The sequence below is a fragment of the Amyelois transitella genome, chromosome 16, assembly GCF_032362555.1.
Source record: "Amyelois transitella isolate CPQ chromosome 16, ilAmyTran1.1, whole genome shotgun sequence".
Taxonomy (NCBI): Eukaryota; Metazoa; Arthropoda; class Insecta; order Lepidoptera; family Pyralidae; genus Amyelois; species Amyelois transitella.
Window position 1 is genome coordinate 1,458,237 of NC_083519.1, and position 117,717 is coordinate 1,575,953.

Consider the following 117,717-nt stretch of genomic DNA (forward strand, 5'->3'; position numbering starts at 1 on the left):
TTTCAAATGGATGTCATAAAAGGCGACTAAAGGATAGGCTTACAAACTTGGGATTCTTCTTTTAGGTGTCTGCATCTCAATTCCACCATTCCGCTGCACGTGGCCTTTCAAACATTCCGAGACTGTCGACTCTGTCTACCCCGCAAAAGAAAAACGTATGCGTGCAACTTTTTGTGTAAGTAAATAACTAAGCCTTAAGCTCAACGTGACCTTTCTATCATTTCGAGGCTGTGTCTACCCCGTAAGGGAAAAAACGTGATTAAATGTATGTCAGTAAATAAAAACATTATTAATTGCTGTTAAGTGAAGTGCGGTCGTAGCAGAGCGTAGCACTCACGGCCGGCACGTGCTACGAGCCGCGTAGCTCGTAGCGGTCTACGACAATTACTTGCTACGCCATATTGTGGTTTGGTGTAATTTATAGCACTAACTGCGCGCCGGGGCTCAGTCCCGTGGGAATATCGGGATGAGAAGTATACATACATACATAAAATCACGCCTCTTTCCCGGAGGTAGTTAAGTAGTAGTTGAGAAGTATTTATTAAGTTATTCCAGCTTTTATTCTACACGTGTAGCAAATTTCATCAAAATAGGTCCTGTAGATTAACACAATATTAGTAGGTTTTTTTTATCAACCGACTTCAAAAAAAGAGTTTCACATCACAGTTGGACTGTGTGTTTGTTGTGGGATAACTCATTCAATCATGAACCGATTTTGATGAGATTTTTTTTTTCATTTAAAAATAGATTTACTCTTAAAGTTCATACATTTTTCACATAAGGAACTTAAAAAAGTCGATTGTAGTAGGTATAGTGTTATCCTTAGTCGCACTTTACAACATATAACGAAAACAGTTCGAGATTTTTCATGATTTCTGTAGTTAGATCCATTAGGCGGTCTATGCTTGAATTATAAGTATTTATTTCTTATATATACTTGCAAGCAGACAAATAGACTGCACAGCCTGACCAAGGCATCAGACCTTCTCAGACGTCACATGCCATTTGTAAATCATAGCGAAGAATGTGACGCGCTCAGCCAATAGCAGCGAAGAGTCTAAATCGCGCAAGCATAGATTTTACTTATGACATACAAGTGTGTTCGTTTGTTTGTTTATTTCTCATTCATTCATTCTCTCATCTTAGCGTGTTCTCGTTGTAATACTTTAAGACGTGAGACATTGTTGATTTACCGTTTGAAATGATTTTGCAAATTTTAAGGTAGGCTGACTACTTTTGACTTGGGGTTTAAAAAGTACTCTTTTTATCCCTCAGTCGCCATCTCCGTCATCCATAGGAGAGATTAAGTAGTCTTACTTTTTCTTATTAACATAGCTGAGCCCAGAGTCATTTCAATGGGGCTTAAGTAGCAATCACTTGGTTGTGATTATAAAATTGTAGTAATTTCCCAGCTTTTAAAATGAATAGGTTATTCAATACTATGTGAGATTCCATCATGATTTTGGGCTTCAACTTCAGCCTCAATGAAGAGGCTTTTTGTATATAAAGATTTGCTCTGTTCAGCACGTAATGGTTAGGATGTGAATCAATGTCTCTCATCTTTACGTGATCCCAGTTGCACCCTCCTTGTAGTATAAGGGAATAAAATGAAAGAAAATGTTTCGAAAGTTATAGTTTATATTAGATTTATAATAAGATATGTAGTCTACAAAATTTCACAAATTTTCACAACGTCATTTGAACCTAAAGCGTCTACCCATTTTATTACGAAAATAAAATTATCGAAATCACTGGAACTACAAACTGCGGGGGCCGGCTCCATGCAAACATTATTTTTAAAATATAATCTAATAGGCAGTATCCTCTCCCGCTCTTTACGAGTAAGTCAAAACTAATAACGGTAAAAAAATAAAAAAATATCAATCCACACAACCGGCCCCCGGTAAACAACTCGCGCACGAGTACATATACAAACATATTTATTATAATATAGTTATATTTAACTAGAGTTATACAGAATAATGATTCCTATGAAATATAATTATGCATTCTTTAAATTTATTCAATAATATAATAATAATACTTAATAAGTATCAATAGGTAATGGTTAGTCAATGTCGAGCTACAGTCTACTATATTTTATAATAATGAATGAGTCGTATTAGTTCTTTATTATTTTATATTTATTATTACTCGATAGGTATCATAACCAGTAAACGAACATACAGCAGCCTCGGCCCGACTTCGGGCACACATAATCACAAAAAAACATCGTCAACACATAAAATAATAATCAATAATAATAATCATACAGATAAAAATCATCCATAAAAACATTACAATAAAAATCTAAACATTAAAACACACTTAAAACAAACATTATATTAATATTATCATAATCATAGTGTGTACGTATGTATAATATCATTTAAGCGGATAATCGTATAGTCAAAGTAATGAGCATGGCGCGCGGGAAGAGGGCGCTGCTGCCCGGCGCCGGCGCCGGCGAGGGCGGCGCGGCGCGCACAACCAATCATTACCTATAAACAACACATTAGCTAGGCGCCTCTCTGCGCTACTCAACACTACACTACACTAGCTAGACTCTGAACAGACAACAGGCCGCACCCCCCCTCCCGCGCCGCCCGCTACCCTCGCCTATATTATCATAATATCTTAATACTTTACGCTATTATGTTAGGTAAGCTTTATAAATTTTCGATTTCTCATTTACGCTATCAATAATAATTATACAACTTTTTTTAAATTTTATGTTTTTTTTTTCGAAATTCTATCGTAACGTACTTCGACTCTCTCTGTGGTGACGAACGCGTTGTGACTCCGCGTTCGTCGACCTAATAAAAAACGTTCATAATAAGAAAATATATCGTGAACAACTCTGCCGACTTACGATAGCGGCGCGGCGGACGGGCCGTGCCGGCGGGCGCCGACTTTTGGCACCAGGATTTCGATTACGCGATTTTTATTCTTTTAATATTTTTATAACGATTCGAGTAAAAAAGATCGACCCTACTACGAGCGTGCGAGCGGACGAGCGCGTGCGGCAGCGCTGGCCGCGCGCACTGGTGCCGCGCACGGGGCGCGAGCGCCGCTTACGAGATGATGCGGATGGCCTGCATGGCGGGCGCCGAGCACGCCGGGCACGGCGCCCCGCCCGCCGCCAGCCGCTGCGCGCACTCCATGCAGAACAGGTTGTGACCGCACGGCACCAGCGCCGCCGCCACCCCGCGCTCCCCGCACACGTTGCAGGCGCGCGCCGGGGACGCCGCTGGCGATGGACGCGTCGGGCCCCATGCCCACACTCCGGCAGCGCCGCCGCCGGGCGACTCGAAAGATGGCGATTCGCCGAGTCCCTCGTCGCGCTCCGTCGACGACCAGATCCCGAGCAAATCTCCCAGTCGCGCAGACGATCCTCCCGATGAGCACGAGCCGGCTGAAGAGAATGCGGCTTCCTGTTCTGGTCGCAACAGCGACGCTATGCCCGCGCGGTATAGTTGTGCGAGCGGCTCGCCATCGGCGGGAGTCGCGCTAGCTCCGCCGGCTGCGCCCGTGCGGAGTGCAATGTGTGCTTCGATCTCTTTCCTCGCGGCTTCGACGCTTTCGGGCAATCCGGTCACTTCGAACACTGGTTCGCGTTCGCGCGACGGTGTCACGATGTATGTGTGCGTTGTGTGCTGGATGCGCTTGATGGTGGCGCCTTTGGGTCCGACGACGAGGCCGACCACGCGGTAGGGCACGCGGACCTGGGCGGTGACGTGGCCGGGCGCGCCAGCGGGCGGCGGGGGCGCGGCGCCGCACTTGCGCGACGCTCGGATCTGCGAGAAGTGTTCGGCGGCAGACAGGATCTCCCGCTTGGCCCGCGCGACGTCTTCTTTGCGGCCAGTCACTACGAAAACTGGTTCTTCGCCGCGTACCGGTGTCTTTATGTATGTGTTTGTCTTCGCCCGAAGAGCTTTGATCTTGCATCCTGAAACAAAAGGAAATGGCGGTTAGCGTTAAGCTAAATAGTTACACGTGTTTTGTGGGTTGGCGCCCAACATGGTACTCTTTGATTTCAAGGTCCCGCTTTATATAAATAACATTCACAGCGGTCGTGGCATTGTATAATGTTCAAGGCCATTTTACGGTTTTGGAGTTTGTGAGCCGGATCCGCGTCACGACCGACTCCGGGCCTCATCAGGGAAGCTTTGAACAGTCCTGATATTCAAAATTAGTCACCATTAATGACGACATGGTGTGAGAAATATTATTAATTTTACTGTTACTATAATCTAATAATTGTTTCAGTATTTTGAGTAAATTCCACATGCCGCTAAATAAAACCACTCCGTCCGTATATTGTAATCGCCAGAAGCTGACACGTGGATATCTCCTTGCGTGTTCTATCCCCCACTGATACTGTAATCTTTCGTGTTGCTATCCCGCTCACACGACCCCAATGCGGCAAAACAACGGGTCGCAGAAGATCTTGTTTCCACAAACATACCGCTACTTGAATTTACGAAAACACGTTGAAAGAATAATACGCCAAGGAAAATTTCAGTACATTTTCACCTTTATTTGCATATCTTAATTCCTGCTAATAGGTACGTGCCATTCCTACCTACCGTTGGGTTTCGAGGGAATTCATTACACTAAGTAATAGGCGCATTTATTTGAGCGCGGCAACCAGGTGAAATGTCGGCATTACAAATGGGAAAAGCCTAACACAATAGGGTAGTTTGGTGAATCACAGTTTATTCAACCCGGGCTTTAACCTCGCCGTCGAAGTTATTCTCATACCTATATAAATCAAAATAAGGTTCGAATTCATCTGTGTCTCTGGCTTAAGTGAATAATTTCGCCATTTTTAAACCTAATTCGACAGGTGTTAAGGTGCAAAATATTATACCGGCAATTAGAAAAACCGTGATGTCCGAAAAGGGATCCGTTTTTCGATATGATCCAAATTAGTCGGATTGTACTTGGATTGATTAATATGCCAAAAAACCAGGACGGATAATTAATTCAATTTCTAAATGATTTATCACCGAAATTTGGAGCCTATTCATTCTTTACGAACGGTGTATTGTGTGATGTAAAACATGTTTCTAAGATTTTTTAAATGAATGCTTCCAAAACTAATTCTTGCTTAGGTAATAAATAAGAACCCAACTTCCTTATTTCTCTACAAGTCCCTGAATTTCACATACTTAAAATTCCTCATTATCTTTACGAAATTCCTGCCTTTTGATTTTTGTTGATTTTTTTGTATATATTTTTGGTATTAAAAAGTTGTATACATGAATAACTTGTAATACAGAAAAAGAATTACGAAAATACATCATTCCTATATAAAAAAATATTCTCAAAGGAGCTTTACATTAATCTCTCCTGAGTGCTCTAAGATTAATGTCACGCTACAAGACCTAAGGTATAAAAACCCGTATGACGTTATCCATACTTACAATATAACTGTCTGGATAACTGCCTTGCATTTGGCTACTGGCCAGGACATCTAAGCAAGTCTTCTGACAATGTACATAAGTATTTAAACACTAAAACCATAGTAGTTAAAAATATAAATGTATTACTAAGACCATGTGTAAAAACAAAATTTACAAACAAAAAAACAAAAAGAAATTCGAAAAAATTATTCCTCAATAACCTACTTCAACAAAGGAGGAAATTCTTAAATCGATCGTTTTTTTTAAGAAATTTATTTACGTCTATACGAAATGAACATCATAAGGTTTAAAATTACTTATGTAGTAAAGACGAAAATAAAGCAAAGAGCAAAAAGTAATACCAGGCAATCATAAAATAAAAACACGTCGACCTGCGTACTGACGCAGTACATAACCACGTGCTACGAGTGTCTACGGCGCTACGGGCACTGCACTCTACGGCGTAGCAACCGGGTCAGCGCCTCCACCCACCCGCTACGAGGCTACGGTCCCAGCCGCTACGAACGCTACGATTCATATAGAGTTTTACTTTTTGCCGCATGATTTTTTTTTTGCTTTGTAAAATATGAGAGTATATTTTTCGCTTTGTAGAATAAGGTGTTTCGTAATTACTCTGCTGTACTCATAGCAATATTTTTGTAATGGCTTTGTTTTACGTATAAAGGATTTTTAGACCAGGTAAATCAATAAATATAAAGATATGTATGGAAGTAAGAAAGCAGATCGTTGTGGTTACAAGTCTGTGAAAAACAAATGCCAAATAATTTTTTTTTAAATTTAACTTTTAGTAAAAACACAATTTTGAAAGTTAATTTTATTTTCGTTCTGTCCACAATTGCCGAAGTTTAAAGAGGAAGCTGCGGTATGAGGCTTCCGAAAAAGTTGGGGCAAGTTGATAACTTTTAGACACCTTTGTTAGCAGGTCGGCCTTGAAAAAGCAGGTTACCGAGCAAAACTATGTCAACTTTTAAACATAAAAACTGTAGCAAATAATGTATATATAGCATGTAAAAATTGTATGATGGCAAACACAGCGAATAATGAAATCGACTATATGTAAGAAAGAGATAAAAAACATAATCTGTCCCGTTTAAAATTTGCATGATGTAATCCCTTAGTGGCCAGTCTTTTAATCACAAGTTGATTAATTATTTAACATTACTGCTTCATTTACAGTTACGTATGAAATTAGAAAAATAATGTGATTACTTATTTATGAATTGTAAATGAGAAACAAAACTATTAATGTTTTTCTAGATCTTTTCTTAAATCCCTTTTATTGTAAGTTTTCCGGCGAAACGGCGACTTCTTTTGTGTCGCGTCCATTGTGCGAGATCCCGAGGGAAAACAGGTCATTGATCAAAAAGAAATTGTTCACTAGCGACCCGCCCCGACTGTGTTCACATAGATACATACATATAATCACGTCTATATTCCTTGCGGGGTAGACAGAGCCAGTAGTCTTGAAAAGACTGAAAGGCCACGTTCAGCTGTTTGGCTTTATGATGGAATTGAGATTCAAATAGTGACAGCTTGCTAGCCCATCGCCTAAAAGAAGAGTATTTTTTCTATATATTTATTTCATCTACAAGTACCATATATATATAACTTGTAGATTTTATATAAATAGGCTAAAGTGAGTGAAGCCGTGAGCAGAAGGTAGTTTCCCAAACAAGCTAGTAAAATTCCATCAAAGGAATACACATTCATTGCTAGATAGGAAACGGCTCTCTCTATCCCACGATGCGATACTTTACAGACACGCAAATAAGAAATGAATTATGTTCAAGGAAAATCCACTATATGTATGGAAAATTCCACTATTATGAGGCGAAACATGAACCGGGGGAAACGACAGCGTGTAAACATAAGTAAAACGTAAACAAAACTTAAAACAATTAGTTTATTCTGTAAATAGTAATTAGTAAAATGACTAATCTCATGGCTATTGGCACTAGATTTTAAGGCAGAAATATTAACGATATTTCATATAGAGCTAGCTCTTATCAGCGCGGGCAATGCTGCTGTTATTTAGTGCCACCAACAATTTAATACAATTTCTTCGCAATTTCCACGGGAAATCTAAATTTTTATATGCATAATATTATAGGTACTATTGTATTTACCGGGATAAAAAGTCATGTACAGAGTCTTATTTAGTCCTACAAATATTATAAATGCAAAAGTTTGTGAGTATGTCAGGATGGATGACGATGTTACTCTTTCACGTAAAAACTACTGAACCGATTACGATGAAATTTGGTATATAGGTAGCTGAAGACCCAGAATAACATATATGCTACTTTATATCCCGGAGTCCCCGAGGGAATGATTCCACGCGGACGAAGTCGCGGGCGGCCTCTATTTATATATGAAACGCAAAATTTCAAGGAGATTGGTTCAGTAGATAACGCGTGAAGAAAAAACAAACAAACATACTTGTTGTCGCATTTATTCGATTAATATTAGTTCGGATTGGGTTGCAAGCTTTGCAAGTTTATAAAGAAATCTTTAAGATGTTCAGTTTTTAATTCTAAACTGAGGCTGAAACTAAGAGCTAAATTTAGTCTAAGATTTAAGAGTATAAACATACATTAATAGGCTGTATCAGACATTTTCTTGTATATATATATACAGAAGACTAGGTTGTCAGGAACAAAACTCAAAACTTGAACCACGAACATTGATTTATTAAATTTTCACACAATTAAGTAACCCAATAGATTTTCCAACTTAAACCTATCGTTTTAAGGCGAAAATTCCAATGAATATTAACCATCAAAGCGTTTCGCCAGACATTGACAAGGGTAGGCAAGAAATCGTCTTAATTATCTATGGCTGTATGTATTTGTTCTTACGGCTGATGTCACTCGATTGGGAGAATAGGGAAAAATTAGTAAAATTAAAACAATTCATCCCAGTCAAGAATTTAAATACGATTTATCTAAAATTCTTGATTATGAAGTAGTTTTTCTGCCTGGGATTGGAGGCTCAAACTACTGAATGAAAAGTTAACGCTGTTAAAATGTAAATAAACAAATTTCGCTGTTATTAAAATTAAAATGTCGCATAAATTAGCAAATATTCGCATCAATCCTTAATCACGGGTAATCATGCTCCAAGTTTAGCCTAGTCACGAAGGTCAGACTTTCCTACTTAGACGGGTACAAAAAGCCCGAGATAATGTTACCCTTTTTATTACATTGTTCATATCTAGGTCAGAATTTAGGTGTATATCTTCTTAAAGGAAAACAGCAAAAGCGTAGTCATTGTGAATAATGAACAAGAGAGAGCCTCGTGCTGTCTCCCTCACACACAGTTTTCTCTTTCGTCAGTAAACTAAAGTTTTCCCGCGGTTTTCTGCGTGGTTGATTTGTATTATTGTATAAGCTGATTTATATATATGATATTTTTTCTGATGCTACAAAATGTGTAGTTGGTGAGTAACAACATATTCAAATAACTTCTTACTTTAAGTTTTAAACCTGAAATTTTAAATGATTTTCTAATCCCGAATAATCTTCGATAAACAAAACAACGTCGGTTTATTTGTATCGGTAGATTAATCGATCTGTTGTTCTTGATTAATTCCCCTCCCTAGGATTAATAATGATAATCGCAAACATCCGACTTTCCCAAAAATTGGCGGCGAATTTTCGTTGTTTGCTCTGTATACGGGAAACAAAATTATTATTCATTTCTGAAGTACCAGGCTCCCAGAGGGGCCGAGGTGATCGATACCTGTCGCGTCTATCACTTCAGACACAGGGATGTAACACAAACAAAATCGGAATACGAATCCTTAAAATAAGGCTATTTAAAAAAATCATTTTCGGTTACAGTGTAAGTCATGTGAAACTATAACACTACCAATGATCAAATCAATTTTATTGCTTGCCTAATGTAAGTATTGTAACGAACATAAATTTAAAAAAAATAAGAATAGTCACAATTCTAGACCTGATCTGACGGATGTTGTTAGTTATTGCCTAGAACTAAAATTTTCTACCGGAATTGTGAAGACCGCTATAATTTAATTCGGATATCCGTAATTTACAGAACATCATAACATCCCTAACCAAAAGTAATACAAAATTAAGCGTGACATTTTGACTTTTCACCCACCCTTATTGCGTTGGAGTAAAGTTCTAATAAGTAGTAAAAGCATTTTTACTTGACATCACAAGTCACAACCTTTTTTGTATGAAAACAAAATAATAAATAAATAAATGTAAACGAGAAAAAATTCTTCAAAATGTGGTTTTGACCCCTACTTACACCTCAAAATAGTATGAATGTCTCATAAGTAAAAAATCCAAGTCACATGTATGTATTGTAGTCAAGTCCATGTACGAATGTGCGAATCGAAATCGCCCGAATGAGTGAGAAGCCAAAGTACTAGGATAACATAATCCACGAGTCGTCTCCATAACAACAATATTAGGGCGAACCTCGCGGGCCGAGGAAAGGCGCTTTCCCGCGCCCCAGTCCTAACACAGAGCACTACAGCTGTTTCCTATACAATTCTATAGAACTTCCTCCCTATAATGGCTGCTTGGGAATTTTCTTCGATTCATTGAACGAATCCGAATGTATTTTTGGCGAAATCTATATTATTGCAGATTCGGCTCTTCCGAATCTGTTTAGATATTGGATACGACTTACTGTATTTTTAAACAGCTAGTTATGTGTTGAGGCATCGAAGGTGTACAAAGAATAGGTTTCGCATTCGAGTGATGTGATAAATATTATGGAAATGGTATAACGAACATAAAAGAGGCTGATATTAAATGATACTGGCGTAACTCGGTCAATACGACCGCGTTGATCATTTCGTCATGGGACTTGGCTGAAAGCCAAACTGACGCGATTCTCGTCAGATGGGCAAAAAGCGGGCGCGTACTATCGGAATGTGCACGAAATCGTCACGTATTACGTTTACGATACGACGCGACGTCATGGTGATATGTAAGCATTGAGTTGCCAATGATATTTAGATGACTACTCGGATACTTTATTTATTTTATTCACTAAACATAATGTATATAAATATTAAGCTATAAAAATAAATATAGGGGAGGCCGATACTATAAATTGCCTGTAGTAATTTAAATAAGCGGTCAATACTAAGAAGCAAAAAAAAATGCGCTATTAGGAATTAATATTTGATAAAAATACAGTAGCAACATTCCTCCTATATGGCATCAACTATATTTAAGCACTCACAATAGGCATAAATAAGTAATTTTATTTTAACAACCAAGATTCAAGAGTACGGCCCCTGAACCATAGTGAACTCAACAAAAAGTGTCAACTTCGCGTTAATTATGTCTTTTCCGGGGTTCTTATCATACATATAAAATCTACTCTTTATTCATATCTCTGTTATCCGAAACGATTAGAAAGAGAGAGAAGATAATTTATGTCTTGTCATTGTTTGTAAATAAAGGGTAGTGGTAGCCCAAATGATTACAATACTCGTACATACCATAATTTTGTTTAAAAATGTTAGTACATATTTACATAAAAATATATTTAGGTATGGTAAAACTTTAGATAAAATTGTTATTATAGCAAATATTCAAATTTTCTCGATTACCTTCTAAAACCATGTGTAGACTGCAAGATCATGCACTTATTGAATGATTTCACTCATTTCAACTACCTAACCATTAAGATTGAGTAGCGATTCCCCAAATGCTCATTTCTCTTGTTTTTCTAATGCTGATTCTGTATTTACGAAAATACACGATCATTTACCTAAAACAACTTTCGAAAGAATACAGTCAAAACTCCTAGATCGAAATATGCCGTAAAGCTCATTTCTGTCGACTATTAAGATGAGTTGAAGATGCGGCAAATCGCATCGGAGGGAAAACTTATCGTCTTAAGATGACCAAAATGTCGCATGCGGGAAGTTTTCCGAGCGCGTGTGTGCGGGGTGCGGGGGCCGCGGGGGAGGCGCCGCCGGGTCGCACCCCCGCGATCGATAGCGTTCAACGACCCCGCCACTCGCGGCCAGTGCAACATCCCCGACTGTTTAACCCACATTCGCACAGGGTGGTTACCCGGCTAATTACGAACGCAGATTACGCACGAAATATGCATTGTTTCGATTTGGGTCATGTGTAGGGGTGTTTTGTCGATGTTGAGGTGCTTTTTTACGTTATAAAACGTAGCGTTTTGAAACAATCAAATATGATTGTCAAAATAAATCTGATGTACCGAAATTTTAAGGAAACATCTTATTAGGCTACCTTCAGCCTACTTAACGCAATCTTTATTAAAAAATTATACCAAAACGCGCCGTAGGTAATAGCTAAAAAAGGCGAATCATCATTATACTTTGAGGGAAACGCCTAAAATTATGGTTGACTGAGGAAATTTAGCGTCGGGGAAATGGCTTTCCTGGTGTTTTCGAACGGCCATTGCACTCGGCTTACATAACACTAGGGGTACAGAGGCAATAAGGAGGTAGACCGACGATCGCGCCCGATCTCCACAGAAAACGAGATAGACCTAATAACCAACCCCGTTTCGATCAAAAAACAGCCTTATAATAGTAGCAATAGAATCTATTTTTAAAAACCCTAGGAAATGAGATGTGCGTTGAAGGTATGATTAATGATGTTTCTTAACGCTTGTGGGAAAACCCGGGGGTGCGAGTGGGACAGCAATTGGGGGTTGAACAAACTGAAATTGGCAGCGTTCAACGCCCGGCCGACATTTGTTTTACCCAAGCGATTTGTCATAGTCCCATTTAAATTACAATTTGAGGTAAAGATAGATTCCTTTCCATTTCGTTACCGCTTTTCTGAATTTGGAATTAATTTACAAAAATATACCCATGTACATGGGTATGGGTACATAGAAACATCACGTTAAAACAGTCCTGACTTGTGAATACTTTGAAGTTTAAAGTCCAGAGATACAAATTCTTTACGCTCAAAATTAGTAACATTTGAATATGGAACAGTTCGAACTCCTGAAAGACAAATGACGATCATTCCTCAAAAACATACATCTTATGACTAAGAAAATAAGACATAAAATTTAATGAACCAAATCCCGCTTGTCTTTATCCTTCTGTTACAGAGCGTGACAAGGAGTTGGTTACTTAAGCAATTAGAGACCTTGTCTAGTTAGCAATAAATGTTAATTTCATTTACGTGGGCGGTAAGACTTGATACGTTATATGACTGAGGATTGACACGTGGCGTCTAGGGAATGTCCCGGTGGAGTGAAAGAGACAGTGGTAGGCTAGTTCCCTCTGATTGCCGGAGATCTTTCCGACGAAAGGGAAATGGTACAGGCGTTAGGCAGTTCGCGGTTATTTTAGTGGCCAGCATTTTTTGTAATCTTTCTAGATCATCTTTCTAGATATGGGTGTAATTGAGAAGCAGGACTTTCGTTAATGACGTAGTGTTAGTCTCAGTTAAGTTCTTTCAACTGTTAACTTATTTAAATATATATACGCATTTCTCTACTAGATTAACGAGTGATATGTAAAAGAAAAAAAATGAGCTTCATGTGAAAGACATTACTCTGGTAGTGGATAAAATTTTAATTAAGTCTGCCGCACTAAGACAAATATTTTAAGAGTCCTTTGATGAGGGCTGCACTAAACGAAGTACCTACTAACATACACGCCTTGACCGTCAACTTATTGTTACAAAAGTATTACAACCCGAAATTAAACTTACCTAATAAAAGTAAGACTTAAAGGCTTCATTTAAGAAGATTTCACTATGCGTCATAAAACAAATGCAGATCTGCGGCTAGGGTTGCCATACGCACGGAATTTCCCGGTAAAATATTTTTGTGTGGAATCCTAAACTGTTTGGAATTTCTTCAAGTTCCGGAAGTTTTGAAATATCTTCCATACTCTGCTAGTGTTCGTAACAAGAGGGTCAGAAAATTTGGTAATTTGCTTCATTCGCTGGCACGAATAGCGCGCATGATGCGAAATAGAACATAGGTATCACAGATTGCCACTAGCCTAATGTAACTCCACTCTAGGGCTATGCTATGAGAAACTAATGTAAAAAATGATTGAAATCTCAAATTGATACATTTATCAATTTTCTAAATGCAGAGAATGCTGTCAACATTTATAGGTATATGGCAACCCTAATTTCTGTATGCAGATGCACGTCGCATGGTCATTGTATGCGTGTTGCAATATTTAGTGCGGTGTTAATTTTGAGACTCGCGATGACATGGAACGGGGTCGACAACTGAAGCGACCAACTTATTCTTATAGCTAATGCTTTGTGTCTCATTTCTTTGTTATGTATCGGATGTATTACAAATGAAATCTCTTTTTAACTACGCAGATTTTTGCCTGTGTACTGTGAATGTTATTTCAGACTTAGCTTTAGCTGCTCGGCCATAAGGAGATTGCCGTACTGCGCGATATTTACCTGCAAAGAAGAAAAAATATATTATTAGTATTTTTTAATTGAGATTTCTTCTATCCTCAAATAATGCCGAAAATGAAGTTACTGGCAAGCTTAATGTAACATGTCATTTCGATTTCAAAATAAAAAATAAATGGGTAGGTATACAATCGTCGAGGTAGGTAAGTAAAAGTCGCAGCAAGGTCGCCTTGCAAAAACTGTGTCGGCGGGCCCCGTGTGCCGGCCCTGTCGCATCGCATTACACTCCACGACTTTATTACTAATATCCTGACACCAATAAAAAATAGATAATACGGAACACCCACTTTAAACGTTTTTGCCACGGAAAATCGTAAAAACTAACATATCAAATGCATGACGTTTTGTCATTCTTTTGTTTTTGAATTTGGAACGCAACGAGTTTGGACATAATCGGGTTTCAAACGAATTTTACCGCCAAACATTTGAGCCCATAAAGAAAGAAGATGACAAGTCATTCCCTTAATAAATTATGGCGGAAGTTAATGTTTTACGAATAAAAATTTCGTAATCTCGTCTCATCCAGTGACGTAACAACACGTGCGTCCATTCATATTAGCCATGAAGGCTGCGTAAGCGCCATCTAGTTTTTAATTCGGACACGTTTAGTTATTGTTTAGCGAAATATCGTTGGCAATTCAAGGTCATTGAACAAAGATGGTTTATATGCCTTGAATAAATTCGCCGTGTCTTTAATCAGTCATGTAGATCTTAACAGTCCAATCACGTTTTGAATTAGGCACAATTTTTCCTAGTTTTATGTGCCAAGTGTTTCCGGTCACTTATAAAAACCCTCTTGCCCGTGAACGCACGTGGAGACTTAATAAATGGAAAATTGACACAGTGCACCAGAGAAATGAATGTGGATGAGGCGAAAGAAGTATGCAGGGCTTATAGTAATGAAAATATGTAGCCTCTGCCTACCCTTCCGAGAAACAGGTGTGATTTTTTTGTATGTATGTAACAAGATTTATTTTTGATAAGATTAAGCCATGTGTAGTGGGCGTTAAACTGTTTTTTTTAACGTTCAGTATTGAACATGCGGCCGCCATAAAATTGTTATAAATAGGTAGATGGGCGATAAGTGATTTTTATTAAGTGTAAAGAGTACGCACATGGTATGTAGAACAGTTTAATGCTTTATATCTATTATATAATGTTTTAATGGCCAATAAAACGTGGTGGTGCGTAAATGATATCGACAAGTATGCGAAGCTGAATTTTCCTTTTTTTTTAAAAACAGATCTGTTAGTTTTTGTATCCTGGTAACATTTTAAGAGGTAGAAATTAAAGTGATAGACGATAAAGTAGTTGAAAGGTCGAGAATGACAAATGCAATGCTACTATATTAAAAATAGGAATAAATTAAGAATTTAAAAAAGAAAATGTGTTGCCATAATTTGAGTAAAATAATTAATTTTATTCTGAAGCCAATTATCCCTGGCTCGATTTAACTTACGTATCAGAGCAGAGTTAGTTTTAAAAAGGTAATAAATAGTCCAGTAACCTTGAATTAGACCTTTAATCTTGGTTGCTTCTACCAAAAATCAGGTATGTGGTAATATGGTATAAATGTATTTCTCTTTCGAGACGATTTTTCATGAAAACTCAGCGGTGCATCGAACTTTAAATCTAGAAGTGAGAATTCGCATCATATAGCGATAGCATCTTTATATGTTTTTTTGTCATAACGCACGTCTTTACCTACGCCAGACTAATAATGTTGTTTTTATTACAAACCGCTTGCTATTGTGTGTATTTTTTGCTTACCTTTTTTAACATATAGCATGAGAATTACTATCGTAACATACCGAAACGACTAGCCACGAAATCAGCGAGATTACTTTAAAAATAGAATTTCAAAGTGTTCAGCGCCATCTATGAGTAGCATTGAGTGATCGTGAACAATTAGAAATATGTTATCAAACGAATGCATTGAAAATAAAAACAAGCGTGGATTCTTTATCTTCGTTCGCCGGTGGGTGAACGCACCGGTGTGCCCCGGTTGGCCCGTCGCCAACTCTCACGGTAAACGCTTCTAATCACTGAACTCTTAGCTCTTGATAGCTCATAAATGCCTGGTAGACACGTAACAATTGTACCTAGCAAGAAGAACGCGCCCGAAATAGGTAAGGGATCTAAATTAGTCCTCCACTTTGAATGGTTGTTCAATAGACATTTCAATAATTTTATTAACAACTTGTTTAAATAATTTTGGTAAAATTCAATATTTTGGAAAGTCTTTTCATGGTCGCATCACTATTTAATTTGGCGCCTAAAAAAAAAACTAAAAAACTACGCTTTATTGCTAATCAAACTAAAAAATAGAAAATAAAATTTAAAGACAAAGGAATTATAAAACAGTAGTAGCAAGTCGAACAATCGGTTATAGTCAATTACCTCCGATTAAAATTATAACAAAATTAAATTTATAAACAAAACAATTGAAATCTGAGTAAAAAGCGTGGGGTGCCTGATGTAGTAAATATTAAAATCATTCTATTAGCATATATTTATGACAAGAGAGTTATGAAAATGAAGTAAAATGCACCCCACGCTTTTTACTCTGATTTAAATTGTTTTGTTTATAAATTTAATTTTGTTATAATTTTAATCGGAGGTAATTGACTATAACCGATTGTTCGACTTGCTACTACTGTTTTATAATTCCTTTGTCTTTAAATTTTATTTTCTATTTTTTAGTTTGATTAGCAATAAAGCGTAGTTTTTTAGTTTTTTTTAAACTATTATTTATTTTCTATTTTTTAGTTTGATTAGCAATAAAACGCCTAGTTTTTTAGTTTTTTTATACAATTATTTTTTGGTAGAAGTGTTAACTTCCTACTACTTCTACTACGCTGTATAACTATCTTACTAGAAATGACTTTCGCAACCATGCGCCCATCGCCGGAGGTTTTCACAACTAACTTTCTTAAAGTTATATGTGGCCTGATTGGATTAAATCTCATAATATTCTCATCTTCATGATTCTTTTTTAGGCGATGGGCTAGCAACCTGTCACTATTTGAATCTCAATTCTATCTTAAAGCCCAATAGCTGAAGGTGGCCTATCAGTCTTTACAAGACTGTTGGCTCTGTCTACCCCGCAAGGGATATAGACGTGATTATATGTATGCATGTATGTATGATGATTGTTAAACCCAGTTGAAAAGAATTTTATAGTGATAAATCACTGTTAATAATATTTTTGACTATCCAGCAAACAACAATTTTCGATTGTGGCCTTGCCAGGAATCAAACCACAAGATTAAGAGGCAGATTGATACAGGAACAAAAATATTTCAAACATACCTCCACTGCCTTTACAACCAGGAACGCAACAATGTTTATCTGAAGACATCGTGGCACTTTTGTAGTAAAATCTGTCTTTCACAAAAACAAACACAAACTTGGGACTCCTATCTCAAATAATCAGGTACTTTTTACAGGAGTCCTATCTCAAAATATCTGCACAACACAGTGAACACAGTCAGAGTCCAATCTCAGATGATAAAATCACACGAATATCCGGAAGAACAAAGCTCGACTCAACGGAAGATTCCAAACTCCAAATAACGACAAGTTATCAGCACAAAACAAAGTGCAAATAGGTAAATACACAGGCACCGGTAAAAAAACAGAAAGAAAGTTTACAGGTGTTAGAATCGAATTCAAAACTTACTGCAAAACTTATTTTACATAAATAAACAAACTGTCACTCATTTTCCAAGCGAGTATTACAGTGTTGCTATTATAAATATGCAAAAGTTACATAATGTTAATTCAAGAATCGCATTAATATGTTAAATACGTATTAAATATCGCAAAGTTCTGTAGGTAGTAACTTTATTCTTGTATTGTTGTAAATTTAGTTGTTCAATTTTCATTTATTACTTTTGTTTTATTACTTATATATTTTTTATTGTTTTAAAATTTTCTACTAATTCTACTATTGTTTCTAATGGTAATTCTAAATGGAGCGATGCGATGAAATAAAAAAGCCTCAGGTTAATAGTAACATTATATGGAAATATATTACATCTCTTTTTGGACTCCTTATACGTCAGAACTTCTTGGTTTCTTGTATGGAGATTACTGGCACTGGTGCTATCTCTGTCTCTCTTACTCTCATACGAAGGATCTAAAAATGAATTTATTAATCCTGGCAGTTTTAATAAGGATAATGAGAAACTATTAATAAAATATTGCATTGTCATCGGTCCTTGATACGTGTGCAAAGTTTCAAGTTGATCAGACGTTTAGAAATCAGTGAAAATTAAGCTCAAAGATTCCGTTACATACATACATACATACATACATACAACCCAAGCTAATAAAAGCGTAGTAAAAATACGTTATAAGATACGTAGTGGTGCTGCGTAACACTACTTTGTAAAGGTATTGCACGAGATTTACATAAGAGCGATAAGGCTTATCGGTTATACACCCGACTATCTGAGTGCACTGACATAGACCTTAGTCTAGTTTTTAGATGTAGATTTAATGCACGCAATTAAAGTAGGTAGGCTTGTAATAAACGTATGAGAATAATTATGAGTATAGCAAAAAATAGCTTGTAGTTAGGGCTACTATATCACCTATGGAAATTTTCCGAAAATGACCTGTTTTAATTAAGGAATTAGGATTCAATAAGCGAACGGAATTTTGAAATTAATGTTTAATGTGGTCAGCTCCTTTTTATTTGTGATGTTTTTATATTTTACTAAGGATAAAAAAATTTGTGATTTTTTATTATTAAAAAAATGTCTATTTGTTTGAAACCATGTATAAATACTTTCCATAAAAAATATCCAAAAATGGTAAAACCCCAAGTTTTATTAGTCGGCCGGCTAAATATCAAAGTACTAAAGGTTGTGCGGAATGTTATTGCGTACCAGGCCATCATGACCGGTACGAAGTATTCATGTTTAGATGCTGATAACTCGGTGCCTATGACCTGGTTCATTGCCGAATATTCGACTCCGGGCTTCCGGCTAAACCGCGAAGTGAGATCACTCGGGCTTATATAACTCGAACCGCTTGTTTGTCATGTTTTGCTAATATAGCAAAATAATAGTTTTAAATTATAACAGCCTTTTGGTAACGGCTGGAAAATGTATTAATTGTTTAATATAAAATATTTTTTTGCAAATTGAATCACAATTCCATCATTTAAACGTGACCTTTGAATGGGTTTTTTAGTCTTTTGGCTCTATCTACCCCGTAAAGGGAAACACATGGTAAATGTATTGCAAACTGAGACGGTAATACTATTACAAAAAAAGGCGTTGATAAGAATCTTTTATGAGATAATGTTCAGAACATGTCGTTGAAATGCATTTGTCCTTGAAGTCTTACTTCAGCGAACAGAAATTGCATTTAAATAGGTCTGCAGTTCATTTATATGCAGGGCTCTTTAGATCATTTGAAAATTGTTCCGTGACGGGACTGCAGACACAAAGTAGGTTCAGAAATAAAGCCGTATGCAAAAAAGGTAAAAAAAAAGACACTGATATGCAGTGATCTCGATCATGTGAATAAATTCAAGGATTATGATAATTTTGAAAAACTTCATAGCATTATAATGTACCTTAATGACAGTAAATGTCAAAGCCATATCTCGATATTTAAAATGATAACTAAGCATAAGTTCAAAACTTGATGTGGTGCAGTAAATTTTAAACGAATGTAACTGATCTAAAGAGAAAAACGCAAAAAAAACTTATTTAAAATAGCAAATAAAGATGATAAAGTTATTGTACAAAAAATATCTACGCATTTCCAGCTTGGCTTCTGCACTTAAAATGTTTCATGCTGCAAGTCCGCAACAAAACTGCGTCGCAGATCTGTCGATTTACTTAAGAATCCGATAAAAAAGGTAAGACAGTAAAACGAATGTCATCGGTCATCGCTCCGGATACGTGCCTAACGTTTGTCACAGTTTTTTTTTAAACTGAGCTAATAATATCATGCGTTCACAAACTGAGAGGACTTTACCTGACCAATTTGTACAAAATATACACATACAGAACAAATTAGCTATCACGATGCGAACATATTTGTTATATTTAATTGGAATATAATATCCGGATGATACTATATTTCATAAAATTTCATCTTATTTTAACAACCCATAAATGTAGACTACTGGACTAACGTCTCCCCAGAAATTGGGGGATTTTCCCCATAGTCACCACGCTGGGCAGGCGAGTTGGTGACCGCAATGTCTATTGATTTTGGACTATGTTATCATATCAACGTAGGAGGCACGGTCGCCCACCTCCAGCTTAATCACTTAATCGCCTCTTAAGGTACCCACGGTAAGATCTAGGGTGGTGCTTTTCTATTCTGCCAGCACCACACGGCCCCTGGATTTCATCAATGTACAGAAATCATGACATAACTTTGATTTTTGTATTACGCATATCTAATTAAATTACCAGTTAAAAGTCAGTTAGGTTTTTGTATATAACATTGTTTACTGAAACGTGTGAATCCAGAGGCGGTCGCTAGTTATAAATAATCCAATCTGGAGTATTGGATCGATAGGGTGAATTATTTAGGCGTCTTCTGCCGTATCTCCGAGCCCTTCCCAAAGGTCTCTTAAAACAGTTACAAGGCCAGGATCATCCCTTTGTGCATAGGTCAGGTGTCGATGTAATGAATACAAGAGTATATGAGATTTAAGATATACGCTGGTTTTTTCTTTTAAGATTTAAAGTTATTCTATGGTTAATTTCCAAACGTAATATTTTTAAAGCATATTATATGAAGCATATTTTACCGAATTTGATTTATTTTTAGGTACCTACGTCAACTCAACATTGATAGATTTATACTTGAAAGTCTTTTTGACACAAATTTTGAATAACAGATGGAAAACTTTAATTATGTACGGTAATTTTCCTCAATTTTCTTTCCATTTAACCATACTTGCCCAAGAACTTGAACCCCGGCGATTAGATTGTTGTTCTCTTAGATCTGCGTATGTAATAGCCGAGCCAACGGCACCGTCCAAGGCCAAGTTGCAACTTGTCAGATTACGTCAATTTCGGGGCCATACGGCGTGGTGGTCAATGGTATACGAGGCCTCTGGTTCGATGTTTGGTGAGGAAATTTTATGTGGTACGGTGTGGCTTACGGGCTTATTCATAAATGTTATAAAAACTCCACCCAAGTTGTAAGTTAAACAGTAAAGCTAACACATACTTAAGATATGTGAAACTTCTATTGTTCCATAAGGGTATAAATATAACATAACTAAGCCTTATTTTCAATTCTTAAAATATGCAATTCTTAAAATATTAGGTAAAGACGTTTAAAAGTTAACGTACCTACAACTTTGAACTCGTTTTTTCGTTCAACAATTGGCACAGAGCAAAAACAGGCATAGCAAAACTTTGCTCGGCCTTGAATAGTCGGTTCTGTGCCCTGTGGCAGTAGGCTGGCAGTAAGTAGACTCTTTATAATAAACGAGTTATTTATAGTACCATAACGGACGATTTGATGCTAACCGATGGTCTCACGGTGAAAAACATCGTGGGGAAAGCTGCACATTCAGGCACATTGGATGTGTAACCTTGATCCTGATAGGAAGCACAGGGTAACTGTATGTAATATCTGACGGAGTAATTTCACGTTTATGTTTTACACATACATACATACACGTTTTCATCTCTTACGGAGTAGCCAGAGCCATTACAATATTCAAGACTATGTTTAGCTGAATGGCTAACTTTGGCAAAATATTAATATACAACATCGCTCCTGTTTCCTGGAGGGGTGGACAGAGACTACAAGCTCCCTTCATACTTCTAACGTAACTTTAAATTTAATATTTTTGAATAAATAGTCACAATATTAACCTTTAACCCTCCTTATTCCACACTAGAGTTTGTTTGTATACGGCAACTAAGTTAACCCGTTCGGCGCGGGCCGAGTGGACACTTGAACCGGTTTTGACCCCGCCAGCCGGGTTAAGCCAGGTCGTGGAAATAGAATATTTTCATAGCGGAAATTAACGGTTGATAGTGTAACATTTTGTAACGAAGAACACATTGTATGTTTGACTACGTACACATACATATCGTCACGTCTATATCCATTGCTGGATAGACAGCGCCAACAGTCTTGAAGAGACTGAAAGGCCACGTTCAGCTGTTTGGCTCTTTGATAGAATAGAGATTCAAATAGTAAAAAACAGGTTGCTAGCTCATCGCCTAATATAAGAATCCCAAGTTTATAAGCTTATCCCTTAGTCGCCTCTAACGACATCCATGGGAAATGAGATGGAGTGGTCCTATTCTTTTTTATATTGGTGCCGGGAACAACACGGCAATCTGTGGTTAGTAATGTGTTATTCAAGTTAGGGTTCGATAACCGGTCATGATAAACTATTTCTGTATGCCAGATTTGGATGTTTATATTTTTAAAATATTTTTGCGTTTATAAAAAAAATACGAATATTAACATTTGTATGCATCTATGGATTTATATATGGACGGTACTCGTAAAATATACTTAGTAACCTAAACATTATTTTACTGGTCGACTGTACTTTGTAAAGGAACGTTCGTTGGTAATATAAAAACATGTGTTATTTTTCTGACCCTATCAATATGCGTATCATCCAAGGTCTTGTGTTCATGTTGCAAAATGCGATATTTTTCCTCACAAGTTAAGATGATAAATATTTATAGTTAATGTTACGATGAGAATGTTAAAGCGTAAAGTTTAACTTAAAAAAACCTTCAAAATATAATAGAAATAGGTATTATAATAAAAATAGGTATTATAATAAATAGTTCATTTAAATATTAGTAATAAAATTATGTAATGCCCTCTCTGTATCTTTATAATTAATCTCATCAAAATCGTGCAAAAGCGTAACAGAAACTGTTGTATTCGAAAATATCTGTAGAGTACTTTATCACTACTTGAGTCTAATAACAAAAGGGGATCGACTTATTCGCAAATATTGTGTGACGTTCCGCCCCCTCTCCCCCCAAAACACACGTGTGTCATATAAAGAACCCAAAATTATATAAAGAAAGCGGAGCAATAAACAACCGAATCGCGATAGGTTCTTTATAATGTACTGAGGAAAATCACAGCGATCTATTTTTGACTTTTATTATTATATTTACCTTTATGAAGTCTTTCATTTGTTTTTCCTAGAGATTTTTATTAAAACATTCGTATGATTATTCTATTTTATTCATCTATACCATCCACATAATTTAGTGTGCGGAGCACTTGTTAAAGTTAAGACTTACTTAGTTTTATTTATGAAAATTTTGAAGATGAAACAATTTTCGTATACGCTCTTGCTCCATTCATTTATCGTTTTATGTGCATTTCGAAATTGTACTGTGTAGAATCTGCTTTTGATTTATTTTTATAAACGTGTTGGCTTTTGATTAAATATCCTAGTATGAATATATATTATATTAGTATGAAATTCCATGAATGTTGACTTATTTTTCACGAAGCTGTATACATAAAAGCGATCATAATTTACATCTTATTTACATACAGGAAGAACGTATTCTCGTGACAGGACGCAATTTTTATCAAAAAATAATTTAAACAGAACAATTCATAAAACCATGCCGTATAATAAAACAACAATACGTTCTTAAAGGTCAACAGGATAAAGTTTCATAAGCGAGGTAAATAAAACTCCGAGTCGAAAAAACTGCCAACTTTCCGCGTCTTTGAACACGCTATATCGAAGTTACGCGCCACACGCTGCGCAGGAGTGTAACTTGACCCTAAAATCTTCATTATCAAACCATCAGCAATAACTTAACTTGATCTGTATGAACATATCAAGTCCAGATTCGCATATGATACCCAGTGACAAAATGGTGAGAAAACACAGGCTGTCTCAAATATTTTCAGCGTCCTGCTAGCTTCAATAGGACTTCAGAAGCAACAAGTGTGTGCATCACAGTGGCTGCGTAATGTATGGTAAATCCTCTTAGTGTTTTTCTACATGACTCTGATAGTGCAGAAGACTGAATTAATATTCCCGTTCTAGAACAGCACAGCCTACATAACCTTCGATATTGTTACCTCCAGGTTGAAAGAAAACTCCTGAGGAATGAGATGTTTCGACATTTGGGAGCTTCTGCGGATTTAAAAAGAAAGACGGATACCTAAATTCAAACACAGACCTTGAAACTAAAACAATTAGGCACCCGAGCAAAAACCTCATCAACTCGCCTGTCAAACCAAAAATATGCCAAATCAAAACATTCCATAATCCCATTCAGAAATTGAAGGCACTTTTGGGCACGCCTCCTGGCAAATGATTAACCCGGAGCCCATTTGAATGTTATGAGCGTGAGTCCCCAAGGACCTGGTTGGAGGATAGCGTTATAAAGTCCACAAATAACGCCTGTGAATGCAGATGAGCTCTCTAATCTAAAGTTGGCGCCTCTGACGAAGCTAGAAATAACGGAGCTCTGGTAGAAATGTCTATGCACTGGCTATACCCCAAATTTAGAGTAGACTGTCAATAAACAGGCTGAATGGGCTAGAATTACATACATAATAAATAAAAATCACACCACTTTCTCAGAGGGGTAGACAGAGATTACTTCTCACCACTTGCATAGGCATAGGCATAGGCCTATCCCTGAAATATTCTTTCGCTTCATTCACATTCGTTACTATTTTCATGCAAGCTCAGCGTTAATCAATCTTGAAATTTAAGAACCGATTTAAGTATACCTACTGGTATTTTATAAGGGCTTATCAATTTATTTTTTCACAATTACTTACTTGATAAAAGGAACGTGAAGAATTTATGAGCTCCGCAAAATACTCGCACATACACAGGATAAACTAACCATGTAATGAATATACTGTCCCCTCTTTACGACAAAAAGAATCTAGACTTAAAAAATTGAGTGCTACATTTTATCGTCGCGTAAGATTTTCGCAGATGGGCGCTTCCTGCATTCTTGATAGACGGCGTAGGCTCAATAAAATCCCGATTGTGTAATAAAAACCAGCTGTTGGAGAGACGCCACGAAAAAGTGTAAATTGTACGGGAGCTGTTTACAAACATTCAGTTGTAAGTTTCGCAAACATCGGAGTTCAGCGTCTTTACTTCGACAATGGGACCATTGACTTTGCTCTTGGCGATTACGATCCTTGTACCAGGATTACATAGCCGTTATGGAGTTTCCGATGCGGCGTATCCACCGAGACCGATTCAATCGGTATTATTATGATTAAATAATCGATTGTTACATTTTTTGCATTGCGGGCGTGAAGAGTTTTTGCCTCATCATAATGACGGTCGTAAATTGCAGTGATATCATTATAGGAGTTTGCATCGGAACGAAATCTCAATTAATTTGGTGTTGGATCTGACAGCGTCGAATTACACAAATCTGATGGGGTCTTATTTTTATAATGCGCATTTGTAACCTCAATACGCCGAAAGACGCCGCGCAATGAACGCAGGAAAAGTTTTTGTCGGGCGTGCGTGGCGTACGCTACGTTTGATGTCCATTACTGTGTTTGTTTGTGGCGTGTTTATGTGTTTGTTAAGTAGAGTGGTAATGTATTGGGTGTGGAGTGCGGGCCGGGCGCCGATGACGAATGTAAGGGGTTGTTGAACGCTGGCGGTCTATTTCGGAGCGACTAAAAACGGCGTCTGCTCACCGAGTGACATTTAGACGGCTAGGTGCATCAGCCACTGTACTATCAAATTGTATAGATAACTCCGAACTATGAATAGGACGATACGAAAGGTCTCGGAAAATGCCAAGGAAAATAATATCTGTTGTAAGGAATGTAGCTTTAGTCAAACGATTTATCGGTAGCGTTTTTTATAAGAATAAAACAGTGCGATGTAGGTGGCGGAAGAGATTTAGTGAGTAAAAGTAGTGCATCAAAATTTGCAATTCATATCATTTTTCTGAGCTTTGAAGTCATCAGTTGAGGAGTCTTCCTCCTCAACTGATGACTTCAAAGTTAAATGATAGGGAATCTCTATTTGGCCATTTTGATTACCTTTAAAAATAATAATAATTTGTAAAAGCAAATGTAAATAAAATGTACATTGCCTTAGGAATTTGAAATAGGTTATAGAAACTTTTTCAAGTCTTACGGTCAGATCTGACCCACACATTGTTAGTCAATATTATATCACGATCATATCGTTATATTAAAAAAAACAGCAACGCCTAACCATGTTCGGAACAGATCAATAAAAGGTTTTTTTTTTAATGATCTTTTAACGTGCCAGCCAGTTATAAAAGGATGTTAACACGGACATTCCTTAGCGTTGAAAATCAGATTAAACTGTGAAAAAATTTGTCTGTTCCATGTTCGGATTTCAAATGATTACTCTTACACGTTGAGAATGGATAAGTCTTAAAAATATGGCGGGGCTGCATACTTGATGAATTTAGTTCGAAAAGACTCCGTGAATAATATCTTCACAGAAGATTTAACAAGATCATTGATTTTTATATTCCACTTGAGTTACCACTATTCCTCATAAGTAAAATTACTTTTTCCCTGAAACTTGTCAAGGATAATGTTTATTGGATTAGAATATTGAAATGAAAAATCATATTTCCTTAAAGACTACCAAATATTATATTATTAAATAGGACTAAGAATATATTTCTAAAAAGGACCTCTGAATATATTTAGACTCAATTAAAGGTCGTATTGACCTTTCTTCGAAGAACCTCATTAATTACAAACATACAAATGTCATATCATGAAACACGACAAGTGGCACCTTCACAAACAATCATATCCAATTGTTTCGGCATAAAACTTTAACACAGAGCAAAGTCAATAAGATAACAATCGTTCGTTGTTCTGTTCTTCAACAAGTCATTAAGGAATCTACTAAGAAAAGGTATCGAAGGCGTCCATCGTTCAGATTGATGGCCACGACCGGTCATTATCCGAATTGGCGAGCGAAATAACTCATTAAACAAAAATGATACAGATCGTAAACAAAAGATCCAATTCCGAACATTTTAATTAGTGTTCGGCTGCGCAGACGCAGACGCAGCGCAAAAGGAGCACGATTATAAATCCAGGGCCGGATTAACGAGGCGATGGCCTATGGACCCAACTTTATAGCAGCTCGGCGGCGGCGAATAGTAGTTAGCATGTATTCTGTTAATATGTCAATTCCTGTCTAAATAATGCTTAATTCATAATACTCTGAAGATTCAAATGTTTCAATAAAAAAAAATTAGTTTCTGTACAATTTGCTACCATTTAATACAAATGCCTGCTAAATAAACACTTCAAGCTTCGAAGCTTAGCCGACGTTATAAAAAAATGTACACATTCAGTTTTCGTCATGCTTTAAAGTTGGTTGAACAAAAATTGAAATAGGACAAATCTATGGAAGTTATAAGTATAAGTCTTCCTTACACTAAATGAGATAATGTTTCAATTATTAATTCAATTTAAACAAATTCCGAACGAATCAACATAATTTCTTTTTTTTTTTATAGACACAAGGGCCACAGACTCCGGCCCTGGCTACAATGGAGTTACATTTTTTTCTCTCTCACAAATATGATATCCAGTGCGTCGCGTCGCACACAATTAGCCGGCACCTCGGCCGCTACACGGTCAATTTGAGCCGGTCCGGTATCGGATGCCACTTGCAACTCAAAGAAATAGGTTAATCGGTATTTTGGTTGAATCAGCAATGTCAACGACCTCAGCACTACCAGGATATAGAATTCTAGATCGAGATCATTTCGCACGCTAATATTGCAAGTCATTTCAATGAGTAAGATAATTGAGCGCGTAAAAGGTTTCACTATGGTTTTAGTTTTGCGTACTAATACATAATAAAGAAAATTCGTTAAAATCTTAAAAAATACTGGTTCAGTTACAAAAAGAAGTTTGGAGCATCCCAGTAATGTATAAATTAAACCAAGCTGCTCCTTTTTTAAAAAAAAGATGATCAACATTTACGCAGGACTCCACACCTGTCTGCGAAGTCTGCCTAGCAATATAGTTCTAAAATTGAATTACTTTCGTTTCTCCGAATTAGGGCTCTCGCACGTGCGATAGCTTTCATTTTTATACGTCCTCGCGTTCTATTCAGGTTTGGGCTGTCACTTTTTCTTTCGTCCGTTAGCGGCCAGTCTTACCATCTCGATGGGCAGCCTTGACCTTCGACTACGATCGGTCGCGCGGGCGATCGTTCACCCGCCCCCCCTGCGCCCGCGCCCCACCCCGCCCTCCGCCTGGAGCCGAACGATGCACTAGCTATGCGCCTTCCGCAAATTGCCCTAGGTTTAGCGAGGATCGCGTATTCGAAAACATATTTCAAAAAAGGAAGAGTTACTTCTCAATTCGTCTGGAATGTTCTAGAGCTCGGATTTTTACGATTACAGAATTATGAACGCTGACTGACATTAGGTACCTACGTAGGGAAGGTAACACATAATTAAATTAATGAATAATTTCATTCTCAATTTCATCATAGCAATCCAGCTGAACGTAGCTTTTTAGTTTTTTCCAGTTATTGGCCCTGTCTGCCTGTAAGCGGTAAATACGTGATATATTACTTATTTAAGTCAAGATGCGAGACAAATTCTAAAAATTTAATTTACGCAACGAAGGGAACGACTTTATTTACAGCAATGTTTTTCAACCTGCAATTTGCATTGTATATACATATGCACCACCGTACGTCGTGCAAATTTAAACGAGCACTTGACTTATTCATTAATGCAATGTTGAAAGCCTATCGCGTTGCAATTGGTAAATATCAGAAATTAGTTTGAACTGCGATGAAACCATGATGGAACTGCGTTGGTCTTGTAGAAAAGAAGTTCACTTTCTTCTGAAGTTAGTCCCGGTTACATCCACACCTCTCTGGATCTCCATGGGTGCGCCTTTGACCATGATTCTGGATTGAGCCAGGTGTCTTTTTGTTTTGTGATTTGACTTAGTCGCCAATTTTCAGAACACCTCTTTTACCTTATCCACAAAGAGACACTATTTTAGAAGACCTAAAGGACCTTCAAACGAAATATTAAAAAAAGTACATACTACTCTTATTGGAACGAAATGAAATACTTTAAGTACCCGTGGTGGAGTCTCGAAGGGGCGCCCTCCAGCGCGTGACGGCGGTTTCCGCCGCCTCGGAGACATACTGCTGGGCCGGTCAGGCGATTTTGAATTAATAAATGATATTATTTTAATTCAAGATGTTTTCGCCTTGGTAAGACTCGGAACTGTTTTAATTTGACGTGCTTTGGTTAAAGGAAGGAAGAAGTAGGTAGTGCGTAGGATAGTCTGAATATATATGGAAATTATCTTAAACACAAATTTACTTAACCGTGTTAACGATAACACAACAAACAAAAAACCTACCTCACGAACATACTGAGTTATCGCTACCCGTCGTTGTAAACCTTTCAAAAAACTCGAGATCACAATGCATTATTATTCCGAGCCTTCACAGCGTCGAGAACAAACATGGTCGACTAGTATTCCCGCATTCCCGCCAGACTAACAAGAAACCCGAAGGTTTTTCGCCAAAGCCCGGGACGACCGTACGTAATCTTGTTAGTCAAACGCACGACCACTCGAATTATCATGCGTTAACTCACACATGAATGGAGTACAGCGAGTACATTCGTGAGCGTACGCGATTCATTCAATTTGTTTACACGGAGTCATCGCACACGCCGCGCCGGAACGGTCAAGGGCACAGTCCATCGAACGCTCAACACACGCCCAAATTAAAACGGCAACAACCGAACCAGCTATACTCAGCAATTTTGTAAATAAAATCGGAAGTTTACGAATTCACAAACGCCGAGAAGAAGTAAACAGTACAACACCATTTGATTGATCGCTCGAGATTCAATTCGGGAGATGTGGATATGAGAATGTGACCCGAATGTGTCAACCACTGTTTAGAGTTAACAGTAAAAGAAATTAGTTTGATTACCATCAATTAATTGTCTGGCTTGTACAAGCCGAATGATGAATCATTTATCCAGGATGCATCATATTCGTGCCTTTTGTATTGAAGAATGTCAGCACTCATATTCAAGTGAGATTAAATTTTAAGGATTTTGCTTTGTGAAAGGCTTATATACTCAAAAAGATTACTAGGAAACCAGACGTAAATAGTAGCTTTCCCCGAAAAGAGGATCGACTCAGTCGCCAGCCCGCCGTCTATTCTATTTACCCTTTCGTCTCCCCTAATCCTCCAGAAATTGGATCAACAGTAACCCGAGTTATCATTATTACCTCTTCGTCTACTTATGTGCTCAACATCATGAAAATTTTGCATTCTGTTATCTTATAAATACCCATAGATCCCATGAATGAGTTTTGTGCTATATCTATTAACAATTCGGTGTTGCCTAATATGATGTGATTAAAAGTTGATCGCTATTAAGTATTTGTAATAACCATGCCGACACCACGTGGTCTAAGACCTTCGCCTGGTCCACCAGCTCTTAGGTCGTTTACTCCAATTACGTAACACCCGTGTAACAACGAGTATATATAATCGGCGGAATTTTTATTGACTAATTATTCGCCATTTTTTATAAGCAGTGAAGTCAGCGGATATAGCTAAATATTCAAACAGTGTATCATTCGAGGTTAACAATAACAGAAAAAATACTTCGGGTACGATCATCTGTTGTCGATTGGGTGTCTGCTGGTCTGTATATGGATGATATGGTGTAGACGTTTTAGTTGTTGATAAGTTCTCAGGTTCAAGTCTCGATTTCGATTCACACAAATTAAAGCTGATTGATATATTGTTCATTACCGTAGATAAATTTAAAACAGTTTAAATCATAGAGTGATCAAATCCACAGGACCAAAACTCTCTACAGGACTGAAAACGTTGAGTAATAAGCTAAGCATGTGAGTAGTCGGTGCTATAAATGCGACTTCAATAAAAAATAAACTACATACACTGGTTGTGGTCCGTGAAAACAGTGTAGGCACCACATTCCTGGCCGATGACTCTAAGGACCACCACTGTGAGTTTCCCGCACGTATGCCGCCGGGTAATCGTTTAAATTTTACTACTTCCAATGTCCTGTCTAAGGACAATGTGTGCCGTTCATAAGTAGTTACAGCAGAGTCATCTATCTGATGGAGTAAATGTCTCCCACGGACGTCGCGTCGGGGAAATATGAAAAAAGGAAGAACATTTTTTTACTCTAATTTTATTATTCGGTCTTGCTAGTATAGAACTTATTGTACAAAATAAGTATCTAATTCAGCCATCTTTTTGGTTTCATTTATATTTTATTTAAAGTAACCGAGATGGATCATCTGAGTGGCTTCAAAATAGTCCGACAAAATTTGTCAATTAGAATTCTAAATTCACACACTAAGCTTAGGTCTCCATATTTATCTCATCTGTGGCACGAGTCAACGCCCAGACGGATTAAAGGGCCGATTAACGAGCAGTTTAATTTATAACCGGAATAATAAAGGCCACGGAAGGACCGCCCTGAACATCGCTCATAAGTAGGCGCTGTGTCAACAAAACGCTTAGCTTACCCACTATTATTTCGACTTTTTATAGGGTTGGCAATAGCTTGCAGGTACTTACTAATAGAACCAGGCTGAATGGTACGTACTTATTTCCAAGGAGATCGTAGTTATGGAAACCATTTTATTATACTAACAGTTTCAGTGATAGCAAGTTCATAAACCGCGCAGAATACTTATTAGGCCAAATTTTTGTCATAATTTGGTTTTTGAAATTCCACAACCCTATTTAAGCCAGTCAGTTTTTTACACATTCATGATTAGCACAACCAGTTTTGTGCTCTGCGCTTAGATATTAAAGCCTTTTATACTCTGTTAAATTTGAGAGATTAATCTTGACTTTCGGTTTCGCACAAACACTAACATTGATTTAGAGAAGCACGATAAAAAGCGCAAAAGAACTGAGATTTCGGTCGAAAACCGGTCAGTGCAGCCGAAACTCAGTAATTATGTTAACGAGGCGACCGCGAGGGGTCCACGTGGATAACTTTATTTTTATTAGCCTCATCGTAAACGATAGTGAAAGATGCTTTCATAACGTTAGTTTTATGATTTGTAATAACGCACGTGTCTCAGAATGCGTTCTAATTCGACGATAAGACTTTATCGGGACCGGAAAACTCAGGATTCGCCGTGAGGTACCAGGGGAGCGTGACTGATAAGGAGGTTACACAAGGGACTGAAAGAACCAAGGTCGAGGCAGATGTGGGAAGCACAGGCGAGGCGTTCACGGCTTATCTCGTGTTTGCCCGGTAAATAAGCTAACCATCAACACCGCGAACGAGGCGCGATTGCTCGACATTATGGGTGTGAATGGACTGTTCCGTGTCGTGAGAACCTACTACCGCATTAGAAGTATGATTTCATAGATAACGCAACACGTGGTGGCTCAACGTGCGTACCGTTGTGCAACATTCAAAAATATTACGATAAACAATTTCAGTGATTAGCAAGTAATAAATCTTGGTTTTCAATTTCCTCAACGATGAGTCCGCACCCGGCGATAAAGAGTTCACGCGAGCTCCGCGGGAGGGCGACCGATGCGCGGCTAACATTCCGAATCTGACATTATTTATTTTTAATACCTAATGCCAATGAACGCTGTGCACGTTTACCTTCGATTTGCATCTAGACCGTCGAACGCTTCCTGCTCGTGCTCTTGAATGGTTTCCATTGAAGGGAGCAAGCAGGTCGGCAATGCTGACGCAGCATAAACATGGAATCCGGGCGGCGCAGTGGGTCAGTGGACCCGCGGGAGCGTGCCCGGAACGCGCATCCCTCCCGAAGGCCGCCGTACATAACAAAAATGACATCAACGCGTGGGAACCTATAAATGCCAACCGAACGACCGGTCCGACCGGCGGATTTAATTACGCGGCTTGATTAATATTGGCATAAGCGACATTCGTCGAAACAGAAACCGAAAGCCGCGGGGTAGCGACAAAACGACAAGAAAGTCAGGCGGTCGTGTCGTGCGTGATGCGTCAGCGCAATGCACTTCTGCCGTCCCTGTCGACCGATGCGATTGTCGTCCTATAGCTATCCTTGTTCTGCGCTCGTGCACTTTAATCCTTGCACCCACCTGTCTCGCTCGGGCGTGTTTGAGGAAGTGCCCGGGGTCACTCCTGGTGAACTGTTTTGCATCAAACGCCGGCCGATTAGAGCTAGGTTTAGCTAGTCCGGAGAATGCCAGGCCCGGCGGCGGTGCGTGAGGCCGCGACATTTCCCCCATAACAATGAGTGATAGTGCATCCGTCCCTTTCACGGCGGACCTTGTCGTGCTGTTGCTCCGAGCCAGGTTCAATATCCCAGACCTTGGGCCGATCGAGAGTACCAATGGCCAGTTAAAACTAGTCGCCTGTACCTGCGATATTTATTTAATTTAACTTCTATTTATAGCCTTATTTACGAAACGAGTGTGTGAATTAGTGGCATAGCCAGCGCGTCTCGAATATTAAAATTGTAGCAGTTTGAAAGGAAATGGATTTTTCCATGACTCCGTCTGGGGTCACGTCGGCACATAAAGGCAACATAAAAAATGGAGTGCTTTATGATTTCTCTACCAGGAAAACTAATGATGCGGCGGTGGTCGGCGCCGAGGGTACAGAATGTACCTACATCAAAATATACGAGCGCCAATTAGATGTCGGGCGTATTGCGAAAATATAAATATTAGTAGAACCGACAAAGGTTTTTAATCACTGATCTCGATGCGTTTTGCTCCTTTTGCGGTCCGAAATTACAGGTTGCGAGTTCGCTCACCCCGCCACGCTGCGCTTAGGGCAACTATGCAGAGGATCGTGTGAAAAATTACTGCCGATTTTGTTCTTGTTTCTTATAAGTGGCATTCGATATGTAATTTTTGTATCCGGCCGAATATTAAGCGGCTTTGTTACACGCAAACAGATCCAATTTTTTTTTTCATTGAGCTTTTTAGAAGAATCTGTGTTCGAATTTTGATTTTGAAAAAGGAACAATGAAATCGAAACTTCGAAAGCGAAGACAGCGAGGCGGTGAAGCGCGCGCGGGCGGCGGATAGGGTCGCCGACTATATCATAATTTTTTTATTGAATCATATTGAAGCATATAATAGGTGTAACTACTAAAGACTATTTAACAGGTAAATGGTCTTTTGAAGATCTGAACTCCATGGACAAACATCCATAATGTTCTGAATTAAGAAATAGTTCAGCGGTACCAAAATCAAAGGTAAGAAAACCAAACTAGATGTTAAAGCCACAAATGAAAATTAATTACAATACCTATTTCTAATACCTAGGATTTACCAATGTGTTTTGGTGACCCTAAGTACAGCGCGGCACATCTCGCGTCGCGCCAAGGTTACGTAGTAGGGGCGGCGACCGGCGAGACTGTGACGTCACGGGCGCCGGAAACCGACCGCTCATAGTTACGGTTACATTTTGAGTTTAGAAGAAAGTGCTTCTAGCGTTGTTGGATAGGTCAGTTCGTTGCAACGCGAGAAATAATTGATCTCATGTCAATTTATGATCTCCTGGTAGTTTTTGCAAAGAAAATCTTGTAAGAATAAATCAGGTTGCCTGTGCAGGAAGGCGAGTCTTCGCAAAAGTATGGTAGGTTTTAACCCCGATTCAAAATCCATGATTTCAATTGGAAGAGGATAAACAAAAGAAGTTTTATTTCGCTGCAAGTAATACCTATGTCCTACAAGCTTATTAACCGAACAAAAGCGGTTTCGCATTGTTCCGAGGCATGGAGGAAAGCAGGCGACCTCCCAATACCAAGATAAACAAATTAATTTGCCGCCGACTCGCTCATGGACATCCATTGAAATATCGCTCTCCTAGTAATAGAGGGGCACAATTCAAAATTTTCCGTTTTCGACTTTTTGTGATAAATCGGCCCAAAACAAACAGTTCTAGCACCACAATTTAATAAAAAAAGAATAAAGGCTCAAATCAAACGAGCGCTGAATTTGTGTCTCTTTCACACGGAGGATTTCCTCACGTCCTTCTTCCCGCGAAAGAGGCCCATTTAGTAAGGCGCCAGTATTTGTGGAAGCATCACGCCGCGCGTGGAAGCCGATTTCGATTTAGGCCCGTCTATCATGAATAATCTGGTAAGTACTACAAATACTGTTTGTACTACAAAGGCTCATTTCGATTAAGATCCGTTTAGTACCAAAATAGTTTTCGATTTGTGGAGTTATTTCAAATTAATCCCTTACTATACAAACATAGTAAATATTTTTCGTAAATATATCTGAATGATGCCATGTAGCACTAAATTGTAGGAATTAATTAGGAGCAGATTTAAATTTATGTCTTTATATGGTACATTTTCTTTAATTAATTTCAAAGTTGGGTACCTACTCAACTACTTTAATATAATTTCTAGTTTCAATTTCATTTTCAATTTAAATATAAAATGATATATATCACTATTTTTAAATTTACTATTATTGAATTAACTAAATAATAAATATTGAAGATATTTTTGAATTTATTCAGTAAATGAACTATGATTATTTTCAGAATATTTTAAGAAAAGTCGCCGTGTTCACAAAAAATTTTGAACATGCTAAATTCGTCGATTCCACCGGCTCGAATCATACAAAAAACTACAGGTTCAAAAGATAAGGTTGGATTTAAAATTATTAGGTATTATTATTTATCATACATTTTGCTTATTTATAATTTTGTTATCCTTATTTGGTTGAATTGGATACACCTACCTGTTAAAAAATCTTGAAAAAGTTGAGCAAGTGAAAGAGTTTGTATATCTAGGATCAAAGTTTACATCAGATGGCAAGTGTGATAGTGATATTGAAAGGAGAGTGAACGCGGGGAACATGGTGAATGGAGCTTTGCATGCCTTTATGAGCAGTCAGAAACTATCCAAAAAGGCCCCGACATTAATGTATGGGAGTAAACGTTGGGTATGGCAAAAGAAGCACGAAAGCAGAATAAATGCAGTGGAAATGAGAGCGTTAACGAGTATGATGGGTGTGAAATTGAGTGACCGGATAAGGAACAGGGTGATAAGGGAATGTTGTGATGTGAAAGAAGATGTAGTTACAGGAATAGAAAAGGGTATGTTGAGATGGTTCGGTCATGTGGAGAGGATGAATGAAAGCAGGTTGACTAAGCAGATATACAAGGAGAGTGTGGAGGGAAAGGTCGGAGTGGAAAGACCTAGACGAACATATCTTGATCAAATTAAGGACGTCCTGGTAAAGGGTCAGGTCAAAAGTACCCGAAACCGCCGAGCTTGCATGAAGAGAGTTATGAATGTGGATGAAGCGAAGGAAGTATGCAGAGATCGTGGCAAGTGGAAAGAGGTAGTCTCTGCCTACCCCTCCGGGAAAGAGGCGTGATTTTATGTATGTATCTGTTAAACATAGATTCACCTATCTGTTTTTAAGACACTGATTTTGATGCGATTTTTTACGTGAATGCTACTTTTAAATAGTTCTGAACCTAATAGAACTATAAGTTGAGTGATATGCTGCAATCACTGTCTCTTTTTTTTTTCAGATTTTAACTCAGGTATTATTGAAAAACAGAATATTCCTTTATGTAGTCCGCCAAAACATGACGACACAATATCTGATAGTCTTGAAAAATTCAATAACTCTGATACTACTCCCAATATTCTCGTAACTGACACCACTTTAACTATTGCATCTACATCTATGAGATCAAGGGCATCTTCTACTCCAGCTCGTCGTCTAGTTCCAGCAGCAGTAGTAGTAGAAGTTCATCATCCCGTAGTGGTACACCAATAAATAGAGAAAAATCTGTAACACCTCAAGACAAACAACCTGAAATTCAGATATCAGATTCACCTTCAATTTTAATAATATTGAAACGACGCCTGCACGTCGAGCCCCTGCAGTAAATTATCATGTTTCACTGATAAATTCTGGAGAAAGTGAGGTCGATCTTAGCGATAATGATCCTACCTATAACCAAGGAAGTAGACCACGTTTATCAACCACCACATCTTTGTCTTCTGCAACAGAAACCATAGCTGAAGTGTCCACATCTAAGAAATTAACAAGAAAACGTAAAGCCGACCCTACCAAGTGGAAGCAGAATCAGCAAAAGATCAAACGAAACTTAGGAGAAGCATACACATCTACTAATACCAAAAAACAAATTCTTGCTCGGGAAATGAAGCCACCATGTACTCAAAAATTAAAATGCAGTGAAAAAATTTATGGTAGTAAAAGAATTAAATATTTTAAATCCTTCTGGGCATTAGGAAGCCTTCAACTCCAACGTATTTTTATTTTATCAAGCATATCTTCTGTTACACCTAAATATAAATACACAAATGCAGAATTGTTTGATTGCTTTTTGGTTCTTTTTAAGAATAGGTATTCGCTTTTTTTAATATTCTTTTTCATTTTATAAGAAATAAAGAAGTTTCTGACGCATTATTGTTCTTTTTTGGATGAGTAAAATTTTTGAAACTATAAATTTTTGTAAAAATATCGCATTTAAACTTATTTAATGTTAGAATCTATGAGTAGTATAGTCTTATTTTGAAATAGGACCTTTAAATGTTTTAAACTATTATATTAAAAAGTCGTAATTCCAAATTTGCCTTAAATAAATACAGACATTAAGTATAATAAAGGCCTAAATTAGAAAGTTATTTTTAATTAAGCTATATTTTACTTAAATTTAAATATGCTAAAAAATTTTGCTTATGATTTTGTTGTAAACTTACCTGCAATAAAGTATACAAAATTTCAAAACTCTAGCGTTTAAAATGGTGAAGTTAATAAGAATTTAAAAAAAAATCCGCGTAAGTCAAATCTTTATCACACTATTCCCAAAAATCGCATTTTTCGAATTGTGCCCCTCTTTTACTAGGCGAGCGATATGCAATGAAGTTCTGCGCATTCGAATTTCGAAATATTTTCTTTTTTATTATCTTGTGTTGTGTGTAGGTTTTCAATAAATATCATTAATTTTTGGTCATATTATTAGATGATTCATATGACTTTGAAAGTAAAAAGTACTCCATAGCAAAAGGAGAGGTATCAATTGAATTTACGCTTAGCCTAAAACTATTAGTGCAAGTGTTTAAATAAGTATCCTATACATTTAGGACTAAAGTGTTTTCATGTCAGGCCAAATAGTAAGAATAAATAAATTGAATGAGGGACGCTAAAAAAAGAAAAAAAATACAAGAAACCGTTCAAAACAATACCAATTATTGTAATAATGAAGGACAATAATTCATTGAACTTACAATCGACAGTCCGATCAATATAAGAAATTCCTCTCGATAGATTACCTGAAAAAAAAAGAAATAAGTAATCAGCAATTATACTTAATGATATCAATTCGAACAAGTAACATTTACAGACCACAAAACATATAAAGTAATTCTGAGTATATTTTAAGCACGTTTAAATTACGTAGTAGAAAGTATCAATTTTATTTGCAACATTGTGTCAAAAGAATGGTTGCAAGAATCTGGCAAGCCTTTTTTGATATTATACAAAATGACGGTCATATCTTTAACATCATAATTACTATATCCCCTCCTCTGAACAAGATACAAAGGTCTATATTTTTGAGTAAAAAAATGTTGAAAAACCGGTACGCGATAAAACGTAAAGTGATGTCAAAGATGCTCGTGGTTTCCACGAAAACTTGCCACAACAAACGCGTCTGCCGTCAAGAATATTTCGAATGCGCCAATCTTTGTCTCAGAAAAACTGCAGAAAATCCGTAAACAGCGAGATGTGGTAAGGTAAACACTAACAATGAAGAGATTACGTGTACCCATCGAATCGAACAACTTTTTCAAATTTCACTTTAGAATAAACGAATTGGTCTCCGAAAATAACAATAAAAGGTTCTTATGTGCAATGTCTGAATAGGCATTATTTAAATGGCCAGTCTTAATAGAGCTCCCCTGTTGCTTTTGGTTGTTGAAAAACCCAGTACTTTGATGTAGAATAAAGGGTCTTTAGAATTGGTTAGGGTTTATTCAAATACGCGGCTGGCCGTTAGCGTTTCCGATAGGCGCGTGCGTGACGCAGCGCGATGTATGGCGAATATCAAGTGAGTCACGGACTCTAAGCCTAGATTCTAGGTAGGAGTCGACGACGATCCGATGGGACCCGAACAAGAATGTCGGAGACATCCACACTAAATCAAAGACAATCCTAACTAGTTTAAAAATAATCTTATTAACCGCAGAATAGCCAACTCTCGTGTGGGAAAAATGAAAGAAAAATTCGTCTCTAATTCCGGTATCCTCAATATTATAAATTAGGCAATCCATTTGAATAATAACGCAATAATACTTTAATTAGGCGAATGGAGATAAATTTTATATGTTTTGATATCGTAAATCATGAGACGTTGCATATGGACACAATAATAAAAGTCAAGTCGGTCAGAAGAGGTTACCTACGAACATTGCTTGCCTGCGGTATGAGAACAGGCTACGTTTGAAAAGAAACATATACATGTGTATTAGTTAAGACACAGCATTAACAGAGTAAATTTTGCAAACTACATCTAATAAGCGTCATTTTAAACTTGGGATTTGTGTCTTTTACAATCAAGGGTCAGTCTGACTCATTTTATATAAAGAACTCATAAAAGATGTGTTTATAAAAAGGCAGTAATTTTTTACTCTTCACCTTAATAAATGCTAAAAAGTAATGAACAAAATCTCATTACTTGTCATTACAACACAAGGACATAATTCACCGTTTCGTGGGCAGTAAAATTAAAAACCCGTAAACCGTGGTGGGTCGACCCCGACTTCAATTAGATTTCGCGAAAGGCGAACAATAAGAAATAAAATTTGATCCTTTACGATTCCTGTCAGACGTCGGTCAGTCAGGGTCGTAAAAGCGGGAATGCAACGGGCCCAAGTTGCAAAAAAGCTATTGTCGGTGAGTATTAACTTTTAACCCGAAACGGGCGGGGTAAATTTGACGGGACGGTTTATAACACGAAAGTGGGTCAGCAGCGTCGAACCTCATTGCCACGAAGGTAACGTCGGGGACACATGCACACAAGTACAAAAAGCACTCAAAGTTCATCCGATACTTCGTCTGGAGTCAAATGATAAAACATGGAAATTACAAAAGAGAAGATGGCAGCGTCACCTTATTATAACGGAGTAGCATAAGTAAGACATTGTTGACGAGTAGCCATTTGAATGTATCATCAAGTCTACTAAGTATTTCATTTCTAATACTTGGCAATCCTTTGAAACCATTCTCAGATTAATTGTCGCCAGATTGATCAGTTTCAAAACATAAAATCGGTGTTTCGCCGGACGTACCGCGGAATGCAAAACGGAATTTCGTCGTTCTTTGTTGAAGATTCCCAGACGGCGGCGGCGGAGGTAAAAAGCGGTCGCATGAGCAGCCTTATAAATTATGAACCCACGAGGGTTATTAGTTGCCAAAATGACAATGCAGAAAACGTAGCGAATGTGACGCTCGCTGTACCGTTACAAAACCTAGTCCTAAACCGAAGGGCGGTAAGGTCAGACATCCAGTTTCGCGCTTCCAATTTTGTTTTTTTATATTTCGATTTAGGCTGTTTGTTACAATGGTTTCGATACAAGAAAAAGTTTCGCTCTTATGGCCTTATCGTCGGTTAGTTTTTATTCCAGCAAAATCGATCTCTCCAGAAAAGGATAAACTAAAGTTTATCAAGATTACTTACTTAAATTTACCTACTTCCAATAGTTCCATACATGCTTGTGACAACACTGATCTATATATAAATACATATCAGCGAAGTCAGTCATAAAATTACAATAATATTGTTATCATGCGACATATTGATCTGCTCGAGAAACCAATAAGTCAACGACTCTGCGTGAAAGAAACGCGATTGTAAATAAAATGTATTCTTTCCTTGTCATAATTGTTATTATGCAATAATTACCTCAGTCAACTATCGCATTCTTTAAAGGGTATAAAAGAGTACAAAACTTTTCTTCATCATTAAACCTTCCGGGTCAATGTTTTTTTTCTGGAAGGTACTTGGACACTTCGAACTTTACAAATGGTCATTTTCAGGTATAATTATTTGAAGACCTTGGAAAGCTCCACATTTTTATTGTATTTAATATTATCGTCTCCAAAGTCTTAAATCAAGTCTTATAAATAATTCCTTATGATTTCTCTAAAGATGGTTCCATTTAGACAAAATGTGCTATGCAACAATTAGATCTGACAAATATAATATATGTAGATACGACAGCAATACTTATTAATGAAAGCAAACGAGATAAAGGTCAACGTTTGCGAGGAGGTTCTATTGTTGACGAAAGTATAAATAATTTTACTAACATTAAACAACGAAGCGTATGATAAGCTATTTATAAATGCATAAACACGATTGGAGGCCGTTTCCTCGGCCCACGTAAGCCAAACGTCGAGGTAGGTCGGGATAAAAACAAATACGCGGATTCCATCTGACATAGAATACCTAAATGTTTTTTTTAATCCATCGATGTAGATGATTGATGCATTGTGTTGTGTGATCTTTGATATATTAACCCTAAGCGATCGACAATGATATTCATATATGGTTCTTTCTTATAATAACAGGATTGCAGAACTTTGTAATAATTTCTGTAACATTGGCTAAAGTGAACCTGTATTTATAACATTTTGCCTACAAATTTGAACAGTTCATAGAGGAAATAAATGTGAATCACGTAGAGTCCCAAAGCAAATATTGTTATAGGAAAAATTACACGCAACTACCTAGATATATTAATTTGTGTGCACTGAAAGGAGACTGGTCTTGATGGATGAAAGGGAAAGGGAAAGTAAGCAAAATGTGCCTGGAATATAAGGAGCCATGATTTATTTTTATTTCTATTTATACAGCGTGCCGCAAGGGAGTTGTTTCATTTGAAAAGATTGCGTCGTCCAAAAAGTTCGAGAGTGGCTGAAGTCATTGTAACGCGAATTACTCAGTTATTTGACTACTTTGTTTGATTGCAAAGTTCATTTTGACCTCTACTATACACTGATTGTTGTTTAGGCATGGGCATGTACTTGTAGCTGTCGAAACGTCTGTGTTTTGTCTACACTATGTAATTAATGCTGAATGATGATAAATTATATGTTTGAGTATAATATTAGAATTCACATTTAGTTTTTTAATAGGAAGTCTTAACAATTTTGGTTCCCCGTGTCAATTCTACTTGACACGTACGATACGTACCTATATGAATCTAGATTTGTTAATTTTTTTTTTTATTTATGATGTTATTGATCTTTTATTCTATGAAAAGTGGAAGGATATGTACATAAAATATTGAAATATTTTTCGAGAAATGAATCTTGGAAAAGTGAGGGGGAAACCAAAATTACAAATTTATGAAATATAGTCTGGTAAGTACCAGGCTACCAGGAGTGCAATGGGAGTGTAGAGGTTGTGAAATTGCGTGTGACCGCAAGACATCCGCCGGACAATGGCGTTCGCCGGCGGACGGAAAGCTCGCCGGATGCACGTAATGCAGATATTGATGTGAGCATATACTTATGTGCTTATTCGAAGCAATGATTTATTAGCATCTAGCTTGACAGTATAACTCAGACTTCTGAAAGTGTATTAGAAGTCTTTGAAAACAAAAATTGGTATTTTTGGATTAACATTTTTAAATTTTGCAGTCAGAATGGCCATAAGTTTCACCAATGCTGGCATAAACGATTGTGAAGGCACTTTATTTTTAAATTACTTCATTTATTTTAATAAGATTTTGAAAATTACACTGCATAATTTGTTCATAATAATTAATTTATTCTAGAAGCTAATTTAATGCATATACATTTTTTTTGCAGTACCAGACCATGTAATATAAAACAAAATTATGTGGTATTGACTAGGAGATCATGAGCTCACAAGTGGTCACCGAAGGTATCGAATGAAGCGATCTATCAGACAGGTCGTTACCGCAGTATAGGGCTCATTTATAGGGAAGCCTTGCATGTGTGGGAGATGCATAGTGCAGAACTGGTTTGTCTATGCTTGGCTCGCAGTCTTTCTTGCTTTTGTTTCCTACTAAAATGACTCCAGTAAACGGCAAAAAGAAAAAATCGCGTTCTCCCATGGAATCGACACAGAAACTGCTTATTAACCTTATAACTTCTTTTGTGTAACTCGACCGCGGAGTACCTCAAACAAAAATCAATTCAGTGTTGCCACACCCAAATTGCATTCGCCATAAATGTAGTAAACAGTTTCAAAAGATGTCAAAACAACTTGCTTTTCCGACGTTTTTGTTCGATACCAATTTTAAAAAGAATGGTACCGTTCGAATCCTTTATTCCATATTTAAAATCGAACGGTCGGCGTCTGTTACGAATTCAATCACGCGAGTTGTAAAGTTGTTGAATAATTACACATTATTATAACGAGACGTAATATAAGACATAGGAAATGTATCAGCACCTAAATATTAAAGATGACCTTCAACACTAAATAATGTCTGATAGGTTAATTGCTGCGAATAGATTAGCTTTTGGCGATTTTTTTCTTGAGGTCCCAAAGCGCTTTGTTTATGATCCATAATTATATCTATTGAGGCAACCTCCAAACCTGTGATTACGCTGTACAAATAACTACTTATTTATACATTCGCGGTAAGTGAGTTAATATGATACCTATCGGTCGAGTTAGCCGAAACGAGACCTTATTTGATAATAATTTATTTATTGATTAGTAAATTGGCGAAGAGGTAAAAAAGGACGGGTTTATTATAACGCTATATTTCATCGGTCCGTTTCTCATAGTCGTTGTTGAAAAAATTGCAAATATTATATTATTTATGGGAGGGTTAAATTAAGATGGATATGGTGGTTTTTTGTTGGGTCTGAAGATTATGATTTGTGGTCATTAAGAACCTACATCAAACGGTTCGCGTGTGACCCAGCATGCATCAGTGCAGCGCTGACGCAATGTTGGCCCAAAAAATTCCAATAACAACTGTTATGTTGATTGCTATAGTACGATATATTTTTATAATAAAAATAAAAATACGACAGAACTGATGTAAAGGTTTAGGACTTATTGTTAATTCAAAATCAGTTTGGAATATGCTGAATGACGAAATTCATTAAATAAAAAAAAATGCAACTTGCAAGACATTTCTCGGCTATGTAATGGTCATGGTTTGGATAAGACTTGACTTAGACATAAGTTTAATAAAAAGTAGAAAATACTGAGAGACCATAGTTTACCAGGTTACAAAGAAAAGATAAATTATTTCACAATGTTCAACATTCTTTTACCAATTGCATCGAGATCAAAATAACTGCACAGGCAACGCCGCGGATCACAGCTCTATCATAATATTATAATAGGATAATAATACGTCTGCGCATGCTACGGAGAAACGGTCGTCTTTAGTCTGCGCCGGTGTTGCCATGTCTGGATTTCGTTCCCCTATTAACTAGTTCAAGGTTGCATGGTCAATGGGCGGCTTTATTTTTTTGTCTGAGATAGGTCGTCTTTAGGTCGCTCGAGTCAGACTAAACGGACTATTAAAATAGTATAACAGATGGTTTGTTAGTAAGTACAAAATATTAATGTTGTTTAAAACATCATATATTAAAAAAACTAAATGTGTATTGCTTCTATACCAGTCAAAAAAATATCTAAATTCTGTACCTTCAAGATACAGAATTTGTTTTTGTTTTTTACTTTTTTATACAGTAATAGAAAACATATTATAAAAACAAAATTTAAATTGATCAACACATTAACAACAAAAGTAACAAAACTATTAAAAACAACATTTTAAAACTAATTAACTACTTATGATAATATGTTTAGGGTCGGGCCAAAAATGCAGATTTAATTGTTGCAAAACCATACAAAAAGGCGTCGAACGAAGACATTAAGTTATTTTGTAACAGAATTGAGTGCATTGCACTGGGAATTGACCGCTTAAGGTTGGCAACCCAGGGCGCGACAAATATGCACCCAATCGAACCGTAAACAATTATTCGAATTTCGAACGCCACGTGATCGTCACACGCCGAGCGTTTGAATCTTATGGAATGATTACTTTGTTAATTAATTTAACGATTTTCGTACCGCATTCAAATCGACCGAAACAAAATCATTTAATACCTCAAATGAGTTGTAAACTTTATTGTTGTCGGAGAATTAACTGACATTTTACTTTCCGGGTTCGCCCGCCAGGTGCTGGCAGACCACCGCTGTCGTTCTCGTTTCGACCGAGACAATGTCACTTACAAGTAACTTTGCTAAAAAACAGGCCACCAACAACCAGTAAGTCATCCATGTATAAATTAAGATAATCTGCGAGTATCAAAATATCTGTCAACCGTCGGCTAAACGTTTTGATCTATGGGCGATGGGCGTGGGGCCGTGGGGGCAGCCAGCTCGTTCAAAATCACATCGAAAAAACTGCGGTCACGACTTTTCATAGAGTTAATGAATTAGATAATTTGATTTTATTTTTAACGCCGGCTGACCTATCTAACAAGACTCTAATTAGACATTATTATACAGCTATTAATACATTAAACAGTGTCAATAAATTCTTACTAGACATCAGGTAATAAAAATATCAAAACTGATTAACTTATAGATGTGACTAACCAAAGCAACTTCGTTTATTATTCATTGTTTTTTGCCCTCTAACTAATTTAATGTCGGCCGCTACACGTTGAATGGCGTAACGTTATTAGTTTTTCGTCTTAAAAGCGATAAACATCTAAATGAATTGTGAATCGTTTTGTTGACGATATTTATGTGAAATAAATCGGCCGATGAAACGCCGGCCACATCAAACGGTTCCGCAATTTGGACCACCAAAGAATATTGACCTTTAGATTTATAATGGCAAACTATTTTTGGAAGCGCCAAACGACAGTTCCTACTAGCTGAAGGGTCACCATAAGTTGGCGACATTGTTTTGACGGACACCGTGAGATAACCACCAGAATTTAGAATTAGACGCATCTGATACAAATGAAATGTCGTCGGCATGTTAATGCCCGTTCGAACATACCTGAAATATCCAATTCGTTATTTATAGCCTTTGTCGGATAAAATGCGATTGCGAACTTTGTTCTTCAAAATAATTAATTTAATGATTTACGGGTGTCGCAGTCCATTTAATTAAATGTGTAGTCGACATTGAAATAAGTTAATTGATATAAATAAAAAATACAATACTTAATTTTTCCTTGTATAGGTATTCTTATTTCGGAGGCAAGTATATAATCAAATAAAAATTAAAAGAAATGTTGTTTAACGTATAAAATACCGAATATTTATAATTGTGACCTCTTGCTTACGTACATTTTTAAGATAAATTGAAGATATGAGCCATTTAAAAACTCTAGTCTAATATTATCTGTGTAAATATTGTGGCGGTGCATAAAATTTTCTGTTTGAATAGTCCCAGTTCACGGTCCGGCGCACACTGGTTCGAAAATCGTATATGGTGGACTTAGGGATCAAAGTGCAGCTATCACGCTGATTTTTTTTTTACATACTCCTTTTAACAATAGCTTTGACTTTTGTTAATAAGGTTTTTGCTAAAAAGTGCATTTTCATATTTAAAAAAAATACTGTTTATTTTTTTGTATGGAGAAAAAGTAATAATCATAAAAATCTTTTAAATGGTAATACTGTTAGGCAGGGCCTAGTAGGCGTTATAGTCCGCACAATTCTCAACATTTTATACCTTGAAGTCATATTCATATGTCTGCCGCTTTGGCGTCCACAGCGCTTGGAAATTTTCCTTATTAAATATATAGGCATCATAAACTAAATTACCGTACCCATACTACGTGACCCGTTCAGAGGCGGATGGGGAGTCTTTTAAAATACCCGTACTTGATCATACGAAGGCTGGGGGGGAGGTCAGGATTACGATGAAATTTTTGATTGAGATGAAATTTCATACTATTAATGATGAAACGATTATCTTTTTAAAGCAAGACCTTTGCGACAAGCACACAAAATTTATACCGTGCGAGAATTTTATACATTAGATATTGACTATGTTGCCCAAGAAATATGAAGATATAGATGGTAGCCCTGAAAAGAGCTTTTGTAGAGCTCTGAAAAGAGCTGTTGTAAAGCTCTGAAAAGAGCTGTGATATTGTGCACACTAAAGAGATGATTATTCCAAAGGATTTGTCTTATCCACTGAAACTTCGTCGATCTCCATTTCTGCTTCTTCCTCTACCGCTGATTCTAATAAGTCAATAGCTTCTGAAAATAATTTTAATTTATTGAATTTTGCATACTTTGGCCTGATGTGTGATATATATGGATCCGAAGTTATTAAAAAGTTATGAAGAATGTCTTCATTATTCTGAATCCTTCCCATTTTCCGAGTGTGTTGCTCCCTTGTATTTCTAAATTCCTTATTTCTTGCTTCGGATGCTTCTTCCGACATTATTCCAATAGGCAGACAAGAGAAATGTCGGCAAATATCAGCCCCATGTATGAGCAGCTTGTGCACACTTGCTGGCATATTGTACCATGGATAGAGGTGTACAAAAAGTTCAGCTGTCTCTCTGCAATATTCCCGGAATTTCTCGATGTTGATGGCATTCCCAGAGGATATGACCTGCAAGATCACAGCGAAATGCCTAATGAGATTCTCATCAATCTTCGTAATCTGTGCACTCTTCTGGTATTCTCTGAAAAATTTTCTTGCAGTGTTGCCATCGTTCGTAGTTCCGAAGCCCTGTTTAACAATATCTATCAAGAGTCCCATCTGCTCTTTGAATTGTTGTTGCGTGAAATCCTTCCTTGCTTTCTTGAGGTTTTTATTTTCACCTCGTGCACACCACATCTCGAAGTCCATATTGTACGATATGTGCAATAGACACTCCATGCTTCTGATCCACATGTGAAGTGTAGAGAGTCCGTACTGGTACACCTCATCCCGAACTGGTCTTGAGAATACTTCTGGTAAGTTATTCATTTCACTGGGTTTTGCCAGACATATATTGCAAGTCGCTGCAGATGGAGTATCGGTGATGATTGTAGCTATCTTGCCATCAATCATCGTCATGTGCAGATCATGACTGATCTCGACTTCCCCGCATCTTGACACAGTCAGGTTTCGGATTTCTTCTTTCATCGCAGCTTCTTCTTGTTTGATGAATTCGCTGGTTTCCTTTGCGAACTGAAACTTCACTGGTCTACAGTAAAACGTGGAAGAAGGTTTTGGATTTTCCCAGATCAGCACATTGTCAGACTCAAGCTTTAATGGCACAAGACTCGTCATGAATACTGATGAATCATCGAAGTCAGGTTGCCCGCTTTTCTGTCTGTAATTACTTTGTGCTGAAGATCCGTCGAATCCCCATTTGCTGGTCATTTTTAGATGTCCATCTGGGAGATTTAGAGGTTCGCCAACAACTTGCAGGATCCTCTGTACAGTCAAATTCAGTAATGACTGCAATTTCACCTTTGCTCCATCTTCAGTTACTTCAATATCAGACGTATCCGGATAGCATTTCTTCTTAGCTTTCAACAGTTTGTAGTACGAAGGAAGCTGTGCAGAACCTTCGTAGTTTGTCAAGAAAGCCCTTAGCGTCAAATATCTCCATTTTGACAAATCCAGTGAAGTAGCAAGGGCCAAAGCTTGATCTTCCTCGAGAGTTTCCTTCTTCTCCTTGTGAAACAAATATGTTTGAACTTCGTGTGCTCGTTCTGGGTTTTTCATAAGGTGCCCAATCACTTGGGCAAGGTCGATTTTTCCTTCCGATTTCAGGTTAGAGACGAGAGCAAAAGACAACTCATCTGCTGTATAGTCAGTTAATGTACCTGACCGTCTTTTTTTTTGCTTGTTTCCCAGGTCAGAAAATGGTTTTCTGACCGGACTTTCTGTAGAAGTGCTCATATCCTTTGTAACAGAAGATGTGGATGGAGTGACGTAATCTGTAGGCTCTGGTAGCTGATTTTCTTCCTCTATGGTATCTTCAAAAATCTTCGCGAGATTCAGGTTATTGCACACAGGCCACTTGATTCTTTCCTCTAACCAGCCCATATGTTTATTCATAAATGTTTTCTGAGTTCTGTTTGCCGCGGTCCATCTGCGATTCAAGTTGACAGTGATGGATCTTGAAAACTTTAATATTTCTTCAGAATCTTGGTCACAAACACTGAGTGGAATACCAGCCAAAATCGCTTGATGGAGCCTTTTATAATCCTTGAGGTCGCCTTCTCGTAGAAATATGTAGAAGTCCAAGTTGGTTCCAAATCGAGTCATGGTATGTAGATGATAATAGAGCGTCACTGATTTTATGGAGATGTATCTTCTTCAACAGTTCAATTGGTAGTGATTTTTTTATCGTACGCGCCTCTTTTATATAATTTCTACCTGTTCATGCATCTCACTTTGGACGAGATTACGGGCTCGACCAATGAGAGTCGAGTATTTTTTTAGTGGAGGGGATGGAAGAGCGCTATGGAATCTAAGTAGTATAATTTTCAGTGGAGGGGAGGGCTCTGGTAATCTGTCTGGCATTCAGTCACTTTTAATGTATGGTACTAAATAATAGACGTATAAGAATATTAAAAGTGGCCGAAGTTCTCTGTTGCATTTTTAATAATTTTTCTGTGACGATATATTATTAAAACATGCAAACATTTTTGTTTTGTCCATTTTTGTTTGAAATCTAGACAGTTTAACTAATATACTTGATCTACAAAATATAAAACAATGTTTCCTGTCTAGACTATTTTTATTATACTCGATCTAGAATATTTATATTTAATATATATATTATATTAATAAGATAAGGGAACGTACCCATACTACGTATAAAAGGATCCATTTTGTTATCCCCGCCCCTCCTCCTTTTCTGTGATCCTCTGATTCTCTCTGCGATATTGTGTACGTGATGATGAAATCCCCCCCCCCCCCTCCTATGATCAAGTGCGGTATTTTAAAAGACTGACCCATCCGCCTCTGAACGGGTCACGTAGTATGGGTACGGTAATTTAGTTTATGATGCCTATATATTTAATAAGGAAAATTTCCAAGCGCTGTGGACGCCAAAGCGGCAGACATATGAATATGACTTCAAGGTATAAAATGTTGAGAATTGTGCGGACTATAACGCCTACTAGGCCCTGCCTAACAGTATTACCATTTCAAAGATTTTTATGATTATTACTTTTTCTCCATACAAAAAAATAAACAGTATTTTTTTTAAATATGAAAATGCACTTTTTAGCAAAAACCTTATTAACAAAAGTCAAAGCTATTGTTAAAAGGAGTATGTAAAAAAAAAATCAGCGTGATAGCTGCACTTTGATCCCTAAGTCCACCATATACGATTTTCGAACCAGTGTGCGGCGCGCCGTCAGCTGGCCGGTCCCTCGGGCTCCCACACCGCCTCGCACCTCACCCTGTCACCCCTAATTACGGGGAGTGTGTTTCTGTGTCAACACTACACAACAAAACGAAATAATTCATTCTAAATTCGTTATATTTCAAATTTCGAATGAGAAATAGCGGTCATAATTTTCATATTTCCAATAAGAGAATTTATAATTCAAATTGGAATATTGCTAACTTCATTTCAAAAAGTCTTTACAGCCAGGATTTACGCTTATTTGAAATTGGACCATGACTATTCTGATAGGTATAAACAATAGATTCTGCAAACTTTCGCCCACTTTCGTAGTTTCCATGGCGGCCTTAAAAACAATATGGCCAAGAACAAAGGTTCATTCGAACGATTCCGCCGCAAAAACAAGATCGGTTAAATGCTGGAAATGAAGGGAGAAAAAAAAGCCAATTTCCAAGAAACGTTGACCGCGTTGCCAATTATAATAAAATCGTTGTTCAATACCGCCGGCGGAAAGGTTAGCAATTTAGTATACATTTCGGTAGTTATCGAAGTTTTAAAGTATCGATGAGCTCAATAGCTCAGTGGTGAAGCGCTTGCGCATGTCAAGCTCATAATATAATTATTCTGAGCTTCTTCATACTTTTTATTGGGTATTTTGGCTTTTGGCTTTGACAATCTGCCTGATGGTATGCAAGATGTTGATCTAAGGTGGTGGTGTGTGTTTGCAAGCTCATATAATGCCTAATCAATCTTTCCTTGAAAATTAAGGGTACCTAACTTTAAATAATGATGGATGTGCTATGAAATTCAATAATTCGCCAAAATACAACTGTGTATCTAAACAGCAGAGCGTTAATTACAAACACATCAGGACAACAAACACATTGCAAGCATTCCTTATGGGCAACAATTATGCATCGAACTTAGAAAGGTATGATACAATAAGAATGTATTAATTCTTTTAAACGTGACTATACCAATATCAAATGATCGAGAAAATAAATATTTCAACGAGTTCATACATTAAAATGACATTTTGACCACTATAAAACAGCGCAGCTTATTTTAAGGCCATTAAAAGAGCTTGGGAAGAAAGGATTCTTCGCCATAATCGATTGTCGCAAAAGGATCGATACTCGATGCGTCGGCGCCGATTCTAAGGATTATTACCGCGGAATGCAGCCCCACGGCTCTCGCTTTCCGACCATGGTTGTATTCTACAGGCTGACAAGAAAAATTTAAATTCAGAACGCTATTGGCCATAGACAATCCTTTTTGACACTGATTGAATTTTTTTATATTGAGAAACTTTATTCGATGTAAAATTTTCGCTTATTAGATAATGTTATTTTGCTTCTGACAACACAATACGCCACGGATATTAACAACCTTTTATAGTTTATATTATTGTTGTTATGGCACTGATATTTGTGAAGTAACAAGTATTAAATCATCATCTCTTCATTTTATTGTCTCAAGAAGTCTTTTAAACAAGTTTTCGTGGAATGCGTAAAATCGAGCAATTAGAAGACATTCCTTTCGATTATGCGCAGAAGTTCAAATTACAGACTACGTCTGTTCGTGTCCAGGGAAGGCCTCGGGCCGCAATTTCTGTTGCTTTGTATGACATTTTCTTGTTCGGACAATTGAAAAAAGGAGGAATGAATTATCTAAAACTCATTGAAAAAAACCATTGTTAAAATACTATCATCGATTGCAACGAAATAAATCGTGTTTCAGACATAATCTGCGGTGAATATCTTTTTCTAATTGTCTACGTCGAAGGGAACTTAAAATTTTACCAGGCTAATATGAGTTATCTGGAGCTTCATCGCACCTTTTCGATTGCACGTGTGTGCGTTTGATTGTAAAAAGTTAAGTTCGCGTCGGCAGGTGCTACGGCAGATGTGTTCCAAGTTGAAACGACGCTCCATTTCGATACCCTTAATTCTATTTATATTAATCTCCATTTATTTATACTATCCTGGTGCAAGAGAGTAATATCAAAAAATAAATTTTAATAATAGGAGCCTCCAAAATTAAGGAGTTGCTCTAAATGCCCTATTAAGCTTGTTATGCGATAAACATTAGCTTAGGAAACTGACTCGTTTGCATATTACAATGTTAAAATACGTTGAGAGGTAAATTGGGACCACATAAAATGTTATCCTTTTAGAAATTTAATGTAAGAGTTAAAATTAAATATCTTATTTGCCATGTCAGAGCCGACCGTTTTTACACATGTGTTGGAAAAGAGACATGAACAGATAGATTATTGACGAATAAATTTAAGACAAGTATCAAAAAATAATTATTAACGGTTGAGTTCCTACATGAAAATTGTCTGGGCAACCGGCGGCGTTTCTGACAAAACTTTTATTAACTTCGAACAAACGACTGTTGAGCACCTATAACGACCATAGATAATTTAACTGGTTTATTTTAATTTTCGAACAGCGCACGTGACCAAAACCACAATCGACGGGAACGGCTCCTTTGCATTCGTGGATACGGGGAATCGAACCGATTCGAAAACAAAACAAATTGCGTTTCCGGGGCGCCGTTCGGCAGATGGCGCCTTTCCGCCAGCTGTGCCGCCTCTAGCGGAACACGCTCCAAGTTAAGGCCGCCTCTCGCCCGCCAAGTAAACTGAAAACCGCTACGCCGCCTCATCAAGCCGTTTATGTGCTTAATCGCATGTATATTTTTATAGACACTTATTGTACTCTTTAATAGGCACTTGTTGTTGAAGGTAATCATGTTGCACCGGAGAGACCGGAGATACTTCTTTTAACGCGCAATCTTTAATTACGCCAGTCTATACGACAGGTGGCTTATGCGAGCCTTTCAGCACAAAAAGCTGTACAAAATAATTAATGACGCGAAATAATGTACCAGCATCCGAGACGAAAATCTAAAGGCTTGACACGCACTCGGTGAACGGCAATATGACACCGCCATTGAACACATTTTCACGAGGGAAATATCGGCTTACATGTCGAGTTCGCCACCCACTACGCAGCCTTTCAAAACTAGAGCTACGCTGTGCTTCTGCACTCCTGGTATTTTAAATAAACCTTTTAAATTTCATAGACCTCCGTGAGATGAGAATTACGAGACGTAAAATAATCTAGACAGAATCCGAGACGATATCCAACATTAGCAAGTCCAGTAACCCGAGAAAAAAGAAACAAATGCAAATGCACGAATAATGAACCTCTAACATGGTCATAAATCCAGCTCGGAGCGTTTAAAAGTGTATTTAATTTATCGTCAGTATAAGGCTGATTAGCGCAGGTACATCGGCAGGTAGAACCTTTCACGGGAATTTTAGGAACCCATGTTAATAACCGCCCGCCATCTTTTTTTTCGGTGGTCATTTTTGTACAGTTATGTTTTTGAACAAAGCATTCGTCCTTTTGTTGTGGGAGAAAAGGAATGTAACAATTAAGTACAGTGAATGACAGATAAGTTTTTACGAAAGTCTGAAGTGTTAAACTTCACAATTTTGTGAATGGTTTTAAGTGTTGTGAAAATAAAAAATACAACTATCAAAGATATTGTGATGATTTCAAGACACATACATCACGTTTATTTATCCCTTGTGGGGTAGCCAGACACAGCCAACAGTCTCAAAAAAAAGAGGCGGCGTTCAGCTATACGGCATAGACAGAATTAATAATCCATCACCTACAAGAAGAATCCCAAATTTATATAACTCTTACTCACCTTTTACGGCGGTATTCGGTTTTAAGATTCCTTTGAAAATGTCCTTGATTCCCCACTTTGATCTTCTGATGCTACCCAAGTGCTATATTTCCGCTTATTGTGATAGTAGGAACTCGATAACCCTGCATCCGACACGTAAGAGTCAAACAGGCCATGATTCATGCCGTGATACCCTCACGAACTTACACGCTACATATTTCAATAGTTTATGACTTAAATCTCAATTTTATCGTGAAGGCTAGCTCCAGCTAAATCGGCGGTCTTGTGGGTCACTGTCAACTACGTAAGAATAAAAACGTGATATGAAATGAGAGAAATAATTCACTATCATCGCTTTGAGGTTACCATATAGAAATAGTGGGAAGATAAGACATAAAAAGACCAACGTGGCTCTTTCATCTGAGACGAGCTTAACAGGTAGATTAAAAAAAGTTGAAAGATAGAAGTTTATTTATTACGCAGAACTTAAAAATTACGTTAAATAAGCACTTCATGTAAATTGATATTTTCCGTGACAGATCGAGTTACCATAACGATTTTTGTCAATTACCTTGACTTACGACTATAACAAACAATGCCACCAACGGTTGTCCAACGGAAAGCGCAGCTGCACTGACAGCCACTTGCCTGCGTCCTAGGCGGCCCTTCGACAAGCTACGTTCAATAAACGCGGGAACGCGAACGGTTAAATGGTAACACGTAACCCCAACTAGGCACTTGTGCCGGTTACCTACCTAATTACTGCCTCAAACTCGTTCTCTATTGTAATTTTGAATAAAGAACTGGTGAGCGTTCTTTAAATTTGATGTTGCCAACATAAGATTAACAATGACTACCATGGTTGAATGGGGCTCAATAATTTGTCGATAAGTTATTTCGCTGTAATTAATACGAATTTTACTGTTATAATTACAGCAAATAAGTAAAAGTATAGTTTTAAAACAAGTAGGTAATTATTGAAAGGACATACCTGGATTCCGTTTTAAACGGTGTTTTCTATAAACTGCGCTGACATTCAGCAAACCCGTCGAGAGCATAGGTATTCGCGTGTACACCTGCCAACCTCTTTTAGTTTTTGTTTTTTAATTATTTACCCCGGTCCACTTACGGAAAGACTTCACATTGAATTAATTCATTCATCGGATAAATGCCTGCAATGCTGGCAACATTTCAAGAATAGTAACGGCTTCATTAATGTAGGTAACATAATTTTATACTTTTAATATCAATGATTTGCATAATAATGTCGCCGTGATTTCGATGTCGCCTTTTTGATCAAAGATATTTTTAGCCTATATTATACCTACCGACTTGGATTTTGCCGCTAAAATTACTTTGCAATTTGATTGAGGAATGCGTTTCTTCTATTTAAATTTTGTACGGTGAAATGGATGAGGAACCAGGATATCATGAATGCAAGGAGCAAAGACGGTTGACGCAGCAGGCGCGCAGGTGCGAAGACGGCGGTTAGAGCAGATGTATCAACGTACGCCGTAACATAGTTATCAACAATTAGATGGTAAGACGTCAGCTATTTGTTAACGATAATGTCAATCGCGTGTTAAAGGTGTTGCCATCAACATCTGCTTTTTTCAGTTAAGATTAATATCAATTCAGTAACAATAAGTATTTATATAATTGACGTTTACTTATTGCTAGAGATTTTTCATCGAACAAGAGCCGATTGAAGTTCGTAATTGAAAAATATGACTGAATATATTCAACCTACGATCTGAAGTGTATAAAATTATTGACTCCACCGAAAGCAGTACAACTTTACATGTGTATAAACACATGTGTCAGATCACAACTCGGAACGGAACCTGCGACGACATTTCGCACATCTGCGCTCGACTCCCAGCACATTTACATCGTATCCTGTCATTAAACCTTTAGCAACGAGAAAAACGAACACATATTTTTTTACTCAACAATAATGTAGTCCGAGACAAATTAAACTTGAGCAGAAATTGCGATCGCATAGTTCTGGTCGAAGATAGCCGCGAAGTAATGAAAGTTGCTGGCCGCTTATTACAGGCTGTGAGGAGTAAATCGAAATGGGAGTGAGTCTAATTCGCGGCGCCGTCTGACAGCCAGAGATGGATTGTTGTCAACATTAGTGCGGGAGCATATCGACTTGTCGCCCTGTGCCGCGGCCGACCGCTTCTCGGACGAATTGTCCTCACCACCACCAGGCCAAGCGATCAAAACTAAATCCAGCATCACTAATAATAAGACGCTTTTTCAACGAACCGTGTAGAGTCGTTTGCGCCTCGTCGACTTCACTTTAGCTACTCGCGTCCAGAAGTACTTGTCGCGAGAAGTCTGACAATCGATTTGAAGCTTTCATACAAAAGAGCCAAAGGTTCACAATTAAATGAAGTCGCGGTTTTCGCGCCGGATTACGGGCTTATTCGTGCTGCCGCGGCAATTAGGAAGTCATTCATTAGGGTCCCTAAGTTTCGCAGACGTGGGGGTGCCGTCGCAGCGTGACGTCACGCAGATCTTTTGCAATGCAACGCTACCATATGAAACTTCTTATCGTCCGCTGAACTTGACCGTTGCTATTGATATTGAAACAAAAAGTAGCCGTGTTTAAGAATGCAACTGCGGTAACGCGCGCAATACAAACAGGAGCGAGTTGGAGCACCTCTCCTCTTCCCAGGGCGATGGCGCCACGATGCACGACAAGGACGGCAGAACACCTTAAAATAACCCTCAAATTCATCGTAGTAGATACAACCATAGATCTTATTTCCGAAAGCGCGATAAGGATGCAAGATGCGGTTAGTGGCGTCCCAGAGTGCATCTGTCAAGTTACACGAAAAAAATGGGGCCCTGGAATTTCGGGATGTCTCGGCAGCAGCGCCGGGACATATGCTCGTTTATTTTTTTACGATCGAGAAGTTTCATTCAAAAATTGTCAACGGATAGGAGATTTGTGTAATCTTATTAGTTGGGGTAAGTAACAGTTAACAAGCAATTAAGCAACCATTTAAAATTTATTTCTCACATGCGATGATCTATTTGATATTCTTTGACCAATCGCTGCTTATCATATTTCTAAATTGTACTGCTAACAAGAATATTGTAATTAAGTACCGAACAGAATGAATTCATAAACAAGTAAATAAATACTATAATAGTCCGCTAATATCTTCTACCCAACTTTCTTGCGAGAAAAGGAATAACTGAAGCTCACATGCTCTTTTAGCCCTATTTCCGCTGATGGCAATGCAAGAGCAACTCGGCCGGCGCTCCCCGCCCGTACTAGGCATGCAGCAGAGTGCAAGAGCTCGAAGCCTTGACCCTGTGCGGTGGCGTCGACCGGAACGTACCCGAGCCACATTGCAAATCTTGTCGATTCTCGTGCACCGTCTAGTCGGTGTTGTGATCTTAGTACATTCCGCTCGCACGTGTGACTTACGAAATTGTTTTCTCTTTCGTTTAAATTTGCATCGATTAACTTAAATAAAGTTCTCAAGTACTTGTTTATGTACAAAATGACAAAGATACGCAGATCCACATTCTCAAGCGGGAAGGACCAATGTTTATTTCAGTTTTCCAACACGAGCAAGTGAATTACACGATTAAAGCTACAATTCTCGAGCCGAAACGGACGGGTAACGTCAAAATCGAGAGTTATTGTGGACAAAAAACATGGTATCAAGAGATGAGGAGTAAATAGAGGCCAGGAGAGGGGTTGGCAGTCATTGATGTAGAACCGGTCCTAGCGACTCGTCAGTGAACCGGCCCGTGACAGACGGGGATGAATTACTCACCGAAACTCCAAGTTTGGGAACCGTATTCTAACGAGTTATAAAGGCTGATGATTACGAATAAGTATAATGGTTTAACCATAAGTTATACATACAGTTGGCAAATAAATATTTGTGATTTCTTAAACGACACAGTAAGTACAAGTAAAACAAAGGGATTATGCTAACGGAAACGCATGTAGACTATAAATAAATCAGTGTCTGCGGACTGACTTTACCTTGCAAGAAAAAATCGAAATTTGCAAGTGTGAAACGACGTGGCATTATCAATGAATGAACAAACGTGCCGACAGGAGGCTTCTTCGACATCGACAAATCATATCGATATCGATAGTCGCCTGTAGACAACAGGACGTGACGTCACGCAAACGCGATCATTTTAAACAAGCTTGGCGCCCGGACAGATGTCGCTGGTGCAAACAAAGATGGTTTTAATTGTTTTATTGGGTTAAAATATCAATGTTATAAAGCGAAAGTTTATCTGTCTGTAACGCGAATAGCTAACCGCTCGTTCTTCGCTTCTATAAAATTTGGGAAGATTTATACCGAAGGTCATTTATAAGCTGTACGTACAAATATATTTTATAAGTACATAAATTATTACTTTATTATATTTAGCACAAACCAATTGATTTAATAAACGATTCATTTTAAAAAAAATTCGGGTACTAACGGTAGAAATAACTAAAAAAAATTTGTTATCCAAGCAGCAACCTAATTATTCTTCTGGCTGTACTTCAAAAATATAAAGCGATAATTTATTTAATTCGCACTAAATCCGACCTTTTATTCCATCCATAGAAACATGCATGCAGACAAAAATAAATGTACATTTGCACAGAGAATCTGAACGTAAGTACAGTCAGGTAGAGAAGGCACAATGAGCTTCCACGGAATTGCGTCTACAGACTATTGGGTTTCGAATGCTTCTTTTGTCTTTTAAAAAAAATCAAGATGGTTCTAAGAAGGTCTTTAATTTTTTTTATTTCGCATTAATATAAGATTGCGTGTATAATTGTAAGGAAAGCTTTTGTTGTTGATGTTATTGTTCGGAGTATATACCTAGTTCAAGAAATATATGTATTATAGTGCAATAATGGTAAGAGATGTAGACTCCGCCTATCCCTCCGGGTAAGTTCCTTATTTAATTTTCTTCAGGGCATTTTACACATATGTAGTCTGAATCCTTAACGGGCAGGACAGAGCACGGTCGTAAAACACGAAGGCAAATATTTGTAGCATTCGTGAATGATAAGGCTATCTCCGAGATTAATCCATTCCACAAAATAATCCAATTATTGCTTAAAGGTCTGCCCTAATTTAATTATTAATAATGATCTTATTTTGAGGCAACTTTGATAGTTTTTCTTTGCCATTATCATTATGCTTTATAGTACTAAATTAGCCTAACAACTCGTAATTTCCAGACCTTTTGCCTGATACACTAAACGACGATTTAGCCATGATTTAGACGTACAATTTTATCAAAATAACATAAAACAAAACGAACATACGAAACCAAACGCCCTAAATATACGTAACCTACAAAACAATACATGGAATGGTCCACGATACCACCTTGTCGCATTAAGCGCTCCGTGTATCGCCGTTGAGATCGTTGGCCGAAAGCAGCGATCGGTGGTTAGACAAGGTTGCAAGTGGAGCAGCTGCGTTTTTTTTGCTCCGGTTTTACGATTCTCGTCTGGAAATGCAAGGGACTGTGTGTCTGTATGTTATAGTTATACGTCGTATTGTTGTTCTCTAGCTGTGTGGAAAGTTTTGGAGCGAAACGAGTATTCTTTGAATCAATTATAAGGTTCGCACAAAACAATCTCACAAGGGTAGGTTCGTGAGCTTAAATATAATCATAAAAGTGAAATTTTAAATTCAGAATGTTACCTATATAAATGACTTAAGTTTCTGTTCCTTTTAAATTTGTCTCCAGTTTAAAGTAACTAGTGTCGGTGGTCAGACTTTCAAATTTTTTTTTATAAGGCTCTTACCGTAATTTTGATCATAAGTGTACACGATGAAAAACTATTTCATTCGATAAAATATTCGTTTTGCTTTATAGCCCTCTTCATAGCTGAATATTTAGCTAAATGGGCGATTAGCTTGGCACGGCAGGTTGCTAATTAGACACTTTGCTTTATTTGACGTATTGCTACATAGACTTTCTGATCGAGCTTACATAATGACACAATCTTTAAGATTGTCTGTTAATTTTTTCTCCTTATTTTATATTTACTGAACTGAAAAAGGTATATTTACATGCCTTACACAACAATAAGACACAATTGCATCATCACGTCTTGATAATTCTATATGGACCACAAAATATGCCTGATGCCCGAGTGCCGTATTTTTCATCAGACTGAAAGAAGAATAAAATCAGACTTTAAGTCATGATTTCTTCGGTCTACAGTCAAATTAGAGACAAGCCCTCACATTTATTATTGTTTCTATTCAAATTACATCATAATCGGTCTAATAGAGCCAATTTAAAGTAAATTTATAGATTCTGCTCCTGGGGATGAACACCCTAATTTTCCCATGAATTATGCATTTTAGGGTTGTTGGTATTATCAATTAATGGTAATCATGATACGAGAGGGTTAACTTAATTTCCTTTCGATATTATTTCAACGAAAGTGAATTTCCTATGACAATTCAATTCCATCATTTAGTCATACAGCTGAACATGACTTTTTAGTCTTTTCTAGAATGTTGGCTGACTACTCCATAAGTAACCATGGCAAGCAGTAGACTACGTTGGAAGAACAAAAAAAACAAGAGCTTTTTCCAAAGAGAAAAGGAAAGAAAGAATTTAATTATATTAGGAATTACTGTTAATCACCGAATACTAAGAACGCTAAATAAAGTAGTTACTATACAGAATTGATGTGCTCCCGCGCAAAACTGTGTGCGGTGATGGTCTTCATAATATTTACTGACGTATTTGCAAACGTCATTGTTTATCAATATGTGTAAGAAAGTTAAGTGACTGAAATAGGATGAAATAAGGGTGATATATGTATAGTATAGTATAGATATGTAACGAACACCTTTTAAACTTACTATCTCTATTGTTATCAACATTCGTTGCAAATTTGAGCTCAATGTCATCGTAACAAATACTGATTTAGTTTAAACCTCAATTCTATCATAATTAATGCTTCAGAAATCTGTCTCAAATCGATTGCCAGCGTGCACATTTCCAAATTGTGCCACAGATAAGAAATGGGGCAGCTTTGTCGGTATTTTTTGCTTGACGAGAAAAAATCCCGACATCCCCAAGGGATCCTTTTTTGCCCAAATGGTACCTTTTAATTAACAGACTTTTTATAGACTTGCCTAGCATTCGTAGGAACTGCGGTGTTTGTATGCGATATAACAAATTAAATGAGGGTATGTGAAATTTTGATGGAATAGGACGGTAGACTTTGAATTAAAAAAAAAATTAAATCTGTGGCCCATATTTTTGTACCAAGAAATTTAAAAGAAAAGAATTGTAACATTTATATTTCTCTGTTAATGAAATTTACATGTACAGAGGACCTTTTATGATTATTCAATATTTACTTCAAGAAAAAAATATGTGTTTTTTTATGGTAATATAATTTCAAAATTTCATTATACCTACATAACTTACTTATTTCATCCGTTAAAAAATAAGGTAGGCAGGCATTTGTTTTCAATAAGTTTGTTTAGAAAAAAAAAAACGACAATAGGTTCCTAAATAGGTTTTGTTGTAGCAGTAAATTGTACCTAACTGTGACAATTATTTAGGCAATCATGTGCTAGACCAAACACCCAGTGAGACGGATAAAGGTGCCTAGGTTTCAGGCGTGATTAGATCGACAATTTATCAATCTAGGATTTGCTCAGAATCTATCGTTATTCTTACCAAAGGGGATGATTTAGTGAGAGATTGGGAGATGGGACAGTTAAAAAGATAATGCCATCTTTGAAGGCAAGTTTTAAACCTTTTTGAGAAGGGTTTAGAGTTAACCTGGACAGCTGATTTTCATAAATAGGTATTCTGTTTATTTTGATGGTATTGCTTTTTGTTTTAGGATTATTTTTTACCGTGATATACTTAAGGGGAAATAGACAAATCAACACAAAGTAGGTATTAAAACTTTGTAAAGACTTTTGGAATGCCAAAAATATTTTTTTACAATTTGATAAATAGTTTATAAAAAGCCTTTTTAAAATTACCTACACGATAAATATAATCAATCAGGATATTACGATTAAATCAACCAGAAATAATAAGAAAAATAAAATTTAAAAGGCTCGTTTACACCTTTTCAATGATGAGAAAACAAATTACAGGGAAATGGGTTTAACTAGACATAATTAAACGGTTAAACGAAATGCAACATCAAGGGCCTTTACGAAAGCTTTCTTGAATAATTAATGCAAGAATACTATGGAATAAACAGACATCCAAAATAAAGAGTAGGTAGGTACTTACTAAATAAATAAATCTACAATGCGGGGTAGGCAGAGCCAACAGTGTTACCATACGTAAATAAGTTTACCGAAAATAATTAAAATGCGTAGGTAAGTCTTTACTTGCAATAAATATAAATCTAAAAATATATACTTTTAAGGCTTTTATAAAGCACAAAAATACCATTTACTTTAAGGTTACAAATTACGAGCGATATTCACTAAAATGCATTTGTTATATTCGAAATCTCCCGATTTTCTTCAAGTCTAGTTTCAACACTAAACATGCCCCAAATAATTAATTACAGCGAGAAAATACAGTTCCGAAACCCAACAGAGGGTACACAAAATAAAACCACGCATGCCTACCGGCGTGCGAACTTCTTGATCGAACATAACCTAACTGTCACGTGCCTTACATAAGGGTGTGTAACCTCCACAGCTGTTCTGCAGCTCTAGTACCTACCTTGTCTCCCGACGATTTCCGCTACATGCTCGGAAGACGGCACCGGGACACACTCAGTCATATTTTGAGATTTCTTAGCCCTGTCATCCGGGGGAGGCGCGAAGCCCAGAGGACTGGCCAAAGGGTTTGCCGATGGCAGACTCTCGCCTAGACTTAATAAGCTCAGTTCCAGAGCTAGTTGGTAAGCTCTCTGGTCTTCCATCAGACCGCCTCCACCGAGGTCTCCGAACAAGCTCGACGGCATTTCCACTTGTGAAGCTATTTTGACGGGTAAAGAGAGGAGTCTTGGGTCCTCTCACTCTCAGTCACTGGATGTAAAGTGTTCGATGTTAAAGCCGCGATGTGAGCGTGCGGTGTTCACGTGCGTTTTGTTCGCGGCGCGGCGGAGAACTGTCGCCGGCCGGCGGGCGCAGGCGCTTTGAGTGCGGGGTGGGAGGTGTGCGGGGAGGGGGGAGGGGTGACTGCATCGAGGCGAAGTCGGGGCGCGATGCGACGCAGCTTCCGCCCGCCCTGCCGTAGCGTAAGCTTACCTTAACAACCTTTTACTAATCACTTATGAACATGTGTTAATTTATGTTAAATACCGGTTTTATTGCATTAAAATTGGCATTTTTCGAAAAAAGTAGCATTGCTAACTTCATTTTCTAAAATATACCTTTTTAAATTGACTTAAAAAAGTAGACATTCTACATTAAGAAGAATACTTCTTTACTCATATTTTTTGTAAAAATCAATAAAAAATATTTATTTACATTTGTTGCCACGTGGTGATATAATCTTAGCTTCTTTGTCACGTCGAGTATATAACTTTCTGACAGTGCCATTAAAATTTGCCAAACATTAAAAACGCATGCCATTTTCATGCTATTTATGTGAAAGTGTGATAGTTAATCCGTTTGAAGGAAATAGGATACTTTTCATGCTTAAGACGCCTGCCAAAGATATAGTACTTAAATAACTAATAGATAAAGTAAAGAATAAATAATAAAGAAAGATATAGTAGTTATATAACTAGACCTTAGTCCGGGGCTTCGCTTTCGTAGGAGTTTTTATAAATAAAAAAATTTAATGACCATTTTACCTCTCCGCTAAACTTCGTGAAAATTATCTTGTAGCTTACAAGTTTAAGCATTATAAATAAAAATACAGATATTTTCTCTTTGAAATAGTAATTTGAAGTATCAGTGGAAGTATTGATAGATTGAGATTTTAAGATGATTCAGTCAGGTACCTGAGTACACTGCCTGAGTGTCTGACTGGCTGAGTCATCTTAAGTTGTCAAAGCACGTGATAGATATTGGTACCACGTGGAAAAAGAACTACGCGGTTTAGTCGTGAAAGTGTTACATATAGACAAACGTTTGCATTTATAATATTAGCATGGAATTGGTCTTATAAACTTGGGATTCTTCTTTTAGGCGATGGGCTAGCAACCTGTCTCTTTTGAATCTCAATTTCATCTTTAGGTCATACAAGTGAACGTGACCTATCAGTTTTTTCGGGACTGTTGGCTCTGTCTACCCCGTAAGGGATAAAGACGTGATTATATGTATCGATTCAGTAACGATCAAGATTAGTCTTTTCTTAGGAATCCTTATCTGTGACCTTTTTTAACCTGTTTACATTCGGAACGCGGAAATTGGCGCTATGGTCGGAAGTGGGGTCAGTTAGTCGGTCACATAACACGACTGATAAGAAATATCACGAATTTGTGATAACTTGCCGAGTATTACAGGTACCTACGCATTTAGACGGGTTTTAGAGCTTTTTTGTTTTGCTTCAATATTGTATGTTTAGACATCATAAATAGTTAAATATTTATGATGTCTAAACAGACAAATAGACACTGCCTATTTTATTTTGTTCAAAATAATATGAAGTGCAGTCTTTTTCTTAGTTCAAGTTACGCGATCCATAGCAGTTTTTGAAAATATTTTTATACAATACAAAGATTATATTCTTTCCTGTGAGCTTTCTATAAAATTTATTTAATAGGCTATTTGACAAAGTTCTAAAAACTATCTTAGGGTATTTATTTGTTTATAAGGAGCCCTACAAAAATACTTTTATGCTTATATTACAGCTATTTTATTAAAAAATCGAAAAAGAAAATGAAATATTCAAATATGCCGCCAAAACGCGACTTTTAGCAATATGGCGACCATGGCATGCAGTGACGTAAATTTCGTGTAAATATCATACAAAGCTTGTTGGTGTTTTGAAAAGTTTTGATTTTCTCTTGTTTTATTTAACTTGTGCCACGTCATATGTGTGAAAATTATTAAAATGAGTTCCTATAAATGTTGTGCAGTGCCTTAATGCACTAATACAACAATAAAATCTCCTACGAAACTGTTTTTTTCTATGCCGATGGATTTGAATATTCGCAAGAAGTGGTTTCAGATCATGATCTAAGATCACTGGTTACCAAGATATACTTACATTGATGTTTTCACATTCCTCAGTTCGGTAGCATAGAAATCTGGATTGTTTTTGTAGAAGACGCCAACCATTATTGCGTCCACTTTTGGTAGGTTTCGACTGTCAGCTTTCGCGGAATTGGTTTCCATTATTAAATACCTTTGTTATCTGAGTAATCCTGAGCGATTAAACATTTATAAAATCTTGAAAAATAATAGCGAACACTAAGGAACGGTACGATCCACAGCCTGTTTATGGATAATTGACGTCATAATAGAAATAGCCAATCACGTTCGTTTTTAGTCACGTGACAGCTGCATAGAAAAACCTAATTTTCTGGGACGGATTTTGTTAAAATAATGCAATATTTTTATCTCGCGTTATTACAAATCGCTCCAAAAAAATAATATTAAGACTGATGACATAAAAGAAATGTATATTTTTAATACAGTCAAATAGCCTATTAAATAAAGGAGCAAAAAATTGGGATTCTTCTTTAAGACGATGGGTAACTTAACTTATCACTATTTGAATCTCAGTTCCATAATTAAGCCATACAGCCACACGTGGTCATAGCGTTTTCAGAAGAATGTTGGCTATATACGTAACACGTGATTATTTGTAAACAATACATTCATATAGTCACATCTATATCCCTTGCGGGGTAGACAGAGCCAACAATGTAAAGGCTGAAGAAGAAACAGCTGAACGAGGCCATCGTTCAACTTTCTGGTTTGATGATAGAATTGAGATTCAAATAGTTACAGGTTGCTAGCCCATCGCCTAAAAAAGAATCCCAAGTTTATAAGCGTAGTCTACGGAGTCTACGAATTGTAGCCAATCTTAGACAAACCGCTACGACGCGTAGCCACGCTACGAAAGTGCTACGAGTCTGTCTAGGTCAGGTAGCTTAGACTTAGCTGAATGTCTAGATAGTATCGTCTACAAGTCTTTGTGTATATCTTTGGTTATGGTTTAGTTATCGTAACAAAAAAGCTGTGACAACAGTATGTAAAAATTGTATGGTAACAACAAATTTTTTTTTCTTATTTAACATAAATAAAAAGTTTAACAGCTATGACTGGTTTAGTTATCTTTATAGTTATATTGTGCGACTCGCACTTAGTTCACTTTCATAGAATTCTGACTGAAGTGATAATTGAGTCACAATAGCAACTGTGAGTAAACTCATAAGCAGGCCGAGGAAAATAATTAAGTTGACTTATCAAGGCCCTAAAAATACACGAAGCTACTCCCATCTGACATCCAAAATCTTTTCAGGTTAACCTAACCCGTGTTGGATCATTGTTTTAAAGATCTAAGTATACATATATACATACAGACATAGGGACAGACGCGGAAAGCGACTTTGTTACTGTGCAGTGATAATGTAGTTACGTAGATTCGCAATGGGTTCTCAAGATAAATTAAAGCTTTAAATTAAGCTCCAAGCTTTCTTATCTGGTTATCTGATTCTGTTTGTCGAGAACGAGTTAACTAGAAGCTCCCAGAAATATATAGACAATGGGATTTTCAATAAATTCTTGGGTATACTGGCAATTATGTCAAGAATACTATGAATTTTTGCTACTCTTACCTCGCAGATTGTTAAAGTCATTCAGAGGAATGGGTAATAAACTAGGTAGGTATTCTTCTTTCAGGCGAAATGGTAGCAAACTCTCGCTATTTAAGATTCAATTCTTTTATTAAGCCACACAGTTGAACGTGGCTTTTCGGCCATAGCGAGATGGTTGGTTCCTGTCTACCCCGTAAGAGATGATTCAATTAATTCTCGGGCATTGATCAAGATTATATCAAGACTATGAATTTTTTGAAGGAAATGCTAGAACTAAAGTACTTAGTCGGTTGCAGCAAGAAGCTTCATCTTTTATATCCAAATGACCAAAAGAAAACTGTTTTACTTTCATCCTCATTAATAAATACTTACATCATCTTAATAACCATTAGACAATTTTGTTTTCATCATTGCTTTATTGATAGTGGAACCTGGAACCTTGTACATTAGGATCAACTAAAAACATTCACACTACACCACCGAGGGTTGTCAACTGATAATGGCAGACTATAAACATTTCTCAAAAACCTAACTAAGTTCATAAGAAATCAACCCCCGAACCACCTAATTCCTAATTTTGATGATTTCACCCTAACCACTGCGCCACTAACGTCATCAGTGATTCAAAGTCTATCACATCGATACACCAAAAGCTGCTTTTCAAAAATATACTTAAATACAAAAGCAATAGAGTCTAAAATTAGAACTATGAAAACCAATAGGTCGGGGTCAACGACCGCAGCTAAGGGTGGCTACCGCTCTCTTATCAACTTATCGCTAATATGGTTTTTGGGTCATAAGTGTTTGACCACACCCCGGACACTTCATATAATTGGAACAATTCTGGTATTTTTTTTTTTAACCTGTGATAATGTCCCATTGGTTGGCAAAGGCCTTTCTTCTATCAGATGATGTTGTTAGAACTATGAATCATTTGTAAGCAAAAAAGAAAAAACAATACTCCATTTCTTTCCCATGTATGTCGTAAAAGGTGACTAAGGGATAGGCTTATATACTTGGGATTTTTCTTTTAGAGGCAATGGGCTAGCAACATGTCATTATTTGAATTCAAATTCTATCATCAAGCCAATACTGTTGGCTCTGTCTACCCCGCACGGAAAATAAACGTGACTATATGTATGTATGCAGGAATACTTCATCTCTTACCCGTGGATGTCGCAAAAGGTAACGAGGTACTAAGGGAAAATAGCTAATAAACTTGGAAATTCTTCTCGTAGGATGGTCTAGCAACCTGTCACTATTTGAATTTCAATTCCATCACTAAGCCATTAAACTAATTGCGGCATTTCAGTCTTCAAGACAGTTAGTTCTGCCTACCCCGCTACAGACGTGATTACATGTATGTATCTTCGATGAATTAGGTAAACATCTGAATAAATTATAGTTCTTTATTTTTAAATTCACAGTTTTAAAAGTAAAAGATACTCATTACTCCATAAATAGCCTGCTCTTTCTCATAATTTTGTTAAATCATCATCTTAAACTTTTTTGCTTCGAAGTTTTAATTGTAAAAGACCACCAAGTTTTCAAAGATGTAAGATTTGATTGCTAAGGTATAATCTGTTACAAGAAGGTTAATGAATCATCAGGAAATGAACCCAAACAGTCATTATAGCTAGGAGTAAAAAAGTGACAAAGGCGACAAAATAAAGACTGAAAATCCTTACCGCCATAATAAAATAAAGATAAAATATATTGCGCTGGATAAAAAAAAATTGCTTTAGAATAGAAAACAGACAGAGCTGCTTATTCTATGTCGATAGCAAAAATGTTGTCGATGGCCATATGAATGAAACTGTACAGTCAACAGAATAAAAAAGTATGTAATTACAACCGAAAATTCAACAAAATTAAAAAAGAATTGCAACTTTTGGTACCTAATTATATCTTACTAGAGGCCGCCCGCGACTTCGTCCGCGTGTTATCAATCCCGCGGGAACTCCGGGATAAAAATCTTATATATTATTCTGGGTCCTCAGCTACCGATGGCATGCATTACTAGAGGCCTACATCCAGCAGTGGATGAATATGGGCTGAAGAAAGAAGAAGAAGAAGATATTAGTAGGATGCCATTGGCAATATCCTCCTTTTGAACATTTTACGTGGATAAAGATTAAATAATATTTTTTTTAGTTTAGTGAAAAAAGAAAAAGAATATATACACTACAGTCCTATATACACCCTACAGTCACTATACGGGATGAACAAGAAACATTTTAGTATTCCTTCAAAAATGGTCAGAATAGGTCTTACTTTGGTACAGCCTATGTGCATTTATATTCTAGCGTTTGAAATGTCAAAATAAGAAATGTACGAGGTACCTAAAAAAACAAGCAACCAACATTTCCGCAGTTTCCTCCAAAGAATAGCTAAGAGACGGAACCGCGCCATAGACACCGGAAACTTATTTGGAAGACTAAAGTTAAAACCGATTCACCATAGACAAGGAGCAAAATCAATGACAAGTACAATGTAAGGCGAAAAAAATGTCTCAACAATAGTTCGGCTCGCATCTGCCGTCCTGGGCAGGCAGATGTCTTGGCCCTAAAAAAATCACTACCTGCCTTTGGCTCATTGTTTGAGTACTTATTCTTGAACTTGAGTGTAGGGAACGTATGAGTTAGGGACCCGAGGGACAGTCTCACGGTTTCTCTGTAATAATAAGTGACGTCGCGTCGGCTAGGTATTTAACAGCTGTTAGATGATTTTTGATATAAAAGTTTACATACAATTGATGGTGATAGGTAGATATTTTTTTTTTTAGTTTTAAGGAAAAATGTATATAATGCCGTGTGGTTCCCGGCACCAATAGAAAAAAGAATAGGACCACTCCATCTCTTTCGCATGGATGTCGTAAAAGGCGACTTAGGGATAGGCTTATAAACTTGGGATTCTTCTTTTAGGCGATGGGCTAGCAACCTGTCACTATTTGAATCTCAATTCTATCTTAAAGCCAAATAGCTGAACGTGGCCTATCAGTATTTTCAAGACTGTTGGCTCTGTCTACCCTGCAAGGGATATAGACGTGATTATATGTATGTATGTATATAATATGCAGAAATTATTAGTCCTCTTATGAAAATAAATCAAAAACTAAACGTATACCTTTGTATAATTTCAATTTAGTTATTTAATAACCTTCATTTACACACACTAAAGCCTTAAAACTATGTATCAAACTAACTAAAAAAATTACATATATTGAGCTGGTCCTGTAGTAAATTATAACACAAGTAAGAAAAAATTATTAAACTATTTATTGTGCAGATTTTTATGCCTTCCCCTGTATAAAATTATATTAGTATCAGTAGGAAAGGAGTGACTAATGAGATGGCAAGTGACAAAAGCAATTGCATCTAACATACTGTGCCGACCCCGCGTAAAGACCGAGAAAAGGTAACGACAAAGATTACATATTCATACATATTTTGTAATATTTTCCTTAATAAATGTCACCCTACACCCTCCGTTCTCGTTTCGTCATTTCAATGCACAGTCATGCAAAGGACACATCCTCAGATCTTATTCCCATACATTATTATATTTACTTTACAGCTTTCGCGCGGATATGTCTGCTTTGATCCCTTTGATTTTTCGCGTGTGAGTACAACACTTACAAACAAAACAACAAAAGTTTATCATTTTATACATACTATATATGTATAATCACGTCTATATCCCTTGCGAGGCAGACAGAGCCAACAGACTTGAAAAGTTACCGTTCAGCTGTTAGCGGTTTAATGATGGAACAGAGATTCAAATAGTGACAGGTAGCCTATTCCTCAATCGCCTTTTACGACATCCAAGTGAATGATATGGAGTGGTCCCATTCTAAAGTTACACACACAAACAAAACAATAAATGTTTATCATTTTATCTTTGAAAAAAAAAATCAGTTGCAGTTTTATGCCGGTTGCGGCTCATGCATAGTAATGCAGAGAGCATGCATATGAGATCTTCCGAGGGTTTAAACTGAGGTTTTGTTAGTAATAAATAAGCACGACTAAATTTAAATGTTTTACATATTGAATGATGTTTTTATCAATCCTATGTTTTCATCCCAACGAGTTGGGTCTGGCGTTTTAAATATTCGTGAATTTCGTCAAATAAAGCTTTATAGGTATAAGCAGAAACTGTAATCATAATTCAATATAAGTGAAATGACACATTTAAGATGTTAAAATATAAATACTAATTAAAAACAAATATTTAGAAATAAATAAAAAGCATCTAACGACGAAGGAGACATGTTTCATTACATACAAACATATATACATATAATCACGTCTATATCCCTTGCGGGGTAGACTGAGACGACAGTCTTGAAAGGACTGAAAGGCCACGTTCAGCCTTTGTGATCAATACTTAGAATTGAGATTCAAATAGTGTCAGGTTGCTAGCCGATCGTCTAAAAGAAGAATACCAAGTTTAAAAGCCTATCACTTAATCGCCTTTTACGACATCCATGGGAACGAAATAAAGTAGTCCTATTCTTTATTTTATTGGTGCCGGGAACCACACGGCACAATTAAAATTTAAGACCTTTAATTTTCGATCTCAAAACTAGGTCAATAACTAAGTATTTATTCATCATACCACTTCACTAAACAAATTAATACATCACAGATTGTGTTTGGTCAATTAGAAAAATTTAATGGTGAATTCGGAAAAGGATTATTCGGGAACAGGAGAGACTCGGGCTCGGGACCCCGGGGTAGCGAAGGGCCGGGTCGGCAGCTGGGAGAGTTCGTTGACCTTTGCGCTAATTTCGCTTTCCCGGCGAAAACACACTTACGAATTTTGGGACCCCTAAGGTGTTTGGAGTTTTGTTAGGGATAGGTACAAATTGCCGTGAAATATTTGCGCTTTTTCATTCATTATTTTATAATAGAATACTATTATTATATGGGGTTACTTATATAATTATAAATTCATTTATTTCTTCAAAAAAAAAATATATACTTTTTTACACCTACATAATCAAGCACAATTTGAGTCTGCAACTATTAAAATTATAACTAAAATTTCTAAGATGACTAGTGTCTAATCTGGGAAAAGCCTGTACATTTACAATTTGTACTTATCCTAAAGGGACGGAAAATATATCAATAATTCATTAACTCATATAGTTACGTCTATATCCCTTGCGAGGTAGACAGAGGCAACAGTCTTGAAAAGACCGATAGGCCACGTTCAGCTGTTTGGCTTAATGATAGAATTGAGATTCAAATAGTAACAGGTTGCTAGCCCATCGCCTAAAAAAGGAGAAGTTTATAAGGCGGTCCCTTAGTTGCCTTTTACGACATTCATGGTAAATAAATGGAGTGTATTGTTTTTGTATTGGTGCCGGGAACCACACGGCAAATGTATCTATGATTTTTATTTCGTTAAGCTTTAATTTATTTACAAACCATATGAACTGAACTGGCCCCTTATCATTCTACTAGCATTATTTCTTAAAGTATTATATATATATTTCGTGTAATCACTTCTCTATCTTTTATGGGGTAGACAGAAGCAACGGTCTTAAAAAGGCTGTCTTGCGACTGACACCTGCTGAAACCGCCACCATTTTTGTATAACTAATATGCTGAGTCTCGCGGTTAAAGTCTGAACTAATAAAAGGTCTCCCACACTACGTAAGTACCTACCTTTAAAATTCGCGATTCCCACAGACTCCCGCGAAATCGGCCCCCAAGCAGCCGAACCAAGGTGAGCTCATTGTATAGTGCACTTTCTCAGGCAACGCAGCTGTCGGCGCAGTTGCATTCAATGCAGTCGAGACGGTTTTTTTTTTAAAATGTAAGTAGGGCGTTGATTATGTTGATTTATCGGACTCCTGTTCCTGTGATTTATTGTCGATGGTTCTCAGACTTCTAATGGGACAGATTATATACATAGATTTTTCAAATAAATTATTGAGTTTGTTAAGTGCTCGTGTCTATGGCGATTGTGACTTGAAAAGTGTATTGAATTTGTGTTTCTAAATTATAGATTCTTGTTTTGGTACCGTGTGGTTCCCATTTTACAATAGGACTACTCCGTCTCTTTCCCATGTATGTCGTTAAAAGTGACTAAGGGTATAGCCGCACACTCATCTTTTGCAAGATTAAATGTCTGCTTGCGAAGAGAAAACATAGTGTGTGTAACGCTGCTTCTCTTCCCGTGCAGAATGTAAAAGCTTATCAAGGGAAAGACTAAACTATATGTACCAAATATAAAACAACAACACAATAAACTTCGAGACTGTTTGCTCTGTCTACATATAATTCTTATTTAAGGCTATGGGCTAGCAATCTGTGATTATATCTGCCTTTTAATTCCGTCATTAAAGCTAGGCTTATGTCTTATCTGTTATCTCTTTCTTTCTCTTTGGTTATCCAAAATGTAAGAGGAGATGATAAGAATGGGTTGACAAAGTTATTGAGGGCTGGCTAGCCACGTGGACTTCGTTTCTTGTGTCTCTGTCTACTCCGTATGGAATAAGGACGTGATGTGTATATTATAATTTATTATTGGAACTACCTATATTGCTATAAAATTACCATTTTTTCAGTCTGGCCTTCGATTTCTAGTTAAATGTATTAACCGCCCGAGTCATTGAGTTACCAATAAGTGGGTAAAAGGAGGTGTAAAAACGATAGCAGCATCACTTATTTTAATATAAGCTAAAAACTAAAAAAATGAAACACCGTGTGCTTCAATTTTATAGACAAAATAGCTCAAAAATTCAAATCTTATATCAATCCCTTCTTTCGATTGCCTTTTACAATCTGAGCGGGAAGAGAAGCTGGCAGGTATCTATACACTATGTTTTCCTTCGCCACCGGACCAGACGTAATGCGTGACCAAATTATTATTATTATATTTGTCTGTTTCAACCCTTGTCTGTTCTCTAGAGTTATCTTACCTTAGTCCTATTAAACATAAAATATTTCAGTCTTTTAAAAAGCCTTAGTTTAGGTACCGGACAACTATTTATTGGTTATGTAATAATAATAAAGTATGTATGAGACAAAAAACTATTGGCCGACTTGTGTTTTCCACAATGAAAACTTTAGGGATTTTAATTCCTTCGTGTTCTTCACTCTTCTTCTTTTTCTTTTTTCCTCTTCCTCCAAAGGTTCGTAAAGGTGCGGCCGATTGTCGAGCATATAATAATTTCACACCGCAATCTGGAATCTGCGACAATGCTTACTTTACGCTCGTCTCGACACATTGTAAAATTGTTTATGTTGCCGGCTGTCGCCCGCCCCTGGAGCTCCTTTGTTTTATGACCTCCTGGTAAGTCAGACGTGTTCGGCTTTTGTTTTCTTCGAGTGTTTTAATTAAATTTAAGTTGTGCACTTTGGTAACATAACCAAATAATACGTACACATCACGCCTCATCCCGAAGGGGTAGGCGGAGACTATCTTTCCACCTGCGAAGTACAATATACCTACATATTTCTTTCGTTTCAACGTGGTTTCGTCCACATTTATTTTTAGGACACGGTTTTATATATTAGAGATGGGTAAATAATATCTTTAAGTAGCAGCAGTAGCCCGTTAGTTTTTAATCACCGGTGACATATCATTGTAACATGATTCGAAACGTAGATTAATGGGAACGGCCGTATGGGGTACCTTGACGTTTCGCCAGGACTAAAAAACTAAACATTAGGTATCTATTTCAGACAGAATTATAAACATTAATATTATAATATCTATACATAATAACTAACGTGAATAATCCAAGTACCGACGCATAGTTATCAGTGCCATGGGGTTTAGAATAAAGTTAGGAAGATATGTACATCACAAACAATGTAAAATACACCTTTGGTTCTTTAGTGTTGACAGTAATTTAGATCTTTTAGTGTTCCTTATGAAAATCCTTCTATCTAAATTATTACTACCATAAGAGATTATCATAAGAGGTTAACCACTAACTTAGCTTTGGTAGACTAACCAGACAACAAAGATCTTTATAAAATATAATAAAAAGTTTAAATATTTTTATTACAAGTAACTACACCAGTCTTATCTTACAATACAAAGGCAAGGTGTACAAAACGATAATATGGATAATACGAAACGTTACAAAAAACCGTCATTGTTGCATCTTTATTTTTGTCTTTCCTTACTTATTTCCATTATTTTGCTCTATTTTTATTTTAACCGACATTGAAAAATAAGATACTCAACAAAAAAGGATTTTTATGACCCCACATACAAATGCTAGTTTCATACTCTATTTTAGTGCACCTAATTTGTCGGCGTTAAGGCAAGAATCAAAGACAACAGCCGGGTGAGAAAATTTTAGAACAAACTAGCGACTCGCCCCGACATCTTACTGGTAGCATGATTTATACATATAAAAATTCCTCTTCAATCACAATATCTGTTAAAAAATCTACATAAAATCCGTTGCGTAATTCTAAAGATCTAAACATATAGTAGGTATAAAAACAAAAGCGACTTTGCTATTATACTGTGTGATGAAGTGTCTATAAACTCCATCTAGTGTAGGTACCTGTCTCGGTGAAGAAAATAAGGCATCAAAGACAATATGCGAAATCGTTTCAATAAAAAGCAGTCTCAAAAATCTTAGACAAAAACGCACACCAAAACCTAAGTTGAAAGCAAAAGCACCTAAAGTGACACTATAAACGCCATCTATTGATAAAGCTTGTTAAAATTTTCGTTTCTCCAGCTCCCGCTAAACCACGTCGTGAATTGAAAATTTAAGTATCTGGGAAATACATATAATTTCAGAATCTTTCACTCCCATTATTGTCACATTAACACTATTTATTCAGACTGAATTAACAATTATTAGCTCAAAAATTAAAAAAAAAACCAAAACTAGAATGTATTTTATGCATTTGCAAAAACAAAACGCAGATAACAAATCATAACGTCAACGTCAAAATATTGATATCGGTAATCTGTCAAAATGGCACGTCAGCAGCAAGATGTTGATGAACTTTTCGATGTTAAAAATGCGTTTTATGTTGGAAATTATCAACAAGCCATCAATGAAGCACTTAGCGTCAACGTAAGTAAGATTTAACCAATAATATACATCAACCAGAACACTTGCACCGATGTACTTGAATGTTAATTTTTATATGACACTCCCCTTCATGTTTCTGAATTTTTTACTATTTAGCTTTATTAATATGCAAGCTCAAAGTTAATTTCAACTAATCAGTACATAGTTAAACCCGTTTAAAGTATTTATTCACGTCATTTTTATATTTTTCAGGCGTCTACTCCCCTAGTTTCATTACAACGCGATGCGTTCCTGTATCGCTCCTATGTTGCCCAGGGCAACTACAGGATCGTACTTCAAGAGTTAAAAACCGCCGATCCTATGCTCCAGCCGCTGAAGAGCTTGGTGGAGTACTTGTCACCAGGGGCAAACAAGCCAGCTATTGTTGCTGATATTGATGCAAGGGTAAGAAATCTAGATTGTTTAAAGTAGACATAGTGTTCTTATTGCGCCATTCAGGTAGTGTTTACACTAAGTCTATCCATGGTACTTTGCACTTGGTTCAAAAAATATCTTTACACACACACAAACATTATCCCTTACAGAGCAGAAAGGACAATATTCATAAAACTAGATAAGAATTTAAGGCTCTTAAAACGGGCCACTGCCAGAGAGGTTGGAGAGGGGGTGGGGAAGGTAGGGGTGTGTTTGTATGACCCCCCCCCCCCAAGTATTTTTTTTGCCGGAAGCCCCCCCCTTTTTTTAATAGAATTTTTGAAAATCTTAAAAATTGCAGTGCCGTGTGGTTCCCAGCACCATTACAAAAAAGAATAGGACCACTCCATCTCTTTCCCACGGATGTCGTAAAAGGCGACTATGGGATAGGTTTATAAACTTGGGATTCCTCTTTTAGGCGATGGGCTAGCAACCTGTCACTATTTGAATCTCAATTCCATCACAACGCCAAACAGCTGAGCGTGGCCTATCAGTCTTTTCAAGACTGTTGGCTCTGTCTACCCCGCTAGGGATATAGACGTGATCATATGTATGTATGTTAAAAATTGCACTAAACAAAACGCATTATTTTCAGTTTGTCATTGTAAACTGTGTTAATTTAGTATTACATAATTAGTTTGTCGGGGGGCGGTGGGCGCTTCCGGCAAGGGGGGGTCACGGGAGGGGGGTGTTACTGTGATAATATGCTCATTCTTTTAATTGATGCGCTTTGGAAGCACTAGTAGATATAATTAGATTTAAGTGATGTGACGTGAATAAGTCATACCTTGTATCAAATTTTTCAATCTATTCTATTCTTTGAGAATTAATGGTTTGTACATGTATATTTCAGGTAGCGAAAGGTGTGGAGTTGTCAAATGAAGTATTTCTGATTGTAGCTGCTTCAATTTATTACCACGAGGATAATTATGAAGCTGCCCTTAAGTTAGTAGTGTACTTATTTTCTTTTCACCAAAATTTATATAATACAAATAAGGTATTTATGCCATGTGGTTTACGGGACCAAATAGACAAAAGAAAAGGACCACTCCATCACATTCCAATGGATGTAACAGGTTACTTGCATGTATGTGTTTTGGAGCACTAACTTTTGACTTATTGTCAAAAATCACTAACCAGAATCAGAGCATTGTAGTTATCAGCTAAGAAGCCAATGAAAAATACACAATGATGAATGAGAGGTGTGTTTATATTAATTTTGTTCCTACATCAGAATCATTAGTTTACATTTCATTAGAATAAAACAACAAAATTATATTTGGACAAATAAAGGGAACCTAACTTGTATTTGATTGATCATGGTTACACATTTAGTTGCATCAATCTGCAGGTTGCCTCACGAAGTTTTTCCTTGCCGTAAGAACATTGGTTAGTATTCAAACTAATGTACATAACTTCGTAAATATCGAGGTAGGACTTGAACTAGTGCCTTTTATGTGCATGAGGCGTAACCAGGCACCTTACAGATTCGTTCACAGACATTCTTATATATTTATTGTAAAGGCTTATTTGTTTTATACATTGACTAATACACAGAATCCTACATGGAGCCGAGTCTCTGGAACTGAATGCATTGACCCTGCAATGTCTGCTGGCCATGAACCGGCAGGACCTGGCTCGCAAGCAACTCAAACTGCTGCAGAACATTGAAGACGACGGGACACTCACTCAGCTGGCTCAGGCTTGGCTCAACTTGTCTCAGGTACATACTACTCTGTCAAGAAAGTAGCAGGAAAAGATCAATAATACACAAACTGTTTGTTATTCATCCAAATTTATTTTATCACCTTCAAAATATGCTCCTTTAGAAACGATACACTTACGCCAACGAATAATCCAATCATCAAAACATTTTTTAAACGCTGTTTCCGGAATTGAGGTCAGTTCTCGCCGCGAATTCTCTTTTATGTCTTCTACCGATTGAAAACGGGTGCCACGAAGTGGTAATTTGAGTTTAGGAAAAAGAAAAAAGTCGGCTGGAGCCATATCTGGTGAATATGGTGGTTGCTCGATGGTATTTGTTGAGTGTTTGGTTAAAAATTCGTTCACAATGATGGCCTTGTGCGAAGGTGCATTATCATGGTGCAAAATCCAAGAATTTTCTTTCCACAAATCTGGCCTTTTTCGTCGGATTTGCTCTCTTAAACGCCGCATAACACTCAAATAATATTCCTTATTTACCGTTTGACCTTCCGGCAAGAATTCCGAGTGCACAACACCGCGATAGTCAAAGAAAACAGTCAACAAGACTTTGACTTTTGAACGACTTTGGCGTGGTTTTTTCGGTTTCGGTTCAGTTGGAAGGCGCCACTCCGAAGCTTGTTGACTAGTTTGCATGTCAAACTCGTAAACCCACGTCTCGTCACCAGTAACAATGCGTTTCATGAATGTTGGGTCGGAATTGACTCGTTCTAGCATGTCCTCAGCAACTCTCATGCGATTGAGTTTTTGAAAAAAATTCAGGTCTTTTGGGACTAGCCGAGCGGCAACATGTTTCATACCCAAATTATTAGTTAAAATGGTACGGATCGACTCGTGAGATACAGAAAGTTCGGTGGCTATCTCTCTCAAAGTTGAATGAGGATTTTCAGTCACTATTTCCTTCACTTTTGCGATGTTAACTTCAGTTGCAGACGTTGATGGCCTACCAGAGCGAGGCAAATCTTCCATCACATCTCGACCGCTTTTGAACGCTTTGTACCACTCATAAGCACGAGTTTTTGATAAAGTCGATTCACCGTAAGCCTTCTGTAACATTTTCAGTGACTCCGAACACGATATTCCATTGGCAATGCAAAATTTAAGACAAACTCTTTGTTCGATGTTTTTATCCATTATGAAATTAGCAATACACACTAGATATGATATAACTAAAAATAGCACTGTATTTAATGTAAACAACAGATGCAACTCAAACTCCGCGCCAAAATGGAAAACAGTTGTGCCAATCTAACAACGACAAAAAAAACAAAAATTTGAATTTGGAACCATAAATAAATAATCCATTCCCGATACTTTCTTGACAGAGTAGTATGTTTATTCTTCTTAAGCTGTTAGTGTAAATCCCGGTGAAATCCTCACCTCTTCGAAGAGGAGCCTTGGGTGCGCCTCGGACTATGACCCTGGATCAGGTCTGAGAACACTAATCGGCTTCTTAATACCAAGCAAAAATGTCTTATTCCTTTATTTATCCTAGCTGTTAATAGCTGTGTGGTTTCCGGCGCTTTAGAATAGGACCACTCCAAAATTCCTCTTGTAGGCAAGCAACCTCCCACTATTTGAATCTAGAACCTTCATAAAGCCATACAGCTGAATGTGGCCTTTCAGTCACAAACTGTTCTACCCCTATCTAATAAATACATAAAACAATATTTTCATTATAATATTAGTAAGTGTGGATTTTCAATGTATCTCGTCATTTCTAGGGTGGTCCCGGTGTGCAGGACGCCCACTACAGCATAATGGAGCTCTCCGAGAGGCTCGGCAGCCTCGGGCCCGGGCCCGCCGCCGTGGGCGCCGCCGCTGCTGCTTCCAGAGGTCGGAAATAACAAATTGTCCATTAAATCATGTCTATTTCTCTGTATACTGTTTTCCCTTTTAAAGCAATTTCCTTCATCTTCCTTCTACTCGCAACATTTTTCATTGTCATGATTGTTTACTTTGCAATCTGTGCAAGAAGGGAAGCAAAATTTGTAGCGGAAAAAGAAAACAAATTCGCAACTAAATGTAAAGTCAGGTCAAGAGTACCCGAAACCGCCGAAGAATGAAGAGAAATATGAATGTGAGTGAAGCGAAACAAGTATGCAGAGTAAGCAAGTAGGAATATGTAGTCTCTGCCTACCCCTCCGGCGTTATTTTATACATACGTCATACATACATAAAATCACGCCTCTTTCCCGGAGGGGTAGGCGTTATTTTATGTATGTATTTATGTACAAAACCAACATGAATATTTGATAATAGCCAAGCTGATACCAGGGCACCATAACGTTACAGGAATGTGGGAGGAGGCTGAGCAGATGCTGACCGACGCGCAGTCCCGCGCCCCGCAACATCCAGACTTGTTGCTGGGACTCGCGCTCACCGCCACGCACAGCGCTAAACCACCAGAGGTTAGTAATTTATGTTAGTTATGTGTTATAATTCCTCATGTACCTATGTGCTACGGATCATTGTAATGTGATTCAAAACGTCAAAACATGTTTAATACCTGTTTTATTTATACATACATACAATCACGTCTATATACCATGCGGGGTAGACAGAGCCAACAGTCTTAAAAAGACTGATAGGCCATGTTTGGCTGTTTGGCTAAATGATAGAAATGAGATTGAGAGGTTGCTAGCCTCGTCGCCTAAAAGAAGAATCCTAAGCTTATAAGCTAATCCCTTAGTCGCCTTTTACGACATCCATGGGAAGACATGGAGTGGTCCTTTTTTTTGCTAATGGTGCCGGGAACCACATGGCACGTGTTTTTTTTATAAATAGTATAATGCAATGCGATAGTTTAAAATCAGTTAATTATATGTTTGTACGCCCAACAGTTAGTGCTGTGCATTGGCAGGCACCCAATAAGACAATAATAACTTCATTTCTTTTCTATTCAAAATTGGATTAGGCATTTGTCTTCCATCTCACCTGATTATATTGTTTTGATTTCTTTTTCCAGGTGGCCGGACGCTACATAGCCCAGCTGTTAGACAGTCACCCAGAACATCCCTTCACAAAGGAGTATAACGCTAAAAGTAATGAGTTCAAACGCTTAGCCGCCCAGTATCAGCCTACTGTCGCAAGTTAAATGTGTGAAGTTGTCGCAATATTGTATTGGCTAATATAATCGAGAGTTTATTATTGTAATTTATAGTTTTATTTGAGTTACTAGTTGTTGCTAATGACTTTGTTCGCCGTAAAAATATGCTTACAATAGAGATGTGGGGGGAAGAAATTTTTGTTTACCAGTTTTGAAGTGCCTCAAATAAGAGCAATAGTTTTTGTGTGATGCGAGTTTAAAACATATAGATAGAAATTCTAAAATCACTCAATTCTGTTGATCTTATATAGGGATCTATATCGATTTATTGACAATATCTTTAATCTTTTCTCATCTTTAATAAATACAGACATCGGTCAGTTACTATTTTATTATATGTACGATCATCAATCTCGTTGGCAGCGTTTTATAACTCGTGCTTCCTCTATGGTCAAAGGTTTATTAGGTACACTCTTCTGCAGAAAAATATGACCCGATTATAGTTCTCTACTGGTGACTGTACCAAGTTATTTTGCAATGACGCAGAACGGTGAAAAATAATCGTAGATGGCTCTCATAAAGCTTGTTCTTTTGTTGTTTGTTATGAACTTGAGAACTTGTTGCAAATTTCATAGAACATTTCAGTAAAATGTTCACGACATAACCTAGAATACTTTGTCGGCTTAAGTTTTGGACGACTTTTTGCCTTGAGCCATAATCTAATAAATTTTATGTCTTTGGGTAATACTTGGTAACCCACTTTATTACAATGGAGAACTACTCAACGTGTAATTTTTCCGTAAATTAAAGAAAATTTTCATCTGTCATACAAAAATCTGCTTTGTTATGGTAGCAAGGCACACTAGCGCCACTTCGGCAGTTGCCGACCCTACAAAATATTTTTAGTTTTAAAATTCTCGAAAATAAATATGTTGCTCCTTAAAATTACTAATGTGTAAATTGCCTGGAGTCTATGTCAAAGTAAAAAATAAAACACTTCGTCAATATGTTATCCTAGTAGTTATTATATTCTGCCTCATCAATATCTTCCTCGTCATCTGAAGGGATGGTGGTATTAGCTAATATATAAAATTGTCGTAGTTTCTCGTCTATCAGTTTAAGGTCTTCCAATCTAGGTATGATGGAGTCGGTGTCGCCTTTGACCTGGGACCAGTCGGTGGTGCTTTCGTGAGGAATAGTGCCGGTGTGACCTGTAAAGATCCATTATAAGTATTGTTGAGGACTAGGCAAGCTTACAAAGAAGTATTACCTCCTGTTCACATACAACAAAATCAAAGAGGATCACGTTTATCTGCAGGCGACTGTACTTTCCACACCCTACACGCTTTAGACACCATCAGTCGATATCGATACGAAAGTAAGGCTGTATTCTGGCAGGACTTATAGGCACCGGTTCACACAGACATTTATATGAACAAGCGCCGAAGATTGTCGGAACTTTAGAAGATTACGGCCATACACCGCCTATTGTTACATACATTTGTGGCAATCTTGAGATTTTAGGCAGTCACGCTGACTTTTATTTATAATTTTTTTTGAGAGAGACACGTTCATACTCGTATATGGTCAAACGAAATTCACAAGTGAAGTTGCGTCAATGTTATATGATTCGCTTCATTCGAAGATATTTTTGATACTAGTCGTTCTTTTAGTCTATATCTTGAAGAATAAAAGGACTATTATTATTAAATATAACTAAAGAATAAAGCCTATCCCTTAGTCGCCTTTGACGACATCCATGGGAAAGAGATGGAGTGGTCCTATTATTTTTTGTATTGGTGCCGGGAACCACACGGCATGTCGTAAAAGGCGACTAAGTGATAGGCTTATAAACTTGGGATTCTTCTTTTAGGCGATGGGCTAGCAACCTGTCACATTTGAATCTCAATTCTATCATTAAGCCCAATAGCTGAACGTGGCCATTTAGTCTTGAAGACTGTTGGCTCTGTCTACCCCGCATGGGATATAGACGTGACCATATGTATGTATGTATGTAAGAATAAAGCGAAGAAATATAATTTTTTGACAAACACGAAAGCAAGTATGAATAAAATGTTTTACCATCTGGTGATATTTCCACTCTGTCTTCTGTGAACTCCAAAGCAGGCGCGGTGAAAGCCTCGAGTGCTTGCTCTGTGTTCCTCTCGTTTTCCAACCTCTCTTGTCTGCGTTGGTGACTCCAGGCCTTCTGCAGGTTGAACCGTTCAGGGCTGGAATAGTGAAATGAAGTATATAAATTATCGTTATAATAAAGGCTTACAAACTTAGAATTCTTCTACATACATACATACATAAAATCACGCCTCTCTCCCTGAGGGGTAGGCAGAGACTACATCTTTTCACTTGCCACGATCTCTGCATACTTCCTTCGCTTCGTCCACATTCATAACTCTTCATGCAAGCTCAGCGGTTTCGGGTACTCTTGACCAGAACTTTGTTAAACTTAGGATTTTTCTTGTACTAGTAAATTCTGTTATCTTATTTCTTGCGAAAAAGTTTCGTCGTGAAGTTATAATATGAACACTCACATTTCCCCATCCTTATAAACCCTTTTCTCCAAGTTGTTGATGTCGTGTCGCATGTCAGCCAACAATAGCAGCATCAGGTCCAGGGAACCTTCAGGGCCACGCGGGCCTCGGGTCCCTCGCGGTCCCATCGACCCCTTGGGGCCTTCAGCTCCTGGGGGCCCGGCTGGACCCTATAAAACAAAAAAACTAGCATATCAGAAAAACCATTAAAATGGTAAATAAAAATCAATACCCATCAAAAAATAGTAAAAATAAAACATCCTCGTTGCAATAGCTCGAACCCAGGCACTCACACTTCACATGGGAAAATGTTTTTGGTAGAAAATATGGGAAAAACGAATTTTCCTGGATGTGGGTCAACTAGATCGATTTACACTTCCGTGTGCACCTAATTCAAATTTCAACGAAATCTTTGGAGCCGTTTTCGTTTTCAAATATATATTTATAGGTATACATACAGGTATTGCTTATTTAATAGTATAGGTTTTTATGTAAAACACATACCCGTGGCCCTCTCTCACACCGGCAGTAGCCTCCTTCCATCGGCGCGACGGAATCCAATACTTTATATGAATACGATCCATCTGAAACACGACCAATGGAGCAGCTAAGACAAAACAATATCCAATCATACTACGTGAAAAAAATATATTGACAATGTAAGGGATAACTTCATTAATTTTTAGGCGATGGGCTTGCAACCTGTCACTATTTGAATCTCAATTCTATCATTAAGCCAAATAGCTGAACGAGGCCTATAAGTATTATCAAGACTATTGGCTCTGTCTACCCCGCAAGGGATATAGACGTGACCATATGTATGTATGTATCACGTCTCTCCCTTAACAAGTAGACAAAATCAACAGTTACAAAACTGGAAGACCACGTTTATCTGAATTACCCTCACCCTCTTCGCTAATAACGACGCTGTCGCTAATCTTCTTGAGCTGCTCCTGAGTGGCTCTGAGTTGCTCGGTGAGGGTTCTCACGTTCCTCGTCAACCAGGAGACGGTATCGCAGCTCGCGTAACACCGGGATGATGCCCGAATCAGTGGAAGGGGAGCCTGGAAGTCGTTTTAGTTTGAAATTTGAATTCGTCAGATCTATATCTGATTTAAAGTAAACATAAGCTAGGCATGAAAACGAGATAAAGTCATCAAATATCTGGTTATAAAGTCAAGTTAAGCAGTGTGGTTCCCGGCACAAATAGAGAAAAGAGTAGGACTACTCCATCTCTTTCCCATGGATGTCGTAAAAGGCGACTAAGGGATAGGCTTTAAAACTTGACATAATTCTTAAACGATGGACTAGCAACCCGTCACTATTCGAATCTTAATTCTATCATTAAGCTAAACAGCCGAAAGCGGCGTATCATGGGCTCTATTTACCCCGCGCGGAATATAGACTTGATTATTATATATGTTTGTATTCTGTAATTCCGTTTACCGGCATTGGAACAGGAGTTGGTCTTTCGCATCGTCTCCCATCTGCAGCCAGGATCAGCGGTGCATCGCATGCGCACCGATAGCCTCCGGGGTCATTGACACAGCGGTGGTCGCAACCCCCGTTGTTTGATGCACATTCGTCTATATCTGAAATAGAGTTAGATATCCCATTAAATTCTATCTCCATAAAATAATTCTATCATTAAGCCAAATAGCTAAACGTGGTCATTCAGTCTTTTCAAGACTGTTGGCTCTGTTTACCCCGCAAGGGACATAGACGTGACTATATGTATGTATGTATGTATGTATCCCATTAAATCATATCCTTAGCCTTAATGAAAGTTATAAATGCTGGCCGAATACAAAATCGTGATACGTAGGTACAAGAACTCTTTTCTAAGTAAGTATATGTTAGTTTTCTGACCTGAACTTATGTCCTTAAGGTGAGGGAATTATCGTAAGGAAACATGCACAAATGGATATGGAATAATGCTATCATCTAGTGGCTACTTGCTGGATCTCGTGTCTATAGTTAAACCCACGACCTCTTAATATATGTAAAATTAGTTCTTATAAAGATGTTGAAGCATGTAGAATCTATAATGTCTGTCTAGTCTATCTTTCGGAATCAATCACCAAGCCATAAGTACTTAAACCAATCAAAATTACATTAATAAATTTAGTTCCGCATTTGTATAAGACCTTGTCTAAGCTATGTCTTACCAACGCAGTACGGTTGCGACCTTCTACTGTAATTGTCTGGATTGAACCTGTAGCCCGCGTAACAGGAGCACCGCATCAGTTCCCCCTGCACCTCGCACGCCTGCTCACACATCTTCAGACTGCAAGGGTCTAGGGATTTTGGGATGCAGCTGGAACAGAGGATGACATGTTATTGCAAAATGTATCATCAAACTAAACTAGTTAGTAAAAGTTAACTACACACGCCACAGTGGCGCCCAACGTGGGGCTCTTACGGCGAGGGAAAGCATCGCGAGGAAACCTGCACTTTCAGGCAACAGGATGTGTAACCATGATGCAATAAGTGTTAAGTTCCGCTTTGTGTAAAAACCTAACTCCATTCAGACTCAAGGTCAAAAGGTCCACCACGTGCTCTTCTGTAGAAAGGTTACGATGTTACCGTAATTAATGCCAGGAGGAATTTAATAACATAACATTAGCATTGTGCTTTTAAATAATTAATAAATATAATTTTATGTACTAAATCCTAAACGCTATTTTGAAGTAAAGTTTTCGTTTAATTCATTTTGCTATAATTAATCACAGGCACTTCTGTCATTTTCTTTATGTTAATTATTTTCTTAAAAAACTGCTTTAAAAAACGATTATAGCGATAAGATCTTGGGAGGTACTAACCAGGTACTAAGTGTCCGTGTGGTCATCTCGACGGTATACATTATATTTTTATAAGAAACGAAGGTGGTTCCTCCATTTTGACGTCAAGATGGAGGAACCACATATCACAATCGATATTTTTGAATTCTTTGAGGTACAAAATTTTTTGATATAGGTACCAACAAGTACAAACCAGGTACTAAGGGCTGGTTCGACAATATATGTGTCTTGCGAGGTGGCTCCGTCATCTTGACGTTCATGAAGTATGGGCACCTATGGTAACAAATGATGCTGGAAACTTACCGGCCCGCTATTAAAGAGTGCGTGTCACAACACTGTAGTTTGATACACTGCATTTCCATGCCGTCCACGTGGCAGGTCTGCCGCGTGCGCAGGAGTTTGTCTGTCGGGCATTCTGAGTAGTCAGCTCTGGAAAAAAGAAAGAAAAAAAATATAAGTTTGAAGTTGAATGTGGTAATTTTTTTCACTTATTGAAATATTCTTTATTTACTTGAAACATGGTACAAATGGGTGTTAGAAATATATTACCACGATCCCTGCATGTTTCTTTTGTAGTCTCTGCCTACCCCTCGAGGAAACAGGCGTGATTTAATGTAGGTAGTTATAGAGTGACCAGAAACTCAATGATAGGCTGATAACTTAAATGTATGTTGTGATGGAACCAGGTTAAAAATTAGCCATTGCTGTATATACCGCTAGTTGTACGACTGTTAACTGTGTCTACCCCGTAAGGGATAAAGACGAGATTATACGTATATACTTAGTTGTTTTAATGGAGTAGGGCACATTTTCCTCGTGGACCAACTGATATGCACAACTACGTAATATAAATTTAGTGCGACTGTGATCACGTTCCTAGATTGAATATAGGTCTCCGCAACCTTTGCAGGGGAATTCAACTCATTTGATTGAATGTGCAGGTTTTATATAACTAGAAGAGTGTCATAGCGGGATAGGATTTAAAACTTTTCTCAGTGATTTTTTAACAACAACGCTCATATGCATTACTGAACACAAAGAGGTGAATTATAACCGACAGATAACTCTATAAGGCTAAGGCATAACATGTCGATATTATAAGGCATTGTTTTTGATGCGCTTCATTAGTCAACTGGTAACATCTCGTTGCGACATGTATGCAACAGTGATAAGATAATATTCATAGTGAAACGAGTATCATTGTCGTAAATATGCGAAATGCAACACTAATTAACCTTATATTGAGTTTTTAGTATCTTTTAAGTATAAGAGTATCTTTATTATCTTTTAAGTATTAGACAGCCTCTGTAGCGCAGTGGTAGTATCCTTATCTGTGACATAGGAGGTCCCGGGTTCGAATACAGGGTGTGATGAGTAAAGAACTTTTTCTGATTGGCCTGGGTCTTGGATGTTTATCTATATAAGTATTTATTATAAAATATAGTATCGTTGAGTTAGTATCTCGTAACACAAGTCTCGAATTTACTTCGAGGCTAACTCAATCAGTGTAATTTGTCCCGTATATATATATATTTATTATTTATAAGTGGTTCATTACAGAAGAATTAACGATAGATAACGAACTATCCCTGTCCCATTTCACATCATAATAAAAAGCGAATCAGCATTAGTTTATCGTGCGATAAACACGGCGTTGCGGGTGCCATATAAATCCCAGGACGCTACACGGATTATAATCAAGAAATTTGTATCAGGATGAGTGGTGTTGCAATTTTAGGGAGTGCCTTTCGAGATCAACTGTAACCAAGGGAAAGGTTTTCCACCTGGCTGGGTGTTATTCCTTGGGAACTTAGGTTACGATGATATTGTTTAAGACAAAAGTTGTATAAACTCAATTCGTAGTAATTCAGTCGTAATTCTGAACGGTCAATTATTTCGACACAGTCTCAATTTCGCTTTTCACGACATCCATGGGAAAGAAATGGAGTGGTTCTGTAGTGTCGGGAACCACACAGCATTGCAAAGATTATTTAGGTCTTGATTAATAAAGCTACTGTTATCTTATCTAGAATGGCTACCTGATGTATGGTTTTATACATTTTTATTGGTGTTCATACTTATATTAGAAAATTGTTATTGCCGCATCATAAAGTTGAAAGTGACAGATTTAGCATTTGGTAGTAAATTAACCATATCAAGGAAACCATGATATCACTTTTTTAGGGGATAAAAGATAAAGAACAACAGGCCGTCCGCAGCTCCGCCCGCGTAAACCGAAAAATCCCAATAATTCCTGTTCCCGGATATCAGGAAATCGTCTTTTAGTGCACCCCTAGACCGCATAAAGGACCTACATTCAAAACTTTAAGTCTCTAGACCCGATTGGTAGAGCTGTATGTTGTGTGTCAGTCAGTAACTCAGTATCAGAAAGTTTGATGAACACCATTAGCATAAAAGTGGAGGATGAAACAAGGAACCAATTTATTTATTTTTGACATAATTCCATGAAAAATATTATGAATTATTGTATTTACTAGAAGAAACTCTATTTGTTTGTTTTATACAGCAACTGACGGACAGACAGGCAACACAAACGGCTGGCGATATAATAAACTAAACAATGATGAAGTGTTTAGACTGATAGGTGTAAGGTCATCGGTACGAAGTTCGAATCCCACGGTAACAATTTTATTAGCAACACCATAAAAATCTTTATAACATAATTCCCATAAATTATTACTTGTTTAGCCACTTTTCCTCAAATTTGAACGTCACTTTCGAGACTTGGGACTTTCGGCCTCATAAAGGATAAAGACTTGACATGTGTGTGTTACTTATTTTTAATACTTAGGTACTTACGTAAACTATGGAATTATTTGATAAAATCATTTTTATTTAAACTGTTAAAATTGCTTGAGGTTTCTTTTAGGTAAATAACTGTTCTTTTTAAATTGACATGTTTATATTTTTTTAGACCGAAGGGATTCCTCCTTCTATCAGTATGGAAACATGAATGCATTCACAAAACAATTATCAAATCGTATTGCGTTATGTGATGCAAAGTCGTTGACCTTAGCACTGGATTTTTAACGACGTAGGTAGCTCCCCTGATAATGCACACGATTGCGATGCATTTTATATTTTATGTTATTGTAAATGTTTACTTGTAAAGTTATTTTCCCATGCAGAGTAAATAAGCGCTTTGAAATCAAGTTGGGGTAAAGGGTGAAGTGTTGAATGCAGAATCGAGAAAAGTGAAAAGATTTAGTCTCTGAATTTTATCATTTAGTAGTAAAAAGGATAATTTCCATTTTAAAAACCCTCATTACGGAAATAAAGATTACTTTGTCATTCTTCCACATAGTGTGTAGTCCAGTCTCGTCGTTATAAATATACGAGTGGTTTAAAATTTAAGTATATACTAATCCTGAAATAAGCTACTTCTAGCAGTAAAGAGGATAATTTCCATTTTCCAGAACTTTCACTGAACAAAACACTCGCACATAACCTAAACATAAACTAGTGTTGGAAAAAAAGTTACTTCTAGCAGAAAAAATAGATTATCCGTTACAAAACTTGACACTTGCACATCAAAAATATAATCCTGGAACGTTTCCCATATTCCCGCAACGTCGTTACCAGGATACTATAGGGTCAAAAAATGTTATATAATTTAACTTTACTAATCCTGATAAAGTTCCATCTAATAGTGCAAAGCATAATTTCACAGAATCACTCACACATCAAAAACGTCATCATGAAACGGTTCCTCCACATAGTATCCAGCCTCGTCGTGACTGGCGAGTACCAGGATAACAGGAAAGAAGAGAAGTACGGCGCACGCCGCGGGGCCGGCCGGCGCACGCATTGCGACTGGCGTGTGCGCGGATGCGTTTGGCCAGCGGTACTCAAACTTTAAGGCGAGGCAAATTTCACGAAATGTTTCAGTATTCAGCGAGAAGAAATTATACAGATTATACAATAAATACCGATAATTAAAAAAAAAGAGATGATGGAACTATGAAAATCTTCTAAATATTACCATAAAACATAAAATTCTGATGCAGACATTTGGTAATTTATTACGAAACTGTTTTTTTTAACAAAAAGAATAGCTTTTGTTATTGTTCTAATATAATACCGGTATATTTGAAATAAATGATCAAGGAAACCAGAATGAAATACCAATGTATGCATATATAAATATGATCTTTTACTTAAGTAAAGGTTTCAATCTTGTTCCTGGCAAAGCGACATTTAACCTATTTTAAAAAATCAATCATGTCAACAGAACGAGTAACCTGATGAGATGATTTAGCCTCGCCTTAATTGTACGTACTTAGGTGTAGGATGCAGCTGTATGAATGAATGCGTTTCGTTAAACATCTGCTCGCTAGCACTATATATAAAAGACTAGCATCTATCTGGGTCTTTCGGTCATAACTTAATAAAGTCTATTAGAAGTTACTCATCTTTTCCTTCCGTAGATTAAATGCTATTACATTCAGATAATGGTCAGATACTTCCTATAACTCAGATTCTACGAACTCAAAAATGTAAACATGATTTAATATTACCGCATCTCATATTGCCTTATCGTGTCTCTACGAGTACTCATACGAGGAAAATAGATTATTCGTATTGAGAGTCAAAGATTAGAGTCAAAGACTACTTTTATCTAAAGATGTGTCCCTAATTATGTAAGTGAAATTTGGAAATAACGACAAGTTGGTAAACATAGCCTAAAAGAAAGATCCAAACATACATTAACATAAAATCACTAACACCCAAAGATATGGAGAAGTTCTATTCTAAAGTGCTGGAAACCACGCGGCGAACCCTACTTTGTTTTAAAATCAGCAGCAGCTGACACCCATTTTGTTTTTCTTTAGATACCAGACAAAAAATGCGAGCTTGTAATATATGAATCTGTTTTTCCCCTCGTTACCTCATGCCTCATCAACGAGATAGCGATAGAGTGGAGATCTATTCTAAAAGTACCGAGAAATTAACGGTAATTTTTAACACTACTGAAACAGGCATATCGGCTGATATGTTATGGCAAGCATTTCTATACAAGTAAATCTGTTGAATGCGGAAATGGTATGAATACTTATTTACTCATTGGTACTTAAAGAGTCATTGTGCGTGCTCACTAACCATCGGTTAATCTGACTCACATGTAACGACTTAATTAATTTTGTCGCTTACAGAGCCAGAGAATATCTTGCCAATGTTATATTGTATGTTTATTACTTCTAAAAGTTACAGTTTCAACCTATAATACAGAAAACATAAATAGCGTAGCTTATTAAAGTTTCACCACAATATTTTTAAATATCAAAATATTACATAAGTATTATTATTTTACAAATAAAGAAATATTTACGAGTATACGAACACAGTAATGCTTACTTATAATAAAGAAGTAGCGCTTACGTATAACTTCAGTATATACTAGTACTCATTATAAAAATGATATGATAATTATCATAAAACTAGAATTCGCTCGCGGCTTCGCTCCCGTAAAACAAAATATCGCATTCATTTACTGCGGGAATTTCGGAAAATTCTGTATTAGTGCACTGCTTCACCACATTAAGAAACTATATTCAAATTTCTAGACTCAGCAGTTTGAGTTGTGCATAGTCAGTCAGTCAATCAGTCAGCGTGCTAGCTTTTATTTATTGGATAATATTCACTCTTCACTCCATCGAGATAAGTGGTTTTATAGTAATGTATCTATTTTTATCTTAACTCAATAGATCCGTTAAAGACTATAAGATAGGATTATCAATTTTTCAAAGATATATTTTACTTAATCAATGGATTGCAATAATTATGCTTTTGATAATAGTTTGTAGAAGAAGAACCGGGAGGCCTTTGCCAGCTGAGGATTCAGATAAGCAAGTAACTGAATTAATGACAATACATGCCATTTTAATTAAATCTTATAAGTTTAACACGTTTGTTTGTTTGTTTGTAATATCTATATTGCATAGAAATTTGATGAAGGGTTCTCATCCACGTGTCTGTCTTCCAAAGGTAAAACTATTTATTTACAACTTCTGTCTTTTTTTTGTATTGTTATGATGTTTGTATAATTTAAGGTAAAAAAACAGCAGAGATGCAGTTGCTATTGTTAATTTTATTCTTTGTATTAAATTGCTATAACATCATTAAGTTCCACAGTTTTGGAGCCACTGTCCAAAGTAGCTCGTTTCGGCCCAAAATAAACTCCATGTTCCTAGGGTAGGCAAGTATTTCGGACGCCAGGGACGATTTTCATTTTATGTATGTTGTGTGGTAACCATGCATTTCGTAGTTATATGAAAAAATCCTTAGTGAATTTCTTCGTCATCATTACTTTTATCAGAAATTTCTGAGGTTTCTTTGCAGGAGAACCTGACATATTGAATCATCCAATTGCCTAGACGTGTAAGTTCCTTACAATAGAACTAATGTAATTGTACAGTAAACTCCTTGACCTTAACCATTAGACCACTGATAGTCTTTTGTTAATACATACATAAAATCACGGCTCTCTCTCCCCGGAGGGATAGGCAGAGACTATATCTTTCCACTTGCCACGATCCCTACATACTTCTCTCGCTTCATCCACATTCATAAATCTCTTCATGCAAGCTTGCCGGTTTCAGATACTCTTAACCTGATCTTTTACCAAAACGTTTTTGTACACATAAATATTGTTACATCTATACCCCTTCTCGGGTAGACAGAGCCAACAGGCTTGAATAAACAGAAAGGCCGCGCTCAGCTGTATAGCTTAATGATGGAATTGAGATTCAAATAGAGACAGGTTGCGAGCCCATCGCCTACAATAAGTATCCCAAATTTATTAGCCTTTCCTCGGTTGTCTTTATGACATCCATGGGAAAGAAATGGTCCTATTCATTAGTGCCGGGAACCACACGGTACGAATTTTGTTAATTAATATTATATTCTAATTAGCGGCGTGGACACACTACTGCATCTATGATTGTTTACTCTGATGCGCTCAATGCCGGCGCTCTACTGACACACTGATGTTTATGCAATGACTACATGATAGTCATTATTTTATGGCCATTTTATTGGACGAATATTCATCATATAGTAGATACAGTGTTTTTGTGGAGATAACGGGTTGAAATCTTTCAGTCTTCTCGAGACTGTTGGCTCAGTCAACTCAAGGAGACAAGGATATAGACGTGACTATATGTATGTATGAAAGTAGGTTTACTAAGCAAATGCATCAAAGTATAATACTTGAAAAAAGAAGCAAAGATAAGTCATAGTGTGTGCCATATAAGTACTTCTGTTATCGCATAGTTCCCAAAAGTTGATCAAGTGAAAATTCAAAAAAAAAGAGGCGCTCCTACGTACTTTTTTGGCGAAGGGCAAGCAACCTTTCATTGCGTGATATCTTAATAATTCGTTTTATTTTCTCGACCTCCGAGTTGGTTTCTTGTCGAATTCCTGTCCTGAAGCCTTCAGGAAGAAGGAGATTCGACGTCCCCTTCAATAAACATACTATTATACTTCATTCACATTAATATCTAGATTAATATATTTTCTAGACTATGGGTTCTGTGCACTCCGAAAGGAATAACGACGGTATATGTGTGCATCACACGCATGTCAGTATCCAAAAAGGTAGGAAAATAAATAATTAACGTAAAAAATTATTTGCTTGCCACGGATAGACTCAATAATGTGCCCGAAAAAACTTTAGCTCATAGTAATCTGAATAACAAGTAGATATTTAGACTTAAGAAGATAGCATAGCATTATTGAAGTTTAGTTCATTGCGATTGTAAATAGGCAGGCGTTTATTTTTTAAGTATTATACATATATGCAATTACTAGGCTAGGACTCATATTACAAGGCATCCCTATATTATATCTTCTTTCTATCTCTGAGGTAAAACCAATGGGGCTTCTCTCAACCTGATCTTACTACGTAGGTTAATTTTCGTGCGTATATTAGTTTTAGCTTTCAAAGCCATAAAAGGAATTAAAAAAAGAATTGTGCTTGTGCTAAGTAGTTTAGGGTCAATGGAAAACTCGCATTGTCAACAAAACCACATAAAAAATAGTTCAGTACTGATAGCAAAGAGAGATGCGCTGGTTTGCGCGTGACGCCAGGACGCAAGTCTTGTTTGCACCGGCCGGAAAAATCACACTTTTTCACTGTTGTTTTCCGCGCGAACGCTAGTATTTGTGCAGACACCGCCGCTGCCACACTAAATTAAAAAATAATACGGATTATCCGTTCCTAATTCTAAAATTAAAAATTATGTTCATTCTCTTTGTTATTTTTTTTAAAACTGTTTTATTTTCATCTGTGGTGGCGTGGTATGAGCCTGTTACGTATGACCAGCCCTGGGTACCAGGTTACCATGAATACTATGAAGTCCATAATGGTCTTGAAGAGGCAAAGCATTTCGTTGACGAATGGACGGTGGAGGTGGAAGGTGGTGCAGAAGTGGCGCAACTGGTCGCTCTAGAACTTGGTTATGTCTATGGAGGTCCGGTGAGTATTTTATGAACTAAGTACATATATTTTGCCCGGGACTTTGTTCCTATGGAAACTTTCGTATATTCTTATTTTACGAATACCGTCCGTTATATACCATTTCACGAAATCCATTATGTGGTTTCACCTGAGAAATTATTTTTACACAGAATATAACTGATACATCTATCAATTCGTATTTATCATATAAATGGTTAAAGCCTTACAACAACTATACTGCGTCAAATTCCACAGAGCTTTAGAGCATATAGAAAAGCTTTGCCTATAAAATTTTTAAATCTCTCGATTTGTGTAAGTTTCCATGATTGAAATCTTGACCTTATGGATATAGGACCACTTCGGGATATATGGTAAAATGTCGTAAAATAAAACATGTATGTGTGATGGATGACAGAGGTCTCACAGGTGAGAATAAAAACAAATATTACGAAGGTCTACAAAAAATACAACGCGTTAAAAACGGCAGGCAACAACTAGTCAATATAAGCACAAATTAGAAAAAAGGTCTATTTGCACACACATAAACAAATTACTAATGTAGTCTTCACTAGGTAAACGTATGAATTATCACATCAAAGCATAAAACCTTCAAGTCAAAAACTCTTACTTATAAAGACCCTTCTAAAATATTCAAATAAGTATACCTCTATGTGAGATAAAAAGCTTTACATTTTGATTTTGTAGACCATTTTAGGGACCCGCTGACAAAAGATAAAGCCCTTATAATTTTTTTAGAAACTCAACCTACTAAGGTTGTAATTTGGAAGCTACTAGGAAAATAAAAGGACCTCCATGCATGTTATTTAAATGAATATATAGAATAGAATACCTTACACGTCTGTGTACGCTTTTTAATTATGGTGAACGGATTTGTTCACAATAAGTTTGGTTTAAATTTAAATACCTACTTACATAACGGTACGGGACCTTTAATGTGCGAGTACGACTCGCACTTGGCCTTTTTATATTATCTAAAAGACTATCCCAAGTACCCTTTTTAACATACTCTAAAGTACTTTAATTTTTTATATTGTATAGAAATTAATTTTTTTGTACTTATATCAATAAATAAGAATGAACATACATACATACATACATATAATCACGTCTATATCCCTTGCGGGGTAGACAGAGCCAACAGTCTTGAAAAGACTGATAGGCCACGTTCAGCTGTTTGGCTTTATGATGGAATTGAGATTCAAATAGTTACGGGTTGCTAGCCCATCGCCTAAAAGAAGAATCCCAAGTGTATAAGCCTATCCCTTAGTCGCCATTTACGACATCCATGGGAACGAGATGGACTGGTCCTATTCTTTTTTTATTGGTGCCGGGAACCACACGGCATAAGAATGAACAATTAGGAAAAATTCATCTAGATCGTATTATGTATAGTGTTAAATGTCGAAAATTAACATAGTTAGATTCTGAAATAATAAAATTTTATGTCTACGGTAGACCACATTACAATGTCGCCACGGAAAAGCCACTCAATTAAAATTTCAATACAAATAATCCTTCGTTACACCGCAGTAATTAAATATTAATGGTTAAGTTACATAAAAATACAGTTTCTTGTTTCAATTTTAACACAATAACAAATACAAATGAAGCTATGGAATATAAATACACCATATTGTACTAAAGAATTTGATGAAACTTTAGATTTTTTGCAAATTGTTTGAAGAAATATTTCGTGGAATAATGGACTAAAAATTGGTTCACTCGTCCGTACACAAATCGAGACAGACTTGTCTGACTTATAACACCTTTCGTTTTTCTTTGGTGTTAATAAATGTCATTAGTTTCAGTAATCATGACTGTCAAGAAAGTCACATATAACGACGGACTCTATGTCTGAAAAACGTTCCTCTGCCAAACTAAATGACTGAAGAAGTAGTAAGTGAGTGTAGGTAAGGTATACCTACAGATCTGAGTTTGGGACGCCAAAAGATTATGGATTCAAAATTGTCGACGTTTTCTTTTACGGGAAGAAATTATCTTCCCTCACTCTAAGACAGACTCGTTAAACATATAACACCCCCCTCTTTCCAACGGGGGTTAAAAAGATAGAAAGAGAGATTAGATAACACACATGACTTATTATCGTTCGTGAAAAAACCCTATTGATTTCATTTTCATACCCCTCTTTTACGAAATATCCCTAGCCACATAATGCCTTTTACGATCTAAAGAAAATGGCTGACACGTTCCACATTTTTCCATGCTACCAGGACAGCATATAGCCGAAGAGGTGGACACTCAACACGTACTTCAAAGAAATCAAAGCCCGCCTTCTATATCAAGTGGGTGATAAGTGGATATCGCTTATATTGATATCGTGCTTATCTGAATGGACTGGCTGTGTTGGGTTATCTTAATTAAATGGGAGAATATTAAGAAAAAAAAGACCGGGAAAAAAAGTTAGTTAGTTTTTCGGAGTGGGAAGACCTAGACGAACGTATCTTGATCAAATTAAGGACGTCCTGGTAAAGGGTCAGGTCAAAAGTACCCGAAACCGCCGAGCTTGTATGAAGAGAGTTATGAATGTGGACGAAGCGAAAGAAGTATGCAGAGATCGTGGCAAGTGGAAAGAGGTAGTCTCTGCCTACCCCTCCGGGAAAGAGGCGTGATTTTATGTATGTATGTATGTATGTAATATTAGGGAGGTTATTGATCAGAGGTATTTTTTATAGTATTTAAGCCTAAGTTTAGATCGCGGCTTTGGGCGGGTTTAAATTTTCGTGTACAAACGGAATCGCTTCAAACGGCGACTTAGTTGTAGTTGTATCGGTTTTTAATTTTTCCATGATCTAATTTCTCACTAGCTGTTGCTCGCGACTTCAATCGCCGTTCAAGCCTTCAAGTTCACTGAGAATCTTTCATCCCGCCTTTTAACCCCTCCTCTCCCTTTTTTCGCAATAATATGTTCTTCCGCAGGGTAAACTCTATCTCCGTACAAAATGTTATCAAAATCGATTTATTTGTTTAGGCGTGAAGGCGTAACAGACAGACAGAGTTACTTTGGCATTTATAATTCCTCCTCCTGACTTTACTCTCAGTTGCATCCTCTACACTCGGGAGAGGATCCCAGGGTATGTCTTTGATGATGGATACTGGATTAGGTGAGTCAGGTATCTACACAAAGCGATTCCCGTCAAACCCCCGCAACCCTTGTTAGATTACCTAACCAATATTGGATTTCTGATTTTAAACTTTTGCGTTGCATTCAAAACTTATAGTAGCACCTGGTTGACCTAGCGGTGCTCGGTGGACGTCAGAGAGACCATAAAAAATAGTAAACACAAAAAATAAAAAGCTATCGCAGGATCTTACCCACCTCTGACGTGAAAAGTCTGATTGCTCAAATTTTTTTTACTGTTTGAAACCTACTCAGTAATTATCGCCTGTGACTAATTTGACAATGGTTTCAAATGACGTCAGAAAGAAAAACACAATTATCTTTGCCTAGTAATTATCTTAATATGTAAAAATTATTTCGGGTAAAAAAAAGAGTGAAAATATAGAAAAATCGAATTTTTACCCCCGACTGGAATAAAAAGAAATAATCTTGATAAGTCTTATTGTTTGAAAATACATTTACTCACAGCGTGTAATATCTTAGGTTAGTCTCACATTATATTTTTATCATACTTTTTTTATTTCTTACTCTTAAAAGAAACGAACTTTACATAACTCTACTAAGCCTTCTATTTTTTGTATACCAAAAAAAAACTATTTTTATTTCAAACTCATAGTCATGGTCATAATATAACGTGGGCGTTACTTGTTGACATTTATCGACAGTTTTTGCTTAATGAAATGGAAATATTATAGCTAAAATCACACAAATAAGTTATCAGATTAATGCACACGGATTGACGCACGCACTTGTATGATAGATCGCAGATGTAATACGATGATTATGATCATAGGTACCTAGGTTCCGAATTACACGGGGTCCACTCATGAAACTTAATAAGGCAGCTATATCTCTTCAAGTGCAGATTGTAAAAGTCAGTCTAGGGAGGGACTTATAAAGTTTACCTATACTAATATTGTACAACTGAAGAGTTTGTTTGTTTGTTTGAACGCACTCATCTCAGGAACTGCTGGTTCGAATTGAAAAATTCTTTTTGTGTTGAATAGAGAAAGGCTAGGCTATATAACATTTCGCTGCAACTATTAGGAGCGAAGATATAAAGGAAAATGTGAAAAAAATCGGGGTAACTATTCCACGCGGACGAAGTCGCGAGCACAGCTAGTTATATTATATCAGAGAATCCCAATTTTATTAAATAAACTTGGAATTTTCTTTATACGCTGGCAACTTGTCACTTTTTGAATCTTAAATTCATCATTAAGGCACTGTCGCCTTTCAGTCTTTTCGAGACTATTGGCTCTATCCACCCCGCAAGGAATAAAGACGTGATTATAATGTATGTGAGTAAGCTCGAGACGCAGATTAGGAGCAATTCCGATACCAACGAAGTAATTTGACAATTCCAAACAATAACTACAAATTTACGTTAATAGTTGTAGAAATTTGTTGTAATGCTTTAAAAATACAAAGGGTATTCAAAAAGCAATTTAGCAATTAGTTGAACAATTACGTTGTCGAACTGGCAACACTGGTGTCGTTCCCAACACTAATGGAGACTAATGTTGGGAATTAACCGACCATTTGTTACAGTTTGCCTCGTCAATCACTGACGTGTTTGTCCAATACAGCTTAGTGTTGTGCCTTATCGATAAGACAAAGATAGTTGTTTTCTTATACATACATATGGTCACGTCTCCCTTGCGGGGTAGACAGAGCCAATAGTCTTGCAAAGACTGAATGGCCACGTTCAGCTATTTGGCTTAATGATAGAATTGAGATTCAAATAGTGACAGGTTGCTAACCCATCGCCTAATAAAGAATCCCAAGTTTGTAAGCATATTCGCGGGTAACAGCTACTAACACACACCTAGCACATATTGAACTAGAGTAAGTTCTCGACTCCGTCCACTTAAATGGAATAATCCCTTTAATTTTCATTCCCGCTGGAATTTTGGTCAAACCTCTGTTAGTTCAAACCCGCTCTAGACCACATGGAACCTATATATGTATAATTATGTCAGTCAAAATAGCTTTAAATTATCGTACAGATGAACAGACGTTCATAACGAAACTATAAGGTTCCATTTTTTTTTTATTGCCTTAGCCAACTTGATTTTAAAAAAGAAAAAGGAACGATTTTATTTTTAATCCTCACAATTTCTAATTTCCTAGTAGTTCACATGTCAGGAGCGGTTAACGCTAGTCGACGCGACCATCCGTGACAATCGCTGCCCACGGTATATTTTCTTTTTAAAAAGAGAACAAAGAGTTATTTATTTTTAACTCGGAGTTACACGAACAGTGAAATCGATTAAAATTCAAAATAGGATATCAAAATGAAATTTGCTTGGAACTGAAAATCATGTGTAGTATATGCACATTGAAATAAAAGTTTCAGCGAGTTTATTTTTACTCTTAAGATTTTTGACGTATGGTTCATGCCATGTGCTTCACGGCACCAATAAAAAAATAGGACCACTCCATCCAGTTCCCATAAAAGGCGACTAAGGGATGGGCTTGTAGGCTTGGATTCTTCTTTTGGGCGATGGGCTGATAACCAGCCACTATTTGATTCTCAATTCTATGTATCATTGAGCCAAACAGATGAACGTGGCCTATCGGTCTTTTCAAGACTGTTAGCTCTGTCTACCCCGCAATAGATATAGACGTGATTATATGTATGCATGTATGTAAGATTTTTTCCAAAATAAAGATCAGTCATTCCCGCATCCATACTAATATTTAAAATACGAAAGCGAGTTTGTTTGTTTTTAAGGATCACAATTAAACTACTAAACCTATCTGCATGAAATTTTGCCAACTTATACTTATATAGTCTCAATCACAATTACTCCTAACTAAATATTATAAATACGAAATTTGTATGTTTCCTCACCACGGGTTATCTACGGAATTAATTCATATATACACAAACATATCATCACGTTTATGTCCTTTGTGGGTTAGAATTATTCTTCTAGAAATTTAACGAAATATTAATTAAGATTCTGAAGATTAAGTTCCCGTGGAATTAGCGAAAATCCTGTATTATTTTGTAGGTGATGCTAAAGCCGCACAGGCGAAGCTGCGGCTTAAGCTAATATACATAAATATAAAAAATAAATTGTACATCACTATGGTATTGCTATTTTTATAAAATGCCATGGCACACTACCGTCATCTAGCGCCTTATTTGAGTAAGTTTTAGTAGGGACCTACCATATTTAAATTGAATCTTTTATGTTTGAGTAGCCTTGGCAGCGGGCTGCGCTACTAAATCAAAGTAGCGCCTAGTTCCTTCAAAATTTTTTGAAGCGACAATCTTTAATGAAAGGATTTTTATTTTATTTTAAACCTAAAATCGTAATATCCTCCTATATCACATATTTCACAGTACACAATGGGCACTTTTTTAAAGACTTTCTTAGTTACTCGCCACGCATTTTTAGACGGCGTGATTTTATTTATGTTTGTTTCGTTCGCGCAGATCTTCCACAGGTTTCATGAAATTTCAGGCGGCGCTAACTGTAGAATTGGCGTCGCCGATACTAGGCAACCATAATCACTAGAGAATTCATTTTCAGGCGGTTACAGGAAGCGCTCATTCTATTTCTGAAATCAACAAGTGGGCGGTTCTACGCACGAAAAGGATAGGTACACACACACACGTTTCCTTTCCATTAGTAATTTACTAGCAACTTACTATCTTGATTGGATCATTAGCTCACTCTTTGGATGAAATATTTATTTTAAAGACAATCTATTATCTTGTAATTGTATGTATGACTTTATGTATTCATTTTGTTTAGGTTAGTTAATGACACTTTATATTATACCTGTCATAAAAACTTAATCTTTGAGTAAGTCTACGCCTAATCTGTTTTATAAAGAACTAGGTACATTCACACTATTTAAATATTAAAGAAATTTTTTTTTTTAACTTACTAATTGTGTCCCACTGCTGAGCCAAAGCGTCCTCTCAGTATTAAATAATACTTTTATATTAAGCTACAAAATGATTTTATCCTGTTGAACGAAATACATACTCTTCATTACAGTCAAATAAATTAGTTCGGAAAGAGAAAGTTAGTTTATTTCAGAATAAAATAATCAAAGTATAAAAATAGTATATATCACAATATCAGTTCGCCAAAGTTAGTAAACCAAGTATAATATCTCATAACATAAATATTTTCATTAAACATTCCCGTAAGGGTAGCCGATCCGGGACAACTGTTGGGGTACGAGACTGCCCTATGCCTATGGCGTAACCCACACACCCGTACATATGTGGATATATCCTCCTTGGCATTTCTGCTGCCCTGGTACATGTGTGACTCAGAAAACTCACATGGCTCAACCGTAATGACAATCGTGTCCACGTGTGACTACCGTACAAACCCCGTACGTGTCTTAACACTATATTTGCTATGGCTGTGTGGTTTCCGGCGAACGACTGAGTTTAGTGTGGGATCGTTCGTACGTATGTGAGATCTTGACGCACAGAATTGTATTTATATGGATTTGACATGTGTGGTACACAACATAGTAAGTAAACCATACAAACACTAATGCCCGCAAGTGCAGCAGGTGCCAAAGTGTTACGGAAGAAAATGAGCTAATTCATGCAATAAATACAGGATAAAACTATTGATTATTTCATTTTGTCTGTATGTGAGTATTATGAAATATAATTGGAATTTTGTTACCTAGTTCATAATATTTCGTTATTTCAAAAAACTATTTTCTCCATAGAAAATATTTGAAATATTCGCCTTTATAGAAAAAAAAAACTTCATGATAGGTATAGTTTAATAATGAATAAAGTTATTTAGTTAGTCCTTAGTCTAAGGATACCATCAAATTTTTTTTAAAGGTTTTATTTTCAATATTTTTAACGCTTACGCTACGCCATGCGCCATATTACTCGTATGTCTTTAAAACCCGAATCATTTCGATAACACATTGTTGACGTTACTTGTATGGACGTTAATTGTTCTCCTCGCAGTTCATGTTATCCTAGTACAATCGTGTGTTCGGGACATCACATGACGGCATCTATTTCCAACTGACACGGACATGAATGACATTTACGTGTCTCAAAACTGACATTAAGTCATTGGAGAAGGCTCTGTTAGAGTTTGCAATTTCTTTGATCAAGAATGATTTTCGATGATTTGATGACTGTCTGTAACAATAGAATAGAAATACTTAAAATAGCTATTGTACCTACTTTAAACTGTTAGGATGACGTCATTTTTTGCGTGGCAGATTACCTAGTTTTCTGTGCGCATCACAGCTTAGTCTGCGCAATGGTATAAGCTGTCAAACAAAACTGAATTGTGATGTATTTATTATACATAATAATTAAACGTCATGGTAGCGACTGCGAATGGGTTCGTTCTAAAAAAATACTGGCCGGATTGAGAACGACAACCGTCTCCTTTTCTAAAAGTCGGTCAAAAATAATGTGATGACTTAACGATTTTACATAGAGAATTCACTTAATTTGAAGAAGATTTTACAGATGACAGACAGCCTTGGGGCAGCCAAAACAATTGAAATAATATTTAATTTTCTTTCAATCATCTCATGAATTTATAGACTAGTCTCAGTCAGCTTCAGTCTGCAGCTGCGCTAACGTTACTGTGAATTATTTCTATTATTTCTTTCAAGGTTTGCGAGCCTAGTTGATACATAATAGCAATGTTGTATTTGATCGTACGAAATTATTATTTATCAAACGCTTTGATGACGAATGTATATAACATGATCAGATCATGTTTGAAAGGTTCTTTGACAACAAAATTGTTGTTTAATACCTACGTTAATGCTAAGGTTCATATTAAAATTTCGTCTCTCTCCCGACGGAGTAGGCATAGACATCATTCCACTTGTTTCGATCCCTGCGTACATACTTCTTTCGCTTCATCCACATTTATAACTCTTTTCATGCAAGCTTGTCAATTTCGGGACTTTCGGGTACTTGATCTGACCTTATTTTTATTGTAATTAATATTAATAAGATCCAGTGTTTGGTAATTGGCTCCATTTCTGCAACTCCATTCACGTAACTAATAGATGCGACGCGGATTTCGAAGGGTTTAAATCCGCCCAAAAGTGTCAGAAATCGTCCAGGGCGCCGCCTACATCCCATTGTTTTAGACGTCACTTACTAGGACGTTAGAAATGCATAAGAGAATATTTTGAACAAGAGGTAATTACAGTGGGTGTGTCTTGATTTGGCCAAAGCAGGGGTGCATAATAAATCCCGTTAAAAGGAGGGAAAACGCGTCTCGATATCAATACCGCTAATGAAAAATGTTGCTAAAACTTTCAAGATTCTCTATTTTACATTAAATATAGGTAAGGGTAATTTATGACAAGAAAATTTTTAAAGTTTACCCTTACTATTACGTCCACGTGTTAATTAAATTCAACATTTCAAATGCCATAGTGACGTAATTTTTTTTTTTTTATTAAATTTGATTCTATGTCAAACATGTTATTTATTAGATACTAATTTAAATTAACAACATGCACCAATTTAGTACAGAATTACTGCTCGCTCACACATTCCCCTCTAAGCCAAATTTAGATTCACCCTCTATAAATAGACAATCCCTCACGTCATACTTGCAACCATATGTATGTAGATATTTTACACCGCTGCGTATTGCTGCTTTAATACCTAGTAGCACCGTGTGGTTCCAGTGCCGTGTGATTTAGGCACTTTAGCATAGGATCACTACATAATTTCCCATGCATGTCGTAAAAGCGACTAAGGGAAGGGCCCACGTAGGCCATGGGCTAGCAACATGTCATTATTTGAATCTCTCCACCATTAAGCCATACAGCTGAATGTGGCCTTTCCAGTCTTTTCTGTTGGTCTACCCCACAAGAGATATATTGTATATACATATGTAATAGCTACTAGAACTTGAAATTGAAATGAGGAAAAAGAAGAATGAAAGCAAATTGACTAAGTTAAAAACTGTTTAATAAGCAAGAAGCGTAAATGTAGAAGTGAAACCTTGATGAAATCAGTCAGAAAGTTAGTACTTAACCAACGAACTAACGTGAAGACGGCGATGAATGTACATAAAACCTTACCCCTTACAGATCTCTGCATCAATGATACGGAGATCTGTTGAATGATATAATAATACTATGATATACGTATGATTCCTTTTCTCACTGTATACCTATACCTATAACACAGTCTGAACGTATTGCAGCTAAAATTCAGTAAGGCTTCCAAAGCGCCTTTATAGATTGTGTAGCATTTCCTTTAAACCCCGCTGTTACTTTTCCTATACAAATTTGTGTAGGCAAATGCTTTGTAAGGCTTTACAAGGACACATTATTGTAGTATAAATAAAAGAAATATAATAAATGATATTTCTTAACGTAACCACAACATAATACTTTCTTTCAGATACGCGGATTTCCAAACATGTACGCGTTTTTGAAATACGAACACGAGAAGCAACGGCGCACCCCATCCGCGATACACACTAGCGTACTCATTAAAGACAGGAGGGTGAGTTCACACATGTTCCTACAGGGAACATCCCTTTGTGTTCATGGCAGCCTGGTGCATTTTAGCGAAATACACGTGAGTCTGTCGGTGCACTAACCCCGTTTTCCCCACCCCAATAAAGGCGGGGCGGGAATCTGAATGCTAATCGATCGAATCGCATAGATGAATTTGGTATAAACACGTAACAAACTGGTATTAAGTAAAGTTAAAAACTTGACCCATTATCACATTAGTGCCCATCATTATTAGTCCTCATAGTAAAAATTATGACTATAATAACCTAAAAGAACTAAAAAATAATAAAACTAAACTGTACCTAACTTATCTTTATCAAGCTTGTGAAACGGAGACAGAAAGGGAACTTTATAAAATCTTGTTCTTCTACCTAAGTCATACATCCTCACCGCTTTGGAGAGGAGCCCGGCGAACGCCTGTTGAGTACCTAAGTCAAGTTTTATACGTTGCGATTCCCGTTTGACCTTTGCAATCTTTACAGGGGTACCTAAGATAATAAGATAAGATCAAGGTTATACATTCAATTGCCAGAATGATTACGATTTCCTCACGTAGTTCATGAAATCATACGCATAATAAGTATTTATTTTTCCGGAAAACATTATAGTCTAGAATCACCAAATTCAAACCAAACTAATAGCCAAATAGATAGTTCTAAATAAGCTTTTTTCAGACAGATGTCGCTAATGGTATAAGTTATTCAACCTATTTTTCACGGCAAATTATTAACAAACTTAGTATTATGAATTTCTTTATAGCTTTTGAAGCTGTGCTCTGCCCGTGGGAATGCTATCCTGCCTCTTTACTAAAAGGATAGGTCATCTTTCCACTTGCAGAACTTATTTTGTTGCATTTTCATTCATTAATATTTTCAAGCACTTTTGTCGATATACTCGTACATAGATACGTTATTTCTTGATTTTTAACAAGGTACTTTTCTAATAAAAAACATATAATGTAGGTACCTAAGCTAGCTTGCGCCCGCAGCAACTCTCGCGTGATAATTATTCTTTGTCTTTGAGTTCTACTCTATGTAGTATATGCATGCATCATTTCATGGAGATCGGTTTAGTTGTTTTGACATTTTAAAATACGGACAAACGCACTTTCACATTTATATTAGTATGGATTTCTTAGGTACGTTGGGCAGAACAAGTATTTTTGAAGTCCAGAGTGAAGCGGTACCCCACTCCTGATCCAGAAATGGCCGTTATAAGGGTTAAAAGATTACGCACCAACAGCACTGGAGCAAGGAAGCCGCGGGCAGCAGAAGTCGCCAGGCGGCCGCTGTTTAACGACGAACTCTGGAGTAAGGAATGGTATTTGGTAAGTTATGATTTTTTGGTATGTCGGCACATGAGAATGTGATCACTCCATTCACCATTCTCTTCATCTACACAAGCTTACATGCTGCTCTGGTAGCAAAGAAAAAACATCACAGCTTTTCGATCAAGGAAAGCCATAGGGTTGTAACAATCTGACCCTCTTTATATGAATTTCAATTCAGCCAAACGTGGCCTTCGAGTCTTGTAGACTATTTAGTATGTCTACCCTGTAAAGAAATAAGACGTGAACCAGTGTGTTATGTTACTATGTATTTGTGCCGTGTAGTTCCTGATACTTTAGAATAAGACCATCTTTTCTAAAAACTCTTGGGCACTTAAATAAAATTCAATTGCTCTGAGGCTGAGGACATTGGAGGACAATTGATTTTTTTTTATTTCAGCAAGATACGCGTACTGTACGGAATCTACCCCGTCTAGATTTGAACGTGTTACCTGTTTACGAAATGGGATTCAATGGCAGCGGTGTACGAGTGTCGGTGCTCGATGACGGCATAGAACATAATCACACCGACTTGCGCGCTAACTACGTAAGTGCTATGCTACCCTAGTATTAAGAAGCAGTTAGTTGGAATTTACTAAGCAAAAAGGCCGCAATTGCCAAACAAAAACGTGTGCGCGTCGTCTGAGTGGACGTCTGCGTAGACTGTTCTTGTTTATGATATCCTGGTAGCGTTGTGTCGAATGCTTCAACCCACCACGCATCCTAAGCCCTAACGTAGGAATTTTGTTTGAGGGAAAATTCTTCAAATTAATTATTTTCACATACACGACATGTAAGTTTACTAATGCGCAGAGCAAGTTTATACAGACTTGAATTTTGAAGTACTTGAGTTGATTGAATAGGTATTTCACCACTATCAAATTGATTTTATTTTATTTTATTTATTTATAAAACGACATTATACATTAAGGCTATGGGTGAACTTTAATACTGTAAACATGTATTAAAGTGAACTGTATAAGTCGGTATTAATTTGGTAGTTTAATTGAAACAAAATATTTGGTATGTGTGTTATGGACTTGTCCAATATTTTAAGTGTTATTTTATCATTCTGTTTTACTAACATAAGTATTAAAAGTTATAATTAACCGAAATCGGTGTAAAAAATCTTTTATTTTTATGCATTATTTAGAAATTAATAAAACCTAGCCACACGTCCCCGACCCTTACTTTTGCTACCCCTGGGTCGTTGTACTTTGCTATCAATGACGTGTGCCATTCATAAACGTGTTCCACATCTCCTCCAAACCTCTGTTCTCCTAATAAGTTCGCGGCCCATGCGGCGCGTTGCGCGTGTCGAGCGGGCCTAGCGCTCCAGTCATGGATGACACGGAGCGCGACTGTTCGCGTCCGACCGAGTAGGCCGATCTCACAGTACAAAATAATTTTAGCTATAAATTACGTACAGCACATCGACTTGTGTGATTGGGTGTATGTGATAAATCTGTTTTTGGAGTAATAATAGCCATAGAATACCGAGGTGGCCAAAACAATTAATGAAAACTATGAAGCCCACCCAGGCAATGCCTTTTTTTTCACTTATTTTTTTTTATCATGTAGAAATATTTATAAACAACTTATTTCATAGAGTACCTAGCTAAAACGTGAAAGTAAATTTTTTTTCATAACGCTCTTCCAGGATCCGGAAATAAGCTGGGATTGCAATGACAATGATCCAGATCCGCAACCGAGATTTGAAGAAATAAAAAAAAATTCTCATGGAACTAGATGTGCTGGAGAGGTGAAAATTTTTATTTGAACTAAATTGCGTATCTTTTGTACTTACACAAATTTAATTGATACGTTTAAAATTTCACAATTACTTGGCAGATAGCAATGACTGCAAACAATCGGAAATGTGGAGTAGGCGTGGCTTGGGGAGCAAAAGTGGGCGGGGTCCGGATGCTTGACGGACGAATCACCGACAGAATCGAAGGCGAAGCAATCGGTAAAAATATTATTATACTATTGTAAACCTGCTTTGCTTTCATGCTCGCCTGGTAGTTTTGATCGCCATGTTGAGCTCAAAATGTCGTATAAGAAACGAGATTTGTGGAATTAATTTTTTCCCACGTTTCGCCATGTGGAATAATAAATTATGAAAAAATTCTAAATAAAAATTGCACAATTTAAGCATGAATATAATAAAAATAGGTACAATATTTTTTTTGTACCTGGGATTTTTGAAACAATTTATTTTTAAGAGCTAACTCTCGATAAAATGTCAAATTTAAATACGGAAGGTATATTCCCTAAAATAGAGTTAATAGTTATTATTAAAAAAATGGGAAAATCGTTTTTTTAGCATTGGACCCAGCTAAGTCGATTTTTTGTATGCCCCTTTAATTTTAACTTCAACGAAATCGTTAGAACCGTTTTCGAGAACGCAAGAAATAACATACTCGTATATATCAGGATAAGTCCATAATTATATTTGTGTTTAGACATTATGAATATTTGGACTTTGTTGTTAAAAAATAATTTAAGATACCTAGGTAAGTATTTCTTTGCAGATTTTGGCGTACTTCTATTTTACTTAAAATATTTTACTTATTTTTGTTATCAAAGAAGCATTGAAGCCCGGATTGTTTTCGATTCATTCCGCATTTCTGACCGCTCAATCCTCCGCCGCGCCGTGTCGTTTCAATGAGGCCATGAGACTTCTTGATATTTCATGATTCCCTAGTAATATAGGTGAAAAATGACGTAACTGATCGTTCGTTACTCGCTCGGTGCCAGTGCGCAGCGACATCATCGTTTCTTTGATGTTTCAACGTTTTCTCTTACTTATTGTTTGTTTTCTTGAATAGGTAATAATTTATTTCACCTTTCATAGGAATAAAAGGGAAGGGTGGGATGTTCTCAGTGTTCAACGTGTTCAGTATATCACTGAGCGGGGGCTCAGTTATGGGCATTCACATTGTTTTGTGTATCCTACGATGTGATTAATTGACTGAATTATTTTTACTTCTTTCTTTCATTGTGGAATTGTATGTCGAAGAAATTAATATTTTTCGCACTCTTACCAAAAGTATAAAAAACATAATTCTAGCTTAGCTCAGGTTCCCGTCACTCTGTTACAGGAACCTGAGGTACTAGGTATACCAATTAAGAATTGATTACACTCATACAGCTGAACGTGGCCGTACAGTTTTTCAAGACTGCTAGCTATGTTTACCCAGTGAGGAATAAAGACGTAGTTGGACTTAAACTAAAGACGTGATGATTGTAATGTGTATGCATAGCGATTTGGAACCTTCTTCTTAATAAAACGGTGGGCTCATAAACAGAATAATAAAGGACACTGCCTGTGCCACAGAACAATAAATAGTTTGTGGCCACGGCGCGGCGGCGGCAGTGTCGATACTAGTTACCACGGTGCCAACAACCACATGTTGTGTGGTGACTAAATGTACTAGGGATACAGAACCGTTTGAGAGTAATAGAAATTAATGTACAAAAAAAAGAAATGAATTTGCTTCAAATCGAAATCTCAATAAAAATAGATACAAAATTATGCGATGTAATTCATAATGTTATGCCAATAATAATAGGGAACTATATTTTCTATCACCAAAATTTATATTTGTCATCAAGTTGTATCACCTAATAAATAGATCTATCGCCACGAAATATTTTCGTTCTCAGATAAACAAAAATTGTTCCCAGGTATGAATTATCAAATTAATGTTAATATATGTGTAAAATAAGAGATCGATAACCAATAAAATTATATTGAATTACATGAATATAATAATATTCGTTCTTATAATAATAGTTTTGTTACTTAAATAATAGCTCTGTGCTCAGAATGGTAGATCTGTCACCAAATAAATCGATTATCGATCCCTGACTGCGACTCCTTTTTATTTGATATTTTGTCACCAATACAGTAGTAACATTTTATTTCGTTCAGATATTAAATTAATAGTATTCGTTACCAATTTAATACATCAATTTATAATTTTAATGAAAACATTATCAAAGGGGCGGAGACAAATTGGCGCGCTTTAAAAATTGACCAATCCGGCCTCAACGATGGGTAGTAGTTAACTATTGATTATTTTAACTTTAATTAAGTGTTTTATCTACTATTCTGCTAGCCATAAGCCAGCTATTTTAAACCAGCGCTGATTGTTCAGTGGTAATTATTTTCAACAATAAATATTGATTATTTTAACTTTAATTGTTTTATTTACTACTCTGCTAAAAATTTTATTTAAATATAATTTATACTACCAGTGGAAATTTAGAACCTTGGGAGTCTAGTTAAGTAGCAGAATCTTTTGGTTGAAACGATGATGGCAACCCTAATTTTTTATTTGAACTTAATGCAATTTTCTAGTAACATAATATGATTTATTGGTGATCTCTTTAAATTAGTTTGCTTAAATACTTATTAGGACACACCTATTATAATACATACAAAAACATTTATTTGGTACTAGACCTTATATCTCAGGATTTTAGGTGATTTATTGTGGAACTGATTTTGCATTGTTTGGTGACTACATTTTGGTTTAAATTGATTTCTTATTTTTTTATGTTTAATAATATGATCAATAATAATTGACTTTTTTCATGTGGTAGGATCACATGAAAATAGTCAATGATGTGTGGTGCCAAAACAAATTTGAAGATCGAATTGTTTTGGCATCGATCAAATCACGAACTTAATTGATATTTCATTGGATTAAAAACAAATAAAATCATTAGATTCATGGTTTTTATAAATTCAAATGACAAAAACCATGAAAACAGAAGAAACACCACTCAACAAACACCAATAATTTCAGCGGCGTGGCGAGGTGGACAAGAAGAGCGTGTCGATAACTGGTAACCACAGTGTTAATAACTGGATAGCCACATGACAAAGTGTACTAGGGATACATAATCGTTCGAGAGTACAATAGAAATTTATGTTTTACTTTTAAATGGTTTTATTTATTCAAAAAAACAATCGACATCAAATACCATAATCCATGTCTGGTATTATCTAATATTCAAATCAATAATAACTGCTAATATATCAAGATTTGGTCTTCCTTGTATATTACGGGTATGGTAAACTTAACATGAACAAACCCATCCACCATTCGCCATTGCCGTCTCCAATGTATTAGTACTATTATAGTAGATAAGATAGACCGACCACCAGAGTTTCCAATAATGGTGGTTAGCCGCAGTGCCAAAAGTGAAATACATATTATCTTTGTGCTTGTTATTATTATTTTTTCTATAATAGCTTTTTTTTCTATAACATCAAACTAACCCAATGACGAACATTTCCATCATGCTTTGGGTAGAACCTATAAAGCTAATTGCCGTACATATTGTGTAAAAAATAATAATTAATTACCCCCAAATTGTTATATAATATAATAATATATATATATATATATATATAAATTTATACTGATTTGTACCAATTATCAACCAATGGATGAACTTAAATGGACTAAATATTGTTTAATTTATAAAATACAGATAACAAGAACAAATACTAACCAACAAAACCTTTGCCTAATGCAGATAAATATCAAAGATAATACCTATAACCACTACTACGTTTATAGCTAGCTAATGACCACCAACCACCCACCACGTTAGTTACCCAGAGTGCCAAAAACTGGATGGCCACATGTTGATTGGTTACAACGTGTACCAGGATTACAGAACATTTTAAGAGTACATTGAAAATAATGTGGATCTTCTTCGTGTTTGCAATGCACTCTTTGATTGAATTAAATGTGATCCGTGTTTAATAGGTACCTATTCAGAAACTTCACCACATTACTTAATATACTGCCGATAAACAAAATGTACACAAATTTATAAGGTCTAATAATTAGAACCACTGAAATTTTTTCAAACTTAATTTTAATGCTAGTAGTATAAAAATCATATACGTACTGCCTTTCCGAGCTAAACTAATAACTATAATAACATGGGATTCTTCTTTTAGGCGATGGGCTAGCAACCTGTCACTATCAATTTCAATTATATCATGACATACACCTGAGTGTGGCCTCTGTCTATTCCGTAAGGGCTAAAAACGTGAATGTGTGTATTAAAATTTTACTATTCGATTCAATATGATCGATACGCATGGTGGCTTTGTCGACTATCGAGTATTACGTCACTTGAACTAGGAGAATATAAATAGGCAAGAGATTGTATAAATGAGCGTTTATTAGACACGTACCTAATCGGTAGATAGTGGTTGGCTACATACAAAAATCAGGAAAAATATAATTTGAAGAAAATTCTACAAATACAAATTATGTAAGGTTAATGTTCGCCTAAACCTCTTTTGTTTGAAGTGGTTTAATTCAATTGAACATTCCATTGGAGAGTATCAAACATTCACATCTCATATCTTTGTGATTTATGTTCTCCCAGTATTTACAATACAATCTCAATCTTATTCTCTTCAACTATGTTTTAAATTATTTGGCACAAGAGATCTTGTTTCTCTTTTGATCTCTTTGGTCTTTCTTATGAGAACGAAATTCAAAAATATGTAAAAGCTTTGCGTAACTAACTATAAATATAGGCATCTTTACTGCTTTAAATTTATTCGGAAAAAATGTTGGCCTTGGGGAGTTAAACTAAAAGGTTACACCACCATGTAATTTTACTTCTGATATTGTAGGATATGCTTGGGACAAGGTGGATATTTACAGTGCTTCATGGGGCCCTAATGATGACGGCCGAACAGTTGAAGGGCCAGGACGATTAGCTATTGAGGCTTTCAAAAGAGGCATTACACAGGTAAATTTGTAGATTCATCATAATCCTATGCTTATTATACGACACGTATAGCTAAATGGCGTGATGAAACTAAGATTCAAATAGTAACTAGTCTATAAAATTTACTCGCCTTAATAATCTAAGTCACTCTCATGTTTATTTCAGGGTCGTAACGGGAAAGGCAGCATTTATGTGTGGGCGAATGGGAACGGCGGTGGCCACGATGACAACTGCAACTGTGATGGGTATTAATTAATTACTGTTAATCTCCTACTTATTTTAACACAAAATGATACAAATATTTACATTTTATAGAGTACCTATATATAAAACACATTATAATATGGCGTACATATGGCGATAAACTAGTAATTTAAATTTTTATAAATATTATCTTATTTCAACTACGAATATTTTACTTTTCAGATACTCATCTAGTATTTATACCATATCAATAGGTAGTGCTTCCCAACACGGTCTGTTTCCTTGGTACGGCGAGATTTGCTCATCTACATTAGCCACCGCCTATTCCTCTGGTGCTTACAAAGATCAGAAAATTGTAAGTAGGCGTTAATCTCGTCTATCAAAAATACACAATAGTAGGAAAGAGACAAATATAGTCTGGTCGTTTTGCAGGCGACTACCGATACAAAAGATTCCTGTACGCTGGGGCACACAGGCACGTCAGCTGCGGCGCCATTGGCTGCCGGTATCATCGCTCTCGCTCTACAAGCCAAGTGAGTTAATTTTGTTATGCTACCGCCATGAAACTATGAATTCCTAGTATACGAATCGGTATGGTCCGTTTGTTTCGATAGGAGTCGGCATTCGGCCGCATCAGAAAAATAAAATAAATGTGTGTATTTAAAGTTAGTTAGTTATTCAGTTTATGTTTTGCCTCTGTTAGTTAGGTAATGTAGTTCTTGTTTTGTTTTTATTAGCTTTTTGTCCCACTGCTGGACAAATATTATTCATTATTTGATTTGTGCTAAATAATCTAGCTTTTTAATATTTCATTTTCTTATAACGATAATACTTATTATTTATGTAAATTTTTCTCAGAATTATTTTGTGTAATAATTGTTATTATTTTCTTACCACAGTCCTAATTTAACATGGCGAGATGTACAGCATTTAATTGTATGGACATCAGAATATGCTCCAATATCTTCGAATCCAGGCTGGCAAGTCAACGGGTAACAAACACTTCTTTATTTACTTCAGTTATATTTTTAAGGTATCATAAATAAAATAAAAACGCATTTTCAGAGCTGGATTCCGCTTCGATATAAGATTTGGGTTTGGTCTTTTGAATGCTGGAGCGCTTGTGGCAACATCCCTAAATTGGACCTCGGTGCCCGAAAAAACCATTTGCCATGTTCGATCTCCGTTGTAAGTATGTTACCCCGGTCATTCTGTCGCTCTGCATTCGTCGAAAGTTCGCCAACAGTAAAAAAAAACAAAAGTTTACATTTTCAATAACCTCCTCGTGGCTATGTAAGTCTAGTGAAATATTCGTTAAGATTTCGATTGACTACGGAGGTGGAGGAGTTATTCGTTACTCTTCTGAAACACAGTCGATATCGAATTCGATTATAAATTGTCTATGTTCGCGGTTGAAACAGTGAGTTCATAATATCATTTCGCTCGAAGTATGTACTTTACTACTGCTTGAAACTTATTTTGTTGTTGTTGACATTGAATTTTGCAATATCTCAATAATGCGTATTTTTAAATTACGGATTGATTGCCTTTTAGTTCCAAAAGCGGTAAATGGAAGCTGTTTTCGAAGGAGCAACTAGAAATACCATTACGAGTCGATAGTAACTGTCTCGTGAACTACATCGAGCACATAGAATTAATCGTCAACATCCGATATACCCGGCGTGGAGCTCTGCAGATTTATCTCATATCACCACTTGGTGAGTTTTTAAGTCGCATCTGCCTGTGTGATCCCAATCGCAACCACCGAACGTAACTCAATGAAACTACGTTTTCGAGAAACGAACGTTCATTTCATTGAAAGAATGGCTTCTAAAGTTATGTTTTCCTGGTATTTTAAAATAAAGTGGCAGCTGGGATATTTCGTACAAAAATATTCGAAAGAACGAACTTTCATCATAAAATTAAGGAGGACAAGTGTAGATTGATGAATGACGCAATTTGTTTTGCAGATACCAAAGTGCAGGTGTTGAGTGCTCGGCCCAGAGATGAGTCCACTGCTGGGTTTGTAGACTGGCCTCTTACATCCGTTGCGACCTGGGGAGAAGATCCTAAAGGCATATGGAAAATTGTTATTGTCGACACGGTACGGTTACCTTCATATAAACCTAAATTATACAGCCAGAATATACAGATCAGTGGTTACCACTGCTACTAATGTGGGTTTGAGTTTTTTTTATATTAAATCTAGATATAGAAATCTGTAGTAGGTCCTCATCAAACTCAGATTAAATTGAATTTGATTTTAAACTAAACTCTTGCAACTTGTTGTGTGTGACAAGCGTCACAACTGCTTTTCCTTTAAGCTTTTTTTATTAAAACCGTTTAAAAATCCACAGGGTCGGAAACTTCGGGAGAATCTAGTCTTTTAGTAAATAAGTATAGTTAAGTCGTAATAATTAGAGATTTCAATTTTACTTTTTCTAGACAAATGAAGACAACAAAGGTGAAGTAGGATCACTGACATTAGTCATACACGGTACCAACGAAATGCCAGCTCACATGAAAGATGGGCCAAGGAAGTATAACGATGAATACAATAAATACGAAGAAACGAATTATTTAGACATATCAGACAACATTCCTAGTGAAGACGAAGCATTGCAAGTACCAGAACAGCATAGCACTGAAGAGATTAGCGTAGGCGAAATAGATCCTACGATTCTAGCAGAAGTGGAAAAAGAATTACAAAGGATCCACCATAGAATTTATATCACTTCTAGAGGAGTTTAATTTAGGAGTGGATTCGTTAATATTTTATCAATGTAATGTTCGTTCGTGATCTCCTGGTATTAAGTTATTTATAAAATTAGTTTATTGCATCACATTTTATGTGCGTGCATCCATTGCAACATTTATTAAACAAAGTAATAATAGTGATGATTATAAGCACACATACGTGTTTACAAAATATGATTAAGTAATAAAAGTATTTAATGCCTTTATAGGTACTTATTTAAAAATTAAATGAAGTCAAAATTAATGTAATATACCTACTCCTTTAAATCATTTAGTTTCAAAGCGTTCACGATTCAGGTTAAGTTCTTTCGGGCTGTTCACGAAATTTGACAAAACAATATGTTCTCTTCCTCGAAACTAGCAGGTCTATTCATTCATATTTCTTTTTAATCACGTTTTTATTCCACAAGGGACCGACAGAGCCAACCCAAGTCTTTTCAAAACTGAAGGGCCACGTTCAGCTTTATAGTATATGTGTGTCTATTCACTTCGATTAATCTCATAGATATTAATCGAGACAAGTTATGTTAAAAAATGTCTTATCATCTTCCTTATCACGTTCGTGGCTAAATAACCACTGCATAACATAAAATTGCTTTGCTAATTAAAAAAAAACTCCTAACGTATAGATAAGGCAATGAAGGTTTGTAGTTATGTTGCCTTCATTTATTTACATACATACATACATAAAATCACGCCTCTTTCCCGGAGGGGTAGGCAGAGACTACCTCTTTCCACTTGCCACGATCTCTGCATATTTCATATAGTGTTTTTTATGTCAATATTAAAAAGTTGTATTTTGTTGAGTACTTACCTATTAGAGATAGAACTAAATAACTGTATTTAAACCAAGCTGTAGTCATATATTTAATAATAATTCAACTTTTAATTGTATAATTGTTTTCTGAATAATAAACATATTGTAAAAACTCTTTTACTTTAAATGTGAATATATGAATGATAAGACTGAAGTAAGACCTCAAGTAAGCAAATATTTAAAACAAGATAATAATAACTTATAAAATGTAAAAAAAAAACTAAATGATAGGTCTAATCTTAATGAAATATCGCACACACAAAATAAAAAGTACAGTCGACAGCATGTCAACTTCCCCAAAATCACTGCAAATTCGCCTTTATTTCCGAGTCATAGAGTTCCTTCCAGGGTTACTTGATATGCGTTTGACTGTACAT

At 36.7% G+C, this 117,717-nt stretch overlaps 4 protein-coding genes and 1 long non-coding RNA gene across 5 annotated transcripts; 3 read left to right on the top strand and 2 right to left on the bottom strand.

Moving 5' to 3' along the window:
* Nucleotides 1-1,670: 1,670 nt before the first annotated feature.
* LOC106140945 (RNA-binding protein MEX3B) lies at nucleotides 1,671-63,066 on the bottom strand. Its single transcript, XM_060948434.1, has 2 exons — nucleotides 62,694-63,066; nucleotides 1,671-3,949 (listed from the first exon to the last, which is right to left on the bottom strand). The coding sequence occupies exons 1-2, from the start codon at nucleotides 62,935-62,937 to the stop codon at nucleotides 3,075-3,077; spliced, it is 1,119 nt and encodes a 372-aa protein (XP_060804417.1). The 5' UTR covers nucleotides 62,938-63,066; the 3' UTR covers nucleotides 1,671-3,074.
* LOC132902614 (uncharacterized) lies at nucleotides 34,789-36,805 on the top strand. The gene is made up of 3 exons (XR_009657186.1): nucleotides 34,789-35,009; nucleotides 35,425-35,530; nucleotides 36,427-36,805. It is a non-coding gene; the product is annotated as an uncharacterized LOC132902614 (long non-coding RNA).
* Nucleotides 63,067-75,611: 12,545 nt separating the features above from the next.
* Nucleotides 75,612-81,061, top strand: LOC106141273 (coatomer subunit epsilon). Its single transcript, XM_060948545.1, has 7 exons — nucleotides 75,612-75,751; nucleotides 75,962-76,153; nucleotides 77,037-77,128; nucleotides 77,741-77,906; nucleotides 79,630-79,741; nucleotides 80,201-80,316; nucleotides 80,874-81,061. Exons 1-7 carry the CDS (start codon nucleotides 75,650-75,652, stop codon nucleotides 81,000-81,002), a joined length of 909 nt encoding a protein of 302 aa, XP_060804528.1. The 5' UTR covers nucleotides 75,612-75,649; the 3' UTR covers nucleotides 81,003-81,061.
* Nucleotides 81,062-81,785: 724 nt separating this feature from the next.
* Nucleotides 81,786-90,163, bottom strand: LOC106141272 (collagen and calcium-binding EGF domain-containing protein 1-like). Its single transcript, XM_060948546.1, has 9 exons — nucleotides 90,006-90,163; nucleotides 86,608-86,733; nucleotides 85,672-85,820; nucleotides 84,950-85,095; nucleotides 84,411-84,567; nucleotides 84,008-84,087; nucleotides 83,504-83,673; nucleotides 83,037-83,185; nucleotides 81,786-82,165 (listed from the first exon to the last, which is right to left on the bottom strand). Exons 1-9 carry the CDS (start codon nucleotides 90,131-90,133, stop codon nucleotides 81,969-81,971), a joined length of 1,302 nt encoding a protein of 433 aa, XP_060804529.1. The 5' UTR covers nucleotides 90,134-90,163; the 3' UTR covers nucleotides 81,786-81,968.
* Nucleotides 90,164-94,421: 4,258 nt separating this feature from the next.
* LOC106143291 (neuroendocrine convertase 1) lies at nucleotides 94,422-117,405 on the top strand. The gene is made up of 15 exons (XM_060948547.1): nucleotides 94,422-94,801; nucleotides 105,343-105,447; nucleotides 106,600-106,788; nucleotides 107,189-107,335; nucleotides 108,449-108,550; nucleotides 108,640-108,757; nucleotides 113,465-113,583; nucleotides 113,728-113,807; nucleotides 113,989-114,121; nucleotides 114,199-114,299; nucleotides 114,666-114,758; nucleotides 114,832-114,954; nucleotides 115,321-115,484; nucleotides 115,737-115,870; nucleotides 116,212-117,405. The coding sequence occupies exons 1-15, from the start codon at nucleotides 94,565-94,567 to the stop codon at nucleotides 116,515-116,517; spliced, it is 2,151 nt and encodes a 716-aa protein (XP_060804530.1). The 5' UTR covers nucleotides 94,422-94,564; the 3' UTR covers nucleotides 116,518-117,405.
* Nucleotides 117,406-117,717: the final 312 nt, after the last annotated feature.

Excerpts from the sequence above, each read along its gene's own strand:
- LOC106140945 (XM_060948434.1), bottom strand. The coding sequence starts at position 62,937 with ATGCCGTCGAGCTTGTTCGGAGACCTCGGTGGAGGCGGTCTGATGGAA. Across the intron at positions 3,950-62,693 it reads GGAAATCGTCGGGAGACAAG|GATGCAAGATCAAAGCTCTT; the intron begins GTAGGTACTAGA and ends CTTTTGTTTCAG.
- LOC106141273 (XM_060948545.1), top strand. The coding sequence starts at position 75,650 with ATGGCACGTCAGCAGCAAGATGTTGATGAACTTTTCGATGTTAAAAAT. Across the intron at positions 77,129-77,740 it reads AATTATGAAGCTGCCCTTAA|AATCCTACATGGAGCCGAGT; the intron begins GTTAGTAGTGTA and ends ACTAATACACAG. Across the intron at positions 79,742-80,200 it reads CGCCGCTGCTGCTTCCAGAG|GAATGTGGGAGGAGGCTGAG; the intron begins GTCGGAAATAAC and ends ATAACGTTACAG.
- LOC106141272 (XM_060948546.1), bottom strand. The coding sequence starts at position 90,133 with ATGCGTGCGCCGGCCGGCCCCGCGGCGTGCGCCGTACTTCTCTTCTTT. Across the intron at positions 85,821-86,607 it reads CACTCTTTAATAGCGGGCCG|CTGCATCCCAAAATCCCTAG; the intron begins GTAAGTTTCCAG and ends CCTCTGTTCCAG. Across the intron at positions 84,568-84,949 it reads CAACTCCTGTTCCAATGCCG|GCTCCCCTTCCACTGATTCG; the intron begins GTAAACGGAATT and ends AACGACTTCCAG.
- LOC106143291 (XM_060948547.1), top strand. The coding sequence starts at position 94,565 with ATGTTCATTCTCTTTGTTATTTTTTTTAAAACTGTTTTATTTTCATCT. Across the intron at positions 115,485-115,736 it reads TTATCTCATATCACCACTTG|ATACCAAAGTGCAGGTGTTG; the intron begins GTGAGTTTTTAA and ends TTTGTTTTGCAG. Across the intron at positions 115,871-116,211 it reads AAATTGTTATTGTCGACACG|ACAAATGAAGACAACAAAGG; the intron begins GTACGGTTACCT and ends TACTTTTTCTAG.